This window comes from Tasmannia lanceolata, unplaced genomic scaffold, assembly GCF_043159265.1.
Source record: "Tasmannia lanceolata isolate RefF3 unplaced genomic scaffold, GAP_Taslan_0.1 ptg000024l, whole genome shotgun sequence".
Classification (NCBI taxonomy): Eukaryota; Viridiplantae; Streptophyta; class Magnoliopsida; order Canellales; family Winteraceae; genus Tasmannia; species Tasmannia lanceolata.
In genome coordinates, this window is record NW_027518701.1 from 5,528,138 (window position 1) to 5,672,316 (window position 144,179).

The 144,179-nt window shown below is 38.8% G+C and overlaps 3 protein-coding genes and 1 pseudogene across 9 annotated transcripts in view; 2 read left to right on the forward strand and 2 right to left on the reverse strand.

The window, feature by feature from the left end:
* Positions 1-3,766, forward strand: part of LOC143857272 (putative LRR receptor-like serine/threonine-protein kinase At1g63430) — a 15,675-nt gene extending 11,909 nt beyond the window's left edge. For both annotated transcript variants that reach the window (XM_077367691.1, XM_077367692.1), the window contains exons 10-13: positions 884-1,016; positions 1,106-1,263; positions 2,226-2,441; positions 3,314-3,766. In XM_077367691.1, coding sequence (XP_077223806.1) covers positions 884-1,016; positions 1,106-1,263; positions 2,226-2,441; positions 3,314-3,559 — 753 coding nt within the window. In that variant the 3' untranslated portion in view covers positions 3,560-3,766. The remainder of the gene's footprint in view (positions 1-883; positions 1,017-1,105; positions 1,264-2,225; positions 2,442-3,313) is intronic.
* A 3,902-nt stretch (positions 3,767-7,668) lies between these two features.
* On the forward strand, positions 7,669-10,282 carry LOC143856949 (cytochrome P450 71A1 pseudogene; annotated as a pseudogene).
* Positions 10,283-12,484: 2,202 nt separating this feature from the next.
* TPR9 (Tetratricopeptide repeat (TPR)-like superfamily protein) lies at positions 12,485-53,026 on the reverse strand. 6 transcript variants are annotated; one of them, XM_077367470.1, is made up of 16 exons: positions 52,813-53,026; positions 52,586-52,720; positions 51,843-51,929; positions 49,819-49,890; positions 46,076-46,286; positions 41,374-41,510; positions 34,586-34,972; positions 34,350-34,484; positions 31,749-31,886; positions 27,467-27,622; positions 26,884-27,123; positions 26,262-26,428; positions 14,637-14,751; positions 14,291-14,371; positions 13,412-13,671; positions 12,485-12,894 (listed from the first exon to the last, which is right to left on the reverse strand). In XM_077367470.1, exons 1-15 carry the CDS (start codon positions 52,939-52,941, stop codon positions 13,456-13,458), a joined length of 2,406 nt encoding a protein of 801 aa, XP_077223585.1. In that variant the 5' UTR covers positions 52,942-53,026; the 3' UTR covers positions 12,485-12,894; positions 13,412-13,455. The 6 variants fall into 6 exon arrangements, with proteins under 6 accessions (XP_077223585.1, XP_077223584.1, XP_077223586.1 ...); XM_077367469.1 differs by lacking the exon at positions 12,485-12,894 and having other exon boundaries at positions 13,385-13,671; XM_077367471.1 differs by lacking the exons at positions 12,485-12,894; positions 51,843-51,929 and having other exon boundaries at positions 13,385-13,671.
* A 7,927-nt stretch (positions 53,027-60,953) lies between these two features.
* On the reverse strand, positions 60,954-109,952 carry LOC143857227 (VASCULAR-RELATED NAC-DOMAIN 6). The gene is made up of 5 exons (XM_077367643.1): positions 109,581-109,952; positions 104,445-104,583; positions 100,368-100,459; positions 98,285-98,393; positions 60,954-61,375 (listed from the first exon to the last, which is right to left on the reverse strand). Exons 1-5 carry the CDS (start codon positions 109,869-109,871, stop codon positions 61,158-61,160), a joined length of 849 nt encoding a protein of 282 aa, XP_077223758.1. The 5' UTR covers positions 109,872-109,952; the 3' UTR covers positions 60,954-61,157.
* Positions 109,953-144,179: the final 34,227 nt, after the last annotated feature.

A 144,179-nucleotide genomic window follows, 5' to 3' on the forward strand; every position in this document is an offset into this window, starting at 1 on the left:
GTTTTTTTTTTTTCTATGTGTGTAAATAACTGCTTTTAGGGTGTGGTGGTGCACCTGGACTTGCATTCCTTTTGCTACAAAGGGTCAAGCTTCTAATACTTTGACCTGATTTGCAATTGGTGGTTTAATTCCCTACCCTGTCTCAACCGAGAAAATGGAAACCTCATCAGTTTTTAAAGTCATTGATTTTGATATAAAGTCTTTGTTTGGAGTTGGAGGCTATGTCACAAATATCTCCAATATTTTAAAAATATAGCGATTTTATCGAGATATTTTGATAAAATGATAAAATCCCAAAATAATCCTGAGAATTTTAAAAATATATATAGCGATATTTTCATTTATCGTGATAATATTATGATATTTTTACAATATTTTTTGGGAAGTGATTTATCTGCCCCTTTTCTTCACTTGGGACACCCAAATCTAGTGTATCTATGACTGGCAGAGGACCAGACTGACATCATGGGGTAGTGTTCAACGGGCCAGATTGCCACACACACTGATTTGGGTGTCCCAAGTAATGAAAAGGGGCGGATATATCACTTCTCTATTTTTTATTTTTTCTTAATTTCTATATTTTAAATAATTTTATTTTATCATTTTTCCCGATATAAACCCGAAAAAAAATCAATATATCCCGAGATATTCCCCTGCCAAGAAATTCTCAAGAACGGCATTTGTGCATAGGTTGGAGGTGGGACCTGGACAGCTCTGCCTAGTTCTGAGTCATCAACAAGTTTCTGAAAATTGTAAATTATTAAATTTTCTTCAACTATATGAACTCTATAGTTTAATTGATGTCGAAAGAGAAAGGGGAAATAAAACATTTGACTTGGGAAAGAGAGCAATTTAAGATTCTTTGCATAATTCCTTGCATCAGGTGGCAGATTTGGCAAGATTAAATCATGAGAATACAGGAAAGTTAATTGGTTATTGCAAAGAGAGCATCCCATTTTCAAGGATGCTGGTCTTTGAATATGCATCAAATGGGACACTTTATGAGCACCTTCATTGTAAGTGGATTTTTATTGTGTAATCCTAGTTATAGGTATTCATTATTTCTATTTCTAATCCTATTTTATTGTGTTATTTCATAAAAAAGATGGTGAAGGAGGTCAGTTATCCTGGATCAGGCGCATGAAAATAATTATTGGAATCGCTCGTGGCTTAAAGTATCTGCACACTGAGCTTCATCCCCCATTCACACTGTCTGAGTTGAATTCAAGTACTATATATCTTACGGAAGATTTTTCTCCCAAGGTATGCTGAACCAATCTCATCTATAGTTCGTTTTTTCTTTTCTTTTTTCGTTCTTTTGTGTGTGTTGGGATTAATCATAACTATCAACCTTTGGGTCCCGCATGCGTACATGTATGTATAATTGAGACGCTTGATCTTATAGAGTATCATGATCTTGGTTGTGGTCCCAGTCCAAGCTTACATCCCATCCTTCAGCTTAAGACCTACAAAAATCGACAGTTTAGCTTTTATTGGCTGAACCATAGACGGGTCCTGATGAATTAAAGGGATCAGATCATCCGATCAAGGTGCGGTCAATGAAAATTGGCCAGAATTGTGTGGGTCAATGGCAATGAGCTGTACTTGTGCTCGCCGGTAAGATCAATGGACCTGATCACATCCACATCACACATGTGAGGCACAGGAAGTAGCTGTTAGGAAAGAGCCTAACAGCCACCATCTTTTAAGTATGTAAAGAGTGTTTTTAGTCCTTACAATATAATCCATTCGTGGATTTAAGATATAGATTGCAGCTAAAGGATTTGAAAGTCCAGATTTCAGAAATACTTTCTGTTACTGTTTCCAGTTTCCACACATGATGTTACCTTAAGATTATTTCATCGGCTTAACTGCAATTCAACTGGTTCTAATTCTAGTCAATGTTTATGTCGGTTTCGGTGTTGGTTTCGGCCACCGGTGGAAATTTTGGCCGAAATCATGTAAAAATAATAAAATTTCATTTTTTTATAAAATTTCCACCTATAAAATTTCCACCGAAATTTTTAACATTTCAGTGGAAATCATAAAATTTCGGTGGCAATTTGAGGTAAATTTTGTGTCAGCCTTTACCAAAATCAGAAAATTTCGGTCGAAATGTTTTGATTTCGGCCGAAATTCAATACTATGATTCTAGTATGCAATCTCATATGGCATTATAGAGATATATCCCTTTCGAAATATTATTTCCATCTCCATTTGTGCAGCTGGTCGATTTTGAAAGATGGAAAACAGTACTTGCAAAATCAGAAAAGAACCCCAGTTTTATGAACAATGCAGTTGCTATTCGTGGTTTTCTGGATTCTCTAGAGAGACGCAATGTGGATGTCCAAGGGAACAAATTTGCTTTTGGAGTACTCTTACTGGAAATAATCAGTGGGAGGCCCCCATATTGCAAAGATAGAGGATGCTTGGTGAATTGGGTAAGAACTAAGTAACCAATTTCTGTGTGCTATTATTTTCTCTTTTTCCCCATTTTCTTTTGCATGGGCATATGTAGATATGTGTCTTCGGTTGAAAGATTTGATCCCAAGTTGATTTTTCACTACTAAATAGTTTGTCCTATTAGCATTAAGGACTGGGAGAGGGGTAACAAATTGTATGAATTCGTAAGAACAATTTCACAAATCAGGAATGTTATCTTTTAGTAATATGCATTACTAGGGCACTGGGTGTTCTCAACTGTTTGGATACACATTTGTATCCAAACCCAACCTCATATAAAAGGCCTTTGAATCATTATGAAAGAAACAAAATGATTTCTCATTCTTTCTTGGAAACTCTCCATAAAGGTAAGCATTATTTTCTAATCAGAACCTTATTCCTTATTTAAGGAATTTAGTCTAAAGTTACATCAGAAAACATAATAGCTGTGCAGCGGAATTTATTCTAAAATTCCATGAGAAAACAAAGTAGCTATGCAGTTTTCATTCTATTTCCTATTTATGTTACAGCAGATAGGAGTGTGAAAACAACCAATTGCTCCAAAAGCTTAAGCTGTTGGAGATGGCATTATTTAATCTTTTATACTTTAACAAGGTGAATCGGAGAGCTAATTGCATCTACAATTTGGTCTCTAATGAATGTCTCGAAAGGTTGCAACATCTGGATCTATGAAGAACTAACTAAGCCTAGTAACCCTGAATCAACTAGAATAACCATCAATCTTGTTGTTAATCTACTATCAATTTGTTTTTCCTTCTTTCATCTGAGTACCTCTAATAAACAACATATGACTTTGGATACACATTTGATGTGTAAGTTCCAATTAAACTAAGTTTCTTTTGTCTTGCAGGCAAAGGAGTATCTGGAGTTGCCAGAAATGCTGTCCTATCTGGTTGACCCTGAATTGAAATATTTCAAGTATGATGACCTTAGAGTAATATGCGAGGTGGTGAACAACTGTTTCCAACTCGACCTATCCAAGCGGCCTTCCATGGAGTCACTAGGCTCCATGCTGGAGAAAGGAATTGACACATCAACAGCTGTTGATCTGAAGGAGTCTCCCTTGGCATGGGCAGAACTAGTCATATCATCCTAGCTCCGCGGCCCACTCTGTAAATCCAAGATATACGTCTGAATCATGTTTTTTTTCCGCCAAATTCGGCTCTTTCTGTATATTTTTTTGGCTGGCAGGAAAGCTTGAGATCTGTTGAAAAGTGTACAGAATGCGAGAGCACGATTTATCATTCAAAAAAAATATGAATCTTGAGATCATTAAAACAAAGAGGATTTGTGGGTCTTTTCACCTTTTCTTGTTTTGAGTTCCATACTCTTTGTTCTCATGCTGTGCAAAAAAGGGGAAACAGAGCAAAGAGAACTGTACAAGGTTAGGGAAATTATATCAGCACAGCCATGTTTTAATAATTGCACAAACCCATCTTGTCCTTTCTTTTTTTCAATTGGCTTATGAGAGCTTTTGGGGAACTGTAATGACCTTCAAGAGCTCTTTAAATACTAAAAGACAAGATGAGTTAGTGAAAGTATCAAAACATGGGTGTGCTGATATAATTTCCCAGTGTCCTTTCTTCAGTTTTAACAACATTTCAATGCACAACTCATAAACTTGATGTTTCCCTTCACTTCAAATACATAAAATAAAGCTATCTCCATCTTTATTCTGCCTTCCAAGATTATGAGAATGCTGCTTTTTTCTACATATCTAGCAGAAAAATAGTGCATGCATTTTGTTTTTCTACACAAATCAAGGGACACTTTATAGCTTATCTATTATTATGTCAATTTAAAAGCACAAGATCATTTATAAGAATGATCTGGAAAATGGAAGGAAGGAGATCATAGCTAAGAATTTCTCAGAATATTAATGTCAGCTGAGTTGTAAGTTTGCAAGAAATTGAATGAACATGGTTTTTCTGCTCTTTAAACCATTTTGCAAGAAATTGAGCAAGACAGCTTTTAAAAGATTTGACACTGCATCTCAAAAACATGGTTTTAAATTTCGACCGAAATCCAAAATTTCAGACCGAAATTTCGGATTTCGATGGAGACCAAAAAATCAATAATACCCGAAACGGTATTTTATTTCGTCCAAAATTTTGGAATTCGGGTCAAAATTTCGTTTTCCCCCGAAATTTCACCCAAAAATCTGTTTCTTTTTTTTTAAATAAATTAATATTTTACCGAAATTTTGGTAATTTCCGCCGAATTTTTATATCCAGTAAAATATTGTTTTTCTGGTTTCGCAGAATTTCGCCGAAATTTCCGGAATTTCTCCAAAATTCAAATAAACCACAAGTCGCTTTCTTTATTCCTTTACAAGAGACCATTTCTCATCACAGCACTCAAATCAAAATGTGAAACACATAATGTGATTTCTCTCCTTTACACCCCACCCCATACGGGAAAACATGGCATGAGACATGCCCATGACATGACACATGCACGAGAGTATCATTGCTCTTCACACCACCCAAATCAAAAGAAAAAAGTACGAAATTTGGAAAGCATGGAAAGCAGGCAGCATTATCTTATCGACGAAACACACACGATTCTTCAAAAACAAGTGGAAAAAAGACCAGAATGCCCTTCCTAACATAATCAGAGCACAGATAGCCTCCTCATATTTGGTTGAAGGCGGTACTTGCCATGATATATCCTTCTCCGTTAAGGCATGGGTCACTAATGGAATGGCACAAGTAATCCTCGTTGCCTCTTCGCGCTTATCTCTATACATTTCGAATAAATGGGTAAGCGTTGCTGTTTTCAAATAGACGTTGTTATCACGTATAAACTTTGTTTCCATCAAGTAAAACGCACGCGAATTTTAAAGATTGTCTAGAACATTGCCGGTTTTCGGTTAGTCTATTAACTCCTTTGGGTCAAACCATTGGGTACGCCGCCCGAATCTCGAGTACACCGTCGGAATATCCGACATTCCGAGTACTCGAGATTCCGGCGGCGTACTCGATATATTTGAACATTTGTTTGAACTCAGAAATTCGGCAGAGTACTTGATATTCCGACGGCGTACTCGAGATTCCGCCAGTGTACTTAATATGTTTGAACATGTGTTTCAACCCAGAAATTCTGCCGGCATATTTGATATTCCAGCGGCGTACTCGAGATTATCGCGGCGTACCCGATTGTTTGACCCGAAGGAGTTAATTCACAAATAGAATGCCGGCAACATTCCAGACAATCTTTAAAATTCGCGCACGCTTTACGTAAGGCAAACAACGTTTATACGTATAACGACAGTGTCTATTTGAAAACGCCAACGCTGCCCCCTTTATTTGATGTGTATAGAGACATGAGTGGAGTGGAAGCAAGGGTTATTTGTGCAATTTCATCAGCGTCCCAGGCATTAACGGGGAGCGAGAAATGATTTAAATGCAGCCCCATTTTCTTATTAAGAAATACTAAAATAATGAAAAGGGGACTGCAAATAGAATGATTGAGGTGTACTGCATTCCACCAAATACGATGTGGCTATCTGGGCTCTGATTATGTCAGGAATGGCATTGGGGTCTTTTTTTCACCCATTTTTGAAGAATCGTGCGTGTTTCGTCGATAAGATGAAAGGTCCCTGCTTTCTGTACTATGTTGCAATAAATACCCACATTCCGTACTTTTCTCAAATAAAAAATGTGAGAAAACATGATGTGACTTTTACACGCCACTTACTCTATGTTTATAAAAGCGATGATACATTACTTCAACAACTGCAAAAATATCTATAAACTTGCCTGAAAAAGAAATATAGGTAGACGTGAGGAAATTATAAAAGGTTTCGTTATATTAGGAACTGGTGGTTAAGAATAGGGGTGCAACTTGGGTCGGGTTCAACCCCAAAAAAAGGTCAGGTCGGGTCGGGGTCGGGTCAAATTTTCCTTACTTGAGTTGAGTTTGGGTCGGGTTCGGTTTGAGGGTTTGGCAATCCGAGCCGAGTGAAACCCAATATTTTTTATGAAATTTGTCATGTGTAAGCATAAAAACTTGGGTCGGGTCGGGTCGGGTTGGAAAAAAGGGTCCCTTGGGTCGGGTCGGGTCGGGTCGGGTCGGGTGGAACCTCGTCAAGTTGGGCTCGGGTTGGGAAAAAGGGTTCCTCAGGTTAGGTCGGGTTCGCCTCAACCTGACCCGATTTGCACCCCTAGTTAAGAAATTAAAACATTGGAAAAATACTTAAACCTTCCGGATAAATAATTTACCCACATGAATCTCCCAATATTTTCTTAATTACCAATATAAAGTATGGTTTTGTAGCGACAAATAACTTTTACTTTTGTCTTGTATAATATATGGTAACCGAGTTGGGGACTGAGACTGGAACGGAACAAATATCCTCTCAACACATGAGAAATCTTTCCCTTGATTTTTGAGTTTTTTTGTCTATGAAAATAGCAAAACTACTCTCCCATGCCATGTGGCAAGTGAGGATTTGTTAGATTAAACTATCGGTTCTATCCATTTTATCCATTTTACCGTTCATTATGTTACGCATGGTGATAGATAGTGTAGAAATCTGTAAAATCTCTCCTTTCATCAGTAAGAGTAAATCGAAGATTAAATCATTTCAAAATCTGCTCCCTCTCTCTATTAAACAAAGGAAACATTTCCCTCCCTGTGTCTCGTTTAAAATTTTATATGGTGTAAGACTGTATAACAATATTATCTACTTAGGATTAAGATCCCTACTCCAAATTTTATGGCTTTTGTCTGAAATACCCTTTATACCAAACAAAATTACAAATAGGCCGGAGGCATCTCACCTCCACCTATTCACTGAAGGCTTGAAGAAATGAAAAACTGCTCCATAGGATTGATAGGGTTATTTTCGGTAGAGTCGAACTCCATGCAGCATAGAATTCGATACAAGAAAGTTGGTTTTACAGGGTGGCCAAAACGCAAAAATACCTGCTGGAAAAGGTTTGATTGGGAGTTTACTAAGTAGCCTCTAAAAGCTGGTCGCCGTAGTATCGTTTTTCACATCCCAACTATCGTTTTCCATATAATGCAACACGGAAAGGGAAGACAGAAGACACTGCCATTTATGGCCATAAAAAAAAAAAAAAAACAACGGCCACCTAAAATGGAAAAGCAAACCGAACACGAAAGTATTGCTATAAAAAGTGGAGGGGAGATAAGGAGATTTCAAGTTAGTCACTCTTGTATAACTTAATAAGCAAAGGAATGGCTTTCATTCTAGTAGCTATTCTCCTCTTAATCGTCTTCTTCTTCTTCTTCTTCTTCTCTCTCATTCACAAAAACAAAGAGAAATCAAAATCCCGTTTGCCTTCTCCGACCAAGCTTCCTATAATAGGGAACCTCCACCAGATAACTATGCCACCCCACCGCTCTCTACGCGCTCTCTCGCAGAAACATGGCCCCCTGATGCTTGTACACTTGGGTCCCCACCCAACTATCGTGGCATCCTCAGCTGATGCGGCAAAGGAGATCTTGAAAACACATGATCTCACCTTCTCGAGTAGGGCATCGTCTATCCTGGCCAAGAGACTTATGTATGATGGTAAGGACGTGGCTTTCGCACCCTACGGCAAGTATTGGAGGCAAGCTAAAAAAATTTGTGTTCTTCACCTATTGAGCACTCAGAGGGTGGAGTCTTTTCGGTTTGTGAGGGAAGAAGAAGTGACCCATATGATTGAGAAGATAAGAACTTCTTCGGGTGTGGTAAATTTGAGCGAGTTGATGTTGAGTCTCACTAGTAATATAGTCTCTAGGGCTGCTTTTGGGGGGAAGTTATCAACAGCGGAGGGGGTTACTCGTGGATTTCGCAAACTTCTGGGGGACTTTTTGGAACTGATGGGGACTTTTCATGTGGGAGATTTTTTCCCATATCTTGCATGGATTCATAGTTTAAATGGGTTGGATGCGAGAATAAGGAAGAATTTTGAAGAGTTTGATGGATTTCTGGAAAAGGTAGTTGAGGAACATGTTAAAAGAGGTGGTAATGGTGAGGGTGAAGTAGACTTTGTGCATATTTTGCTTGGACTTCAGAAGGACGATCCCTTGGGTAGTTCCCTTACCAAAGATCACATCAAAGCACTTGTTCAAGTACCTCTCTCTCTCTCTCTCTCTCTCTCTCTCTCAACCACATAAAGAGGTGATTTGTCTGCTTTAGGTGAATCACATGGTCTACTTCACATGCGAAACTGACCACATAAAGAAGTATCTTAGCCATTCTCCATTACTAGAAGTCACTTTCTATATCCCTTTGCGGAAGGCGATTAGGGCACAACGACACGTTATGGATGATGGTACAAGGCAATTTCTAGGTTCCATATGAAAAAGTCTGTGAAATCAAGACCGTTAATCACCATAACGAGAACCACTCCATTGTATGTAGTTACCTCAAAGAATAGCGGTGACTTAAGTAGACAATAGGGAGACGAAAAGTCAAGTAATCTCCTCATAGTTACCTTGTAGTGGAAAGTATTGTTTGATTGTCAACTGAAGTAGTTTCCTGGTGCGAAGTGTCGTTGCCAAAAGAAGGGAGCAAAGGTGGTGTCATTATATATATACATATATACCTACATACATACATACACTATAAATGCATACATAGAGAGAGATAGGGAGAACAGAAATGGGGAAAGAGAGAAAAATATAAATCCCACAACTCTAGTAGCAAAAAACTACATTGTTAGTCGTTTTTGCTAGTACTTTAGTGTGATATGCCATTTGGGCAGACAATGAAGAAACGACGAGACCAACCAATTAGTCTCCGAGCAGTTTGAAAGTCTATATGCAACCAAAATCTACATTTTGATGAGTGGCACCCCAAAAAACCGTCAAACACTTCACAAACCAGAGATATTGTGCAACCAAAACGGGCCCTTTACCAAACAAATCCATCTTTGTATTGCAATGCCTTAAGATATCCACTAGAGATTTTGTGTCAGTTGGATATAGTTTCATTGATCCTAACTATCCATATGATTTGCAAACTGAATGTTCAAAATAGATATGGCCAATGCTCCACACTAAATGGGGAAAAGGCTGTTGATCAAATGGCTAGGGTCACCTCATAGCAGAGATCTTTGGTTTATCAATGGTAGGACATTTAAATGAACGCTCTACAACAGCCCTTATCCATTAAATTAGATGCAGTCCCATTTCTTCAGAAGAACACTTATTTGTAACATATTTTGATATTTTTCCTTAACAGGACATGTTTGCTGCTGGAACTGATACAACATATAGAACCATAGAATGGGCAATGGCTGAGCTCATCAGTCATCCAAAAGTTATGAAGAAAGCACAGCAAGAGATAAGAAGGATCATCGGGGGAAAATCGAGCATTACCGAAGATGATACTAATGAAATTAACTATGTAAAATCAGTGATCAAGGAGACTCTAAGGTTGCATCCTCCAGTTCCACTACTAATTCCTCGAGAATCGATCGAGGACATTAAAATTCTTGGCTATGATGTTCCCGCAAAAACACGGGCTATAATTAATGCTTGGGCAATTGGAAGGGACCCGACATCATGGGAAGAACCAGAGGAATTCCGACCGGACAGGTTCATGAACACTTGTAGTATGATAGATTTCAAAGGAAAAGATTTTCAGTTGATTCCGTTTGGAGCGGGACGGCGAGGTTGTCCTGGAATTCAGTTTTCAACCCCCACCCTCCAACATGCACTTGCTAATCTTCTGTATCACTTCGAATGGGAGTTGCCAAATGGTGCAATTGGGGAGGATTTGGACATGGATGAAGCTTTTGGGATCTCACTCCACAAGAAATCTCCTCTTGTTCTTGTTGCCAAGCCCCAATTCTGTTAGAAATATTCTTTAATGTACTTCCTTTATTACAAGCTTTGGCATTTGAAATAGGTACATGTATGATATTTATATAATTCAGCTCTTTTATTGAAAGCTTTAATGAAAGAAGTTTTATTATTATTTAAACGAGTTGGTGAAGGAGGGATGTGACCCAAAGCAACACAGCGGATTGATGCTTTGATACCAAATGATGCAAAGGCGTATAGCGGAAGCTTGTATTTGAAATATTCAACAGCAGGTGGTTGAATTGAGGCAGCAAGCAGCAGATGGCTTGTTGTAGAGATAGCAGCAGGTGGCTCTCTCATAGAGGGTCAAAAGGGGTCCGAAACTGGTACCGAAACCGAAATTTAAAACCATGCTCAAAAGAGACGAGGAGCTGTGGGACAAAATTGCAATGGTTTCTACTCATGAGCTAAACCACAAGTTAGGTACTTGAAAGTAAAACATTCCACAATAGCAGGGAGTGAATGGAAAGGGTCAGTATAAAATTGTACAGAGGAAAGATTCCATCTCCATAAATCCTCTCAACTAATTCTGCATGAGGTCACTCTTGCTAATTTATGATCCAACAAATCTCTTATGCCTTTCAACTCACCTCCTTGAAATTGTTAACGTTTAGGCTAGGGCTGCAACTCGGGTGGGGCGGGTCGGGTTTTGGAGAACCCAACCCTACCCGAGAAATATCTCGGGTCGGGTCGGGCTGGGTTTTTTTTCGGAAAACCCACAATTCCCAAACCCGGCCCCTACCCATGATAAATCTCGGGTCAAGTCGGGTCGGGTTTTTTCACGTTGAAGCAATTTTTTAAGGAAAATTCTTGTTTGGCAAGGCAACTCAACTCATAGAAGCAGAAATTACACTCACATTACACTTGAATCAAACAATGATGTAATTGCACTCACATTGCACTTGAATCAAACAATGCTGTAATCAAACAATGTTGTAATTACAATCAAACAATGCTGATCCACTCAACTCATAGAAGTAGAAATTACACTCACATACAATAACAGTGGGTGCATGGGTTTTCACTTTTAACTTTTAACTAACAATAGAAAAAAATGTACATACTATAACTTATGTAACTCGGGTCGGGTCGGCCCCTTCAAACCCGGCTCGACCCGAGATTCATGCGGGCTTTTGAATGCTCAACCCGGCTCGACCCGAAACCCATGAAACCTGAACCCAACCCAAGCTATTTTCGGGTCGGGTAAAACCCGGCTCGAGTTGCAGCCCTAGTTTAGGCCAAAGTTTTTTCATGGAATATTAGTTAATCTTGACCATGTCTTGCAACATGAATATTTTTTTATGATAAATTAGTTTCTCAAGTGATGAGAGAGGAGTAGGGGCGGGTGGGAGGAGAGACTTGAGAGTGCAAGAATGAGTGTGAGAAGTGGCTAAAAAAATAAGAAAAAAATATTCATGGTAGCCAAATATGGCCCTAGTGGTGGGAGAGGGAGAAAATTGAGGAGAAGGCATAGGGAGAGAGGGTTAGAAGAAGTGGGCTGAAAAACAGGGAATATTTTTTAAATTAGTCACTATCTGACACCTACCTTCCACTTGCAGGTGACTGATTAATGATCAAGGATGGCCTGATTGCTGTGATCCTTTTACCTATGACTCAAGCCATGTTGGCAAACCTCAAAACTAACCCAAAAAAAGGGCTCACAAGGTAAGCAAATCCTCCAAAGAAGCCATAAAAATAGAAAAAAAAAAAAAAAAATGGGTAGTAAAATCCCCATCTTCCCTATAGCAATACACAATCAAGCTGAAGTCGCCTTCAAATGAAGCTCGTCAGATATGATACAGCAGAAATTTAGCCCTTAATCAATGTGTGCACTGATTAAATGGACGTAGATCACACTAACCCACGACCAATTAAACGATGCCACGGATTTATTTTTTCATGAGAAAGGTTCAGAACCATTAACTTTTAAGAACAGAAAATGCCCGATAAGAAATGGGATTAAAGCAATGCTAATATCAATTGAGCGATATCATTTTCTTCAGCTCACCCTATATGAGGGATGTGATTATCTGGACCACTGATCTTGTGGGCTGCCATGAGATTGGAATACTGATCTTCATCCAAGTTTTTGAGTGGTTGGAGTATGACAGTTGAGTTACGAAGATATGGTCCCAGTTTCAAATCAGGCCAACTTCCCTGGTTTTAATTCTAATACCTGTCAAAAAGAAGTGGTAAGGTCTCAGAAGTTATAGTTTTTTTTTTCGAATGGTAAGAAGATTTCATTAAGGAAAACAGAGACAGAGAAGGTCCCTAAAATTACAACCTCAATGAATACAAAGTAAACATGATCAAAAATACATAGAACAAGAGGTTATGGGAGAAGGAAGTCATAAAGCTCCAGACTCTCTTTGGAGACCCCTTCTCTGGCTAGCCTATCTGCATCACCATTAGCTGACCTCCTAACATGTATAAAGAAGATCGAAGCCGACCCAACTCTATCCTGAATCTCGTCAAATAAAGCTGCGCTTGTGAGCCTCTAAGCCATCTAATAACATTGAGGGTCCCCTTCCACCACTACCTTGTTCAGACCTTCAGATCCTCAGTTTGAAGCAATTTTATACCCTGGTGAACGGCACGTGCTTCCACCTGATTTCTCAACAGGCCTCAGAAGTTAGTTTATTATCTCAAGAACTCAGAGAATTAGCAGTATATATTATCACAAACCCATTTTACTTGATTAAAAAGGTAGTTTCAGATCAAATTCTAAACCAAATCCCAGAATTTAAGGAAATACGATTGTAAAAGTCACGTCGTGATGCATTCAATTGGGCCTGGAGACTCCATTTTATCTCAAATTATTCTTTTCTTTAAAAAAAAAAATTGCGTGGAGACTCCATTTTTAACTGAATGGATACATCCAATTAAGGCCCAATATTCAGGAAAATATTGTGTCAATAACTGGGTTGTAGGCATTTGAAGCTTCAAACGTGAAACATATTGAACAAGCCCTCAAAAGTTAAAACTTAAAACACATCCATGACAGGTTTGCCAAAGAAAATTTTGAAAACAAAACACAATTGAGGAAAGCAAGGGACATGAAAGGGAATAACATTTATACTAAAACCAAGCATGGGGCGAGAAAGGAAAGTTTGGTGATATTTACCTGATCTAATTAATCAATACAGCAGAAGTGGAGTAGGCCTAGCTTTATAGAGCAAGTTTGTTAGCTTCTCTTCTGAGATTTTCTAAATATGGAAATAATCTGGCCGCATGAGATCCATAATACAGTGAAAATATTGCATCTAATCGATTTATGCTGCTCAGAGCCGCAGGAAGATCATGCAAGGAGAGCTGAATGGATGCGAGTTTCATCAACTCATTTCCAATGACAATGTGGTCTTTATGGTAAAGCTTTTCGAGGATCTGTCAACAAACAATGAAAATACTTTTAAACTAGAATCAAAAGATACTATGATACCAGATAACCAAACTCAACAAAATTACCAAGAAACAACCATATCCTTTTACATCAAAAGCAACTGTTACTATGCAGCCTAAAGAATATGACCTTTTCTCCTATTTGCATCTTTGAGACAGGAGTTCTTCCAGAGAAATAAATAGGAAATAAAATTCCATAGTTCATTTGGTAAATGATTTTGCATGTATCTCAATTAATTTGAATTTTAGAAAATGGGTGATTGACGTAGGCTGTTTTGGATTTGAAGATAAACATCAAAAAATGAAAAAAAAAAAAAAAAACAGACATTTGTAGCTCAATTTTAATCTGAGATGAGGGTAAAATCTGATCAGATTATGAACACAAAGTATTATTTACATGTTCCAAAGAAAGAAAGGAAAAAAATGTATGCAAGAGCTTCAGAAGAACATGTGTATGTTTGAGACATATGGAAATACCTCCTGTTTGACATAGGGATTTCAAGAGGCATTTCAGTAAGTAAAATTCAGTAATAGATTAAGGTGGACATAATGATTTAAAAAGAAAAGATTCTGACTGGAACTAAAAATAATTAGTCCAGTGTACCTCAATTGACGCTGTACAGTGGTTCATGGCAAGTTGAAACTCCCCAACCAAGCAAAATGCCTCTGCAAGATTGTCCTCCGCCTGCAGTATTACAATAAAATTACAAAATATCATAACAGCATCATAGGTAGTGTAATATTATCACCATTTTTGTCCTTTTTATTATCATAAATTCATAATGCTTTATGGCTGTCGCTAGTATCATTATAATTATTTTAACCACTATCATTCATGCCAATCCTCATAAAGTTCATCAAAAGTTTCTCATTTTCAATGAGCACTGATATCCATAGGATATTAGTCTTTAATCAGAAAACTGGAGAATCATGAAGTGAGAGGAACTGACCTGAGCAACATCCTTGCTGTATGCATGCATCGTTGATCTCAAGAGATCACGGGATTTCAGAGCATCGGAGAGTAAAATAGTTGAGACTTTCTTTGAAATTATTGTAGCTTGCAGCCTGTCGAGTAAAATTTTTAAATTAAGTTCATAGCAATCAGTTAATAATTTAATAGACTTTTTTGCATTGTCACAAACAAGAAGTTCATAAGCATATGTTGAGAAACATTCCATAAAATTTACAAAAATTGAGAGAAAGAAAAAGAAAAGGAGGAGATTTTTTTTAAAGGAGAACATAAATTTATTAGAGTAAAACAAGAACAAATACAAATTACAGGAGGCACAGAGCTTGCCTCCCAACATGAACATCCCTTCTAGGGAGGAGAGGTATTTGGATGTTCATTACAGAGAGAGAAACTTTATCAGCATGATACAGCATACAATGCCTTAAGCCCACTGAATCAGTGTATTCAGTTAAAGATGAAATTGTTTATTAATTCTATATATAATAAACATTTATACATTTATATATGAGGAAAATGATTGTGCGCTCGAGAGCTAATAAGCTTATATGCGCTAAAGGGCCCAAACACATGGGTCCCACATTTTTTGTGGTGATCCAAACCATTCATTTGCAAGGCCCCATCATAGATAGGGTGTGTACCAAAAATCAGGTCCATTTGATCATCCTAACCCCTCCAAAAGTGGAGAGCAAAATGGGCAGATTTGTGGACAAACAGTGCCTGTCAATTTTGCCCTCCACTTTTGGATGGGTTAGGAACTTTACGATGATCCTATGGAGCTGATTTTTTGTACACACCCTATCTTGTAAGGGCCTTTCAAATGAATGCTTTGGATCATCATAACAATGTGAGCCCACATGAGTTTTGTGCCCTCGAGCGCATATAAGCTATATGCACTCGAGCGCACAATCATTTTCTTCTTTATATATATATATATATATATATATATAGCAGAAGAGAAAATGAGAGAATTATTTGAATTTCTCCCAAAATTCTAATAGAATTACAAATCACTTTTTTTGACTTTTTTTAACAAAGGCACCCATTCAACCCACATATTTTCAATCCTCCTCCTCCTTCATGCTTTTTAACAAAGGCACCCATTAAAGCCACATAATTTCAATCCTACCCCCCTCCTTTATGCCTCTTTTAATTATGGAAACCTCTGTAGATTGGAGGGCTAGGATCAGCCTATGGAAATGATTTTACGGGCACAACCTATTGATGTTGTGTTCCATCACATGGACGGCTTGGATCAACCTATGATGTGGTCCGTAGAGTTCTTTGTCGGCCCGTGCATCGCACGGGGTTTTTTACTAGTGTATATATATATATATATATATAGAGAGAGAGAGAGAGAGAGAGAGAGAGAGAGGAAAGTGTTGGTGAGCTTAAGCTCACCAAACTTATGGTGAGCTTAAGCGCCCAATCACATTGGGGCCTACTTTGTTAGGATGATCCAAAGCATTCATTTGAAAGGCCCTTACATAGATGGGGTGTGTACCAAAAATCAGCTCCATAGGATCATCCTAACCCCTCCATTTGTGGAGGTAAAAATGGACAGACATTATTTGTCCACAAATCTGCCCATTTTTGTCCTCCACAAATGGAGGGGTTAGGATGATCCTATGGAGCTGATTTTTGATACACACCCTATCTATGATAGAGCCTTGCAAATGAATGGTTTGGATCACCACAGAAAATGTGGGACCCATGTGATTGGGGCGCTTAAGCTCACCAACACTTTCCTCATATGAGGAAAGTGTTGGTGAGCTTAAGCTCACCAAACTTATGGTGAGCTTAAGCGCCCAATCACATTGGGGCCTACTTTGTTAGGATGATCCAAAGCATTCATTTGAAAGGCCCTTACATAGATGGGGTGTGTACCATCCTAACCCCTCCATTTGTGGAAGTAAAAATGGACAGACATTATTTGTCCACAAATCTGCCCATTTTTGTCCTCCACAAATGGAGGGGTTAGGATGATCCTATGGAGCTGATTTTTGATACACACCCTATCTATGATAGAGCCTTGCAAATGAATGATTTGGATCACCACAGAAAATGTGGGACCCATGTGATTGGGGCGCTTAAGCTCACCATAAGTTTGGTGAGCTTAAGCTCACCAACACTTTCCTCATATATATATATATGAGGAAAGTGTTCCTAAGCTATAGCTTATCAAAGCTTATCTAAGCTATAGCTAAAAACACATGTGGCCCCACATTTTTTGGGGGGTCCAAAGCATTCAATTAGAAGGCCCTTCCATGGATAGGGTGTGTACCAAAAATCAGCCCTATAGGATCATCCTAACCCAATCAAAGGTGGAGTGGAAAATGGACAAACAATGTGTGTCCATGTTTCTGCCCATTTTTTCCCTCAACAGATGGCAGGGTTAGGATGATCCTATAGGGCTGATTTTTGGTACACACCGTATCCATGGAAGGGCCTTCCAAATGAATGCTTTGGATCCCCCAAAAAATGTGGGGCCACATGTGTTTTTGAGCTATAGCTTAGCTTAGGAACACTTTCCTCTCTCTCTCTCTCTCTCTCTCTCTCTCTCTCTATATATATATATATATATATATATATATATATATATATATATATATAGATATATATATATATATATATATATATATATATATATATATATAGAGAGAGAGAGAGAGAGGGAGAGTAAAGTGTTCCTGCACTCTTTTGCAGATAAGCTTATCTGCACTTGAGTGCAGAAACAAGGTGGAGGCCCACATTTTTTGGGGGATCACAAGCAATCATTTGGAAGGCCCTTCCATGGATAGGGTGTGTCCCAAAAATCAGCCCCATTGAATCATCCTAACCCAATCAAAGGTGGAGGGGAAAATGGACAGACATTGTGTCCATGTTTTTGCCCCTTTTTTCCCTCCACAAATGGCAGGGTTAGGATGATCCAATGGGGCTGATTTTTGGTACACATCCTATCCATGAAAGGGCCTTCCAAGTGAATGCTTTGGATCCCCTAAAAAATGTGGGACCACCCAGTTTTTAAACTCGAGTGCAGATAAGCTTATCTGCACAAGAATGCAGGAACACTTTACTCATATATATATAGGGAGACCTCAGATAGCTTATCTGAGCTAGCGAGTGTAAATGGGGTAGGTGCCTATGTTGTCTGGGTTATGTTAGATATTGGTTCTATAGGACGTAACATAGATAGGTTGTTCCTAAGAAATCATCTCCATAAGATCATGCTAACCCTTTAAACCTCCAAATCAAGGGTTAGCATGATCCTATGGAGATGATTTCTTACGAACATGACGTAGGGCAAATTGGTGCAGCGCTGGCTGAAGAGAGTAAGCTTTTAAGTGGTCATCAAATGACACTCTGATGACTAGTTGTGTCTCAAAGCTGAGCAATGCTTATCCAATACAAGGCCTAATACCAATTCGCCACCACACCTAGCATGCCAATTTGTATTGGTGGTGACATTTAAACAAACATGTACCAAGCATTAGCTTCACCTCTGTAGATGTGTTCCAATATGAATTAAGGCATTAGACTTCAGGATATGTACATAAGGAAGCACAACTAACAAAAAAGGAGTAGCTAGTCCAATGGATCTGACAAATTAATCATTCGGCCTCGACAAAACGATCTGTTCAAATCAGTTGTTTCAAGTGGTTTTGTCTTGGATCTGATGGAAATTATCAACGAACCTTGTAAACAACTCTCTTTAATGCCTTCTCTGAACCGGATGGTGATGCTGGCTTAATTTGATCAAATCAACAATACATGCAATGACCTACTACGCAGAGGAGCCTTCTAAAAAAAAACTATAGCAGATTCACCGATCATCTTTGATGCCAATTGCTTAAAAAATGCAAAAGAATACCATTGATAGAATTTTCCCAGAAATGTCTCTTTGAATTTGACAAGAACATACAAGGATAGATGGAAATCCAATAATTCTATCTCCAGTCGATGGGGCAAATGGAGTCTTACCAGATTTCTGAAAATGATCTCAGCTCCTTGTTTACAACAAGGATCAAGCAACTCCAGGCAAGGAGAAGAATTGATTCAAACACCTCCTACACGCTGCAATTGCTTGGTTAGAGCTTCCTTCTTCCTTAGCTTGGTCGAAGGAACTCCCAAACGAGGGATCCAGATCCAGTTTCTCCAAATTCCAAAAGTTTTCAATATCAAGGTCTGAAAAGAAAATGAAAGAAGGTTGGCTCTTATAGCCAATTACAAATCAGTATTATGCCTAAACTACCCCTAGTTTAAGAAAAGACCAAAAATGGTAAGAAAATGCACAAATGACTAAGCTAGCCTATTTGATTAGTTCGAATGAACAAAGATAAACCTATGCTAATGCTATGCTAATGAGCAAATTTGGCCAATGTAGAATTTCCAAGGGGATGCTCCTGCATCAAACTCCCCTTCTTGAAAGAACTCGTCCTCAAGTTCCCCACCGACCTCATCATCATTGGACTCCACCCGGATCAAAAACAAATATGATCCATGCCCGATTAAGAGCCATAACTCCGTAATAATCTCCCATTTTTATTTGTCTCTTTCCTTGGTCAATGTTCATTCCACAATGGTTGCTGTAGAGAGACTCAAGACGAAGGAAATGTGCATAAAACTGCCCATGAAACAACTTTGCCGGGTACACCTCATAGAGCTTGCTGTGAAGTGTCTCTTCTTCCTTGTGAAACGCCACAAGGCTTGGAATGACAGCTGCTCTAATCAAATGTGAAAATGTGTGGCTGATTTCTTCTTCCTCATCATTCTCTTGGCCAGTGTCGATCATGGAAGCCTCATATGCATCAACCATATCATGCCTTGGAAACTCATAATTATCGCTCTTGCCTCTTTCAAAATCTTGAAGTGATAGAACATCAGCCGCGCTCCCATAATCACTAATCTCATCGGCACAATCCTCAAAGTTGTCAACTCCCTTGTTAGGTTCATTTCCATCTTCATGTCCCAAAAGTTCTTGCTGCTCAAGACAATCTTGTCCCACTATTTCGCCTTTGCCATGACTATGATCTATCTCTAAATCATTAGCATCACCAAGTCCAGCATTGTTTTCACCTGCCTCCAACGTATCAATATTTTTGGCCCTTTCTTGGCATTCCTCAAGCACTAAGATGTCGATCCCTTCATCTCCATGACTTTCATCCTCCCATAGAATAAGAGGCTCTTCAAACTCTTCATTGCATTCACCTTGCTCATGACTGACCACTACACTTTCCTCATCGAAGTTTTCTCGCATGTGCATTATTTGCTTAGGCTTAGAACCCCTGCTGTCCTGTTGCTCAGTTGTCTCTTGTTCATGAGTGGAAGCCACTTCATTGTCACTAGGGTCATGAAGTTTGATGCCATGCTCAACCGGCTCCAAGACAACGACAATTTCAGCCTCTTCTTGACATTGAACTAGTGCAGAACTGTCATGGGTGCCTTCCTCAACAATTTCATCAACTTCGGACTTCTTTTCATGCATATTGTTAACTTACCAACTTCTCCAATAGCTTAAGCTGTTGGAGAAGGGCGTTATTTATCTTTTATACTTTAACACTCCCCCGCACGTGTGGCCCACTTGGCAAACACGTGGCACATGTGGTCCCACTTTGGGCTGACCATTGCATGTGGATTTTCGCTATCCGGGAGGTTTGAACTTGAGACCTTTGGCTTTGATACCATGTTAACTTACCAACTTCTCCAATAGCTTAAGCTGTTGGAGAAAGGCGTTATTTATCTTTTATACTTTTACACATATGTATTGGATATTGGTGGTCTTGGCTGTCCTCATAGTGTGCCAAGCAAGGGAAAGTAAAGACAACCTTAGGAGAAGGCTTGGAATTCACCTTGGTTGACCGCGATGATGGAGAAGAAGGCCGATTCACTCTTGGCCTTGATTTCAATTTAGGATGATCTCTTGGCTTCTCTTTCAACCGCTTGCCAACTCTCTCCCCTTCTTGAAAAGTTTTCTTATTCATTGATGGAGATTGGTATCGTTGAGCTTCAATTTTGTCCTGTGTTTTCGGTTATGGCCACAAGCTTCCTCAAACAATGCACCTTGCCTCTTTACACACTCCAACAATCGATCTTGTCCCTTCCTATACTCTTAACAATAGGTCTAGCAGTTGATTATAATTTATCTTAGCCACGCCAAACAAAATGAACACCTGAATCCTGCAATTTCATATAGGGTGTCTGCACTTGAGCACATGCACTAATTCTGTACTTTCAAAAGGTGATTTTATAAGTATTCTCGTGACTAACAAATGATCAAGTCTTCTTGGAGGCACATGTATCTTGTACGTTACACTGTATATGTGCAGAATTGGAGGTACAAAAACATTTAATAGGACAGCTCACTCTAACTATTTCAGGTCATCCATGGGCCACCTTCAATAAATGGCTCTAGAGCTTTGCTTTGGGTGCGGGATTTCAGCTTGGCTACCTTCCAAACAGCACAGGCTCGAGATTGTTTGCAGCAACAATGTAAGCTTCTTTTGACAGGCTAAAGGTCTGAAAATATCACGAGAGAAAGGCTTTAGTGGACAAAATTCTTATGGCCACCGTGCGTCATTGAACAACAAGATTTAATGACATAATTCTCAAGTCAGAGGCAGCTTGCTGATGAGCAGAAATTCTGCATAATTTGAACCAAAATCTCAAGCTTTAGGAACCATGAACAATCCTTCAATGCCAGCTCAAAAACTGAGTATTTTAACTCAGCAGGGGAAAGAAGCTTCAAGTGCCCTTCTGTTAGAGATGAACTGTGACACCTAGGTGCTGCAAATAACAACCTTGAATGCCTAGACTAGCAATTGATAATGGAAGCGCTGTACCTTTGACACTAGGATGTAGACAGTCACAAAAGTAATGACCAAGTTAATTGAACCTCCTTATATCAAATATACTCCCCAATGCTAGATTTAACAGCCCAGTCACAATGACTGTCAATCTATCGATCTCAAGTTGAATCCAAAACTTCTCATGGGCTTCTTGGCTGTAGGAAAACGGTTCTTGAAGTTGGCTTCATTTAGTAGGTACCAGAAATTCCAAAACAGACAAGGCAAGCTGGAGCAATTGTGTTCAATTGCAGCAGATCAGTGTTCTCTCCAGGACTGTGGACAGATGGAATTTCCACGTGACAAAGCTCTGATACCAAATTGACGTAGGGCAAATTGACGCAGCGCTGGCTGAAGAGAGTAAGCTTTTAAGTGGCCATCAAATGACACTCTGATAACTAGTTGTGTCTCAAAGCTGAGCAATGCTTATCCAATACAAGGCCTAATACTAATTCGCCACCACACCTAGCATGCCAATTTGTATTGGTTGTGATATTTAAACAAACATGTACCAAGCATTAGCTTCAACTCTGAAGATGTGTTCCAATATGAATTAAGGCATTAGACTTCAGGATATGTACATAAGGAAGCACAACTAACAAAAGAGAAGTAGCTAGTCCAATGGATCTGGCAAATTAATCATTCGGCCTCGACAAAACGATCTGTTCAAATCAGTTGTTTCAAGTGGTTTTGTCTTGGATCTGATGGAAATTATCAACGAACCTTGTAAGCAACTCTCTTTAATGCCTTCTCTGCACCGGATGGTGAAGCTGGCTTAATTTGCTAAAATCAACAATACATGCAATGACCTACTATGCAGAGGAGCCTTCTAAAAAAGACTAGCATATTCACTGATCATCTTTGATGCCAATTGCTTAAAAAATGCAAAAGAACAAGAAAGCATGCACAAAATACCATTGATAGAATTTTCCAAGAAATGTCTCCTTGAATTTGACAAGAACATACAACGATAGATGGAAATCCAATAATTCTATCTCCAATAGATGGGGCAAATGGAGTCTTACCAGATTTCTGAAAATGATCTCAGCTCCTTGTTTGCAACAAGGATCAAACAACTCCAGGCAAGGAGATGAACCGATTTGAACACCTCCTACACGCTGCAATTGCTTGGTTAGAGCTTCCTTCTTCCTTAGCTTGGTTGAAGTAACTCCCAAACGAGGGATCCAGATCCAGTTTCTCCAAATTCCAAAAGTATTCAATATCATGGTCTGAAAAGAAAATGAAAGAAGGTTGGCTCTTATAGCCAATTACAAATCAGTATTATGCCTAAACTACCCCTAGTTTAAGAAAAGACCAAAAAGGGTAAGAAAATGCACAAATGACTAAGCTATCCTATTTGCTTAGTTCTAATGAACAAAGATAAACCTACGCTAATGCTATGCTAATGAGCAAATTTGGCCAATTTAGAATTTCCAAGGGGATGCTCCTGCATCAGAACACCCTATCTATGTTAGGTTTTATGGAATGAATGGGTTGGATGACTCAAACAAGATGGCTTGATGTGCTATTTATAGTGGCTAGATCAGATAGCTTATTTGAGGTCCCTCAGATATATATAAATACTGTATTGTTGATGTAGTGTTCGACGTAAATGCAAATAAACAGAGAAATTCAACATGAGCCAAAATCGAGAACACTAGGGGCCCATTTGGATGCCGAGAAGATTTTGATTTGGATTCCCCACATTTGCAGCCCATTCTGCATTGTGATTTGCATCCGGATCAAATCATTGGATTTCCAAATCAGTGACTGACAGTGAAAAAAATAAGATTTCCAAATATGTTGTGGAAATAAGTAATTGGAAATCCACAGATCTGGTATTTTCCTTCACCCTGTTTGCTCCTCAACCTCTCCCCTCCAATAGGAAGTACCCCCCCTTCCCTCTCTATCTCCCTCAACATGAGCTGGCAGATCTATTCATTTTGTATTCAAAACTCAATTCCAAATTCAAATGCAAAATATGAGGTATCTAAACGGGCCCTAAAGAACGATGCAATTCGTCACATTCTGATATCTTATATAGAATCCCAACTCTAATCCTAATAAAGTTTCACCGAAACACAGAAACTAGGCAATTTTCACGTGACAAAAATGCCTTTATTTTGTGCTTCGGGGTGCTATCCCTCGAACCCCCAGTTAGGGGACCCAGCTGACGTTGGAGGGAGGGATTTTTGGCACAACATTGTAATCACATGGGGCCATAGGAATATACATGTGATAGAAGCGAAGACATAAATATTGTTGAAAATAGCATAATTTTTACTTTTTAATATAGTGCATACAATAGTACAGTATGATGTATCTTTTGACAAACGGCAGTACTGAAATTTGTGTAATTGTACATACCCCATTTTGTCTTTCCTGACTTGACACTAGTCATAGGTCATGTGTGCCAATGATGGTCAGTTGTGTTTGTTGGAAAATGCAAAAGCATCTCTTAAATATAGATCGAAAGGATAACCATTTCAAAGCAATTTGAAACATCCAAGCCTAAAGACATTTAATTAATCTCATATTTGAAACTTGAGTTTACACCATTTCAAAACTCTTTGAAGCCTTTTTAATGTGCAAAACACATTTAGGAAAAAATTCCCAACAGCAATTCAGAGCTTTCAAATGTGATACTTCAAAGTGCTGTCAAAAATCCTAGTCTTGTTATCAAAGTCCAAAAGTTTCCAAAGACCTAGGGTTTGGATCCAAGTATATCATAGCATCCCCATAAAACCTATCTTTAAATGAACATATCTGACTGATTCAATATCGGATCAAGGTCTTCCTGTGTCGTTGGAAAGATCTCGACGAGCACTATGATGTTAAATTTAGAAACTCACAGTCGAAGGTCAGATTTCACGATCGATGGGCTAGTCTCTCGATCGAGAATTTAGCATGTCGATTGATGTCAAAGTCTGAGAGTTGCAGAACTTCTGATATAGAAACCATCCAAAACGACTACAAAGATATCATTTCAAATTGTGGTTCTTTCTAAGCCCTTTACTGCCAAAACTAACCCCTAGAAAGGTTAAATTCGCCACCTTCCAATTCAAAACACACATCGGTTTTCATAAAACCCAATTTTCACCATTCATATCACTTACAAACCTTTTCAAACTAGCCTATGCACGAATTTCAGTCCTACGTTGCTTCTTAATGTCAAATCCACAAGCACTAGAGTCTAAACTCTAGACAATAAAAGGGGTGTTAAGGCCCTATTCAAATACACAACAATTCTCTAAGGAAGAGTACAAAAACTGTGCAAGAAAGCTTCTACAAGCTCAAAGACAAGCTCTACGACTCCCCAACAAGATAAGCTAAGGCTGCACGCGACCTTACCACCTCCTTCATTCAACTTAGTATTTTTAGGTTTTTAGTTTCATATCTCTGTTTCATATTTCTCTCTTTTCTGAAGCCTATCAATTCATACTTCTTTGCATGCTTAGGATGTAGTTAGATCTTTGCAATGGATTAATAATTTTCCATCCTCTAGGCTAGTTTACTTCAGTAGAAATAGTCCAACATGACGTAGACCAAGAATGCTAGCATAGGATTATTTGCTTTCAAAATCTAGTTGTTCACAAAATTAGTTTCATCTAGATCTTCAAAACTTTGATTCACTCCCCTTTTCAATTTTAATTTTCAGTAACCATAAAGTAGAACACACTATTTTGAACCTATCTAAATTCCTTCCATTTTCATAATCCGGATAAAAAATTGAGGCACTGATTGTGTCCCAGGAGCCAATCAATGGGCCATCCAACGACCAAGGGGTCGAAGTATTGATCGACAGTACAGCCTCTTGCTCGATGAGAATGTCTATCTATTGAATCTGAGAACTGAGAGTTCCAGGCAATGTTGTATTCTATTCTCCATTATCATATTCTATCAGTAGTTTTTGGTATCTTATTTCATTCTAATGTCAATATATGTGTTAATAATGCTAGTTTGTAGGTTCGTCTTAATCTACTATGTCGACCATTTATTCATTCTAGTTTCTATTCTTTTCTTTAGGCCCCTTATATGTGTTAATGATGTTATTAGTTCATAAGTTCATGTTGATCAAGTATGTTAATCATTTATTCATCCTAGTTTTTGCTCGTTTTTTCTTTATGCCTCTTTCTAGGAGTTGTGAACATGTTTAGATGTAATTGTGTTGCATGGTTCATATTTCATCCATTGCATATCAATTAATTAAAGCATCATTCTCAATTAATCAAACATGTTAAGATCATTTACAAATCCTATGGACATTAGTAGAGACCAATGTTCATCGGGAAGGGTTGGCAATTAACACCTCCCAACCCTTTAACGTCATGTTAAGATCATTTACAAATCCTATGGACATTAGTAGAGACCAATGTTCATCGGGCAGGGTTGGCGCTTAACACCTCCCAAACATGTAACCTCATGTCATACCCCTTTTCAGTGTTCATCGGGTAGGGTTGGCACTTAACACATCCCAACCCTGCAACCTCGTGTCAAACCCCCTTTCAGTGTCCAAGAAAATTTCATAGGGGATGGGTTGGCTATTCCAAACTCTCGAACCCCATGACCAAGGGAGAGCATCGCTACTGTATTTCATTAGCATTGAGAATACAACTTCCAGACCCATGAATTGTGTGGGTTCTCCTCTTCTTTCCTCTTCCCTATGAAAAATCTTCTACTCTCTCCTCTTTCGTAAACTTTTGAGATCTTTTAAAAATATAATTGAGCAGCAATGATTAAATATCATTAAAATCATGTATGCATACCTTTTGATATTCGTCACAGCTTTCTTGGTTGCAGCAAATGAAGATTCTAAGTCACGATAAGAACCACAGGTCAAACAATATCCAGGACCAACTCGAAGTAAGCCATCACTTTGTTTCAACAAGAGGTGAGCAACTTTGTCAATGGTATCTTGCTCATGCTTGACAACCTGTGGATCATGCAGATATTTCAACTCGAGTAAGCATTATCAGCAGGGTCGGCATTAATTTCAAATTATAAGAAACATCATTTTCTATCAGAGAAAAAAAATGACCAGCTCTAATTGTCAAACTTTGCTGAAAAAGAAAAAACTATTTAACTCATGTTATAACTATAAAAGATTAAAAAACTCCTCCTCCAAAAGCTTAAGCTTTTGGAGTAATTGGAGTAATGGTATCAGAGCCAAGGTCATGGGTTCAAAACTCCATGTTGTTAAAAATCCACATGTAATGGCCAACCCAAAAGAGGGGCCACATGTGCCACGTGTAGGCCAACCCTAAAGAGAGGGGCCACACGTGAGGGGGAGTGTTAAGGTATAAAAGATTAAATAACTCCTTCTCCAACAGCTTAGGCTTCTGGAGTAATTGGTTGTTTCACAACTCATTATAAGTTAATATAGCAGACCGGCAGAGCACGCTCCAAGCCATCGATTGCAGCAAAATCATGTACGCAACTAGCATCTAGTTTGCCATGCTTGACCACACTGGAATTTAAGACTACGCCAAAACAATCAGGTCTGACACACTGAAAAGCATGTATAACAATGTCAGACAGATTTAATTGTGAGCAACCACTGCATTGGCATTTGAATGAGTATTGATCTTCCAATAACTGTTGTCTCTCTCTAAGATCCCACTGTCCAACCTGCAAAATAGAGAGATGTATTAAAAACAAATGAAGAAGCATTTACGCTCCATGGTTTTAAATTTCGGCTGAAATACCAAAATTTTGGATTCCGGCCGGGACCGAAACCGAAATTTTAAAAATTATGGTCGAAATTTTAAGATTTACACCGAAATTTTGGTTTCGGCTGAGGCCGAAGCCGAAATTTCAAACCTTGCTACACACACGCATGTACATGCGGAGGTGCACACAGCTCTGGGATGTGAAGACTCAAACACATGTTTGGACACTATTAGAATCAGTCTTCTAGATACAATCACAAGAAAAGTAGAGATGGTTTTGTTGGCCAGTGATGGTACCATACCTGTGGGCCATAGGACAGCTCAAGTGGAACTCCTGCTGGGATAAATTCTGTTGAACGTATGAAGAGTGTACGTGAAAGGAAGTAAGTATGAATATTTGGCTGGCATGAATGATTAAACAAACTGCCCTTTGAATAAATAGCTTGACCCACTCTGACCTATTATGCAAATGAAAATAACCACAACAGCATGGTAAGAACAAAAGTTATTTCTATGCATTGAACAAAGAATTATTTTAACTGAACGACGAAAGGAATTTATTTAAAAAGAGCAAAACCTACAAGGAACGCATGAGGAGCTTGTCATGAGGAACAAAGAAAAATTGACTTCTCAAACCAACACTCTCACAGGTCATCATCTATTAGATGGGAGTCTCTAACAGTGGTACTATGAAAACACTGTTAGAGACTCCTATCTTATAGATGATGGCCGGTCGAGGCTAAGCGTTACAAAAAAACGCCACGAGGCATAAAAAAAACATGGTACTCAAGAGCCATGAGCCTTAGGTGGGTGAGGCATGTTAGGCGTAAAAGGCGTACGCTTTTCAGTCAAGGCGTACACCTCCAGCAAAAGGAGTACCCCTGATAGGAAACATGCTGAAAAGCGTGATTTTTTATGGTCTGAACCCTCCAAAATTCATTTTACCCTTTTTTCTTCCTCTAATCACCTACTAATACTTAATTTAGGTTAAATATGGACTATTAAGACCATTTTTATGAAGAAAGAATGGTCTTTTAAGATATTATGAGCTGTTGTTTTAGGAACTTTTTCCCTATTCTTTGTTTTTTGTGATTTCTCTCCAACCATTCAACGGAATCAAAATTTGTCACTTGCAATGGATTCTTTCAATAAAACATAGCTTGTGGAGGTGGAAAACTTAGTGATTGTGCATTCCTTTACTTAGAAAAATTCCCTATTTTTTGTGGTTTTATCTTCATAAATTCATCCAAAGCTATTCTTCTCAAGTATTTGAGGCTAGTGGAGTGCATTTGATCTTTTTGGTATAAACATGGGTGATAAGAAAGATTTTGCATCTAGATATGCAAAGAAAATCAAGTGGGAGGAAAAAAAAGAGGATAAATTAAATGCCCATTTTGTGATCAAAGGTGCACGGAGGGGCATTAGCCTCCTAAAGGAATAAGTGTTCTCCACGTACATTTTAATTTGAACTTTTCACATTTTATATATTTAGTATTAGTATTTACTATTAGTTGTTAATTGAGTGAGAGGATCGAACTCTTGACATGGTGTGTGTGTGTGTGTGTGTGTGTGTGTTGTTGTTGTTGTTGTTGTTGGGGGCGTAGCTGCTGTTCACATGAGCGGGATGCTTCATCCACATTGTTGTAATACGGTTACCAACATTTTAATAAAATTTTGTTATCTTTCAATACAAAAAACTATTAGCTGCTAGATAAATTGATATCTTGTCCTCTTTTTTATTTATTATATCTTACTACTATCTAATTCTAATAAAATGTCAACTGCTTATTGTAGTTGATTGGTGGATCTGCTTTGGATCCAAGACACCAAAGTTGACAGCCTTAAAAAGGGGTCCTAAGCCTCGCATGCAGTACTTTATGAGCAGAATTGGAGTACCATTGTCAAATGTCAACATGTTATCCTTTATTTATGGAAAAGATTTTTTAGGGAGGTGATACATGCGCCCCTTATGATTACTTGGGACACCCAGCAGCAGTGTATCACTGACTACAGAGGGGCTGATGTACTTCACGTTAGAAGGATTCAATGGGGCTGATTGCCACGTACACTGCTGCTGGGTGTCCCAAGTAATCAAAAGGGGCAGATATATCACTTCCCATTTTTTATTTTATAATGGTTTTGACATTTGCTTAGAGGTCCGTACAAAAAAAATAGAGAAGTAGACTAGAATAAGAGAAGTTAGATACTCTAGTCTATGTTATGTATAACACAAAAACTGGTGAGAGAAGCCTAAGGAGGAAGCAGAACATTTGGTGGATCATAAGGATCTCGACGATGACTGGATCTTTCAGAAGGAGGATCATGCTCTTCCTATCGACCCAAGTTGATTGGAAGATAGTATCATATGCTTTATATCACAGCTATCCAAACCATTTTCACTGGTTCAAATGATCTTCCACCCATCCCAGCACAATCTACTGGGATTGGGAGTAGTTCGGGATCAGTTTCTCAGCAAGCACCTAAGAGGAAATAGGTTGCCCCTCAAAGTAAACATTTTACTTCTAAGTTTTTGAGTCTATAAACTACTTATACTTTCAATTTCTAACAAGTAATAAATTACACATTCATTCGGGTTAATCTAAAGGTAAAGTTGTAGAACATCCTCATCATGTAATAGTTTATGAGGAGTATGATGATGGTGGTGAGAATAAGTGGGGCATCCCCTACAATAATGAGGATGATTTCATATCGGTTAGGACATAGATTATTGTATTCGATGGGTTATGTTGTGTATTTTTTTATTATTATTTTTTATGTAAGAAGTTTGGGGAATGCAATCATGTAGTAAGCAAAATTATAAACTTTTTCAACACTCTACTTTGCACTATTTGGTTGGTAACTTGGTAATGATGGATAGTCACTTTATTTTGTTCGTGTAATGATGGTTGGGATGATGATACTTGATTGAAAATGAAGCATACATTTTTCTAGATTTTTTAATTGTTTTTTGGGCATGTTTCATAATCTTTTCCATTTTTTCTTAATTTTCTTTATCAAAAACTTCAGAAAATTCGTGAGCCTTATTCCTCGGCCTTGTCCTTTATGCCTCGCGCTTCAAGAGGAATAACGCCTCACCTTAGCCTTCGCAACTAAAAACACTGGTTTCTAACGACTAAGGTATATCTAGGGACACCCCTGTGAGCAAGCGAATCAGCATACATATTAGCCAATCAGTGTGTATGTTGAAAGGACAAACGATGACCCACAATGCACTCAAACATCTCCCGATGGCGTCTACGAATCTCCATCAGAAGAGCTTGGATTTCATCAACCTAATCACATTGAGGGAGTCGCCCTCTACAATCTACAGCTCCAGGAAATAAGTAACCAGCCACTTATTGCAACAATCAGCAACTCCAGATAAAGTAGGGTAATTATACTGGTTATCTTGAAGGGATGAAGGAGAAGCATCCTTGTTCTTGTGACATCTTATTCGGTTCGCAGTTAAGACTGTCGACGAGAACTCACCTAAGGTAAAACTGAATCGACTCATACGAGTCAACGGTTGATGCAGCAAGTTTCTATTGACTCGAGTGAGTCAAAGGAGTTTTTAATTGACTCAGAAAGCACAAAACCGAGGACTCAGATGAGTCGATGATTGAGTGGGGATCTTTAAACAGTGAGTTATACCAATAAGATAACAGGATGAGAAAACTCTTCTATGTTATGTTTGACTATTCCATCTCATCCCAAGCTCTGTATGATGCTAGAGCACCATCCTCATCCAATAGGGCATATCATTGAAAGTTCCAATAGATAAAGTGATATACACAAAATATTTCTTTGTACGGAAGTTAACCTTCATCGCAGAGAGAACTCTATAAGCGTCATTTCCTTCCAGTAAGTATAATTATAGACCAATAGAAACAAAATTAACAATGAAGAGCTACGATTCCACAATTGTTTATGGAACTAAAAAACCATAGCTTTGATATAAGTGCCAGTAGGGTGAACATGAGTGCATATAGAGCCAAACACATGATTGTGTGAGCAGATACAAGCAGAGATATGCATCCCTCAGCAAACAACTCAGTTTTCCATCAGATAAAATTTACTAAAAATAGAGTCATCATAATGGCAGCTATTTTATTTCACTTTTGACTAGTAATAATGGTTATTTTATGTAGGAACTGTTAAAGTATAAAATATTAAATAACGCCTTCCCCAATAGCTTAAGCTTTTGGAGTAACTGGTTGTTTCACATGGTATTAGAGCCAAAGGTCCTGAGTTCAAACCTCCTTGATAGTAAAAATTCACATGCAATGGCCAAACCTAAAAGGGGGGCTACATGTGTACCACGTGTAGGCCAACCCTAAAAAGAGAGAGGCCACACGTGAGGGGGAGTGTTAAAGTATAAAAGATTAAATAACACCTTCTCCAACAGCTTAAGCTTTTGGAGTAACTGGTTGTTTCAGAGGAACTATTAACTCAATATAGGATCATCGTAGTGAAAGCTATTTATTTTACTTTTAACCAGGAATGATGGTTATTTTATTTAGGAACTACTTATCGACGATCGTCAGCAGTTAAGAAAAATCTAGTTAGAAAAACACAGATACAAACCTGCTCTACATTACTAATTAAAGCATCTTCAATAGCCGAAAGCTTTCCTGACTGCCCCAGTGCCCCATATGCATCCAATGACTTCATGTGAACAATTGCCATAGAATTGACCTTGATTTGAGATATAAGTATAACCAACTACATAAAAGAAAGACAAAAGACTTAAGGATCAATAACAGTAACAATTTGGTGATTTACTTTTAAAAATGGGGCTTTAAATAAATGAAATTGAATTTTAAAGTTCCCCTAATTCGCTTTTTGTTATTCTAGTCTCCTCCTTTCCAGTAAATATAGAAAAGAAAAAAAATCTATGATGAAAATACTAGAAATTTGGAATCTTGTAGCTAGCAACCATAGCATCACAGAAAAAAGATACGGGATAGGATATCCAGGGACGCCTTGAATGCAAACATGTGCATATACGTAGTGGAGGATGTACATATGCAGATAGATATTTTTGTCAAACTTGCTACCTATTTTATGTGAATGGTTAAAATTCCATGGAGAAAAGATTGAGATGTTGCAGTGTGGTTTCTTATGGGAATGCGATGAGGAGGGTGAGAAAATTAAACATCTTGTCAAATGGGGAAGCAGTTTGCAGATCCAAAAGAAACGGCGCTGTAAGGATTGGGAATGCCAATATGAAGAGTAAGGCCCTTTTTGTTGAGTGGTTGTGGAAATTCGGTGATGAGGCGGATGCTCTATGGAGGTCGTTAATTTCAGGTAAATATGAGGAGTGGGTGGGTGTGTAAGAATTTAGATAGAAGAAAAGGCTCATGAGCATGGAAGTCCGTCAATGTCGATCAAGTTGGATTTCAAGTTACTGGTTATGTTTAGACCGAGTTTTTTCGGTGTGGAGTGAAATTTTTGGAGGGCCTTTGGTGGAGTATCATTCCTTTATGCCACACCATCCCAATTCTTTATAGAATAGTTAGAGAGCATGGGTTAAGAATGATTGATCGTTTTGAGATGTTAGATTGTTTTGAGATGTTAGAGGATACGGTCGTTTGGGGCTGGGTTATATGTAGTGATTTAAAGGGAAATGAACCTGAGTGTCTCCTTCTGTTGCTTAGAAGTCTAGAAGTTTTTGTCTCTAGTGAGAGGGGGATACGGGCTAGTGATCCTCATGTTTAATACCAATGTAAAACCACAGAGAAGAAGATGATGCAAATGCCAACAAAAAAAAAACAGTAGTATGGAGTAGTTGCAACTTGCAAAAACGCGAATAATGGGGAGACAGGGACAATGATCTTCCAATAATGGATCTAAATCCTTCTGTAATGGAGCTGGATTTTCTCCTCCAAAAGGGGATTTCCTTCTCTCTTGCTTGCTGATTTGATCACGGGAGCCGGTCTAATTTATAGACTCTTCTCTCAACATTCATACTTCGAACAACCAACCGGTTCCAAAATCCAAGAGGATTTCATGGCAATATATTAAGAGGGCTTGAGCTTAGTGAGAAGGGTAATAGGAGTGTTCGATCTACTGACTCTCGAGCTCTTTTTCTGTTGGATCTTTCGAGAGGTTCAATATGTTATAGGAGGGCTTGGGCTAGTGAGAAGGGATGATAGCGTTTGTGATAGTCGGGCTCGGGGGGGTGATAGTCGGGCTCTTTGGGGCTCCATTTGGGGTTCGCTAGCACCGCCAAAGGTGCAAGGTTTTCTCTGATCCGCTGCCCTCCAGAGGAATAATTCTCAAGATTTGCTTAAAAAAGGATTTCCATTTGGCAAAAATGCATTCTACGCAAAGTGCGTGAGGGATCCTGTAACGACTCGTTAATTCATTTCTTTGTGACCAAGAATATTTGCATTACAATTCTTGGCTGATTTGGTGTGTGGTGGGTATGTCCAGCATCTTTTAGCCCTATGGTAGAGTGGAAACACGCATCTTAGGGAGAGAGGACAGATCCTTTGGAATATGTCTCCCTTTGCTACAGCTTGGTTCTTTGGAACACATGGAACCCAACAACTTTCAAAGATAAAAGCTCGACTATGAGATTATTTCTGATGTCAAGGTTTTGATTTTATTTCGAGACTTAGTGCGAAAAGACTTTTGGGAGGTCACGGCTCAAAATCTTTACTGGAAATGGGAGGAACATAACGTTGTGGAGACCACTCCCTCCATCTACAGTCAATCTCAACTTTGGTGGCAGCTATAAGGGTAATCCAGTTCCAACAGCTACAGGAAGTAATTTTAGAAATGGCAGAGAGTGAAAGCATTCTATGACCCCGACTGCTAATGCGGACTCTAATGAAGCCAGGGTTTAGGCTTTGCTCATTGATATGATGTAATTAGTTGATGAGATGGAATGGAGTCTTTGGGTCGAAGGCTACTCAACCAACATCATTACCAGGGTAGGTGACATAGTCCAAGACATTGGTGGATAGCTCATTGGATTGATAGAAATCAAGATTTATCCAGGGAAAGGAATGTTTACTCATTAACCTGAGAGAAGCTAACAATATTGCTGATTAATTGGCTACGCAGGGTACTTCTCGTGGCTCCTTTATCAAAATTGAGTGTAACGAAGAAAGTAAACAGAAGTTTTCTTCTTTCTGTAGAGTTGGACTGTTCAAAGGTTAATCAAAACCTCAGGCATACCTGTGAGGCAGAAGCCCCTGTAAACGGAAATGCAGAGCCATAAGAATGCTGAAGACAGTAAGCAAGTACAATTGAATGAATATGCAACTCCAACTTGCTTTCCAAAGGAATTTGAGTATAATTGTGAGAAAGCTCCTACAAAAACAATGGTAAATAAGGAAATGACCCATTACTTTGAATCTTCACATAAGAACCGAACTAGAAGTAAATATACAGATTTAGGCTGTGAGAATTACCAAATCATCCATGGGTTCAAATGTCTCCTTAGAACACCTTCGTTTCTCTATGGACTTCACCAGAACTCGACCAGCCAGAACAATTTCAGGTGGTAAAATAGCAGCCCAATGTATGCCTCCACATTCGTGTCTATGTTCAGGGATTTGGTCATGCTTGACATTGCTAGCCAATGTCGTGTCCATAATATCTCTCTCAAGGTCCAGTGATAGAATTTCATGTATGTTATTTTCGCTTTGATTGTACTCAGATAGTTTTCCAGATGCTTGTTCTTGGCAACGCTGGGAGCAGTATAATGGTATTGTACATGATGAACAGGGTATGGTATCTGCTGGAAGTTCATTGAAGCAGCAATGGCAGTGAGTTTCCCGACATTGCTTCAATATGACCTGTAGATCACTCAAACAAGAAGCATATCCGAATGCAGAGTAAGCACAAGAAATGCAATAAACGAAACTGTTGAGAGAGAAGAGAAGAGAATGAAAGAATGAGTGAGTTCGAGAGTCATGCTCCCCCCTCACTAATGTATTTATATAAAAGGAGAAGTACAATGACCAAAATGCCCTTAGGCACAACACACCTTCTAGCACTCCCCCTCAAGCTGGAATCTATATATCATATATTCCTAGCTTGCTACAAATATTGCTCAACTTTGCTTTACTCAATGACTTAGTAAAAACATCGGCTAGTTGGTCCACTGATCGGGTGAAGTGCTGTTAATCTCACCCTTCTGAATTTTTTGATGAATAAAGTGACAGTCCACTTCAATATGCTTGGTTCGCTCATGAAAAACTGGGTCGGTAGCAGTGCGGATAGTGGCCTTATTATCACAATGTAAGAGAGCTGGGGATGAGGAAGAGAAACCAATCTCAGATAAGAGAGAGCACAACCATATGAGCTCTCCACTCGTATGTGACGGCTCGATATTAAGCTTCTGCACTCGATTTGGATAGTATGTCTGCTTCTTGCTTCGGCAACTCAACTCAACTCAACTCAACTAAGCCTTTGACCCAAACTAGTTGGGGTCGGCTAATGAATCCTTTAGAAAATTTTCATGAAGAAGATGAGAGGATCCACCCGGCTCAAATTGACTAAGTTAACCCCAACAAAGGTACAATGTCCAGTGGTGGATCTCCTATCGGCTAGATATCCTGCCCAGTCCGCATCACAAAATCCTTCCAATTTCTCATCTCCATGTCTCTTGAACAATAGTCCTTTACCTGGGGTGCTTTTCAAGTAGCGAAGAATCTGAATCACGGCTGCCCAGTGGGAGGTACGTGAAGCACTCGTGAACTGGTTAACTACCCCCACTGCAAATGACATATCTGGGCGAGTAACTGTGAGGTATATAAGCTTTCCCACCAACTGCATGTACCTGCCAGGATCATCTAACTCCTCTCCCTCATCTGGAAGTAACTTTGAATTCGGGCCTATGGGAACAATAGTTGGTTTCATACCCAGAGAACTTGTCTCATCCAATAGGTATAGAACATATTTCCTTTGCAAAAGGGAGAGACCACTTTGAGAGTAAGCTACCTCAATCCCCAGATATATCTTAGATGCCCTGGATCATTGGTGGGAAATTCTTTTTGCAGGAAGGCCCTCAATTTATGTATGCCTACTGTGTCACTCCTTATAATGATGATGTCATCCACATAGACTACGAGGAGAACATACCCAGCCTCAGACCGATGACTAAACACTGAATGGTCAACTGCACATTGCTTTGTGCCAAATCGTAGAGCAGCATCATTGAATCTCCCAAACCATGCCTTAGGAGATTGTTTGAGACCATATAGAGACTTGCGAAGTAGGCAAGCTACGGAGGGCATCTCCCCTTAAGCAACATACCCAAGAGGTTGCTCCATGTACACCTCCTCAGTGAGGTCCCCATGCAAAAAGGTATCGTTGACATCAAGCTAATATAAGGGCCATCCCCGATTAACGGGCAGGAAAATCAATACTCTAACCAAAGGAATTTTGGCGACCGGCGAGAATGTCTCAGTGTAGTCAACCTTGAATGTCTATGTATAACCTTTGGCAACCAAGAGTGCCTTAAGGCGCTTAACTGTCCTGGCAAGTATTTGATGGCAAAGACCCAACGGCAGCCCACGGGCTGAGTCCATGAGGTAGAGAGACCAAATCCCAAGTATGATTGGATTGAAGAGCGGCCACCTCAAGATCCATAGAAGCATGCTAACCTAGATGGGCAAGGGCTTCTGGCACAGATTGCGGCAAAGACACAGAAGATAAGGAAGAGACAAAACTATGAAACAGAGGGGTGAGGTGATCATATGACATAAAATGAGATATGGGATGAGTAGTGGTATGGGAACGAGTGCGATAAGCAATAGGAGAATCAATAGGAGCATCAGGAGAGGGAAGAAGAGGTACCTAAGAAGAAGCCGGCCTCCCTGGCTAAGAAGAGGATGCCTCGAGCATAGGGTGATGGCCATTCGCTCTAGGGCGTCGCTAATAGACCTTCAGAGGAGTCGTAGGAGCCGAAGTCAGTTGCAATTGGGATGAAGTGGACTCAACAGGGTCAGGGAGGATAGGAAGAGGAAGAGGGACCTGAGAGTCTAGCACAACTTTACTACTCTTAGTGGGAGTAGTAAAGGAGGCGGACTCAAAGAAGGTGACGCCATCGGACACAAATAGCCTGCGCAACCGAGAACTGTAACATCTATAACCCTTCTGGGTACGGGAGTAGCCTAGAAAGACACATCTCTCCGCCCGATGATACTATTTATCCAGGCTAGGAGAGAGGTTGTGAACAAAACAAACACAACCAAAGACTCGTGGAAGGATGGGAAACGAGTCCCCTTGAGGATGTAAGACCGAGAAAGGTGATGTACCACCTAAGACAAAAGATGGGAGCCGATTAGCTAGGAAACAGGATGTATGAAAGTCATTGCTCCAATAGGCTTTAGGAACCCGCATTGAAAGAAAAGAGTGCGGGCCATATAAAGTATCGAAGCTTCCTCTCAGCTACACCATTTTTGCTAAGAGGTGAGGCACAAAAGTCAGCAAAGAAGTATTCCCTAGCATTATCAGTACGCAAACATTTAAGAGTGCAATTATATTGGTTAGTAATCTTAGCATGAAATGTGAGAAAAGCATGAAAGACCTCATAGCGGTCTTTAAGTAAAAATAATCATGTCATACGAGAGAAATCATCGACAAAAATGATAAAATATCTATATCCAAAAAGAGACATAGTCTGCGAGGAACCCAATGCACCAAATCAAAAGGACGCGAGACTTGACTAACGACCCTAGAAGGAAAAGACACGGCGGTGCTTTCCTAGTCACAGGACTCGCTGTGAAACGACTAAATAGGACAAGAAGTAGCAGATGATTGTCGAAGCTTCTGGATGGAGGGGGTGGCCTAGATGGCAATGCCAAAAATAATGATCGACGGAGCTACGCAAAACGGTTCGAGGAGGATTACGGTCAAGACGATAGAGTCCATCCACCTCACGACCCCAACCAATCGTCCTCCTAGTCGAGAGATCTTGAAAAACAAAATAAGAAGGAAAAAAGAGATAAAGCAGCTAAGACTTTTAGTGATTTGGCTAACAGAAATTAAATCAATTGGAGACTTAGGAACACAAAGAACCGATGACAGAGTAATGCCAAAACAAGGAGAAATAACACCAATACCAGAGATGGAAGCAATGGTCCCATCAGCAACAGTGATATTATAAGATCCAGAGTGAAAGGGCTTAAACGAACTAAAGGAAGTAGAAGTACCCATCATATGGTTGGAGGCCCAGATTCAATAATCCAAGAGCTGGAGGTAGTAAGGAGATAAGCAGGAGAACTACCTCGCTATGAAAAACCCGCAGTAAGTAGTCGGCTGCTCGCACGCAGGCACTGAAGCTCCTCATAGTCGGCCCTGAGGACGAAGAAAGAATCATGAGGTGTTGCTAGGCTGACGGAGGTAGATGTAGAGGCATCAAGAAGACTGGCGACGGTGATGTGAGAAGAACGGTAGGGACGAAGCTTGGGATGTAAGGCATAACAAGTATCCTCATGATGCCTGGCCACCTGACAGTGAGTTCAATAACGGTGGCCACGCCCACCCCTCCATTATTTCGTCCACCATCACGGCCTCGACGACCCCTACCATGGCCAAAGGTACTCCTATCGCGGCCAAAACGGTCACCACTATCATAGGTTGCAAGCGTAGAACCATCGACAGAGGCATCATGAGAGGAACCACTCTGGATACACTGCTGGGCACGAGAGTAAACCTCTATGAGGAATGGAAGGCCAAGGCATCAAGGAAGTGAACAACTCGGAGTTGCTCCCGTTGGCTACCTAGAACGGTCAGATCAGTTGTGGGGAGCATAAATACATCTAGCTGTGGACAAAGTGAAATAAATTGACTGTAGAATGCAGCTACAAGTGCATCGCCATGCTGGAGGCGCATCCACTAAGAGTAAGTAGCGCAAATGCGAGTGAGGTTATCAACCCCAGAATAGAGGATAGCTATATGCTCCCAGATTTTCATGGATGTCTTGCGGCATATCATCGTGCCAGTGACATGAGGTGCCATGCTTTGTCAGAGAAGAGTGCGGATCAGGGCATCATCCTGCCGCTACCGAGCATTCCGTGGAAGAGGGAGGATCACGCTCAATGAAATCAATCTTGCCTCGAGCGAGGATGTAGGTTTCAACAACCATATGCCAGTTCAGGTAATTAGACCCGTCAAGTTTAACCGTAGTCATCTACGGGAAAGAAGCATCCACAAAAGGTGAATGACTAGATGAGGGAGCCGAGGGTGGAGGAGTGATGCTGACAGCAGGATTCGTGTGGACAGGAGGATCCAAGATAACTGGAGGATCCATGAAGACAGAGAGAGAAGACTCTAAACCACAATAACGGCAAAAGAATATGAGAAAAGGGAGAATTCACAAGACGAGCCCACACACCATTCCACGACTCCGAAGAAGACCGATAGCAAAATTAGACATAGGACCGCTATCCAAAAAGATGAGGAACTATCAAAGTAGATCGGAGCCGCGGGAAGGAATAAAAAAGGGGCAAAGATGATTTAGGTCATGAGGGAGAAGGGTTTAAACACCAAGAATGAAGATTAGGGTTTGAAGGGAGTTTGATTAGAGGGTTATGGAGAGATTGGGGTATGGTTGTAGGTTAGAAGAGGGTGGAGGCGAGGATAGAGGAGAGTAAGGGTGGAAGAGGGGTCGGATGGGCTGTGGACGGTTGGGTTTTGATTGTGGGTGAAGGTGGTAAGGGTGGAAGAGGGGTCGGATGGGCTGTGGACGGTTGGATTTTGATTGTGGGTGGAGGTGGATGGGTTACAGCGAGAGTAGGGTCGGGTGGAGGGGTTAGGTGGGCTAGGAAAGAGGGTGGCGGTGGAGGTGAGGGAGGTGGTTAAGGCGAGGGTGGAGGGGATTGTGGCATGATGTTAGGTTTAGGGTTTGGGACGTGGTGAGGGTGGAAAGGAAGAAGAAGGGACAAGGGTGGAGGCGTGGAGGAGAATGGAAGAGAGGAAAAGAGGAAGAGAGGAAGAGAAGAGGTTTCTTCCAATGGTGGTCCCTAAGGCATCACAACCCTAGGGCTCTGATACCATGTTAAGAGAGAAGAGAATGAGAGATTGAGTGAGTTAGAGAGTATTGCTCTGCCTCACTAATATATTTATATAAAAGGAGAAGTACAATGACCAAAATGCCCTTAGGCACATATACACCTTCTAACAGAAACCCTGGTTTTGGCTGGTTTGATACATCAACCAACCAAATTTGGACACGGAAATTCTTTTGGGCATATGGAAAATATGCCCTTACCACTTTGCCCTTATCCTAAATCCAAGCTTTTTCAAAATGTAATTATTAAACAACTCTTCTATAACATTAGGTAGGGTTTTTAAGTAGAAAAATCATTTTTTCTCATTTTTTATTTTGTTGTAACCTCCCAGTCTCCCTTCACCACTTTACCTACACGTCCCTTCTGTCAACGAGCTTACTTGCAGACCTTTATCTTGATGCCCTGCAAGTCACCACCATCAACACAGGGTGACAAGAGTGGCCTCTCGAATGCCCCATGTCAACTAAGATTGTCTTTCTCAAGAAAATGTACCTCTCTTCTCTCTTGATGATAGTTGGTTCCTGCAAGAGATGTAAGATGCATCTGATGATCACTCTTGTAGCATTGCTGACAAAGCTTTTCTGAGATTGCAAATGAATTACCCAATGAAAAGCATGTCATTAGGGAGCTCTCGAAAAAGGATTGATTGATTAGGTGGATTTCATCGCTGCTCGATGCAAACATTGTGAAACCAGGAGAATTTTTAGAAACTAAGGATGGGAATGAGGGCAGAGAAGAAGCCCTCGGGAGGATTTTCACCTACTGGAAGTGGGAATGAGGGTAGAGACTCTCTCGCAAGGCAAGCCAAATGCCTAATAAATTATGAATTTTTTTCTAATGGAAAACCTTTCAAACCTCACATGTGCAATCAAGAAGCATATTTGGTGATTGATAGCCTCAATAGAAAAAGTGTTCGGTTTTTGTAGATGATCATTGTTATCCTATCCTCATATTGGGAGGTCTTGTAGTTAGACCCAGCCTTCTCATTAGTTTAGAACAGGAGTTTCATCCAAGAGAGATCTAGATATGCATCAATATGCCACTTTCGAGGAAAGAAAATACAATGTACAGAAGGTCATTATCTTTCTACACATCAGCATATAAACGAACAAGCCTAAAAAAGCAGATGAATACAAAACTGAGGCATGTCACAATCATGGAAAAGACATGTTTCATACCGCTGCAAAAGGTTCTTCAGAATGAACCAACGAAGCTGGATCAATATTGTTTGGAGATGACATACCCCTTCCTTTAGCTGACGTTGAGATACACTGTAGTTTTATTTGGTGTGGCTCCACTGTCATATATGACCTATCTTATTCCAAAAACCAAGAAAAATAAAATTAGATATCTTTTATTAAAACAGACAAAGCACCTTTTGCTAAAACAAAAGAAATGCATTCCAAGAAGCTCCTGAATTCAACATTATGCTAAGTTAACTCTAACTTGAAAAAATAATCATGCAAAGAAACAACAGTCTTGTCTGAACAAACTTTATCTGCAACTGTTTCAATGCGACTTAATGGCATGGTTTTAAATTTCCACCAAAACCCAAAAGTGACAAGAAACGGCCGAAAAGTTTCTTTTTCCATCTCCACCAAAATGAACTCTCAATTGATTCGTTCCACTTTATTATTTCAATCGAAATTTTGACCGAAATGGTCGAAATGACAAAAAAATGGAAAGATGTCACGATTTACAGCTTATAGAGCTATTTCCCTCCAAAAAAAAAAGTCCTGCCCTAATCTGCAGTAAATTGAAAGAAAAAAAAAACGTGCAAATCAAAAAACACATTTTTCTTGCTTTTCCATGGAATTTTTTTCCTGAAAAAACCTAAGAAGTTTGAAATTTTTATTGAAAACCATGTTTTGGAAAACCCTAAAATGTTTTGAATTCTTTCCATAAAACATGTTTTTTTGATTTGTTTTTACTAAGGGCCTGTTTTTCAGTTTTGAACCTTTTCAGTTTTTACTAAGGCCCTATTTTTCAACATTCGATTTGTTGCAATTATAGATAAATTATCATCTAGATGTAAATGGTGCAAATATTGGTGCCAATACCAATTGCAAATGTAGAAAAACATCTAAGATTTTTTATCTTTATCAACATGCATTGCGGACACATCCTAGTTGAATCGAAAGTATCGCCACTATTTATTTCAATGTGGAGTCACAGAAATTTCAAATTTCAAAGCCAATGCATCATACAAATGAAGCCTATAACTAAGCACAAAAGGGGAAATGTCTTTTTTTAAGCCATTCTACTTTGCATCTCATTCTACTTTGGCAGGCAACATCACTAGACTCCACAAGAGAGTAATCATATCTTATGCATGGGACGCCATATCGGCATGGGACCAAATGACCAATACTACCTCATAACTCTATGTGGTATTGAGAAATTTAAAACCATGCCGACCAAAACCAAAATTGAAATTTAAAACGTTGTTTAAATCTACTAGAAATTTATCAAAAGTAGTAAACTTGCTAGAGAATTGAACAATCACTCAAAATGACAAAATAGATCTTGAAAAATGATGCTAGAGATAAATTGTAAAGAGATTTGAATCAAAATATGATAAAACCCAAAAGGGAAAAGTCATAACTATTCATTAACCTACAGGGAAACGTTGTGACTATTCATTAACCTCGCAAAAAGTACAATACAACTTAATACATTTGCTCAAGACACCTTAAAACCCTAGTTTAATCATAACCATTGGCACAAGATCAATTGCATCCCTTAGATTAAACTTTGTCGAATATTAAATAAAAATTATTGAAAATCAAGATAATCGCAATGACCCAGCTTGCCAATTTTTGTGAAGAATGGAGCCTTGTAGGGCCCACCATTGATTTTAGCATGACATTTGGAAAACTTTGGGCCCATTGTTTTGAAAATCTTATGATTTACGGTTCGATTTACGATTCTTAGGCAAAACAATTTGAATCCCATGATTGAATCTTAATTTGTATGAATCTTACGGCTTTTTATTGAATCTTACGATTCGATAGTAAATCGTACGATTTATGCGATTTATCCAAATTAAGTTTTGTATAAAAGAAAATATGTTTTTCTTTCAAAATACCTCATTTCCTTTCTACATTACAAGAAGCCTTTGAAATCCCTCTCATTAGAAGGAAGAAGACAAAGGAGTAGGACTTCAAACGAATCGAACCAGTCGAGCACAAAGCATTTGTTGAGGGCATTACTCACATCGAGGTGGGAGACTACCATAATAAGGACAACATCGATTCCCGTCTTTTATGATTGATATTTGTCATTTGATGTTTGAGACTTTGAGAATTGATATGATCTTGTGTCTTTTTTTAAAGATTATTAACCAAGATGCATGGGTTTGGATGAGAATTAGATGACTAGTATGTGTCAAGTAAACAAGTTTGTCAGCAAACAATTCGTATTACGATATTGAATGCTAATCATGGTAGTTTCTGTTTGAATTAATGAATTTGGATGAAAAATGAATAATTGCCTATTTTTATTCTTTAATTTATTTATAATTTTTTATTATACATATTTTTTTATATTTTTGAATGAATCTTATGATTTACGATACGATTTACAATCCGATACGATTCAACCCCGATTACGATTTACGATTCGATTCCGATTTTCAAAACATTGTTTGGGCCTACATTCGAATATAGGTGGACTCACTATTTCCCCCAAATCGCCTTTGTCGAATTATAGGCTTGTACAAGAACGATGGTTGCATCAAATGCTTTCCACAATGGATCCCTTGATGTATTTATTTTTAATGACTTTTGGCATATTTTGTTCAACAATTATCTATGTTTTGATTATTTTAATGCAGTTTCAAAAATCATACTACATCCAGCAGTATCAAAAGATGAATATTTATGTTTTGATCATTTTTTTTTCTTTCTATCAATAAAAATGCAGTACTACACCTAGCAGTATCAGAAGATGAATATTCAAAGTTCCAAATTAGAATACACTAGTACTAGTTTATGGTTCAATTATAAATGGCCGTTCAAAAAAAAAGTTTACGGTTCAATTGTTTACCTCACACATAGATCTATGTCAAAGAATGTCATATATCAAATATAAGAGAAAAATAAACATTAAAAAATGGGCATATAATATATATATATATATAGGGAGTTGCTAGCCACTGTAGCGGAAAGCCATTTCGCGCCTGGATTTTGCATGTGATGACAGCCGCACATGTTGACTTTTTGGCAGCTTTCGGCTTACTCATTCAATTCATCTGACATGGCTCTCATCACATGCAAAAGCCGGGCCCGAAATGGCTTTCCGCAAAAGTGGCCAGCAAATCCCAAGCTCAAAGTTATGTAGATCTAACTTAATGAAAGTAAAACATCAACATCTATTAAATGAGAATGCAAAATGAACATGAAAACATAAAAAAATGAAATAAATTGAGAAAAAAGGATGATATAAAAAAAAAGAATCAAATTTATGTGAAATTCATTGACCTAGCCTCAAAAACAAGCAAAAGTGTTAAACAATGACGAAAAACCACATTAAACTATGGGGAAAAGAGAAAAATAAAAAATAATCATAAATAAATACCAAATCTCGCTAATAACAAGCATCTTCATTCTTCAATGAGCATCTTTTTTATATTTACAATTAATACATAATATAAAAAGGAAGAGAAGTAGATCATTTACATCATATGGAGAGAACCCCAAAAATCTGTCAATCCATTAATTTGTGTTTTGGATGCTCGATCCAACTAAAGATAAGTAAGAATTGGTATCATGGTTTTAAATTTCGACCGAAATGCGAAATTTCGGAATTTCGGATTTCGGTCAGCACCGAAACCGATATCGGGAATACCCGAAAAGGTACTTTATTTCTGTCGAAATTTTGTTTTTTCCCGAAATTACAAAATTTCGCGAAATTTCAAATTTTCAACCAAAAAATCTCGATTTTTTAATTACATAATGGTTTCCCGAAATTTTGACCGAAATTTAGTATTAAATATAATATTATTTTTAATTGGTGTCTCAAAATTTCAGCTGAAATTTGAAACCATGATTGGTACATTACCTTAATCCCAAAGATGTCCTAAAAGAGTTGTAAATAGTTTTAAAAAAAAGGCTCAAGTTGGAGGTCAAATGTTAGTGACATTGATACGGTGTTGAATGATACTCAGATACTTGTGTAAGACCCTACATATTGCATCTGACACGATAAGGTATCGGTACTCATGATAGAAATTGCATGCAGAGTTATGTTGATGAAATAAACTATTATGCTTCAAACAGATGCCACTCTCATTGAATTAACCATTATGCTTTTTTCATTTTAGTGGACAACATTTGCAACTACTGGGTACATTAGTCTTATAGATGCTAAAATTAATGCACTACTAATTTCGTCTTCAAAGTTAATTCCAGTTATGTTTTATAATGTTTTATTTATATATATCTTGTGACTTATCCTATGTTACGGAATTACCCACATCCGTAACCCTGTCTAAGATTATGGAAAATACCGAGTAGTATGTCTGTTCCAATGTCAGTGTATGTATTTGTATCCATATCTAGGTGTCACAATCGGAGTCATATCTGTAGTGTATAAGTAGACACAGGTTAATAGGACCAATAACTGATATGGCCAATAAGGCACCAAATCAGTCCGACTTGGAGATATCAAAAGTCATAGAGCGTGAATGGCAATCAAACCAAATTACAGCCCAAATAAACAAGAGTAGTGCACCATAAGAGTAGTGCACCATCTGCCAAATGTTACCCAAAAAGAAAAGAAAAAACAAGTGCAACACCAGTCAGTGGTTAGGAAAAATGTAAAAAAAAAAAAGCAAAAAAAGAAAATTTAGATTTTCAGGATCACAGGAAGAGACTTTACCACGGGAGCATAAATCTTTCTCATTCTCTTTATTACATGAGCTACTTGTCCCACCTTTCCTCTTGCAATAGTTTAACATTATCTCAAGCTCATCCTTTATTCGACTCTTTCCATCCAAAGAGCCTTCCATGCTCAATGCAACATTGAAGTCACAGATTGCATCTTCATACTTTTTCAAAGAAGCATAAGCCTTACCTCTCCTATACCATGCCTGTAACAATATTAATGGAAATCACATCAGAATTGTAACTACGGGGAGACTTACCCATCTGCTAAGAAAAAATAAATGCCAAATCAGATGAAATTAGAAAAAATAAATGCCAAATCAGATGAAATTAATTGAGTGCAAAATATAAATGCTAAGAAAAAATAAATGCTTAATCAGATGAAATTAATCAACTGCAACATATAATAGCATGGCAGTCTGATATGCTCATTAGAACATCACAACTTTAGGAATTTTTACAACAATTAGTAGTCATTCCAATTCAGTGTAATGAAATAAGGATGGCAGAAATGATGAGAAAAAAGATGATGACAACATTAACGAAAAAGGAAGGTGATGAATGGAGGTATTAACTAGTAAGAAAATGATTACAAAATTGATTCCTTGAGGTCTAGATGGTATAACTTTCTAGCTCTCATAATAACTCTAATAACTCACATACACTGCGTATCCAAACAGATAGACAAAGAAGAAAATTCAAACAAATGGAAAGCCAGGACTGTATTCCAAGGTAAAATAATATCATTGTAGGTGAGAGGTACACAAAATGTGATATAGAGAATATTATTAAATGTTTTTTTTAAAGGCTGACAAGAGTGGGATATGTTAGAGTATATGCCCTGAAAAACCAGTAGAATGACATTTATTAATCAATAAAGATTTATTTCATGACATGAATGGGTAATTATATTACTGAATGTGTGTGATGTGCTTATTTAATGACACATGGTTGTCCTTAGGTAGCGTACTAGAAATGTCATGCTCAAAGGATTCACAGATCCAAGGGAGCAAGGAGATATGGCATCTCGGTTTTATGCAAGCCTTAATAGTTCCTAGTTGGGAAAGAGACTGGACATCTCTTTCTGTATACAACTAGCACCAGTCTTGCCCACATGCACGTGTCGTGAGGTGGCTTATCTCGGTCATCTGGGTAGTGGACCCTAAGCAAGAAGAGTGGGTGCGACGATTGGATCGTGCAACCGAACCGGATCAAACAAAGAACAACTTGTGGACGAGAGAGTATAAAGCTATTCTTCCAGACAGGACCCTTCACATGTCCTTAGACCTGAGGGATCTTATTGGTCTGTCGACCCGTTCTAGGGTCTTAGTCTATCTCATAGTGATTTTAGTTTAGAATCACATTCAGATAGAACTATGTCCTAGAGCAAGCTCTCGAAACCAATAATGATACTCAACATGGGATTCTTTGCCCTAAAATTTAGGGATTGACATCTACAATTTTGTCAGAACGGTAGGCATATTAAATAGCCTGGTCAGGCGGACTTGATAAAAGGTTTATCGGAATGTTTTATGAAATATTGAAATGTTTTTCAAAGGATTTTACAAATGCATTTGGAGGCCGAACACCGCTTGACCAAAACGGTATACCAAGAGTGGGCCAAGGGAGTAAGAGATGTCCACCCCCCGTATGACTCAACTCAATAGATGCAGTCAAGAAGAAAGGACTTGCACATACAAGATGTGATTAGGGGTAAGATGATCTGACGGTCATCTTCAGGGTTACATCTCGATGGAGGCCACTGACCTAATGTGAGTGTAGTTTAACTACAAGAGATCGCAGTGGGGCCCACCATAGGGTTCTGCAGGATTGACCGTCGGATCCCTGCGACGATCCCACTTATAACTCGAATAACCGGAGAACATCCAAACAGATAAGGGTTCCACATTTTATGTAATTGAACGGACGGATACGATTCGTTAGATCAATATGGATATTAATTAAGTAAATATATATATATATATGTTGATATATGTAAATATATATGTCTTTGTCAATAGTTAATAAGAGACAATAAGAGAATTTTTCGAAGACAAATTGGAGCCGAAATAACTCCCATTGGATGCGAGTTAGCAATTAATTAAATGGATAATTAATTATTCATTTATTATACATTATTATATATTATTCATATGATTAATAATAAGTATAATAATGTGAAATCCAAATGAGGATAGTTATTCCCAAACCGGTTTTGCAAAAGTTGCGGAATTGGAACGGAATTGGGAATTGGGATAGGACTACACATTTTAATAAGGTTGGTGGGGCCCACCACAAGCCAAAAATAGTTGAAGAGCTGGAGAAAACGTTTCCATCTTCTCAAGGACTTTGAGTTGCACTCAAGCTCCTCTTTGGATAAGAATTGCTAAAATATAGGATCTACAAAGCAAGCAATTTATATCCAACACCAACTCTTATGAGATAAGGCCACAAGGGCTGGAGAGAGGCTTCAATACACGTTCCCCAAGGTTTCTTGGGCGTCCCCACAAAGCCTTGGACATTTGGGAAGAGTCCCAATTCGTCAAAAAGTCTTAATGCAACTATTCTTCGTATTGGATAAGAATTGGGAGAGATAAACAAGGGGAAGATCAAACCAAACTCTTATTATTATTTAAGAGAGATAATAAGAGAGAGAGCTGAACGAATTTTGGGTGTATTCCATCTCCAAAATTCGTCAGCCACTTCTCCTCTCCTTGGAAAATCATTTTCACTCCCTCCCTCTCTCCCTCTCTCTCTCTCTCTCCTCATCTTCTCCAATTGTTGGAATTTCACTCCATAGATTCAAAGAGAAAGGCATCCAATATAATTCTCTGATCTTTATACAAAGGTGGTACTGATTAGATCATACCTTAAAGAAGTGAATAAGTGTTATTCACATCCACGATCAATGGTGCAAAGAAATGAATCCATCGGTTCAACTTAAGGGGTTCGCGGCGTTGAGAACAATCGCAACCGTTCGAGGAGTAGATCAAGAAGCGCGGTTCCTTGATTTCTTATTCAAAGAGGTATTTCTTTATGTTTAATTAACATAATTAACTAATCTAGACTCTAGGATCTTGGGCAAAAGCAAGATCGAAAAGAAAATTTTAAAGTACTATGCGATTTTTATTCTGCCGCGCATAGCAATCTTGCCGGAAGGGGATAACCTTCCTTTAGGATAGCCATAACTCAGTAACTCTGTTAATTCAGAACAAATTGCTGGGAAATGCTTCCGATTATAGTAACCTTTAATAATGGCCGAGAAAAGTACAATGACAAAGAAGTTGGTTGAGCACAAAAGAAAAATAGGATGTGGTGAAGTCTGTGTTCATTGATTACAAAAATATAAGCATGTCAGCTAATATTGTTGGGATAGAAAAGGCAAGCAAATTCAAGGCAGGGTTTTCCATTTCACTGATGAACACATTATTGCCCCCAACGAGTGTAATTTTACTTTCCCCTCCCTCTGTCGGCATCTCTTTTCCCAATGGTCATGATATGGCAATTGGTAAATGCATTAGCATTATGCTGAATTTATGAATGCTTTCTCATGTTAATAGCATCTATGAATTTGACATGTATATAAGTGGCATTGCTTCTTAACTAGGTTTACAGGTAAGGTTAGTTAATAAGAAACAGAAAATGTGGAGATTAAAAGAATGGCAACACCAGCTAAAGCCCACTTCCATTGACATATAACTATAGTGAGAAAGCAAGAAAAAGGACAGAAAAACATACCTTTGCATAGTGAGGGAAAAGTCCAACAGCCCGATTACAGTCTCTTATGCACTCTTCCAAAAGGCCCAGTTTCTAATAAACAAATGAAGTGGATGAAGCCAGGATATGCAAATATAAATCTGATCCCAATTAGATCATTTAGCAATAAAATTAATGCACAAATTCTCGGCTTGTGTATTCACTTTAACTCATTCTAGGAAAACCATTTATAACGTAATATCTCCCTCTTCTACCAACTGTTCACAAAGGATGTGTCGATTGTTGAATGGATGCATAATCATCTATAAAAAGAGGATTGATCTAGTGGAAAAACAATGAAGAAGCTCTTTCCTTCGTGGGATTGGGCGAGATAACAAGTCTCATGATGAATCATCTATCTTTTGTTGTTTTCTTTCAAATAGAACACTTCAATGAGCTAAAAAACCTTTGGGTCTGTTTGGTTGCGCGGCATAGACTCGGAGAGTGAATAAGTAGTCGCAAGGGAGGAGACAAGCATTGTAGTTCCATGGAATTACCTCGGAGAATAGCGGTGAGTAGTGTATTGGTGTGCGGCATAGACTCAGAGAGTAGGGGAAAAAGTAGGGGGTGTCATTACTCATATATATATATATATATATATATATATATATATATATATATATATATATATATATATAGATATATATATATATATATATAGAGAGAGAGAGAGAGAAGAGATGGGGGAATAGAGAGAAAGAGAGAAAAAGCAGCATTTCTTAAGCAAAATTCCACCTTTTTTGTGGATTTTGGCTTGGAAGTTTTTAGGAGGGGACAATAATGCCACATAAGCATACATGGAATAATTACCCGGGAGACATCCCAGGGATTTCAATGCTATTGGCAACCAAACGGGGATTTTGCTGACATGGCACCCATATGGAAAGCAAAATTCCTAAGCCTCCCTTGCCTTTGTGCAACCAAACACACCCTAAAAGAGGGAATGAATTCCCCTGGTGGGCGTGTTTCCTTCTAGTCTACTGATTTGTTTTATGGTTTTCTTTAGTTGTTATGCATCAATTACATTGCACTTTGTTTGTTTAGATTAATTTCCTTATTTATGTACAACTCAAAAGTTACAAGTTTCAATGAATGCTCTAGCTGTGGATGGCTGTTATGTCTTATTTAATTTGATTGGAAACATATGTTTGTTGCCTCAATTGAACAAGGATTGCATTATTATACATCCCTTGGATGAAAAAAGGTGTGTATACGAAAACCATTTCAAACGGTAATATCTCCTCTTCTGCTGACTGTTCACAAAGGGATGTGTCTATTGTTGAATGGATGCATAATCATCTATAAAAAGAGGATTGATCTAGTGCAAAAACAAGGAAGAAGCTTTTTCCTTCAAGGGATTGATCGAGATAACCAGTCTCATGACGAATCATCTATCTTTTGCTGTTTTCTCAATGAGCTAAAAATCCTAAAGGAGGGGGAACAAATTCCCCTGGTGGACATGTTTCCATCTAGTCTACTCATTGTGATGTAATGTGGAGTACCACTATCTCACCGTATTGAGAAATGAAATAACTTGAATTTGTCAAGTTAGATTCATGGTTTTAAATGTCGGTTTCAGTATAAATTTCGAGCCTAGCTGAAACCGAAATTTCAGCCGGAAATCCCGAAATTTCCGCTGAAATTCAGAAGAAAGCCCTGAAATGTCTGTATTTTGGGCTGAAATTTCGGCCGAAATTACCGAAATTTGGTACATTACTGCAATTTCGGTTTCGGTACGTTTCGATTTCGGTCGAAATTTAAAACCATGGTTAGAGTAGACAACAAAAATATTGGTACTCAAGTAGAATCTCCACCCATTGCGCAAAAAAAAAGGTAGAATCTCCACCCAAATGCCTTGCAAGGCTCACTTTCAGTTTTTAAATAAAGTAGCTGGTTTGTGATTGATGGAGATTTAATAACACAGCTCTTCAATATATATCATAAACGCAATTTAATTAAATGACCTGAAAATTTTAGCTATATGGGATTTTAAGAATCAAACTTACATGCATGGAAGTAGCCCTGTTTACATAGATTGTAGCCACCAATTTATTATCGATGTCATCGACATTCATCGGAGCAAAACGTAATGCCTGGTTGGCAAAGTGACAATGCAAAATAATAAAAATAAAAAAGTAAATTGAGATAACATCATAGATAATAAAAAAAAGGGAAATAATATCAGCACAACCATATATTGATAATTGCACTAACTCAGCTTGTCCTTTCTTTTTCAATTGCGTTGTGAGAGCTTCTTGGGAACTGTAATAACCTTTGGCATCTCTTTAAATAATAAAAGACAATATTTAGTGCTTTTAACAAAACATGGTTGTGCTGAAGTGCTGAACTGATATCATTTCCCTAAAAGCTCACATAAGCCAATGAAAAACGTAAGGACAAGCTGAGTTAGTGCATTCATCAAAACATGGTTGTGCTGATATCATATCCCTAAAAATAACAATTGTATTTTAATAGAAAATATGAAAAATAAAATAAAATCGATTCAACTTGGGATATGATATCAGCACAATCATGTTTTAATAATTGCACAAACCCAGCTTGTTATTTTTAAATTGGCTTCTGAGAGCTTTTGGGAACTGTAATAACCTTTGAAAGCTCATTAAATAATAAAAGACAAGACGAGTTAGTGCAAATATCAAAACATGGTTGTGCTAATATCATTTCTCTCCAATTTACAGAAGATGGTATTGAAACAAAAAATTAAAAAACAACAACATAGTATTTGAACCTGGGTATAAAAGCTCAATGCTTTTGAAAAATCTCCACTTGAAAAGCATTCATTTCCCTTTTGCTTTGAATCCAAAGCAGAGGCCACATTCTTGCGACATAAAGCCATTTCTGGATCACTCAATTCTCTTACAACCTAAAAAAAGTAGAGAAAAAAAATTGGATTGAGTTGAATGAATAAATTCTCTCAAAAACGAAGAAGAAAAACAAAGAGAGGGTAGGAATTACTCGCTGAAATTCAGGCAAAGTGAGAAAGAATTCAATAAGCGAAGAACATGTAGAGGGAAGATTCTCAGAAGTGCTTTCGAAAATTCTTTGCTTTAGATTGATCGGAATCAGAGATTTCAGCTTCTCCATTTCGCTTCTTCTTCGATAGTATTAGGAAATCCTCACTTTTGCAAAACCCTTTCTAGAGTTTAGGGAAAGGATATATTTGCGCCTCCTTTTTTACTTGGGACAGGCCACTCTAGCGTACTATAAAAAGAGTGCTCGTTGATACAATACAGGAGGGCTGTCCCAAGTATAAAAGAGGGCTGAATATATCACTTACTAATTTTAGTGGCTATTGGTGGACTTCATAGCCGTCGATGAAGAAAGTTATGGTAGTGATGGAGTGGGCCCAGCGAACAACAATCTCTTGGCTAGATGATATTGATCATGATGGGGCCCACTAAGTCCTCTACTTCATCATAATGCAAGATGAATGCTAAAGTGAGGTGCGCCCTTGCAAAAACCTAGAGGGCAGTGTATTGGATCCTGGTCACCGGGTTGCGACTACGGGTGCAACTCGGGTCGGGTTGAGTTCGGGTTGGGTCGGGTTCGGGTTGACTTTTCCCAACCCAGGTCACTTTCGGGTTGAGGGTTTGGCAATCCAACCTGAGTGAAACCAGACATTTTTATAATTTTTTTTTATTTTTTTTTTAAGCTTAAAACCTCGGGTTGGGTCGAGTCGAGTTGGGTTGAAGTCAGGGTCGGGTTGGAAAAATGGGTTCCTCGGATCGGGTCGGGTTGAACCTCGTCGGGTTGGAAATCGGGTCGGGTCGGGTCGGGTTCAGGTTGGAAAAATGGGTTCTTCGGGTTGGGTCGCCCAACCCGATCCGAGTTGCACCCATAGGTGCTACTCAAGTCAGGTTGAGGCCAACCCTAACCCAACCTGAGATAGCATTCCCCCAACCCTAACCCAACCTAGCCCGAGCCTCGGGTTGAGGTTGGTCAACCCTAACCCAATCTACCTCTAAATCTCTCAACCCTGACCCAACCCACCTAACACGAAAATTGGGTTGGGTTGAGTAGGGTTGGTTCGGTGGTTCACCTTGGGCCAAATAGAAAAATACAATAACCCAAATAAAATCAAGATAAAATTAGAGGACGGAGATCAGGGTCGGTGGGGCTGCCAAGGCCTCAACCCTAACCATGTTGGGATGTGTGTGGCCACATGGCCTTATCCCTTCCGGGAGTTATGTCGTGGTATCGGCGACAAATAAAGAAGGGGCGGAGCAGCATGCTGCGATTTAATATGGTGGTTGGCTTTGTGATCTATATATAGATCACAAATCCAACCCAAGAAATATCTCCAAGCAATAGCTCCCACATCAGCTGAGCGTAGCCCCCTTCCAAAACCATCCTCCTCTATTCTTTGATCTCGGCATAGAGATCCTTCATTGGTATCAGAGCCCAATAGATCTGGCCTTATCATTTTCGGCGAACAACGAGATCTAACCTTACCCTTATCGTCGTTGATCCGATCAACTTTGCCGAACACATAGCCCAGTGACCAATATTTTTTTCGCTGCCAACTCTCTAGATCAAAAGAGATTTGACCGCTCGTTCTTGGGCACCTTTTCGGCTGCCCGATCTGATTGGACCAAGACCTAGACTTATCTGGTGCAATTTTTCGTAAGCAGCCCTTCATCGCCTCACCCCACCAAATTATGGTTTCTTTCTCCTCATTGGTTCCATCGTCATCAACAAGCAGACGCAAACCAGTTTTACTCCAAATGGCTAGTAGGCTCATCTCGACCGAGTTAGTCAGGATCGAACATCTTAATGGCATAAACTACGACATGTGGCGTCGGAAAATGAACTATGCTCTTATTAACGACGGCAAAGCCTATGTAACCAAAGGCGAGAAGCCTCCGTTACGAGAGAATCCGACGGCTACAGAAAAAAGGGAATATGCCAAGTGGTTGGAAGATGATGAGATCGCAAGAAGCATTCTGCTCATGTACATGGATAATCACTTAATCCGAGTCTTTGAGCATCACAAGACTGCGAGGGAAATGCTAGAAGCTATAAAGAGTAAATATGACACCACATCTGAACTGAGTGTTCAAGTGCTTCTCCAAAAGTATAATGATTCTAAGATGGAAGAAGGAGAGAATGTAATTGAACATTATAAACAAGATGATAGTCATGGGAAAAGATCTCGCAGCAGTTGGAAGTGAGCTTCCAGAGAAGTTACAAGTATCAAAAATCCTAAACAGTTTGCCTCCTTCATGGAACACCGTCACCACTTCAATCAGATGCAGTGGAATCCATAAAAGTTTGACAGATTTGCCTTTGACACTCGCATTGGAACAAGAATGCATGCAGCTTAACAAGAGTCATGGGCTACTTTTGACTCAAAGTGTTCCAAGACATCAAGGCGAGTCAAGTCATAGCAAGGACAAACCGAAGGAACATGTTAAGCGTCCTTTTAATGGAAGGAAGAAAGGAAAACAATTTCCAAAGGGAGCATGCTTCAATTGTGGGAAGTTCGGTTACTTCAAGATCAACTGTCCAAAAAAACAGGGATCAGGTGACCACCGTGATCCTCTGACTAGTAGTGGGAGCCGTAGAAGGCAGTTTGCAGGGACCGTTGAGTGCAACCTTAGTGGTGAGCAATTTGAAGGCTGGTGCGTGGATTCCGGAGCCACCTAACACATAGCCTGGACCAGAAAGGGGCTCATCAAAATGGAGGAGCTACCAGCAACAAAACAGAGAATCTTCATGGGAAATAATACCTACAGCGACGTGCGAGGTATTGGAACATACCGCTTGAACGTTGGACAAAGCGATATGGTGCTTCATGATGCGTTGTATGCACCAGACATGAGGCGTAACCTTCTTTCTGTTCCAGTACTACTCAACAAGCAGTTGGAAGTCCGTTTCTACAACGGACGGAAAGGGTCTGTTTTTGCTGCGGGACGTTTTGTCCAAGAACATTGTCTGTTTTTAGTTAATGTAATCGAAGACAATGCCTTAATGACTGAAAATAAGGAAGCTTCTAGTTCTGTTTATTTTGATCATGTTTAGTTTTTGGATGATTATTTGTGGCATGCTAGGTTAGGGCATTCTGGTAAAAAGAAAATGAATGAAATAATTCAAAGGGAACTAATTCTCGGATTAACTAAAGTTAAGTATAAAACGTGTGATCATTGTTTGGACGGTAAAATGGCCAGAAAGCCTTTTCCAGTGGGAGAGAGGGCAAGAGAACTACTTGAAGTAGTTCATTCTGATATTTGTGGGCCCTTAAGTATTAAGACCCATAGGCAAAAGGAGTACTTTATAACATTTACCGATGAATTTTCCAAATATGGAAATGTATACCTGTTAAGTAAGAAATCTGAGTCCTTAGGGATCTTTAAAATCTACAAGACCGGGGTAGAAAATCAGTTAGGTAGAAAAATTAAGGTTCTCAGGACTGATAGGGGTGATGAGTATAATTCCAGAGAATTTGATGAATATTGTCAAGACTTTGGAATTAAGAGACAAACCACCATACCTTTTACGCCGCAACAAAACGGTGTAGCCGAAAGTAGAAATAGAATGTTACTTAACATGGTGAGGTGCATGTTATCCTACTCCAATCTTCCTAAGATATTTTGGGGAGAGGCACAGAGTACAGCAATGTACATATTAAATAGAATTCTGACTAAAACAGTCGAAACAACCCCCTATGAACTATGGACTGGAAGAAAACCAGATCTAAGAAACTTGAAAAAATGGGGTTGTACAGCCCATGTAATGATTCTGGCAGAACAAAGGAACAAATTAGATCTACGGACTTGGAAATGTAAGTTCATTGGATACCTTGAACAATCTAAGGGTTATCGATTCTTTCATAAAGAACGAGGGTTGATTGAAAGTCGATTCTTTCATAAAGAAAGAGGGTTGATTGAAAGTCGGGATGCAGAATTTTAGAGGATCTAGAAAAGGAACAACCTCAATCATAGAGTAAACAACCTCTGGTAATAGTGGGAGATGATAACGACGGGTCTAAAGGGCCTCCAGAAGATCCCAATACACTTGATATGCATCCAGACTTAGAAATTCCTGATCAAGATCGCATGATGTATGCCAACAAAAGGCCTCGAGCACCACCATCCTATTTAGACGATTATCATCTTAATCTGTGTATGGGATTTGCCTATTCTATTCGGCTAACATAGACACGGATGAAATCATAGATCCCTTGAATTTTGATGATGCAATAAAATCGTGAGAGTCAGAAAAATGGCTAAATGCCATGAAAGAGGAAATTGATTCTATTGAAAAGAATCTAGTATTGGAACTATGTGTTTTACCTGAGGGCAGAAATGCCATAGGATGTAAATGGGTGTTGAGGAAGAAATATAAATCGGATGGGACCATTGACAAGTTCAAGGCCTAGTTAGTTGCTAAGGGGTTTGCACAAAGAAAGGGCATAGATTATCAAGAAACTTACTCACCAAAGTTTGCTTTGATAAGGATAATATTAGCATTGGTGGCTCATCTGGATTTAGAGCTCTTCCAGATGGATGTAAAAACTGCTTTTCTCAACGGAGAGTTGAAGGAAACCATTTATATGAACCGACCTGAGGGTTTTCAGGTGACGGATCAGGAAGATAAAGTATATAGATTGAAGAAATCTTTATACGGTTTAAAACAATCTTCACGTCAATGGTATTTGAAGTTTCACCAATTCATTCTCGAATTAGGCTATGTAGTTAACAAGCTTGATTATTGTGTATATGTCCAGAAGAGTGGGAGCAAGTTTACTATCTTGTCCATGTATGTGGATGATATACTCATAGCTGGAAATGACTTAGAAATGATTGAAAGAACTAAGTCAGAACTTAGCTTAAGATTTGAGATGAAGGACATGGGAGAAGCATCCTATGTGCTCGGGATTAAAATCACTAGGGACAGGAATAACAAAACGTTGTCTTTAAGCCGGGAAATGTACTTAAATTCAATACTTAAACGTTTTAGAATGCAGAATAGTAATCTTGCGCAAACGCCCCTAGTGGTAGGCAAGAAATTATCTTTGGTCAATGTCCAGGTGAAGGACATGAAAGACTCAATGTTCCGTATGCTCAAGCGGTTGGCAGCTTGATGTATGCAATGTTGTGTACTAGGCCGGATTTGGCCTATCCAATGGGCCTAGTAAGTAGATATCAAAGTAATCCTGGCCCTGCTCATTGGGAAGCAGTGAAAAGAATATTGAAATATATCAAAGGTACAAAGCACCTTAAATTGTGTTTTTAGGCGGAAGAGCTTGAGGTTCTTGGTTACTCTGATGCGGATTTCGCAGGTGACACAGATGACGGAAAGTCCACTTCTGGACATGTCTTTTTATTTGGAGGTGCAGCTGTTTCATGGTCAAGTAAGAAACAAGGTTGTGTGGCAAGATACACACAGGAAGCTGAGTACATAGCCTGTAGCATGGCAACTATTCATGACGTATGGATTAGATGATTTTTGGTCGATTTGGACCTTGGTCTGGTTGAAGGACCAATAGAAATGTATTGTGACAATTATGCTGCAATAAGCTGATATACAGTGGAGCGAATAGCTCTAAGGGAAAACATATACGTGTGGAATATCACTATATTAGAGATATAGTGGAAAACAGGAATTGAAGGTAAGTTATATACCTACATGTGATATGATTGCCGATCCTTTGACGAAAGGAATTCGTGCGGAAACCTTTATCAAGCATGTTGGCTTGATGGGACTTAGAAGTGTCTAAGTCAAATAATGGATTGTTTGGGAGAATATCTCAACGATTGGAAACTCTTATCAAGTATTAAGCTTGATGGGACTCAGAGACATTTGAGTCAAAGGAAATTTGTTTGGGAGAATATCCCAGACGGAATATTGCCGATCCTTGGTTAAAAGAAGTTCGTGCGGAAATTCATTAAGCGTATAGCTTGATGGGACTCTCGAATATTTGAATCAAGGGTAACTTGTTTGGGAGAATATCCTAGACAAAAATCTTTTGTCTTACATTGCCGGTCCTTAGATCGTGCGGGAATTCATTAAGCGCATAGCTTAATGGGACTCAAGGATATGAGTCAGGGTAAATTGTTTGGGAGCATATCCCAAAAAGGAAAATGAAACACAAAAGGAATACACTCGGCCAATGTTGCCAAGTGGGAGATGTTGGGATGTGTCTGGCCACATGGCCTTATCCCTTCCGGGAGTTATGTCGTGGTATGGGCGATAAATAAAGAAGGGGCGGAGCAACATGCTGCGATTTAATATGGTGGTTGGCTTTGTGATCTATGTATAGATCACAAATCCAACCCAAGAAATATCTCCAAACAATAGCTCCCAAATCAGCTGAGCGTAGCTCCCTTCCAAAATCATCCTCCTCTATTCTTTGATCTCGGCATAGAGATCCTTCAAACCCAACATGCAATTAAACCCAACATGCAATTAAGCCGGGTTTGCTTTTCCAACACGAAGCCAACCTAACCCGAGGAAATGCCAATCCAGTCCAAGCCAAAATCAGGTTGAACCGGTCAGGTTTGGGTTGAGCCCGACCCAAGTTGCAGTCCTAACATCACCCCAACTGCACAGAGAAATGCAAAACTAAATGAGACACAAATTCAGTGGGGTGACGTGGACAACAAGAGAGCACGTTTTGGAGGGGTGCCTTTCAACTTAGCACTCCTCGTAGTACAATGAGTCATCCAACAGAGCTTCAAAAAAAAAATTAATTTTAATTAAAAGATCTAGGCCCTGTATGCTCTCTTGTTTTGATTCTCCCTTAAAAAGAATGAGAAAAATTAAAATTAAACTTGTTACAAAATTAAAATTTTAATTCAAAAAATCCAGGCTCCACATAAAATGGGGGCATAAAACAAAATTTATTGCGATTTTTTAATGTAAAAATGGGCATAAAACAAACTTGTTTTACGTGACGAAAGACACAGAGCCCTAATAAAAACAACATTCCAACTGGGATGGAATCAGAATACCACCTCTGGGAAACTGATTCCATTATTTCCCCCCTTAATTCTGCCCTGTACCAATTCAGACTTCATGTTTTTCATCAATCCAACAGCCATTTGTCCCTTTTATGGCAAGGGCGCCTGTGAGTCTAGCATTCCTCATATTTCAATAGTCCAAAACTCAATTTGACTTCTTGTCAATCGAAAGTGGAACCCATAATACCCATTAACAAAACATGGTCGTGCGGATATTAGTAGCCTCCCTTGGCCTGCTTTTTTTCTTCACCGGCCACCGCCTTTTAGTGTAAAAAATACTAAAAGAGTTCATAATACGAGATTTTATACTGTGTAAGCCCTTGTAGTCCCTTATTTTTCAAAAAGTATTGTACGAACCACACTATAGGATGATCCAAACCGTCCATATGATGGGCCAGAACATAAATAGGTTGTGCCCAAAAAATCATTTCCATAGGATGATCTTAGCCCTCCGATCTATAGAGGTTTCATGATCCTATGGAAATGATTTTTTGGGCACAACATATTTACGTTATGGCCCATCATATGGATGGTTTAGATCATCCTATAGTGTGGTCCGTACAGTAATTTTTTGAAAAACAAGGGACTATAAGGGCTTACACAGTATAAAATCTCATAATACACTACTAGTGAAAAAGAGTTCGAATATATACTGCCCAATATAATACACTCCTGGTAAAAAATAAGGTGACTAATAAGGGCTTACACAGTATAAAATCTCATAATACACTTCCCAATATCTACTGCCCAATCTCTTGAAACGAGATCTTATATAGTGCCGGCGTGAAGTCCAGTATTTTTCAAGAACTATAGTGAGGCCACTTGAAAGGATGATCCAAACCGTTCATTTGTTAGGCCACACTGTAATTAAGATGTACACCATAGATCACCTCCAGAGGATGATCCTAACCCTCCGATCTGTAAAGGGACTTCACGTTATAGAAACCTCTAGAGATTGAAGGGTTAGGACTTAGGATCAGGATCAACCTATGAGGATGATCTAGAGGCTACAGCCTATTTACATTGTGGTCCAACAAATAACGGTTTGGATCACCCTATGAAGTGGGTCCCACTGTACTTTTCAAAAAAAAAATTGCTTCAGGCACACACAGCAAAATAAAAACTCTAGAGACGTGTCTAAGAAGCCAAAAGCTTGTATTGCAAAGTTTGTAGTGCAAGCATAACAACAGTATATGAGAAGTAAAAAAGAGAATGGAAGAAAAACAAAACGGATTGATTTGGATTGCTTAAATCCACAGGAAATTCAGAAAAATCCAGCCTCAACAACTAAAAGCAAAACCCCAATGACAGGAAACTCCATTGATCATATTCTACTTACTAGCCCATAAAATTCACAACTTTGGGGCCCTGTTTCTTCTTGGGTTTTATGTTCTTTTCAGCTTCAACTCCTATAGAAACAGAATCTGTTTCTTGATGAGACATGGTATCATCTTTTTTACCATTTTTGGCATCGTCTGTAATGAAATCATCATCAAGATCATCGCCGCTAATGAATTTAGTGATCTGCCCTTGCCATCTTTCTCCATACCCGCGTGCTGAAAACACATTATAAGTGTAATTTACCAATTAATTTCAATGTCAAAAATCAATGAAAATGCCATTCATTTGTTTGGAAGGCAGATATGTGTCTGGAATTTTGGGTTATTTCCAATAACTGAAACAAGATTAATTTAATTTAAATGTGTTTAATAGGGAAATTCTAACCAACATTTGTGTGTGGCCTAATACCAAACAAACCAAAACAAATTTTCTTACAATCCATAATATTGGACAATGATTAATCTGTGCTAAGTTACTCGTGTGCTCAAAGAATGAAGAAAATGACTGAGATACCTATATGAACATTTCAAAAGTGATGGCGTATTACTGTTTCTGTCAATTGCATAAACCAAGCCCTTAATGGAAAGAAATCATGTTGTTTTTTATGAGAGATGACCGATAATAATATATAGATGATCTCCAGGGAGCTCTATACAGGTCAAATAAGGAGCCACCAAAGCAGAAGAGTTCCTTTTTCTTGGACATGCAGCCAAGATTTTCCCCTGCTTTGCGGTTTGGGTTTTATAAAGGAAGACTGCCCAAGGATAATGACAAGAAACTGATACTAGAGAAGCTAATCATGTATACTCTTATAGAATTTTTGTTTCTCATACCAGAAAGAACTAAATGGAAAAGCGACAGTGGGTCATGAAAGGTTGGAAAAAATGGGACTTGGGCTCAAATCAGTAGGGCTGCACATGGTTCGGTCCGGTTCGGTTTTGGGGGATTTCTTGAACCGAACCAATGCCATCGGTTTGGAAAATTTCCAAACCGTAACCGAACCGTTTGGGGGTCCAACCTAACCGAACCAAACCGATCTTGACCGGATAGGTTCGGTTCACGGTTTATCCGATTTCCTTGAGTTGGATTGCTGCTACTTTTATGCCTTGTTTGGATTACAAGAAAAAACATTTTTGACGAAATTTTACTTCAGTTTACACGATTTAGGGGGTAATGATATATTCAAGCATATCGAATGCAGAAAAAGGGATGCATATTCAAGCATACCTCAAAGAAAAAGGGATGCATATTCAAGCATACCTCAAAGAGTAGAGATTTGAGAGAAAAATCCGAATAAAATGCTAGGGTTTTGCCGTTTCGCAGATCGAATGTGCAGCTACCGAATCAAATGCACAAAATCCTTCTTTCGTGAATCAAAAGCATAAAATCCTTCTTAGGCTAGGGTTTTTCCGTTTTGGTCGAGAGAGAGTGGAGATAAAGTAGAGATTTGAGAGAAAAATCCGTCAGCTAGGGTTATGAGGTTATCCCTTTTCAGTTTTCAGCGTGTAATAAGTTATTCTTTTGGTCTTTGGTGTTATATTTCCGCCCATTTATTTACTTGGAACCACCCATTTTGGTCGGTCTCTTCTCTTTCCAGTTAAATACATTAGATTTGGGTGTGCCAAGTAAAGAAAATTGATATATATATATATATATATATATATATATATATATATATATATATATATATATATATATCTATATATATATATATATATATATATATATATGATTTATAACAAAAAATTAAAAAAATGGCAAAAATACCATCGGTTCGGTTCGGTTTTTCCGGTTGAAATTTTTCCTAGACCGTGACCGAACCGATCCAAACGGTTTATGGAAAACCGAAACCGTGACCGAACCAATGCCACTAAAAACCGAACCGAACCAAACCGAAAGGCCCGGTTCGGTTCGGTTTATCGGTTTAGGCGGTTAAATGTGCAGCCCTACAAATCAGTCGAGGTCTAAGATGTACAAAATCTCAAGAGGTCTCAAAACAATAGCAATATGCCTATGAGAAAAAATATGGACCTCAAAGAGGGCTTTTGGGTAGGTTTAGAGGTGTGCAAACAGAAGTCAGAAAGATGCACATTCATGCCATGATGGTTTAGACTGTTGTGGTGTCGAATATGAGTTGAAAAAAGATTTGAAGTTTTTCCTCTTGTGTGGATGTGATGACTCCTTGCCAATTTGTAATTCCTTGATCTTTCCTGATGTGATGCCTAGGAACCCCTTGGTGCGATGCCTTGGGTTTTGGTTGGTGGGATTCCAACCTTGCTATCAATCTCTTTTTTATTCGTATAGTGTGATGGCTCCAACCTATGTGAGATTCATTTTTTTTTATGGTAGCATATTTTCATTAATGAAGGAAAGACCAAGGTTGTAAAACCAAGAAACACACAAGAGTCATACATATCAATATAACATAAAGGAAAGAGAAAAAGGTTCAAGGGGGAAGATAGTCGAACATCTCGAGAACCGACTTAAGAAGTCCCGCCCTCGCTAACCTATCCGCCATGGAATTGGTAGACCTAAGGATATGGATGAAAGCCGTCAAAGAATCTCCCACAATATCCCGTATCTCATCAAAGAACTGTGTGAATCCCAAAAGGGGGACTAGAGAACCTCGAAGCCAACGGATGACATTTAAGGAGTCTCCCTTCACAATCACCCGATCCATGGAAGCTCTATCCAGACTTTTAATGCCCTGGTGAGCTGCTTGAACCTCCGCCTCAGAAGATTCTGAGACCCCAGCCCAGCAAAAGCCCAGATGACCTCACCACCTGCGTCCCTAAGAACTCCTCCAATACCTGCATCCCTAAGAACTCCTACAATAACTGCTGGACCTGGATTGCCCACACTAGATCCATCAAAATTGAGCTTTAGAAAACCCATGAGGGAGATCCTAATGTTGCACCACCTCAAGTCGTTGCTCAACACTGAAGTCCAACTATTCCAAAGATCAAACATCGATACATGCTTAAAGCAAGGGGAGATTTCACCCATGAAATGGTTAAAGTAATGACTTTCACAAATAAGAAAGAGGAGGATTTTGAAATGCCATAAAAAAACTCTTGCATTTCTTTCTTTCCAAAGCACACACACATTGGCAAGGAGAAAAACATTCCAGAGAATCTTGCCTTTCTTCTTCGACGGAACCAAAGTTGAACCTTTGAAAAGGTCAGAAAGAGAAGGGAAAACCCAACACATCACAAACTTGCTTAGGATCCTACTCGAAACCTCCCTAGCTAAAGAACAATAAGAGAATATGATTGACCGATTCTCCTGTCGCTATGCAAAGTGCACAATGATCTACTATCTGCATCTCCCGCTCACAAAGAAAATCGATTGTCTGGATACACCCAAGAAGAGCGGCCCAACCAAAGATACATACTCTAGGAGGCGCTTGGATCGTCCACACTCTAGCTACTCTGGAGGGCACATGACAAGGCACAAGATGATTATAGAAAGATTTGACGATGAAGACCTCAATAGAATCCCAGATCCAAACCCTCTTATCCACGCCTGACAACTTTACATAGCACCCTTCCAATATCTCAAGGACACTAGCAACTGAATGGAGTTCTTTACTAAAGAAATTTCTTCTAAAAGTCAGCCTCCATAGAACCCTACTAGCACTCCTCTCATAGCAATCCTTCACTAAGGCTTCCTTGTTTGTTGAAACTAGGAAGAAATGAGGAAAAAGGTCTTTAAGAGGAACGAAGGAACACCAATCATCTTTCCAAAAGCTTATACGATCCCCTGAATAAAAACCCTGAATCTAGTTCCTTCAGAGAACTTGTGATTGATGCGCATGATGTCTCGCCACACAGTCACTCCCTATTTTCTAAATCTGTCTGAAGCAACCCAATGACTAGGGTCAAAATCATATTTGCTGAGAATCAATTTGGCCCAAAGCTGAGACTCCTCTCCAAATCTCCACAGCCATTTTCCCAAAAGGGCATGGTTTACTTCTTTGATCTTTCTAATCCTCAGCCCACCACCTTTAAGAGGTTCTCAGCTCACCAGGGGAATGTCACTCCTTTCCCCTAGAACCCCCAAAGGAATCTTTGTTGGACTGTTAAATACGCTTTACAATACTCATGTTTGAATAAGGATAATTGATAGATAGAGATGCGCGTGAGCACCGCCTTGATGAGGGTGACTCTACCACCTCTAGACACTAGGTTTCGTTTCCAAGTGTCCAACCTCTTTTCTATTCTCTCCACTATTGGGTCCTAACTTGATTTCTTCAGTCTCCCGGCCCCTAAGGGCAACCCTAAATAGGAGGATGGAAGCTTATCTAACGAGCACCCCCATCAGCCCTGCTGAGCCTAGAGCCATTTGAGGGTCAACGTTCAAGCGAATATTCTGGATATGTGGAAGTTAGATCTTTGGCCCGAGATCAATTCGCAACATCTAAGGATGGCTTTCAAATTGACAAAATTAGAAACCGAGGGGAAGTAAAAAGGAGTGTATCATCTGCAAACTGAAGATGAGAGTCATGAGACACCACAACACCATCATTGCCCACTTTAAACCCATCAATAAGACCAAGGGTTTTGCCTTTTTTAAATTAGCCTACTCAACGTCTCAGGCACAAGAACAAACAAGAAAGGGGAGGGAGGATCTCCTTGCCGCAAGCCTCGAGAAGATTTAAAGAATCCTTTATCCATTGATTAGCACTGAAAACCAAGTTGATAACAAGCAGTTTCTAATCCAATATCTCCACTTGCTATGAAAACCCATTCTTCCTCACAAGTAATCCAAGCAAGACCATTCCAACCGATCATATGCTTTTTTCGTATCCAGTTTACACATCATATCTCCTTCATCAATTCTAGAGTAGAGATCCACAAACTTCAGTGGCAATCACAGAGCAGTCCAAAATTCGTCTCTGACTAACAAAGGCGGATTGGCTTCCAGAAATAATCCTAGGCAGGACCCTTTTTAATCGTTGCGCTAGCACCTTGTAAAGAATTTTGTACAAACACCCTACAAGTCTAATGGAGAGAAACTCAGAAATCTTGGAGGCACCTTTTACTTTGGGGATGAGGGCAGTAAAGGTGGCACCTATTCCAACCTAAAGAGATTCCTAGGAAACCTAAAGAGATTCTAGGCATTTGTTTTGTTTCTCCAATAACTTAATTTTTTTTTTTCTTTTTCAGATTTTGATCTGTACATATTATTCTTTGATCCTTGCGCACCTCTTAGTCTTGCCAAAAATCCTTGACTACACCTTCTCGGCATATGTCAGGACCTTCCCAACATTTGTCTAAACATTAGCGGCTAGTGTTTGCATGCCACCAAACCTATCCTAAACCTAACAAAAATATTTCCCAAAATCTGATCACTTATTTTAGGACACAAACCCTCAATTTTCATACATCTTTTCAAACAAACTTTCCCATATTCCTAAATATCCACATTTCCCAATTTCTTTGAAACTCAAACGTTTTCAAGAACCTGCCCTAAACTTCTTAATCTCTGATTAAAATTAGCATACAGAATCCCTTCCATAGATTCGTCTTACATCAGATTTGGTACAAGAGAGAATTGGCAGTCCTTCCTTCGATTGTCCTGCATACGATTTTGTATCAGAGCCTAAGGTTTAAGGTCTCATATCCATTCATTCCTTCATCTTGAGATTGATATTCTTTCTACAGTCGATTTCCCCATTGAATGCCTACATGTAAAGTTCTTGGTTATCACCTAAGCGCAATGGAACCCAACTAAATAGTTGAGTAGTTGGAAGCCTTAAACACCAAATTCGAAGGGTTGCAGTCCCACTTGGATTGTGTGGATCGCGCTATCCAAGATTTTAAGCTCTTCATCTAGCCTTAGAAACTCCGCAGGTTGTACAGAGTCAAGAAGTTTATGCGGCTGAATCCACACCAGCAAGTGCCCCCAACATATCCCCACGTCCAACTGCATCCACCAAGGCTGCAAGAGTATATTATTTCATGTTTTCAATGGAAAAGACTTTGTTTCCCAGTTTCCATAAGATTTTTGTTGTTATTTCATCTTTACTCCAACTTGTGCGCCTGTAAAGGATATGAGAGCGATGAAGCACCCCGTTAGAGTTGTTGCTCTAGGCATAGTTGTCAACCCATGACTCGACTCGTGACTCGATTTCTTAATTTTATAACTCGTGACTGGACTCGACTCGTAAGATTTTTTGACAAGAACAAAATTTTAGTTGAAAAAATATAATTATATATCAAAAGATAATGCATGTAAAAAATATAACCTAATAGCACATAGATAAAGCACTAAGCCAAAAATATAAATAACTATATGCTTGTAACTAGCATGCACAAAAATAATAAAGTTCTCGTTGGAACTTATCATGGGTGAAAACCCTTCCTTGCTTTAGATTTGTATCCGCCCATGATTTATGATATGTTTGGAAGGAAATTTGTGGTGGTTCGGGCCAAGAACCCAATATTGTAAGACTAGGAGCCATTCGCACTTGATTTTTTGAAGCTAAACTTTAACGCGTCTAGAATGGGGAATCATGGTCCTGCCGGGATTGGGGGAGTCTTGAGGAATGAATTTGGAGCTATGAAATGGGCTTTTGTGAGTCCCATTGGAGTTGCTGGCGCTAATGAAGCTGAAGTGCGTGCTATCTACCAAGGAATAAGGTATCTTGAGAATGAAGATTTGAATAAGGGAGTAGTAGAAAGACTCGCTCAATGTGATAAGTTGGCTTAGCGGTTCTCATTCCTTCCCTTGGAGATTTGCCTCTTTCTTCGATGAGATACAAAACAGGGTGGGGGATGCATCGATTTCTTTCCATCATGTTAGGCGGTCAACTAATGGTGTGGCGGACAATTTAATTAGAGATGGTGTCTTTAGGGAGAGAGTTGAGCAATATGACTTCCTTCCTCCTTGACGCTTGCAGTGGGGGTTGTTCTTGTCTTTCTTTTTCTTTTTCCGTCTATTTATTTGTATAGACCTCTTCGGTCTTTTTTCGCATTTAATGCAATTGCCTGCCTTTAAAAAAATAATAATAAAGTTCTAAGTTCCAACTTCCAAGTTTATAACCATCAAAATATGAAAGAGCAGGCCCAGCGACTCGACTTGACTCGTAAGAGTTATTTTTTTTACTCGAGTCGCAACGTCTCGTAAGAGTCACCAGACGACTCGTAAGAGTCTTCAACAGAGGCGACTCGCCCATGCGAATCGGCTTGAAAGCCCATCAACTCGACTCAAGTGTTGACTTGTATGACTCGTAAGAGTTTGACAACTATGGTTTTAGGCCACTTGAAGGCTGTGCTTGGACTGCCGGAATCAAGAATCGAAATTGGCATCCTATTATTATTCCTATTCCAATTCCCCTATGAACAGAAAAAATTAAAATAAAAAACCGATAAATTTTTCATTCAGATCGAGGCAGGTTCAAAATACTACTTGGGGCGAAAAATAGATTCTGACATTTTCTCCCCTATAATTCTGCCCTGATTTCAATTACATGCTCTTATTCCATTCATTCTTTTTTTACCAAATTCCATAATCAAACAGAATAGGAATAAGATACAGATTCCAGGGTCTGATACCGGCAATCCAAATGCACTCGGACTTCATGAGAGATACTTCAAAGCTGTCTTCTTCACATTTGTGTTTCGATATCGAAGCTCTTTCAGCATCAGTTTCATCGCCTTTAGTGTCGGTGTGGCATTATCGTCTGGCCAACACCAACTCTGATATTTTATGTTTTCTAGTTTCTAGTTCATTTATCTTTTCATGTAATAGGACTCTTGAGCTGCAAAAGTGAGTCCCAGTTGTCAACTTGGTAAACATTGTGAACTTTCTTGAATTTTCAAAAAAAAATAAAAAAAATAAAAAATAAAAAAATTATATATATATATATATATGAGAAAACGGTTCCTACACATATGTGTAGAGAGTTCTCTACACACTAGCTTAAAATACAGTGGGGCCCCACATTGTTTGGGTGATCCAAGCCATCCATTTTAAAGGCCCTCACATAGATAGGGTGTCTACAAAAAATCAGATCCATAGGATCATCCCAACCTTACGATTTGTGGAGGTAAAATGGATGTCTTTAAACCTTCACAAATTAGTCCATTTTTTGCCTCCACAGTTCGAATGGTTAGGATGATCCTATGGATCTAATTTTTTGTGGACACCCTATCTATGAGAGGGCCTTAAAAATGAATGGTTTGGATCACCCAAATAATGTGGCCCCCACTGTATTTTAAGCTAATGTGTAGATAACTTATCTACACGTGTGTAGGAACCATTTTCTCTCTCTCTCTCTCTCTATATATATATATAAACACAATTTCCTTTTGAGATCATTCATTCTGATGTTTGGGGTCATGTCCCTATCCTTTCTAGAACCAGTTCTCGTTGAAATGCTATTTTTGTTGATTATTATCCACGTTATATTTGGATATTTTCTTCACAACGAATATGATGTGTTCTCCACTTTCTCGTCTTTTCATATACTTCTTACAGAGCATTATGGCAAGCGTATTCTTCATCTACAAAGTGATGGTGGGGATGAGTACTCATCCTAGGAGTTTTGAGCAGCGTATTCTACATCTACATACAGCATTCACCAACAGTTTTCTTGTCCGCATATATAGTCGTAGAATGGAGTAGCCGAACGAAAGCAAAGGCACACTACATAAGTCGGCTTGTCTAGGCTACTCCACTTTGGAGGTCCGAAGCATCTGTAACTGAGGCCATGGTTTTAAATTTCGGCTGAAATCCGAAATTTCAGATTTCGATTGGGACCGAAATCTGTGAATTTCGGATTTCGGTTTAGATTTCGGCCGAAATTTAGAAAAACAAAAGGGACAATGACCAAAAATGGAATTTTTTCCTAAAATATCGGGTTAGAGGGGGTGTTTTCTAAATGACCAAAAGAGGGTAAAACGTATGATTTTTTCCAGCTGAGGACATAAATGTCCTTATGGGTTATTAAAGTCATCTTCAACGGATATTTCACTTTTGCTTTACATTTTACACAGGAAGTGATATACGCTCACCCTTTTTTACTTGGGACAGCCCCCTCTAGTGTATTTATGATCTCTTTTACACTATAGGGGGCTGTCCCGAGTAAAAAATAGGAGACGAATATATCATTTCACTTTTCCCTTGAGTTAACATTGGGAAGTGATATATTCGCCCCTTTTATGCTTGGACAACCCCTTGTATTTATGAATTCTCTTTTACATAACGGGAGGTTGTCCCAAGTAAAAAATAAGGAGCGAATATATCATGTCACTTTTCCTTTATATTTTACACTGGGAAGTGATATATTCGCTCCCTCTTTTACTTGGGACGGCCCCATCTAGTGTATTTATGAATTCTCTTTTACAATATAGGTGGTTGTCCCTTTGAACCATTATTTGGAGCTTCTAAACCACTATTCAGTCAGTTTGAACCACTATATGGACCCTTTGAACCACTATTAGACATATTAAAACAGTTTGAACCACTATTTAGTTAGTCCGAACCACTGTTTATAGCCTCTGAACCACTGTTAGGCCTATTCAAACATTTTGAACCACTATTTAGACATCTGAACTACTATTTGGAACCTTTGAACCACTATTAAACCTATTCAGATAGTTTGAACCACTATGTAGACAATTTGAACCAATATTTAGACAATTGAACCACTATTTGGAGGCTCTGAACTACTATTAGACCATTCACACAGTTGAACAACTATTTAGTTAGTTTGAACAACTATTTGGAGCATCTGAACCACTATTTATTTTGTTCGAACCACTATCTAAATAGGTCTAATAGCGGTTCGAAGGCTCCAAATAGTAGTTCAAACTAATTAAATAGTGGTTCAAATTGTCTAAATAGGTCTAATAGTGGTTCAAAGGGTTAAAATATTTGTTCAATTGTCTAAATAGTGCTTCAAACTGTTTGACTAGGTCTAATAGTGGTTCAGAGGCTCCAAACAGTGGTTCAACTATCTAAATATTGGTTCAAACTGTCTAAATAGTGGTTCAAACTGTGTAAATAGGTCTAATAGTGGTTCAGAGGCTCCAAATAGTGGTTCAATGCTCTAAACAGCAGTTCAAATTGTTTGATGCAAGAGAATAGTGGTTCAGAAGGTTCAATAGTGGTTCAAATTGGCACAAAACGATAAATTAGTGGTTCAAAGGGACCAATAGTGGTTCAAATGGGTCTAATTGTGGTTTTACAACTCGAATATTGGTACTAGTTGATGCAAGAGAATAGCGGTTCATAGGGTCCAATAGTGGTTCAAAATAGCACAAAACGATAAATTAATGGTTCAGAGGGTCCAATAGTGGTTCAAAGTGGCACAATACGATAAATATATTAGAGGGAGTTGTTCCAAGTAAGAAAGGGGCAAATATATCACTTCCCACGTAAAAAGGGAAGTCATATATTCGCCCCTCGTTTTCATGGTTTGAAATTTAGACCGAAATCCGAAATTTCGGACCCAAATTTCGGAACGACTGAAATCCGAAATATCCGAAACGTACAAAATTTCGGTCGAAATTTGTTAAAAATATTAATTTTTTTATTCTTTTACCAAGTTTCGATCAAAATTTCGGTAATTTCAATAATTTTGGTCGAAATTTCGACCCAAAAAACGGTGTTTCGAGCGAGTGTACAAATTTCTGGATTTCGGCTGAAATTTCGGTTTTGGAGAAGTCTGAAATTTTAGCCGAAATCAAAATTTAAAACCATGCTTGTTTTTACTTGAAACAACACCTTAGTGTAAAGGAGAATTCATAAATACACTAGAGGGGGTTGTCCCAAGTAAAAAAGGGGGCGAATATATCACTTCCCAGTGCAAAACGGAAAGTTAAAGTGAAACGATATATTCGCCCACCTATTTTTACTCGGGACAGCCCCTATAGTTTAAAAGAGATTCATAAATATAGTAGAGGGGGTTGTCCCAAGCAAAAAAAAAAGGGGCAAATATATCACTTCCTAGTGTAAAATGTAAAGAAATGATATATTCACCCCCGATTTTTACTTAGGATAGCCACATATAATGTATAAGAGAATTCATAAATACACGAGAGGGGGCTGTCCCAAGTAAAAAAGGGGGGCAAACATATCACTTCCTTGTGTAAAACGTAAAGAAAACATGAAATGATGGTTGAAGATGATTTTAACATGCCACAACGGCATTTCGGTCCTCAGGTGGCAAATGTCGGTACGATTTACGCTTCAGTCATTTCGAAAACACCCCCCTCTGACACGATATTTCAGGAAAAAAGTCAATTTTTTGGCCATTTTCCCAAAAAAAAAAAATCGGTTTTGGTCCCTACCGAAACCGAAATTTTAATCCTTGACTGAGGCATCTCACACTAGAATGTATGTTATCAACATGATGTCGTCCACCACTATCAGACATCACCTACTCAAGTACTCTCTGGCAAATTATTCATTCATTAGATCATGGGAATGAATTTTTTATGTCCATGTTCCATCTTCTACTGGAAAGAAATTCTCGGCAAAGGCTGTTATTTCTATATTATTGGGATATAATGATAATTAAAAAGGTTGCCAGTGTAATTTACTACAATCTTGCAAAATTATAATCTCAGGTGTGTTACATTCAATGAGTCTCACTTTTATGAACCAGCAACGATTCCATGAGATTACAGGGGGGAGACGTCTTGTGATGTGTCTTTTGGACGAGTCTACCTCTACGAACACTATTATTCTAACACCATCTATCATTCCAACACCATCTTTGGACGAGATGGATAGAAGTACATGCAAGTTGAGCAGCTTTAACCTTTCAGGTGGTAGTACCAACAGAATTGTTCTGAGTGTTGAAGCAATACACAGCAAGATGGATAGAAGCAATGGGAGAAGAAATGGGGGTATTATATCGCAACTGCGCATGGTCCATTTTTCATAGACCAGTAGGGAAGAATGTGATAGGGTGCAAGTAGGTCTTCAAGGTGAAACGAAAGGCTGATGGGTTTTGTTTGGCTTGTTTTTTACCATCACGTTCTCCTTCGGATCTTAATAAAATCATTGCCATTCAAAAAAAAAAAAAAAAAAAATATATATATATATATATATATATAGACAGACACAGACACACACACAAGAGGCTAATGGGACCATAGACATGTACAAAGTTACAAGTACATGTACAGAGGTCGATTTCTAAGGGATACAACTAGAGTCAAGGACTTTTATTTGACTAAGACATGGGAAAATTTATTGAGAACAATAGATTACAAGTACATGTAAATAAGAAAGAGCTGCCTAGAATACATTTGTGGCCTACATACTCCATACTTTGCTAGCCTATTCTCTACTACGTTCGCCCACCTTGGAATATGCAAGAAAACAATCTCAGAACCCCCAATCATCTCATAAATGCCAATGAATCTCGCAAGTTGCCATGGCGCTTTGTTGTCCCCATTCACCCAGGAAGTCACATTGGAAGAGTCACCCTCAACCTCCAATCTTCTCCCCATCTGGTTAGTGAAGATATGTCAACAAGGCTCGACATAACCAATTGGCCCGGATAAAGATTGAAGGATGCAGCCATCAATATCGCGAAAAACACCACCAACACTATTGAGCCAGGGTTGCCAAGCGAGCCATTGTCGACATTCAGCATCGTAGAGCTTGGTGAAGGAAATCACCACCTAGCAGCAGATTTTTCCTTTGGAGCACTTTCTATCACCCCCCGACCCCACTATGTAGATATTGTCCAGTTTTGGGTCATCTACGCTCCCCGGTTTTGTTTTCCAGCAGCACTAAATGTGCCCGACCCACTCCACGGGGCCCGCCCCTTGGAGATGCTGAAAACGCGTCTAGATAGGGAGAGGAGAAATCCACATATATATAGCCCAGTAACTTTTCCTCCCTTTCCGATGTGGGATCTTTCAATCCACCCCCCTTAGGGCCCAGCGTCCTCGCTGGCACACCGTACTGGATGGGAGGTCCCGCTCTGATACCATTATGTCACGCCCCGACCCCACTGTGTAGATATTGTCCGGTTCTGGGTCATCTACCCTCCCCGGTTTTGTTTTCCAACAGCACTAACCGTGCCCGACCCACTCCACGGGGCCCGACCCTTGGAGATGCTGAAAACGCGTCTACATAGGGAGAGGAGAAATCCACATATATAGCCCAGTAACTTTTCCTCCCATTCCGATGTGGGATCTTTCACTTTCCATCGATATGGTTTTCCAATTCTTGATAATCGGATTTAGTGAGTAGTCCCAAACCCCTTCATAGTCGTCAACCAAAGGACTACACTAAAATTAATCTTCCAAAGTTCCAAGCACCCAAGCCACAATGTTGCATTTGTCTTTAAATGTGCAGGAAAATGGGAGAAGCTTCCAAAAAATCAGTCCCAAAGAATCAAAATGGCCCACATACCAAAATGGCCACATACTAACATTCCAAAAGTCTAATTGATTTTGAAGGAACCCAATTGATTCAAAACCAATTGTTAACCTGATGCCAAATATCCAAAAGCCACTTTGCAATGAGTAAGGAAGTGGACAATGGATTCTTGTTGTTCCATATTCTTTACTTCCAAACACTCTGTTAGACATCAGAAAAGGTTATTTGTCAAATGGCCCTCCCTTTGTAACAGAAAAGGTCTATTTAACTTTTTCCATAAATAGTTTGATGGATAAATCCCTTAGATATTAAGTGACCATTATGTTTTTCTCCTGGATTGGAATGTTTAGGGGCTCTGGATGTTCCAATGTTCTATTTCAAAATAGGACTTAAAAAAAAGGAAAAATGATAATTTTTTGAAAAATAAAAGAAAGTAAGAAACCACCTATCCAGGGATAAGGGGCAATGCCCCGGAAGCACATAACAGGGACATTTTGACATGAAAATTTCATAATTTTTAAAAACTTTGAAATTCTCATGTGTGCAAAAGGGTTTGACGTGCTTTAACCCTCCCATTCTTTAAGGAAGGGTAAATGGCATCATATGTCCCTCGACTGAACTAATAATTATCACATTTTAGAGGAAAAATTGGAAAATCCAAAAAATGATGTAAATTGTGGGTTTTCCAAAATATTCATGTGATTCCGAACGGGATGGGATGTTTCAACTGGAATTTCTGCTACACTGGAATTGGCTGGAACTGACCGGAACTTCTAAAATTACTGCCAAAAAGTTTCGCTAAGACTTGTTCTGGTTAACATTTCGCAACAAAACATTTCGAAAACTCTGGCAGAAACGGAACGAAATTGTTAACTACGATGAATCCAGAGTACGCACACAATGCCAAAAGATTTAAACACAATCTAAATTCTGCGGAATTTACAATGGACGCATCCGCCTCTTCCATATATTAATGCATATACTTGGAAGATGAACATTATTTCTGACTATCATGTGGCAGGGGGGTGTTTTCTAAATTACTAATCAAGAGTGCATATGACGAAAATGCCCTTGATTCTCTCTCTCTCTCTCTCTCTCTCTCTCTCAAATCACCTTTCTCGCGATCATTACCTTTACATTACAAATCCCAAAACCCACCTTTTTCCCTCTTCTTCCTCTCACCTACATTTCAAAAACCCTAAAACCTCCATTGTTGAAACCGAAATCCACCATTTTTAGATGCCAAGAGCTCCATTCCATTGCACAGAACCTCTTTTTTAGATGCCAAAGCTTTCATTGCATTGCACAACGCCTCCATTTGCATCAACTATTGCAAAAAAACGTTATTGGAATCCGAAATCGCAAAAACCTTCACTACAAACCACCATTCCATTGCACAAAGCCTCCATTCCATGGAAAAGTGTGTATTTCTCGCCCTCTCCCTTCTCTTTCCATTATAAGGCATGTTTACAAACTTGAATGAAGGTTCTCCATGTCAAACCACTGTCTTCCATTGCACAAAGCCTTCAATCACAATTTAATCACATTTAAATTGCTTTACACACTTTCTAAGTTCTTTTATTGTAAACCACTATTTTCGTAAGATAAACCACTATTGAACGGCCACTAAATGAGTGTTTATAAGTGGTTTATATAGCTTCTGTGGTTTACGCAACCTAAACTACTACTGACGATTATAAACCACTAAATGAGTAGTGGTTTATAGTCTTGAGTAGTGGTTAAGAATCCTCAGTGGTGGTTTATAATCGTCGGTAGTGGTTTATTTAGGCTTAGCAGTGGTTTAGAGTGTTTATAAGTGGTTTATATAGGCTTAACAGTGGTTTAGAGTGTTTATAAGTGGTTTATACAGGGTAAGCACTGGTTTAGAGTGTTTATAAGTGGTTTATATAGGGTAATCCACTGGTTTACAGTGTTTATAAGTGGTTTATACATGCTTACCAATGGTTTAGAGTGTTTATAAGTGGTTTATGTAAGCCTAGCAGCGGTTTAGAGTGTTTATAAGTGGTTTATGGAAGCCTAGCAGCGGTTTAGAGTGTTTATAAGTGGTTTATGCAAGCCTAGCAGTGGCTTAGAGTGTTTATAAGTGTTTAATATAGGGTAGGCAGTGGTTTAGAGTGTTTATAAGTTGTTTAATATAGGGTAGGCAATGGTTTATAGTGTTTATAAGTGGTTTATATAGGCTAACCAATGGTTTAGAATGTTTATAAGTGGTTTATTTAGGCTTACCAATGGTTTAGAGTGTTTATAAGTGGTTTATATTGGCTTAACAGTGGTTTAGAGTGTTTATAAGTGGTTTATAAAGCGTAAGCAGTGGTTTATAATTGTCAATAGTGGTTCATAATGCCTTGTCAAGACTTAGTAGTGGTCTAGAGTGTTTAAAAGTGGCCCGTATAGTCTTAGTAGTGGTTTATATTATTTAATCGAGACTTAATAGTGGTTGAAATTGTGCATAATTCTAAAATGGTTGCTTTACTTGTTAATTCTGATGGTTTTTTTTTCCAATGGGTTATTTTGACAATGGTTTAAATTTGTCTAAACAGAACGGTAGAACGAATGGCTTCTTTTATCTTACACGTCGACAGCTTTCTAAAGGATGTGGTATCATTTGAATACGTCGGCGAAAAGAAGTTGTCACTAATTGTGGGTCGGAAAACAAAATTTAGAGAATTTGACACTCTAATTCACAGCAAAATTTGGACTAATCGAAGTGAGGTTTCTTTATCTATAAAGTGTCGATAAATTTTAGACCCATCTCAGATCATCTTATACGATATTCGAGATGATAACGACCTTGATCTGATAATGCTTTTCGATAGTACGATCATTAATTCTTTGAGCTTGTATGAGCTTGCATGTAACTAAAGAGTACAAATTTGCAGGAAACAGTCCTCCTGACCCTACGACTGTCGGTCAGCCGTAGAGAGCAATTGTTGGGTGCTATTCATATTCCTTCATTTCATTTCTGAATCAATTATTGTATCTCTAATTGCTACCCGATGTGCAGCTACAAAGTGGACTAGAATCAGGATTTCGATCATCTCAATTTTAATGAGACCGACGCCACTGAGACCGAGTTTGCGACAACCAAAGCAGGCAAATACGATGCGAAGTTGTCTAGGGATTTTGGAGGTGATGTTCATTCTAATGATTCGATTGGACCGAACGATGGCAGTAATAACGATGATGAAAAGGACTTCGGTGATGATGAAGAGGACTTCGGTGACGATGATGACATGGGTGACGAGCATGATGAACCTACTAATTATCTGGTAGATGCTTTGGGAAATACCTATACAAGGCAGCCGATGGAAGCGGATGAAATGGTTGTAGGGGCTGATGAATTAAATGAGATTGTGGGACCTGAGGAGTTTACGATCTGGGCAATGTTCCCAAATCTTACTCTTTGAGAAGAAAGTCAGAGAGTACGCAATCCGGCATCGGTTTGTGTTTGTCCCACAGGAGACAAATCCCACAAAGTATGGCATTAGATGCAAGGAACGTAGTTGTCCATGGCGTATCACAGGGACCACTTATACAGATTATGTTAAGGTAAAAACATTTATCCCCCAGCACACATGCTGAGGCACAATGAAAGGGAACGATCATCCCATGGCCACTGCAAAATGGGCTGCTGAAAATTGTCTAGCCTTATTCCCCCACCCAGAAGACGTCAAGGCTACTTTGATAAGAGAGTACATCAAGGTCCAATGGGGTATAACAATGTCCTATCGAAAAGCCCACATGGCGAAGGAGCTTATACACGAACTTAAGTGCGGAAATGCCAAGGCGTCTTACCGCATCCTGCCTACGTATACTAAGGAGTTGGTAAGAAGGAATCCTGGCACAATAGTGCAGTTGTGTCGATCCCGAGAGCTACGGCCAAGAGGGGATGATACTTTCGGCCGTCTATTTTGGTCATTTGGACCTAGCATACGTACGTTCAACCGAACAGTTAGACCTCTGGCCCTAATTGACGGGATCCATCTGCGGGGGAAGTACAGGGGGACTCTACTAGCCGCAAGTGGGATAGACGGCAACAGTGGGTTATTCTCGTTGGCATTTGCAGTAGTGGAGGGTGAGACGTATGAAAGCTGGGTATAGTTTCTGCATTTGTTCCATCAGAATTTCATTTCGGCATGCTGAGATGCCATCACGATTGGGTCCGACCGGATGAAGGGGTTGCCTAGAGCCGTAGCTGAAGCTTTGCCCGGGTCACACCATAGTTATTGCATCCATCACTTCAATGCCAACTTCCATTCAACCTTTAAGAATGAAAAGCTTCGGAAACTCTTTGTGATAGCTGCATATTCCCTAGGGAGGGTGCTTTTAAGGATGCGATGGAGAGTATCAAAAGTAAGAGTAAAAGAGCACACAAATGGATATCAGACATTCCTAAACAAAATTGGGCCAGAGCGTATTTTGACGGATGTAGATACAACGTGTTAACTAACGCAGCTGAGTACTTCAATGTCGTTTTAAACAGCGCAAGGGAGTTGCCGAGTGCAGCACTTATCGAACACACAAGATGAAAAGTTTCTGACTTCTTTCAGTTCCGTCCGAAGACAGGTATCCAATGGACGACTCGTTTGACATCAAAAGCGGAATCCTGGTTGGTCGAAGCACGTAAAGAAGCAGGTGGTTATACACCGTGGCAGTGTAGTTTGACCGAATTTGAAGTAAGGTCCAAGTATCACGTTGACCAGGTGGACTTAGCTAAGCGAACATGTACGTGTCGTATGTTCCAAACGATGGGAATGCCGTGCGGGCATGCGATAGCAGCCATGGGACTGAACCACCAGGATCCATACAGTTACTGCCAGGATTGGTATCTGGCCGAAACGTATCGGAAGACTTATGATGGAGTAGTTTATCCCACGTAAGATCGATCGCAATGGCCGGATCCTTCCCATCCTTTGCCGTTGGTATTGCCGCCAAAAGTAAGACGATAGCCAGGCCGACCCAAAAAAGTCAGAGTGGAGAGAGGACTGCAAATAGGAGTGCATCATAAGTGCAGTACCTGCGGGCAACTTGGACATAATAGGAGATCATGCAAGAATCTACCCATCGCAAATCGTCAGCTAAACGCGGCTCCAATCGGGCCTTCTGCACCAATGGAGAACAGGTATGATCGATATTGTGTTTTTGGTCCTCGAGACAACCCATGGGGGCTTTAATCTATTCTTGCAAATTCTATTGCAGACCCGGTCTATCCTACCTGCCTCCATTTTTTCTGTAAGTATGAATTGCAGGCCCGAGGTTTTTTGGAATACATGTATGTTTTTTGGAATAATTGTTTTGGAACACATGTATGTTTTCTGTAATTGGGTGCTATAATTAATGAGAAACTATGTTTTTCGGAATACAGGTATGCTTTTTGGAATACTTCGGTCTCTTTTCTGAAAGCCATAAACTATGTCCGCTAGATATTTTGACGTAGATGTCAACCCAAAGTGATTTGACAAATTAGTCTAACAATGATCAACACTAAGAATGATATCTACCTCCATGAATTCAACATATGGTTCATAGCTTTCCATCTTTACAGTATCATGGTGTGTTTTTCTCTAGTGTCCTTGGCTGCTGCTATTGCTAAAAAGAACACTCAATGGCAATATAATCAACAGTTCACATTTGGGTAGCTTCCTGGACAAAATTTTTAAGTTGTGACTTTCAGTCCAATTTCAACAATGAGAATTTACTTGCTCGAATTTGGCAACTTCAGTTCTTTTGGATATAACTTCACTTGTCAACAGAAAACTTACAACCAGATGGCAATGGATAGCATTCAGTTTTGTCCAACAACATGCTGAAAATCTGTGGAGCACTACCAACAGTCAGTTAGTTAGCAAGTACTAAGACTTTCAATTCTAATGGCAAAGCAGCAGTAAAACTTTTTTCCAAGCTAGGGACAAACAAATTATGCTCCGGACTGGTCAAGAAATGGCTATTACAATGGACCATTTAAATGGCAATCATTTCTGAATTCTACCTGACTCAAAGTGGTGTTAATCCTACTAAACTTCTCAAATTAGAGATCCCTTCACCACTCACATGTGTAAGGACCATAGCATGAAATTTCCCATTTGGAAAGGAAGCAGCCACAAGGTTCTATGACAGAATTTGAATGCCTAACTATTTGAAAGCCACAGGTTCAAAAATTGGGAGCTTGCATTGTTGTTCCACATTTTAATCTACCTGTGCACTCAATTTCAGCCACTTTTGCTCATGTTCTGTGTTAAATTCAGTTTAGTCTTAAAAAAGTACTTACGGCAATTCTTGGGTTACCCATCCACAAGTCCGAAAATTTCACCAACCTGTGGAATTTTTGTGCTACAAACTGCCATTCCTTCCCAACCTATAAATATGAACAAGGATACTAATTCTGAGTCTCGTTGGTCATATTTCTTCACCTTGAAGTAGAATTCAGTAGGCCTGGAGTGGTTCCTTGCGCCTTTGATCCATAGAAGTATCAAAAGGCTCTAATGCTACAGAAGTATTCATTAGGAGAGCACTCCTACATATTCCCAAAAAAGCACTCCAACTACCTGTGGATCTTGCTGAAACTTTTTTTGGGACATCCAAGCATTTGAGATAGCAAACCACCAAAGTTGAGAACGATGTTGCAAGTGGCACAATTGATAACTGGTAAGCAGGAAAGCCACCAAGAACATGATAAGGGTCTGATTGCTCCCAACAACTAATTGCAACCAATGATAAGGGCCTGATTGCTCCATGTCAAACAACATCTACAATTTTATTTAGGAAGCTAATTCAACAAATTTAGAGGAAAATGGAAGAAGTAACAGAAAGCCTCCCAACTTGAATCACCAAGTCCTTTGAACCCTTTATCCCTACCAGTACAAAGCCTCCCCATGTGCTAACCACCATAGCTTGCCAAGTGTCAATGACTTCCTTTACACAGCATACCACACTACAGGCACACCACTCCATGCACACCACTCCATTTCCTATATTGGATGCCTTGTTCATTAACCACTTTGAATGTCTTCAGATCGTCGGGTGCTCAATTCCTAGCATCACCATCTCTTCTTCATGTTCAGTCTTGTCAAGAGTGGGGTCCACATCACTTTATAAGGTGAAGTAGGACTGACTCTAGCCCTCTGCATTGCTCAATTCATTAACCTTTGCCTTGATCAACACGATATACAACACTCTATACCATAAAAGCATTTGATCAACATGATAAACAAGCACAGATACAAAATAATGCAAGCCAAATTCCAAATGATTATTGGTGATTGATTATATGTTCCCTCCCTAGACAAGTAAGAGAGGAGTGGACATCAATAAAAAGACAAGAGATCTGCTTCGCCTGCAACAGCACCACCACAACCCCTACAAGTTGACAACCGTGCCACACCGGTCATCTAAGAAATCCTCGAGTAGTTGTCTTCTCATGACTGTGATATCTGCCTGAGTGAACTTTGGCGAAACATCACGTGCCAGGCAATCCATCTCCTTCAGCATAAACAACCCACAATCATCGCTGCAAAACAAGAACACATCATCAAGCAAGCTCGTGGAGCGCAAATAAGAAGCACAATGAATGTACGTTCCCTAACTGATATTGAATGAAATTTAGTACCTGTTTTTCTGTATGGGCCTCTTGTCAAGTTCTTCCCCTCGAAACTTACTTACATCCACCTTCCACTTTTGTAAGTATAGCCCCTCAAGGTATCGAACCTAAGAAACTATCATTACAGGGTAACGGTTTTATATACTTACAAATTTAACCAAGGAAGGTGAGACTCGAACTCACCAATGGTAGAACCTCTGTCCAGTACTTAACATCTTTCAAGGAGTTGTAGATGTAGAACTTTTTGTCGACCATATCGAGGACTAGAAGAATCCAATGCTAACACACATGCACCGGGAAGAGGACTCTTTTTAGGCTATCCGGCGGGCAGTCGTTCAAGCGCCTGACGTACTTCTTAACGGACTCGGGGCCGGTGTAGCCCTTGTCAGTTAAACAATCCTACAGAAGCAATACAAGCGAAGTGATTCGTGAGCAAAACACATTCGGAGCTTCTTAAAAAAACTATAAAGAGAAAGTTTGTAATTGAAAAACGATCTATTCTTACGTGGAGGTAGGTGCTGATGGAAACACAGGCTCTTTCTCCAGGTTTTCTATTCTGTTCATCCCGGACGTTCAGATACTTGGCGTATACGTTCAGAAGCTACGTAAAATAACATATAGATATTAGAGACGAATATCGCTAGTGAAAGAAGTCGGTTCTAGAAAAAATAACCAAAACACTTACCGGAGAAGTTAACCACCCTACGGGGTCGTTAAGAATAACCAAGTCTTAGGCACACATATAGTCGTCGTTGATCTCTATGACTCGTGGCTGCAAAACTCCGGATTGTTTAGCTTTTAAAAAGGCTAGATAACTATTTTACAAAAGGACTTGAATCCAATTTACCTTTTGGGAAGCGCAAGAAGCAGTCCGAGCAACTGATGGTTTTGCGGCTCTGTCACCATCGCTTTATTGTTCGTCTTCTTAGCCCCAAAACCCGTATACGGCGAACTAGTGTACTAAGAGGCTTTCTTTTTCCTCAAACCCAGCTTGACTCCTCTCTCAATACTCCAAAGTTTCGGAGCCACAGGTTTCGGTGGAGTGTCGTTGATGGAAATTACTCCTGGCTCTATTCCCTCCTGTCGGTCTTGGCTTCCAAAAACGACCAACTACCGGTCGTTCCCTCCATCCGGACCTTCACCTTCAACCTCCTCCGATGCATCCTGGCTGTGAATGATGACCAACTGTCGGTCATCCCCTCCTTCCATCATCTCCCCCTCTCCTTCATCTCCATCCCAGCTTGACTCCTCTCTCAATACTCCAAAGTTTCGGAGCCACAGGTTTCGGTGGAGTGTCGTTGATGGAAATTACTCCTGGCTCTATTCCCTCCTCCTGTCGATCTTGGCTTCCAAAAACGACCAACTACCGGTCGTTCCCTCCATCCAGACCTTCACCTTCAACCTCCTCCGATGCATCCTGGCTGTGAATGATGACCAACTGCCGGTCATCCCCTCATTCCATCATCTCCCCCTCTCCTTCATCTCCATCCTCCCCCTTCGGCCTCCTCCTCCCCTTCATCCTCTTCAACTCGGCTATTTCATCTTCAAGTTGTCTTACCCTCTCCACTAAGAAATTGAATTCGGCCCTACTTATAGACTTCTCTTCTCCATACTCTTTCTTCTCTTCCCTATCAGCTTCTCTTTTTGTCCCTCTTCTTCTCTTAACAGCAACTCTTCTCTGAAAAACGAAAATGGGAAGTTAATAACATATGATATAGTAATTGAAAATGGATTTAAAAGACCGTATCAGTAGACTCAGAGACGCTATCGTTGCTTCCTCTAAAATCTGAATGTCTTGGAGGATATCCTCGTCTCCGACACCTTCTGTCTTATAAACCTACGAACAATAAAGGAAATTTAGATAACTTGAATATAACGAGCCTGTGTAAGCAAGAGAGTGATGTTCCTTACCACTGAGATCGGAGGAAAATCCTCTGCGATCAAAAAATTGTCGACATCATCTTCTACGGCGGACTGCTGGTCCCTCTTCTCGAGGAAGAGGATCGTCGACATCATCTGCTACGACGGATAAGAGGCCCTCTTCTCGAGGAAGAGGAAGATCGTCGACATCATCCGCTATGATGGATAGGAGGCCCTCTTCTCAAAGAAGAGGTAGTAGGCATCTCACAACCTGAAATCGAATAGTTCATTTGGGTTAGAAGAAATGAGGACTAGGGGAGTACAGAAGCTTTAGGTCTAACCTGGGTCTTCTTTAGCTTCCCATCACGGGTCAGGCTAATAAGGATTGTTTGTTCCTTCATCCGTATATCGATCCTCGCGGTCCATTTCAATAGGCTTAAACGCACATCTGGAACTGAAGGTTCCCACAAGGTAGTATGCTCGAACAGCCACACCTGGAATGAAGACGTAAGGTCATTATATATATATATATTAGTAAATGGTTCCCACACCTGGAACTGAAGGTTCCCACAAGGTCATGAGAGAGATGGGCTACCAACCCATCTTATGTTACGTCGAGATACTGCCCCTCCAAGTTTCACGACTTCTTCGAGTCCCTGCAGTTGAGGGACGTACATACCAATATCCTAAGTAGAAGCCCATTGGGGGCTTGCTTAACCTAGAAGGTGTAAAATTGCACAAGGCAATTTTGACCACCCTCGTGCGATCCTAGATACCCGAGTTCAGGGCATTTAGAGTAGGTGGCATCTTAGTCCCCTTCGAGGTTAGGGATTTAGCATTAGCATTAAGTCTAAGCCTTATAGGTAATAGAATACGGATAGACTGGCATTCGACAGAGGAGGTCGAAGGTTGGAGGTTTGCCGGTCCAACGGCAAGATTCAATGAGATTGCGAAGGTTATCAGGGCAGAGTCCACCTCGGACGAGATTTTATCGGTCTAGGCGACAGTGAGACATGTGTTGCTACTCCTATGCTGCTCTGTGCTTTTTGCACAGGCCGACCCCACGGATCACAAGACAAAATCTTGCATTTTTCCCTACTTAGGAGCAGAGACCGTCGAAAGAATTGCTTGGGCATACCCCGTCTACGACTTCCTGATAGAGTCATTGAATATGGATTCATATTCAAAGAAGGGATAAGATATATCACCGGATGCGTCATTGTGCTACAGGTAAAGAGTACATATAGTATATACCGTATAAGCCATATGTAAGTTTAGTTATTTGTTCTCTAATAACCGTACGTCTTCATTCCAGGTGTGGCTATTCGAGCATTCCACCTTGTGGGAATCTTCAGTTCCAGATGTGCGTCCACGCCTATTGAAGTGGACCACGATGATCGATACACGGATGAAGGAGCAAACAACCCTTATTAGCCTGATCCGTTATGAGAAGCTAAAGAAGACCCAGGTTAGACCTAAAGCTTCTGTACTCCTCTAGTCCTCACTTCTTCTAACCCAAATGAACTATTCGATTTCAGGTTGTGAGGTGCCTACTACCTCTTCCTCGAGAAGAGGGCCTCCTATCCATCGTAGCAGATGATGTCGACAATGTCGACGATCCTCCTCTTCCTCGAGAAGAGGGCCTCATATCCGTCGTAGTAGACGATGTCGACGATCCTCCTCTTCCTCGAGAAGAGGGACCGGCAGTCCGTCGTAGAAGATGATGTCGACAATATTGTCGACAATGTTTTGATCGCAGAGGGTTCTACTCTGTTCTCAGTGGTAAGGAACATCACTCTCTTGCTTACATAGGCTCGTTATATTCAAGTTATCTAAATTTCTTTTATTGTTCGTCGGTTCATAAGACAGAAGGTGTCGGAGACAAGGATAGCCTCCAAGACATTCAGATTTCAAAGAAAGCAACAATAGCGTCTCTGAGTCTACTGGTACAGTCTTAAAGTCCATTTTCAATTACTATATCATATGTTATTAACTTCCCATTTCCATTTTTCAGAGGAGCCTAGCTGTTAAGAAAAGAAGATGAACAGAAAGAGAAGCTGATAGGGAAGAGAAGTCTATAAGCAGGGCCGAATTCAATTTCTTAGTGGAGAGGGTAAGACAACTTGAAGATGAAATAGCTGAGTTGAAGAGGATGAAGGGGAGGACGCCGAAGAGGAGGATGGGGATGAAGGAGAGGGGGAGATGATGGAAGGAGGGGATGACCGACAGTTGGTCATCATTCACAGGCAGGACGCACCGGAGGAAGTTGAAGGTGAAGGTCCAGATGGAGGGAACGACCTGCAGTTGATCGTTTTTGGAAGCCAAGACCGACATGAGGAAATAGAGCCGGTGGTAATTTTCATCCATGTCACTCCACCGAAACCTGTGGCTTCGAAACTTTGGAGTATTGAGGAGTCAAGCTGGGCATGAGGAAAAAGAAAGCCTCTCAATACACTAGTTCGCCGTATACGAGTTTTGGGGCTAAGAAGACGAACAATAAAGCGATGGTGACAGAGCCGCAAAACTATCGGTTGCTCGGCCCGCTTCTTGCGCTTCCCAACAGGTAAATTGGATTCAAGCCCTTTTGTAAAATAGTTATCTAGCCTTTGTAAATGCTAAACAATCCGGAGTTTTGCAGCCACCGAGTCATAGAGATCAACGACGACTACATGTGTGCCGAAGACTTGGTTATTCTTAACGACCCCGTAGGGTGGTTAACTTCTCCAATAAGTGTTTTGGTTATTTTTTCTAGAACTGACTTCTTTCACTAGCGATATTCGTCTCTAATATCTATATGTTATTTTACGTAGCTTATGAACGTATACGCCGAGTATCTGAACGTCCGGGATGAACGAATAGAAAACCTGGACAAAGAGCCAGTGTTTCCATCAATACCTACCTCCACGTAAGAATAGATCGTTTTTCATTTCCAAACTTTCTCTTTATAGTTTTTTAGGAAGCACCGAATGTGTTTTGCTCACGAATCACTTCGCTGGTATTGCTTCTGTAGGATTGCTTAACTGACAAGGACTACACCAGCCCCGACTCCGCTGAGAAGTATGTCAGGCGCTTGAACGACTGCCCGCCGGATAGCCTAAAAAGAGTCATCTTCCCGGTGCATGTCCCTCAACATTGGATTCTTCTGGTCCTCGATATGGTCGACGAAAAGTTCTACATCTACAACTCCTTGAAAGATGTTAAGTACTAAACAAAAGTTCTACCATTGGTGAGTTCGAGTCTCACTTTCCTTAGTTAAATTTGTAAGTATATAAAATCGTTACCCTGTAATGATAGTTTCTTAGGTTCGATACCTCGAGGGGCTATACTTATAAAAGTGGAAGGTGGATGTAAGTAAGTTTCGAGTGGAAGAACTTGACAAGAGGCCCATACAGAAAAACAGGTACTAAATTTCATTCAAAATCTGTTGGGGAACGTAAATTCATTGTGACTCTTATTTGCGCTCCACGATCTTGCTCGATGATGTCTTCTTATTTTGCTGCGATGATTGTGGGTTGTTTGTGCTGAAGGAGATGGATTAACTGACACGTGATGTTCCGCCAAAGTACACTCAGGCAGATACCACGGTCATGAGAAGATAACTACTGGAGGATTTCTTAGGTGGCCAGTGTGGCACAGTTGTCAACTTGTAGGGGTTGTGGTGGTGCTGTTGCAGGCGAAGCAGATCTCTTGTCTTTTTATTGATGTCCACTCCTCTCTTACTTGTCTAGGGAGGAAACCATTGAATTAAAATCCATATATTATAGTACTACACCATTATTCAGCATATAATCAATCACCAATAATCATTTGGAATTTGGCTTGCATTATTTGTATTTGTGCTTGTTTATCATATTGATCAAATGCTTTTATGGTATAGGGTGTTGTTTATCATGTTGATCAAGATGGAGGTTCATGAATTGAGCAATGCAAAGGGCTAGAGTCAGTCCTACTTCACCTTATAAAGTGATGTGGACCCCACTCTTGACAAGACTGAACATGCAGAAGAGATGGTGATGCAAGGAATTGAGCACCCGAATATCCGAAGACATTCAGAGCCGTTAAAGAACAAGGCATCCAATATAGGAAACGGAGTGGTGTGCCTGTAGTGTGGTATGCTGTGTAAAGGAAGTCATGGACACTTGGCAAGCTATGGTGGTTAGCACATGGGGGGCTTTGTACTGGTAGGGATAAAGGGTTCAAAGGACTTGGTGATTCAAGTTGGGAGGCTTTCTGTTACTTCTTCCATTTTCCTCTAAATTTGTTGAATTAAGTTCCTAAAGAAAATTGTAGACGTTGTCTTACTTGGAGCAATCAGGCCCTTATCATGTTCTTGGTGGCTTTCCTACTTACAAGTCATCAATTGTGCCACTTGCAACATCATTCTCAACTTTGGTGGTTTGCTATCTCAAAGGCTTGGATATCCCAAAAAAAGTTTCAGCAAGATACACAGGTAGTTGGAGTGCTTTTCTGGCAATATGTAGTACTCTCTTAATGAATACTTCTGTAGCATTGGAGCCATTTGATACTTCAATGGATCAAAGGCGCAAGGAAACACTCCAGGCCTACTGAATTCTATTTCAAGGTGAAGAAATATGACCAACGAGACTCAGAATTAGTATCCTTGTTCAGAATTACAGGTTGAGAAGGAATGGCAGTTTGCAGCACAAAAATTCCACAGGTTGAGGAAAATTTCGGACTTGTGGAGGGGTAACCCAAGAATTGCCATAAGTATTTTTTTACGACTAAACTGAATTTAACACAGAACATGACCAGAAGTGGCTGAAATTGAGTGCACAGGTAGATTAAAATATGGAACAATGCAACCTCCCAATTTATGAACCTGTGGCTTTCAAATAGTTAGGCATTCAAATTCTTTCATAGAACCTTGTGGCTGCTTCCTGTCCAAATGGGAAATTTCATGCTATGGTCCTTACACATTTGAGTGGTGAAGGGATCTCTAAGTTGAGAAGTTTAGTGGGATTAACACCACTTTGGGTTAGGTAGAATTCAGCAATGATTGCCATTTAAATCGTCCATTATAATAGCCATTTCTTGACCAGTAAGGAGCATAATTTGTTTGTCCCTAGCTTGGAAAGAAGTTTTACTGCTGCTTTGCCATTAGAATTGAAAGTCCCAGTACTTGCTAACTAACTGACTGTTGGTAGTGCTCCACAAATTTTCAGCATGTTGTCGAACAAAACTGAATGCTATCCATTGCCATCTGGTTGTAAGTTTTCTGTTGACAAGTGAAGTCAATCCAAGAGAACTGAAATTGCCAAATTCGAGAAAGTAAATTCTCATTGTTGAAATTGAACTAAAAGTTCCAGCTGCAACTTAAAAATTTTGTCCAAGAAGCAACCCAAATGTGAACTGTTGCTTATATTGCCATTGAGTGTTCTTCTTAGCAATAGCAGCAGCCAAGGACACTAGAGAAAACACACCATGATACTGTAGAGATGGAAAGCTATGAACCAGATGTTGAATGCATAGGGATAGATATCATTCTTAGTGTTGATCATTATAAGACTAATTTGTCAAATCACTTGGGGATGACATCTACGCCAAAATATCTAGCGGACATAGTATATGGCTTTCAAAAAAGGGACCGAAGTATTCCAAAAAGCGTACATGTATTCCAAAAAACATAGTTTTTCATTAATTATAGCACCCCATTACAGAAAACATACATGTATTCCAAAACAATTATTCCAAAAAACATACATGTATTCCAAAAAACGTCGTGCTTGCAATTCATACTTACAGAAAAAACGGAGGCAGGCATGATAGACCGGGCCTGCAATAAAATTTGCAAGAATTGATTAAAGCCCGCACGGGTTGTATCGAGGACCAAAATTAGTAGAGAAACACAATATCGATCATACCTATTCTCCATTGGTGCGGAAGGCCCGATTGGAACCGCGTTTAGCTAACGATTTACGATGGGCGGATTCTTGCACGATCTTTTATTATGTCCAAGTTGCCCGCAGGTACCGCACTTATGATGCACTCCTATTTGCAGCCCTCTCTCCACTCTGATTTTTTTGGGTCGGCCTAGCTATCGTCTTACTTTTGGCGGCAATACCAACGGCAAATGATGGGAAGGATCCGGCCATTGCGATCGATCTAATGTGGGATAAACTACTCCATCATAAGTCTTCCAATACGTATCGGCCAGATACCAATCCTGGCAGTAACTGTATGGAACTTGGTGGTTCAGTCCCATGGCTACTATCGCATGCCCGCACGGCATTCCCATCGTTTGGAACATACGACACATACATGTTCGCTTAGCTAAGTCCACCTAGTCAACGTGATACTTGGACCTTACTTCAAATTCGGTCCAACCACACTGCCACGGCGTATAGCCACCTGCTTCTTTACGTGCTTCGGCCAACCAGGATTCCGCTTTTGATGTCAAACGAGTCGTCCATTGGCTACCTGTCTTCTGACGGAACTGAAAGAAGTCGGAAACTTTCCATCTTATGTGTTCGACAAGTGCTGCAATCGGCAACTCCCTTGCGCCCTTTAAAACGGCATTGAAGCACTCAGTTGCGTTAGTTAACACGTTATATCTACATCCTTCAAAATACATGTTGGCCCAACTTTGTTTAGGAATGTCCGATATCCGTTAGTGTGCTCTTTTACTCTGACCTTTAATACTCTCCATTGCATCCTTAAAAGCACCCTCCCTTATGGAATATGCAGCTATCACAAAGAGTTTCCGGAGCTTTTCATTCTTAAAGGTTTAATGGAAGTTCGCACTGAGGTGATGGATGCAATAGCTATGGTGTGACCCGGGCAGAGCTTCAGCTATGGCTCTAGGCAACCCCTCCATCCGATCGGACCCAATCGCCATGACATCTCAGCCTGCCGAAATGAAATTCTGACAGAACAAATGCAGAAACCATACCCAGCATTCATACATCTCACCCTCGACTACTGCAAATGCCAGCAGGAATAACCCACCGTTGTCGTATATCCCACTTGCGCTAGTAGCGTCCCCATGTACTTTCCCCACAGATGGGTCCCGTCAATTAGGGCCAGAGGCCTAACTGTTCGGTTGAACGCACATATGTTAGGGCCAAATGACCAAAATAAATGGCCAAAAGTATCATCCCCTCTTGGCCGTAGCTCTCGGGATTAGCACAACCGCACTATTGTACCAAGATTCCTTCTTACCAACTCTTTAGTATACGCAGGCAGGCTGCAGTAAGACGCCTCGGCATTTCCGCACTTAATTTCGTGTATAAGCTCCTTCGCCATGTGGGCTTTTCGATAGGACATTGTTATACGCCACTGGACCTTGATGTACTCTCTTATCAAAGTAGCTTTGACGTCTTCTGGGCGAGGGAATAAGGCTAGAAAATTTTCAGCAGTTTATTTTGCAGTGGCCATGGGATGATCGTTTCCTTTCATTGTGCCTGAGCATGTGTGCTGGGGGATAAATGTTTTTACCTTAATATAATCTGTATTAAGTGGTCCCTGGGATACACCATGGGCAACTACGCTCCTTGCATCTAACGCCATACTTTGTGGGATTTGTCTCCTATGGGACAAACACAAACCGATGCCGGATTACGTACTCTCTGACTTTCTTCTCAAAGAGTTTAAGATTTGTGAACATTGCCCCGACCGTGAACTCCTCAGGTCCCACAATCTCATTTAATTCATTAGCCCCTACAACCATTTCATTCGCTTTCATCGGCTGCCTTGTATAGGTATTTCCCAAAGCATTGCCCAGATAATTAGTATGTTCATCCTGCTCGTCACCCATATCATCATCGTCACCGAAGTCCTCTTCATCATCACCAAAGTCCTCATCATCATCATTATTACTGCCATCGTTCGGTCCAATCGAATCATTAGCAAGAACATCACCTCCAAAATCCCTAGACAACTCTGCATCGTACTTGCTTGCCTGGGTTGTCTCAAACTCGGTCTAATTAAAATTGGGATTATCGAAATCCTTATTCAAGTCCACTTCGTAGCTGCACATTGGGTAGCAATTAGAGATACAATAATTGATTCAGAAATAAAATGAAGGAATATGAATAGCACCCAACAATTGCTCTCTACTATAATTTACCGATGTATGGTATGACCACCGCCATGCCTTTTTTTCCGTTTCGAGCAGCGGCTGATGGACTCAGTGATGCAGGGAGCGCAGGGACAGAATTAATTTTTGGCCCCGAAGCCTCTGGAAATGAGGTAGGAATCGTTGCGACACCAACATTCCGGTAACAGATAGGATCTTCATAAACTTCACTTAAGGCTTCACATATGTGCAAAGGTGAGTAAGAGTAAAGGGAAGGCAATTTCACGAATGGATTATAAACAGTCAACTATTTTACCTATGACTGGTATGTCCATCACAACGTCTTCCTTCATCAAGAGGATCTCCACATCAATTTCCCAGCGTTGGTAATTCAGTTGGACAGTTGACTTTGGGACCCACTGCCTCTCTATTCGCACTTAAATACGGCTGACCGACATTCATAGGGTCAAGAGAATTGTTCCTCCAAATTTGTACTCTATAGTTCCATACAAGCTCAGAGAATTTATGATCGTACTATCAAAAAGCATCATCACCGAATCAAGGTCGTTATCATCTCGAATATCGTATAAGATGATCTAAGATGGGTCTAAAATATATCGACACTTTATAGATAAAAAAACCCCACTTCGATTAGTCCTAATTTTGCTGTGAATTAGTGTTAAATTCTCTAAATTTTATTTTCCGACCCACAATTACTGGCAACTTCTTTTCGCCGACGTATTCAAATGATACCGCATCCTTTAGAAAGCCGTCAACGTGTAAGATAAAAGAAGCCCTTCGTTCTACCATTAGACAAAATTAAACCATTGTCAAAATAACCCATTGAAAAAAAAAAACCATTAGAATTAACAAGCAAAGCAGCCATTTTAGAATTATGCACAACTTCAACAACTATTAAGTCTCGATTAAACAATATAAACCACTACTAAGACTATACGAGCCACATTTAAACACTCTAGACCACTACTAAGTCTTGACAAGGCAATATGAACCACTATTGACAATTATAAACCACTTATAAACACTACAAACCACTTACAAACACTGTAAACAACTATTAAGCTAATATAAACCACTTATAAACACTCTCAACCCTTGGTAAGCCTAAATAAACCACTTATAAACAATCTTAAACCACTGCTAACCTATATAAACCACTTATAAACACTCTTAAACCACTGCTAACCTATACAAACCACTTATAAACACTCTAAACCACTGCTAGGCTTACATAAACCACTTATAAACACTCTAAATCACTGCCTACCCTATATTAAACACTTATAAACACTCTCAACCACTGCTTACCCTATATAAATCACTTATAAACACTCTAAACCACTGCTAGGCTTACATAAACCACTTATAAACACTCAAAACCATTGGTAAGCCTAAATAAACCACTTATAAACACTCTAAACCACTGCTTACCATGTATAAACCACTTATAAACACTCTAAACCACTACTTACCCTGTATAAACCACTTATAAACACTTCAAACCACTGCTAAGCCTAAATAAGCCACTACTGAGGATTATAAACCATTACGGACGATTATAAACCACTACCGACGATTATAAACCACTATTGAGAATTCTTAACCACTACTCAGGACTATAAACCACTACTCATTTAGTGGTTTATAATCGTCAGTAGTGGTTTAAGTTGCGTATACCACAGAAGCTATATAAACCACTTATAAACACTCATTTAGTGGCTGTTCAATAGTGGTTTATCGTAGTGAAATAGTGGTTTATCGTACGAAAATAGTGATTTACAGTAAAATAACAATGATTAGAAACTGTTTAAAGCAATTTAAATGTGATTGAAGGCTTTGTGAAATGGAAGACAGTTGTTTAACGTGGAGAACCTTCATTTAAGTTTGTAAACATGCCTTATAAAAGAAAGAGAGGGGAGACGGCGAGAAATAAACATCTTTGCATGGAATGGAGGCTTTGTGCAATGGAATGGTGGTTTGTAGTGAAGCTTTTTGCGATTTCGGATTCCAATAACGTTTTTGTGCAATAGTTGTTGCAAATGGAGGCGTTGTGCAATGTAAGGAAGGCTTTGGAATCTAAAAAGGAGGTTATGTGCAATGGAATGGAGCTTTTGGCATCTAAAAATGGTGGATTTCGGTTTCAACAATGGAGGTTTTAGGATTTTTGAAACGTAGGTGGGAGGAAGAAGAGGGGAAAAGGTGGGTTTTGGGATTTGTAGTGTAAAGGTAATGATCGCAAAAAAGGTGATTTGATAGGGGGGGAGAGAGAGAGAGAGAGAGAGAGAGAGAGAGAGAGAATCAAGGGCATTTTCGTCATATGCACTCTTGATTGGTAATTTAGAAAACACCCCCCTACCACGTCATAGTCAGTACAAAGCCCTTTTTTAGTCATTTTCCCTAAAATTAAGGTATCCCGAGATTTTCCCTTGCAGAGAAATTCCCGAGAACAAAATTTGTAACACAGCGGACACTGCACAGAATGTGGCTCTAAAAGAGTAAAAATATGCCAAAACAACACTTCACTATTTCAATCAATGCATTTGAAACTTCAGCACTTTCAGATAAATTACCCCACTATAAATAATTGTTTTTGACACTCCCAAAAGTATTTAACAACAATAAGGAATTGTAACTCCGCCTGTGTTTTTCACAGCCTGTCCCAAGCCAAGATAAAGGAGGAGGGTTGGCGTCAGGTTGGTAGCCGGCCGGAAAAATTTGCCACTCTTCTATGAAATGAGTCTTATAGAAAATTCGTTGGGGCGTAACCCTCTTAGCGACGCGCTGCATCGGGCCTGGATGTAGTGTTAAATGAGCAAGGGTCTTTGCACCTTCATGGGCGGGTGCGAGAGGTGAGGAGGCTAGTCCTGGGCCGTCACTCCCTTAGTGACGCGCCACATCGGCGCCCGGGTGTGGTGGAAAATGGGCAAGGGTCCTCGCACTCTATTGGACGGGTGCGGGGGGCGAGGAAGCTAGTCTAAGAGAGTAGGATTCGCTTAGCCAGTTGGAACATAGGTTCACTAACAGGTAAGCTGAGGGAATTAGTTGATACGCTGGGTAGAAGGAGAGTTAATATAGCTTGTCTTCAGGAGAGTGAATGGGTAGAAGAGAAAGCTAGCGAAATAGAAAATAAGAGTTTCAACTTATAGTATACAGGGAAGGAGAGGAATAGAAATGGTGTAGGGATCATAATAGATAAGAGCCAAAGAAATGAGGTTGTAGATGTTAAAAGGAAGAGTGATAGAATTATTCTAATTAAATTAGTATTAAGTGAAGAGACAATTAACGTTATTAGTGCGTATGCCCCTCAAATAGGATTAAACAATTCTGTCAAGAGGCAATTTTGAGACGATATAGATGAAGTAGTCCAAGGAATACCACATGGAGAAAAGTTATTTATAGGAGGAGATTTAAATGGACATGTGGGAAGAACAAGTGGAGGTTTTGAGAGGATTCATGGAGGATTGGGTTTTGGAAATAGGAATGAGGCAGGAGAAGATATTTTAGGGTTTGGAATGGCATATGATTTGATGTTAACAAATAATTTTAAAAAAAAAGAGATTCGCACTTGATAACCTTTATCAGTGGCACCAACTGTAGCCAGATAGATTTTATCCTCACTAGGAGAGAGGATAGAGTTACGTGTAAAGATTGTAAAGTCATACCCGGGGAGTGTTTAGTCACATAACATAGGATGTTGGTGTTGGATATATGCATCAAACGTTGAAAGAGAAAAGATAGAGATGTTAGACATCCGAGGGCTAGGTGGTGGGATCTTAAAGGGGAAAAACTAAAGATGTTTAAGGATAGACTACTTAAGGACCTTGGAGTCTTGACGAGGGGACTAATATTTTATGGAATGGAATGGAATGTTATATCAGGAAAGTGGCTAGAGAGGCACTTGGAGAATCTAGAGGAAGTGGGCTACCGTTTAAAGACACGTGGTGGTGGAACGAGTAGGTCCAAAAAGCGATTAGGTCTAAATGAGAATGTTATAAATGTTTGCATTAGTGTAGAAATGAGGAGAACATTAAGAAGTGTAAATTGGCTAGAAAAGAAGTTAAGCAGGCAGTAAGGGAAGCTAGGGGCAAAGCATATGAGGATTTGTACCACATGTTAGGGACGAAAGAGGGCGAAAAAGATGTCTACAAGCTTGCTAAGATGAGAGAAAGCAAGAACAGGGACTTGAATTATATAAAATGCATCAAAGACGAGAATCAAAGATTGCTAGAAAAAGAAAACGAGTTTAAAGAGAGGTGGAAAAGTACTTCGATAAGTTGTTTAATGGAGAACCTGTAGCGAATTTGGGAGAACTTGATAACGCTGTTGATGATACAAATCGGAGGATTGTTCGTAGAATCCGAATATCAGAAATAAAAGTAGCTATGAAAAATATGAAATTTGGTAAGGCTAGGGGGCCAGACGATATTCCTATTGAGACTTGGAGATGCTTGGGTGATGTGGGTTTGGTTTGGTTAACTAGATTATTTAACAATATTTTGAAGACTAAGAAGATGCCTGATGAGTGGAGGAAGAGTACATTAGTACCTATTTATAAGAATAAAGGGGATATTCAGAGTTGCACAAATTATCGGGGAATTAAGCTAATGAGTCATACCATGAAGGTTTGGGAGAGGGTAATTGAGCATAGACTAAGAAAAGAGACTAAGGTGTCAGATAATCAGTTTGGCTTCATGCCCGGATGACCGACTATGGAAACTATCTTCTTGATTATGCGGTTAATGGAGAGATTCAGAGAAAATAAAAAGGACCTTCATATGGTTTTCATTGATTTGGAGAAAGCTATGATAGGTTCCCAGGAGTGTTATGTGGTGGGTCCTTAGAAGGAAAAAAATGCCTACTAAATATGTTGAAGTGATTAAGGATATGTATGATGGAGCAGTAACTAGTGTCAGAACCACGTATGGCACGTCTAGTGAGTTTCCAATTACAATAGGACTGCACCACGGATCAGCTCTAAGCCCTTATCTTTTTACGCTAATTATGGATGAGCTTACGGAGGGTATTCGGGATGAGGTGCCGTGGTGTATGTTATTTGCATATGACATAGTATTAATCGACGAAACCAAAGCAAGAGTAAATTCTAAGTTAGAGTTATGGAGAACTACTTTGGAATCCAAAGGTTTTAGACTGAGTAGGACTAAGACAGAGTATATGGAGTGCAACTTTAGTAATGTAAGGAGGCGGGACAAGATTGTAGTAAATATGACTATACAGGATGTACCTAAGAGGGATATCTTTCGCTATCTTAGTTCAATTCTACATAAGGAAGGAGAGATTGAAGAGGATGTTAACCATAGAATAAGAGCAGGTTGGTTGAACTGGAAGCTTGCCTCAAGAGTTTTGTGCAACAGTAAAATCCCTACCAAGTTGAAGGGAAAGCTTTATAAGACAGCCATGAGGCCAGCCACGCTGTACGGCTCAGAATGTTGGGCCACCAAGAAGCAGCATGTGCATAAGATGAGTGTAGCGGAAATGCGAATGCTTAAATGGATGTGTGGCCACACAAGGTTAGATAGAATTAAAAATAAAGACATTCGTAAAAAAATGGGGGTGCCACCAATTGAGGAGAAGATGAGAGAGCACCGTTTAAGATGGTTTGGACATATCCAACGTAGGCCTTTGGATGCTCCGTTGAGAAGAGGAGACTCGTGCCTAATTGATCTAGTAAAAAAAGGTAGGGGCAAACCGAAAACAACTTGAGTAGAAACAGTGAGGAAAGACTTGATAGTTAGGAACATAACAGAGAACATGACCTTGGATAGGATAGAATGGAAGAAAATGATCCACGTAGAAGAACCCAACCAGAGCCGGGATTAGAGCCGGGCAGATTCCTCTCACCTTCATCATGAAATTTTTCTAAAGGATTCATTTTAGCCGACCCCAACTACCCAACTAGTTTGGGACAAAGGCTTTGTTGAGTTGAGTTGAGTAGAATAAGCAATTGTAAGATGTCCCCCAAATTCCCAAAAGTTCCATTACATAACTTACGGACAGGTGTTAGTGATGATCCAAAAAAACCAGGCACAGAAGACGGTGACAAATAGCATTCTTGAGGACTTCCACATGAACTAATGTAAACATATTAGGGAATCCTGATCTATGGAAAAGAAGTACTTAGAAGCAATAGAAAATGTGAACAACATTTTCAAAAAGGTCACCAATTTACTAACTTGAACTGTAGAAGAAATATACCAATAGATTCTAACTCAGAAAGCTTACATGTACGGTTGTTCCCTGGTTCACCGGCAGCAAAGGTATCTCTGTTGCCTTTGTTTGGACAATCTTTAGCCAAATGTGTGACACCACCACAGATTTTACATGAACCCCCCTGTAGGAAACAGATTTTAGCCAGTTTATAAAACATATGTATGGCAGTAAAAGCAAAGCTTGACGAAAAGGTAAAATCCAATGATCCAGATTGCATTGGCTTATTTTTTAAGAATGGTCAGCTTATGGACAAGGTTTTAAATTTTGATTTCTATTTTGGTCATCACAGAAATGGAAACGTTTCGGTTTCAGTTGGAAATTTCAGTGGAAATCCTGTAAAATCACGGAAACGTATGGAAACATACACAAATGATAGAATTTTAATATGAAATTTCAAGAAATGATAGAATAATAAGCACAAATACACACTTATAAACCATCACATAAGAGAGACAACCATCTATAATGATTGAACACCATCAAACACCGATTCATAAGCGTTGTCGTGCATGTCTGATACTTAAGTACATAATTCATATAAATACGTATACATATTACACATAATACATTTCGTATGCAATTCATATAAATATAAATATGCAACGCATCCTAATATAGTACACCACAAAAACACTTATGATTTTGGTTTCAGTATGCGATTAAGTTTCGGTATCGGTTTCGGTGGGGAGATAAACAGTAGCGTTTCGGCCATTTCATGTGGGTTTCAGTGGGAATTTAAAACCATGCTTATGGACCCAAGAAACAAGAATTACTCAAAGGTTACATTGGTGATATTCAATTTAAGTGAAATTAATTAGCTATGATATATTCATTCACAGTCTAATTAAAATCATAGTAGGCTTGCCCGTGTAAGGGCAACAACATCCCCCTCCACATCACCCCCTCATAATTCTAAACATTGTATATCGAGATAGATTAGGGGAAATGTTCACTCGCTTATAATTTTTTCATATATTCTTTAATGCACTGGTAGGGGTCCTACCAAACCCCAGCTTACCTACCAAAAAAAAATCATAGTAACCCAGGGATGATACTTCTTGAAACAGCTGAACCAGATAAACATTTATAGTGCAGAAAATGTTCAAAAAATGCTTAGAAGTGCTATCTGCACTGTTAGCAAAACTCAATGGAATACCAAAAGAAAGTAATTCAAGTCCATTCTTACAAAATGAAAGGACACAAGAAATGAGTTTTGCCAATTATATCTGACCCGATTGGAAACACTTAATCATGATATTTTCTTATCACGGCCACGCAAAATACAATATAGCGCAAGAGGAAAGAAAGAGCGCAAGTCTATTAATTGTGATATTTTCTTATCACAAACATGTAAATATACTTTAGTGCAAGACGGAAGAAAGAAAGCACAAGAGCGTATGCATGTGCAAGAGCGCGCGCGCGAGAGAGAGAGAGAGAGAGAGAGAGAGAGAGACTTCTTTCTGAGATATCTTCTTGTTACAAATATGCACTGTAAATAAATATCATTCAAATATATATATATATATATATATATATATATATATATAGAGAGAGAGAGAGAGAGAGACGTGTTTTTCACAGCCTGTCTGTACAGTTCTTTGTCGGCCCGTGCATCGCACGGGGTTGGCAGCCGGCTGTAAACTTCGCCACTTTTCTATGAAATGAATCCTATATATATATATATATATATATATATATATCTGTGATGGTGCGCGCACTAACTTCTTCCATTCCATATCTTTCATGCAATACATTACTTTTTATGTGTGTACAACAAAACATATATATTTAGTGTGCATCCAATTGTGCCCATAGTATTTGAAATGAGTTCCCAGTTAAGGCGTATATGTATGAAGAAGAATCACAATAGCTTGAAATTATTTGATTGGAAATGTTCTCTTTCATCAGACACTGTAAGATACAATTTAATGGAAAACAAGAAAGAAACGCCACATGGTCAAGAATTTGCAAACAGTATCATCCTAAGCAGACATGGAAACTTTCTGGACCACATTATTGAGTGGTTTTCTGGATTCAACCATGTAGAACATATAAGATCAAGAAGAGGCTCATAGCTGAGAAACAGAGAGAATACCTTGGGATAAATTCCATGTGTGTTTTTTGGGCAGTTCTTGCTCAAGTGCCCACTTTCATTGCAGATAAAGCAATTGGCAAATTTAGTACCCCCTGCATTTACAAAATGTGTAAGATAACATAAATACATATAAGCACTGTTTTGCTGACAAGCAAACGATGATAAATCAATAGTATTACATCAGTATATAACAGCATAACAGCACAAAATCTAAGATTAATGGTGTAAAGAATGCTCCCTATGACGATATCAGAAATAGGTAATGAAAAAATAGAAAGTTGAAGCATTAGAAAAAGAAAAAGAAAAAAGGAAGGCTCAACAAGCCAATTCACACAAGTGGAAGATTATCTCCTTAAACAAGCATGGAAAGGGTACTAGTTCCCTCAAGGTCAGAGATTGCAAAGTTATAAGCAAGATTTCCTGCAGTGCTCCCGCAGGACTAGGAGTGGACATGGTTCAAGTCCAACCTGAAGACCGAACGGAACCGGCCTATTTGGTTCGGCTCGGTTCGGTTCTGAAAAATATGTGGTTCGGTTCTGGGTCCAAAATTTTGGAACCGTCAGTTTTGGTTCGGTTCGCGGTTCTGGGTTTGGCCGAATCGAAAAGAAGATATATATATATATATATATATATATATATATATATATATATATGAGAAAAGAGTAGGTACTTAGATAACTTATCTACTCCCTATCCTAAAATAACAGTTGGGGCCACATTGTTTGGGTGATCGAAAGCATTCATTTGATGGCCCCTCACATAGGGTGTGCCCAAAAAATCATAGGATCATCCTAACCCCATGAACTGTGAAGGCAAAAAATGGACAGATCTGTGCAGGTTTATACACGTCCATTTTTGCCTCCACAATTCATAGGGTTAGGGATGATCCTATCGAGCTGATTTTTTGGCTACACCCTATCTATGTGAGGGGCCATGAAATGAATGCTTTGGATCACCCAAACAATGTGGCCCCAAATGTTATTTTAGGCTAGGGAGTAGATAAGTTATCTACTCCAGGGAGTACCTGCTCTCTCTCTCTCTCTCTCTCTCTCTCTCTCTCTCTCTCTCTCTCTCTCTCTCTCTCTCTCTCTCTCTATATATATATATATATATATATATATATATATATAGGGGAAAGTGATTGTGAGCGGCCCCTCATATAAGCTTATATGAGGTGACCGCTAAAAACATGGTGGGCCCACATTTTTGGGGTGATCCGAATCGGTCATTTGATAGGCCTTGACATAGATAGGGGTTGCCCAAAAAATAAGCTCCATAGGATCATCCCAACCCTTCGAACTGTAGAGGTGAAAGAGGGGGAAATGGGCGGGTATAAATTTGCCCACTTACCCGTCCATTTTCCTCTCTTTCACCTCCACAGTTTGAAGGGTTGGGATGATCCTATGGAGCTGATTTTTTTGGCACCCCCTATCTATGTCAAGGCCTATCAAATGACCGGTTCGGATCACCCCAAAAATGTGGGCCCACCATGATTTTAGTAGTCACCTCATAAAAGCTTATATGAGGGGCCACTCACAATCACTTTCCCCATATATATATATATATTAGTAAATGGTTTCTGAGATCAAGCTCAGATAGAATTTCTGAGGTAGAGTTTTTAAATAGGGTGGCTGCCTATGTTGTTTGGGTTATGTTAGATATCGATTCTATAGGACCTAACATAGATAGGGTGTACCTCAGAAATCATCTTGATAGGATAATGGTAAGCGTTGAATTGTGGAGGTTCAAAATGGACGTCTACAAAATGGTCCATTTTGTACCTCTACAGATCAAACGGTTAGGAGGATCCTATAGAGATGGTTTCTTAGGAGCAACCTATCTATGTCAGCTTCTATGGAATGAATGGCTTGGATGAGTCAAACAACATGGGAGATGCCCTATATGAAAATTCTACCTCAGATAGAATTTCTGAGCTTGAGCTCAAATACCGCGCCCCCATATATATGTTAGTATATATATATATATATATATATATATATATATATATATGAGAGAACATTTCCTACACACTTGTGTAGGTAAGTTACCTACACACTACCTTAAAATACAGTGGGGGCCCACATTGTTTGGGTGATCCAAACCATTCATTTGAATGGTCCTCACATAGATAGGGTGTCCACAAAAAATCAGATCCATAGGATCATCCTAACCATTCAAACTATGGAGGCAAAAAATGGACTAATTTGTGAAGGTTTATACACGTCCATTTTACCTCCACAAATCGTAGGGTTGGGATGATCCTATGGATCTGATTTTTTGTGGACACCCTATCTATGTGAGGACCATTCAAATGAATTGTTTGGATCACCCAAACAATGTGGGCCCACACTGTATTTTAAGGTAGTGTGTAGGTAACTTACCTACACAAGTGTGTAGGAAATGTTCTCTCTCTCTCTCTCTCTCTCTCTCTCTCTCTCTCTCTCTCTCTCTCTCTCTCTCTCTCTATATATATATATATATATATATATATATATATATATATATGAGAAAAATGTTGGTGCGCGTGCACTTAAGTGGTTATAACGCCTCCCATTGGTTCCTGTATGTGGTACCCAAACATTTAAACGAATGGGAGGCGTTATAACCACTTAAGCGCCCCAAAAAAATGGTGCGCTCAACACTTCTATCTCTCTCTCTCTCTCTCTCTCTCTCTCTCTCTCTCTCTATATATATATATATATATATATATATATATATATATCAAATTTTAGATTTTCAAACTTAAACAAATATGGGCCATTGGATCGTGCATGGCTGGAAGGGAGTGTTAAAACTAATGGTATTTTTTTATTTTCATTAAAAATAAGAGATTTTGATTGTTTTAACTGTTATATCCTTCAACAAAAAAATAAAAATAATAAATAATAAATTTGGGTAAACCCAAAACCGAACCAACCCGATCAAGATTGGTTCTGGTTCGGTTCGGTTCTAGTTCCCAATATTGGGAACCGATAGGGATTGGTTTGGTTATGGGGATACCCCAGAACCGAACCATGTCCACCCCTACGTAGGACTATCATGCTCAAGCAAACCCAAGTCCAAGGCATACTTGCCAGTGTTTAATGCGGCGCGGAACGCGGCCGAAGAAAATCCTAGTCGACTCGGCACAATGCGCGAGTAGTCGATTGACACCGCTGAGTACTCGGTTGAGGCGGTCATAATTTGGGAGAGTCAGAGGAGTTTTTATTGACTCTGTAGGGAAAAGTACCTAACGCAGCGGCAAGACGTGGAACAGGGCCAATGTAAAAGGGAGTCGACTCGGGGGAGTCCACGATGACATGGGGGAATTTTTAAATTATGGTACTTGCATGTGGTTCATACTGATATATTCATCATAACATTATATTTTGACAGTCTCGCATGTCAGGTGAGTAGAACCCACGTTGAGCATAAATTTGTATCGTTGTGGTTCCATCATAAAATCATAACAACAATCTCCTTTGCAAGATCATTAAATATAGATACCCAGATAAGTGATAATCTTATGACGCACACCTATTTACAACATAAAAAGCTATTTAAATAACTAGACAGTTAAACAGGATGTATTAGGAGGATATCTTCCAGAAGAGGCAGAAGTAAAAACAGAGTTACTCACTCGTTGTTTTAAACGATATTTTGATTATTTTCCTATACTCATCTCTTTTTCTTGTCAATAAACAGTGGTTTCAAATCGTTCCCCTATAAGTGTCATTATGCAACATCTCAAGGTACAAATGAATAAAATAAGTATAAAAAAGGGAGAGAAATAATTTATCAGTGATAAACAGAAATATTAGGGCACTACAGTGATCTGGTAAACAGTCCATCAAAGTTACATTTGGAAGCTTATAATATATTTAGCATACAACAGAGTATGCACTTTTTTTTTTTGAAAAAATTACACTCATACAAAGTTACAAACCCGCTGCATTTATTTTTTATGAAGAATGCCACTCAAAGTTACAGACCAACTGCATCAATTTTTTATTCCAGTTCAAAGTAGAAATCTCAGGATCTGGTGGCAAGGAACAAGTAAAACAGATAATTACATTACAAGAAGGGATTGAGACATACCATCTTGAAGAGGATGAGAACAGTTGGAAAGAGAATGCCCAACTTCTCCACAATTATAACAATACTTTTTTTCAACACTATCGTTTTTATTTGGACAATTCTTGAGACTGTGTCCACGTCGCCGACAAAGCAAGCAAATCTGAAAATAGCATAGCCAAATGCCATCAGTGATAAATGCTATCTGTTACTAGGAAAGCAAAACTATAGAGCCATTCTTACAAATACACAAAAATAAAAGCAAACCAATCAAGTAATTCACTTCAACAACAGAGTATGTGAATGAAGTCAGCTATTAATAGATAAAATGAAATGTGAACTACAAATACCTAGAGTAGCGTCCAAGGTCCATCACCAAACATTTAAAACACCCCAAGTCATGAACATATATGCTATAAGTTTAAACAAAAATAGACTGTTTGGAGGAACTCGCATCCAATATATTGTAAGCAAACGGCTTAGCTGATACAAAGTTACAAACATATAAAATCACACAAGATTTTTCTAACTGTGCCTTCATGCTGTTTTTATGTTTCTTAACATTTGGATTTCGTCATTTTTAAGTTTGGCCGAAAACCATCAGGAAATAGCACCAATGAAAACCGACACCTTTTATTAGTAAAACAGACATCGGCTGTTTAACAAACTACTAATAGTTCAGTCGCTTGCCAACTTGTCCGCCGAACTGAAGCCCTCTATATGAACATGAAAAATTGTCCAACTAAGGTAATACTGGAACATTGACCTGTGTGTCAAGGAGTAAAGGCATTCTGGAGTCACAGTCGACCCACTAGACTGTGGTTGACAACTCAAAGTGAAGGATAACTCCTAGCCATCAGCCAAGGACAAATGCTTCCATATCATGCCCATAATATCAGCCAGTCCCACACCAGCCAGTCCCACACCAGCCAGTCCCACACAGGCAAGGACAAATGCTTCAATATTGTGAAACAACCAATTACTCAAAAGCTTAAGCTGTTGGAGAAGGTGTTATTTAATCATTTATACTTTGACACTCCCCCTCCTGTGTGGCACCTCTTTTTAGGGTTGGCCTACATGTGGCACATGTGGCCCCTCTTTTTTTTGGGTTGACCATTACATGTGGATTTTTAATATCAAGGAGTTTTGAACTCATGATCTTTGCTATGATACCATGTGAAACAAGCAATTACTCCAAAAGGTTGAGCTGTTGAAGAAGACGTTATTTAATCTTTTATACTTTAACAAATATCATGCCCATAATCGCAGCCAGACCCACATATGCAAGGATCACCTTGTCATCTCTATTGGAAAAAAATGATTCTGAATCTTAATGCTTCAGGGTAATTGGTCCATTGAAGTTGATTTTAAGCATTATTTCCTCTTAATACTCGTAACCACATTGACATATTACAGTAGTACGATCAGTCAGGCATCTCCAAGAATCATCGAAATGACTTCTTTAATTCAGAAACTTCACCTCAACTAACTAAAAAGAACAAAATCAGTCTAGTGCCCATTTTCCTCACACCTAAACCTCCAATTATTATGTACAACTCCTACAAGGATACCAAGATACGAACTAATTTGTTCCCGTTTCATATATAAAACAGTAATTCAACCGAACTAGAAACCAATTATTACTTGTTGATGACTTCCAATTTCGTCAACTATAAGCACATATTAAGGTGTATATTCATTGGGAAGCTATTAACATGCTGGAATTTTTTATGGCGATTTTAGAGCATCAGTTCCTATCTCATTACGCCTTCTCTAAGGTTTCATTTATTCTAATTCTTATTTGGTACGAAAGAAATGAAGAGCACATCCAAGCAGCATCGACCGATATAATGAATTTCACCAATCAAAAACCAAGTGATGACAAACAATGAGAAATGAATAGCAATGACACCGTGTGTTATGGTCCTAAGTTGGGGCATACCTAGGTATAGGACTAGGTGGGACCCAACTTGGTATGGGACATGGTTAAAGGGCCTAGCCCAGCGCATTCCATCAGCTCTGGAGCTTTTGGCATATTGGTTAAGTACCTAACATTTGGTATCAATACAGCCACAACATTACCTTACCTGTTTGAGTCACAGAAGGGGTGACATGTGGAGAGGACAATCTAGAAAGGGCTACATGGTTAAAAAAAAAAGCCAGTGAAATCTATGGGGGTGAAGTTACTACAGAGTGGATTGCCGTGGAAGGCAGTTGGTGCAAACCCGGAGGCTTGCGAATAACTACCAGGACTTTAGGAGCTCAATAGGACCAAATCTTCATATCCATACAGCCATACATAACCCATAAACAAGTGAAGAAACATTTAATGGCAAATTTTCAGCACAGATAAAGTATGGACTGAACTGTAGACAACGAACTATCAATGGAAAATACTTCTACTTCAAGTAGTTATCAAACATATCAAATAAATAACTCGAGATGGGATTTAAAAACTCAAATAAAAAACTTTATTCAATAATTCATTGCTGTCCACACCAAGAAATAAAGATCTAGAGACCAAAAATTTATTAGAAAATGACAAAAGGCTGAAAATATGCTAGGGTAACTTATGGGTAAGGTTCTTATGGGTTTCCGAAATCGAAAGGGTTCCTAAAAGGGCTGAAATCGAGGAAAAATCTCATCATAAAAGCCCAGCAGTCCTTTCACTTTGAATCTTGCTAGCAAAGAGACCAAGAGAATGGGGAAGAAGCCCGTGGTCGCGTTCTGAAATTCCGGACAACATTGTGCCTCCAAGTAAGAGATGAAATGAGTAAGAGAGAAGAGAATAAGAGAAGGAAATCAAGAGGAGAGGAAGGTAACGAGATAAAAATCAAGAAAGTGTGTGAAATAGAGAGGGAAATAGAGAGACCAAGAGGGAAGAGAAAGAGAGAGTGCGAGATAGAGAGAGAAGAGAGATTGCGAGTGAGAAAGACAGAGAAAAGAGAGGGTTCGAGTGAGAAAGAGAGAGAAAAGAGGTAGGGAGATATCGAGAAAGAGGGAGAAACGAGAGAGGGACAGGGAGATACGAATAGAGAGAACACCAACGGCGAAAGCACTCTGCTGGGCCGACACTGACACTGACATGCCGTGAATCCTCTTGAAAGAGAGGGGTGCCTTCGGGAACGCGGACACAGGTGGTGCATGGCTGTCGTCAGCTCGTGCCGTAAGGTGTTGGGTTAAGTCCCGCAACGAGCGCAACCCTCGTCGTTCGCCCACCGATTACTTATCCTATTCGATTTTCAATATTTCTATAGCGCAATGGACGATTCCATCGTTTATAGTCAAAAATTTGAGTCGATAAAGGTTTTTCAAACCAAAAATTGAGAAAAAGGTAAGAGAGGGAGAGATATGAGAACAGGTAGGAAAGAAGAGGCTACCTCGAGAGGGGAGAGGAGACGCCCATGGCGTGGAGGAAGGGGAGACGTGCGGGTCCTTTTTTTGTTATTTTGCAAATTCTATCAAAACTAGATTTTCTCCCCTCTTGCTATCTCTTTTATATTGCTTTGTTGGTGGGCCCCTTTGTTAGCTCACTTAAATGAAAGTTAAAAGACTGTCGTACCCCTACTCACAAAGAAGAAGAATTAGTAGCATAAGAGCATAAAGCCACAAGTGGTGTGTGTAAGGGTGACCCCGATTTGATATGGACATCCCCCACTTCTAGGTCCAAAATAATTTCCAAGATAACTAATGTAATCAAATAACATGAGAAATAAGCAAGGTATGAACGATAATAAAAAGATCCAATGGTCGGATCACATCAGCAGTGTTACGAACCCAAATCAGTTCGCACCATGGATGATCTTCTTAGAGGAAAGATCAACCTCTTGACCCACTTTAACTTTCAAAAAAAAAAAAAAAAACCTCTTGGCCCACTTCGAGGGAAGAGTCAGTCCCCCTCTGTGTGTAAAGGCACAATTATCGGGCTAAATTTCTTCATTAATTTGGAAAAAGGCTATTTCCATGTCATTATACCAAATGAAAAACCCACTTGGTAGCCACTTGACCACTTCCTCTAAAATTCCTACCCAAGCCAATCTAGACATCGTAGCCTCTCATTTCTAAGACTCCTACTCATACCAAACACTAGAGAGCAAATTCCACAAGATACAAAAATCTAAACTAATTACTTTTCAAAAAAAAAATCTAAACTAATTTATTTCACCCCAAATGGGACCCATCTAGGAACGTAACATCTTCCCCCCTCCCCCATTGAAATCAACCTTGTCCTCAAGATTGGAGATTAAGAGTTTGCCAATTGTTAAGGAGTTCCATGAGTCTTTCCGGTAAGACCTTTCCCAACATCAAAATGGACACCACAATTCATATGCCCATGCAGCGATGCCAAAATCCTCTTGATTTCATCTTGGGGAGATATTCTTGTGCAAGATTTTTCAAAATTCTTCTCTCTTCCCTTTTTTCTTTTTCGTTCTCCATCCCTTGCTTCTTCTATTAGTCTTGCAATTAGTCACCATTTCGCATGTTGTCGTCAAAGGTTGAGGAAGCTCCATTTTCAAAGTGATCTCATCATGCCGTTCATTTGCTTCCACCTGAGGCCCGATCGTGCTACTTTGATAACAATAGATAAGAACCCAAATCAGTTCGCAACGTGCTTGATCTTCTTAGAGGAAAGATCATCCTCTTAACCTACTTCGAGAAATGGCTCAGTCCTCCTTTGTGTGCGAAGACACAATGATGAAGATAAATTTCTTCATTGATTTGAAAAAGGCTACTTACATGTTATTTATACCAAATGAATGAAAAACCCACTTGACCACTTCCTCCAAAACTCCTACCCAAGCCAATCTAGACACTGTAACCCTCATCTCTAAGACTCCTACTCGTATAAAACACTAGAGATCAAATTCCACAACATACAAAAATCTAAACTAATTTATTCCATCAGCTCCTGAGTTTTTGGTGAATTGGTTGGAGATTTATTGGGCTGCGCAATATAGAGATGGCAATAACAGTTGGAGAAGTAGCAAACAAGGGTTTCTCACTGAAATGTAAAGTCAAAAAACACAATACAAAGCTAAGAATAAATAAATAGCAATATCATTAGCAAAATAATTCCATAACTCGAAATACCCAACATAAAGTTTTTTTTTTAATCTTAAAGAAGAAGCTTTTCTATGAAGGATTATAAGTCTTACGAACCTTATTTTTCTCCCATTCAGATTTTTTGGGACAGAGCTTGGCAATGTGGTCTTGGGCTTTGCAGATGAAACAGCTCTCACCAGGTTTCATGCCAGGAACTCTAAGTGGGTGTTTTCTAAAAGTGTTGGATTTCCTTTCATCTCCTCCTTTTTGGGGTTTGAATTTCTTGTTTCTGATTTTGTTCTTGGATTTCTTGTTTGGGTCTTTAGGAAGAGGGTCGGATTTCTGAAATAGCTCAGGATTTGCTTCCTTGAATCGCTTTCGGGCCAATCTCTGTCTTTCGCTCACCATCCCTTCTTCAAATTCCTCTTCTTTTTACAAGGGGAGAGAGGCTGAAAATATAACCCCAAAGTAGAACGACTCGAGAACTCAATCGGAGCCACCCATGACTGCTCTTTTTAACTAGAGGGGTGCAACTTGGGTCGGGCTCAACCCGAACCCGACTTTTTCAACCCTATTGTGGCTCGGGTCGGGTCGGGTCGGGTTGGGTTGGCATTTTATCGGGTTGGGTTGGATACTTGGATTAGGGGCCAGGTTTTAAATTTTGGGCGAGACAAAAAAAAATTGGATTTCGGTGAGGACCGAAACCCTATAAATTTTGGCCAAATGTTTGAAAAAATATTAATTTTTTGTTACTTTATGGCCGAAATTACCGATATTTCGGCTTAGTATTTGTTAATTTCGGCCCAAAAAAAGACATTCCGAGCGCCACGAGTTTCAGCCAAAATTTTGGGATTTCGGCTAATATTTCAGTTTCGGTGAGGACCGAAATTACACCCCCCCCCCCCCCCCAACCGAAATTTAAAACCTTGGATTATGGTTGGGAAATGTGAACCTGTTTGATTTCGGGTTGGGTTAGGGTTGGGGCCTTTGGCGACTTGACCCCACCCGAAACTGACCTGTGTCTTCTAATTTTAGGGGGCAATATTTCCTCATAAATAAAGTGTTTGTATGGGCTAATGATATTGGCACTACAATGATTTCATAATAGCACAAACTCCGCTTGTCTTTTTTGTTACGTGGCTTCTGAGCGCTTTTGGAACCATGTGATTTGATCAAGAGCTGAAGGTGATAGGGTGGAAGTACCACCCTTGATATTTGATCCAACAGCAACTTAGGCGGTATTTGGCATTACGTATTTGTATAATTTCTGGCAATAACCTTGGCTGCTGTTTAAATAATAAAAGAGAAAATGTTTTTGTGCAATTATCGAAGCATGTCTCTGCCAATATCAGTGGTCCTTTTATATGATGAAAGCGAGCAAAGAGCCGAGAGGGACCCACGTTAATGGATGAACTAAACCATTCATGTGGTGGTCCCGGCTGTAGATAGGCCATGCCCCAAAAATGGGACCCATAGGATGATCTGGCCCTTCGATCTATAGAGGTTTAAAATGGAAAGGTATGAAATAAAAACTTTACAAATTGAAAGGTTAGGATCATCCTATGGGGCCCATATTTAACTCTAGTGCAGCTGCACTCTGAGAAAAAATAGAAAAAAAAAAAGGAAAATTACATTTACACTCCCTCTAGTTTCTCACACATACACTTCTACTCATGTGGTTCTAAACGTGACAACTACACCTCCTATGGTTCCATTGGGTTTTTTAAACTGGACGGACCAGACGGCGAGGCGGAAATGACCAAAATGCCCTCGTCTTCCCCAACTGAAAATTAGCGTTTTCAGACTTGAAAACTAAAAATTTGTTTATTTATCAACATAAACCCTCGATTTAGAGTTTAAGTTATTCTCATTCACACCATTATCATGATTTACACATGAACCCTAATATTTTACGGCTTTTTTTTTGTTTTTATCAATGTTTTTTTCTGTGGGTTTGATGTAGCCATGGGGTGGGATTTCATTGTGTGTGGTGGAGGTGACAGCACGGTGGCCGGAGGTGCGGCGGTGGCCGGAGGTGGCCGGAGGTGCGACGGCGGCGGTGGGAAATGGCGTAACCCTAATCCTTCTGCAAATGAGGGTATTTTTGTCCTCAAAATATTAACCATGGTTAGTTTTAGTCTTGCCGTCAGGTTAAACTGACTGACAGTTGACGGAGGGGGTGTACTTGTCACGTTTTAAAAATCCGGGTTAGAGTTGAATGTGTCAGAAACTAGAGGGGGTGTAAATGTAATTTTCCCAAAAAAAAACAACAACGGCCCATGAATGGATGATCTAAACCATTCATGTGTTGATCCTAGCCATAGATAGGTCATGCACAAATATGGGACCCATAGGATGATCCTAATCCTGACCTCCACAAAGCAAAGGGTTAAGATCATCGTATGGGGCCCATTTGGGGTATGGGTTGGACCCATTCATCATGCGGCAGCTGATGAGTGAGAATTACATGGTGTATGGCTCTATCTTTAGGCCTGTGGGTTTCTGGGCACATAAAACAAATATTTACAAGGGTGCAGCTTGGTCCTAGCTCAACTTAAAACCAGACCTGGCAAACGGGTGGGCCGGGCCAGGTTTCACCCAACTCGTACAGGTTCAAGTAAAAAATGACACGGAATTTTACGGGTCACAATTTGGTGAACCCGTACCCCACCTGTACAGGCTGGGTTGACCCGCGAGTCACTGGTTTGTGTTTTTTTTTTTTTTTGCTGCTTTTATTCCCACACTATAATAGGATGATCCAAACCGTCCATCTGATTAGCTATAACGTAAATAGGTTGTACCCAAAAAATCATTTCCATAGGATGATCCTAGCCCTCTGATCTATGGAGGAATTGCATATTATTATTCATGGAAGCCTTTATAGATCGGTGGGCTAGGATCATCCTATGGAAATGTTTTTTTGGTGGGTGACCTATTTATGGTGCGTTCCATCACATGGACGGTCTAGATCATCCTATGATGCGCTCAGTACAGTACTTTCTGAAAATTACAGGACTATAAAGGCTTACACCATATAAAATCTCGATCATTTGTGTTTTTACGAACTGCAGGTCCACCCGGCCCGCCCCAATTTTGACGTGACATGTACGGGCCGGGTCAAATTTATATAGGTCACTAATTTAGTGACCTGGACCCGGCCCGTTCTGGCAGGCCAGGTGGACCCGCAGGTCGGGTCACTTTTTGCCATGTCTACTTAAAACCTAGTGGTTTAACCTAATTTCGGCTTGTGTTGGCCGGTGCTCCTTGGGTTGGGTTGGCAAGCCAACCCAATTCAACGTTTGGTTAGAGTCAAGGCACTGGGAGCCCAACCCAACCCCCCTTAATTTTTAGGGAAAATGACCAGAAAAAGCTCTATTTTGCATGAATACTAAGAAAGCAATGGTGATTTGAAAAGGACCAAAGAAGAGTGCTTTTCACTGTTCATGGATTTTGGAAGACGAAAATGCCATTCACCTTTTTTCAATCACATATATTATTTTATTATTACTTTTTGAAACTTACCTCTCTCTTCCTTTTCAATCACATCTATCAATCACATCCATTATTTTATTATTACTTTTTGCAAAACAAATTTCAACCGCTATGAAGGGGGTTTTTTGGGGGGTTTTGCAAAACCAATTTCAACTACTATGTAGGGCTTTTGTTATGGTTTTGCAAATGTGAACCATTATTTAGGATTTTGTTAGGATTTTGCAAAACCAATTTCAACCACTATTTATGACTCTGTTAGGGTTTTTCTGTGTTTGAGAACCCTAGTGGTTTAGAGTGTTCAAATAGAGGTTGAAAGTTCCTAAAAAGTGGTTTAATTTATAAAATAGTGGTTTATAGTTGAAATGTATGTGTGACAATCCAAGATGGGGGGTAAATTGGCCAATTAAAAACTTTAGGCTAAATTAGTTGGATTATTAGAAATTAATTTGTTAATTAAGCACCAGTTAATCTAACCCTTGTTGAAATAATCAATATAGTAAAATCTAGGGTTTAGATGTTAATTTAAGCCTATACACTCTAACCCTTGTTCAATAAAACATAAATATAAGTTAGGTTAGAGTTTACCAATGTTAGCCCAAGGGTTCCCATGTGTGGTCCTACTTATTGTTTTGATGACAACAAAACCCAAATTGATTGAAGTAGGGTGGTACTAATAATTTTACCATGATAAGCTTATACAGGAAATTTAGAGTACCAAGATCGACAACAAGGTAAAACATGGCGATCAAAGGCAAAGTGAAGATTCGTCAACCAAGAAGGACAAAGACAAATCAAGTTGAACCTTAGAAAAGGGCAATCAACATCAAGATGGAGTCATTAAGAGTTAAGTCAAATCGAAGACCAAAGAACAAACATGTACAAGGAAGGATAAGCATACTCATTCAACCACCGGACTCAAGAGGATTATTCAAGAGTAGGTTGAATGGAGATCATCTTCAAAACAAGTTTGCAAGTGTTTTTCAAAGAGTTTTCAAAATGTTTTTAAAGCAAAATTCAAGTATACTTTGAAAACCATAACTAAGACCATGTACTTTTCTATCAGAAATGGACCCAAACATTTTTCGATTGAGCCAAAAAAATTTCCACACCTTTCTCTCATATCTACTTTAATAAGTACAAAAAATTGGGAGAAAATTCATTCATTTGCTAGCCAAACTTGCAAGCCAAACCTTGCGGCAGAAGTTTGGTTCGATCATCTGGTTGATCAAAAAGGGATTCAAACGTTTTCCAAATGAGCTAAATTTTGGTCCATAACCTTCTCTAATATCAATACCTATGTGTACAAAAAATCAGAGAAAAACTCATTCATTTGATACATGAACTTGCAAACCAGACCTTGCGGTAGAGGTCTGCCCAATCATCTGGTTGATCCTTGGAGGCAACCAGACGTCTGGGCAGACATCGGGAAAATATGACCGTTGGGAGTTGCAGCTGGTTCTTTTTTTTATTTTTCAAAACCCAAAAATGCCCAATATGTCCTCCAACGGTTATATCTTCTAAAGGCATATATATATGAGTTTATTTTCATCATTTTAACACTTTTGCAAACTTGAAAAAAGAACACTACTTGTGATTCAAGTTTTTCAAGCATTTTTACAAAAGCTCTTCTTCTTTGCTCTAAATCTTGCAATTTACTTTGAAGAAGATCTTCTTAAGCCTACTTGCAATCTATTTGAAGAATAATCACTCAAACTCAACTTGCCATCATCATCAACAAGGTCAAGCTTGAAGCTCAACTTGCAAATCGTCAATAACAAGCCAAGCTTCATCAAGCCTCATAGAGCAATCATCTTCAAGAAGCATTCACGAGCTTTATTTGCATATCTCTTTGTAAAGAAGAATCTTTGCACTAAAACTTAAGTGTATTAGCCTTTGAAGAAGGCACACACACTTGTATTCTTCAAGAAACTCTTGGCGGAGAGTTGGTGGAGAGGGCACCGTATTTAAACCCCTCGTATACATTGTAAAAGTGGAAAGGGCACCAATATTAAATCCTTTGGAATTGGCGAGTGCTCGGAGACGCTGAGCCATCTTCGTGGGCGAGTGTTGAAGACGCGGAGCCTTCTTCGTTGTATCAAGAATCAAACTTCATATAGTGGAATCCCTCAAGGAGCAAAACTTGAGAAGAGTGGAGTATGTCTTGTTTTAGATCGAACCACTATAAACCTTGTGTGCATCTATCTCTTGGTGCATCTCTCTCTCTCTCTCTTCACTTTATCTTCTTGTGGTGTTTGTTCTTTATCCTTTTACTTGCATAAATCATCCACAAAGTGTGTGTTAAAAGAATTAAAGAGAGTAAATCAATTAGGGTTCCACCAAGTGTTTGATAAAAGGCCTAAAAGAAACCATTCATCTTTTTCCTTTATCTTATTATGGGATTTGCATTTTATTTATAATCTTAAATCATCCACCAAGTATTTTGATAAAAAGATTAAAAGAAAATAACCAACGAGTTTTCAAAAGTCATTTAACAAGTGTTTGTCAAAAGGTCTAAGAGAAGATATTCATTTAAGCTTTTGAAAACTAATCTTGCACAAGTTTTTTAAAAGGATAAATTTTTTAATATCCAACCAATTCACCCCCCTCTTAGTTGCCAAACTAGGATTTCAACCAATCACCAAGATGTGCAAACAGAAGGAGAAGAGAAAGCATCTACAAGGTGCAAGATTTATAGTGGTTCGGTCTATCATAAGACCTACTCCACTCTTCTAAGTTTTCCTCCTTAGGCGCTCTACTAAATATGAGATTCTTTAAAGGACGAATCTCCAAGCCGTACACCCGACTTTTCCAATCTCCAAAGGGAACAAACCCTTTCTGCACTAAGCCTTGGCGAGGAATCACACCCTCTTACATTATCTTCACCTTTGTTAACGGGCCGAAGAGTATACTCTCTCTGTCTTCACCTTTTTTAACAGGCCGAAGAGAAGACCCTCGAGTATAATGAAGAAAATGAAAAATAGAATTCTCTTCGCCTCTAGATAGGCGGATTACAAACTTTTAGCTCACAATCACTCCAAGGAAGATAAAATGTAAAGCCTATAGAGTTCCTCTTGACAGAATGTGCAGATGAAAGTTCAAAGAGGTTTAGCTTTTGATAAGAAGGTTTTGGCTCAAAAAAATGGGATTTTATCTTTCTCAAATGTTCAAAAGCTTATTTAGATAGGTTTTAACGGTGTATATATATAGTGTATTTGAAAATATGACCGTTTGAGGCCAAGACTGTAAAAACTGGGTTGAAAAAGTCAACATGCGAAAGCCCCAACGGCTAGTTTGCCCGACAGTCGCAGTCGACCTAGCCACCGCGGTCTCCCGCTTCTATCAGGCGCCCTTTTTAATTTTTAAATTTCTTACCGTCGCGGTCGACCGGCCCCATGGCGGTCGCCTGGCGAGGGCTACCTGTTCACTTAACGTTTAAGCTTAAAAACCTATCCGCGGTCGACTGGCCCTTAGCGGTCGCCTGCCTAAACCCATGTCGAAATGGTTCTGATTCCACAAAACCATTTTCGAGGTCGCCCGGCTCACCCCTGGTCGACCGGCCCGCTCTTGCTATGCAAGTGCTGGATTTCCTGCCTTTTATCCGCGATCGTCCGAGACACCACCAGTCGACCGGCCCTGTGTGAAATTCCATTTTAATTTTAAAAGTTAAGGGGCTTTTGGGCCATGGTCTTCGGGCTTAAGGCCTAGGTTTTCAAACACATTTTTGGGTGTGTGTATGATTTTCAAAGATATAAAACTTAAGTGTTAAAACCATTTGACAACCTTTTGAAAGTGCATTTAAACATAAAATCAAGAGGACTCTAAATACTATCTAAAAATGTATACTATGAGTCTTCTTGGATTGTATCAGCTCCTTTGCACTTTCTTGGACTTCTTCGGCTTGTGAGTGAACATCTTGAACTTTGTCTTGGCTTTTGTGACTCCCTCCAATCTTCAATGCATGTTGTGAGGTACATGAGGTGTCACCAAGGCAAATGAGGATGTCTTCACTGTAGGTGCAAGCTCTTGGTTCCTTTGCTTCTTGATCCACAGTCATGTGTTGAAATGAGTTGTGTAATGGCAATTATGACATGAAAATCCTGTATATAACATAACACCTCAAAGCAACACATTAGTCCATAAATACTAATCAATTTGGTTTGCAAGCATCAAAACAAGAAGGTAAGGTGAATGATTAACCCATGGGAACCCTTGGGCTTACATTCTCCCCCTTTTTTATGATGGCAAACAAATTGATTAGAGAGGAAGGAGATGTCAAACAAATAGATAAATAAGCATGATATGATATAAAAAATAGAGCATAGCTCCCCCTCACTATATGCACATGTATAATGAATGAAAGTAAAGCATATGGTGCACATTTAATGTGGACTACCTAATCAATTCCCAAAACTCTCCCCATTTTGGCAGCAAAAAAAGGTAGAGATATGCAAGTGAAAAGTGCAAGTGTGGTGTCAAGATGAATGATAGCTTATATAAGCTATATATAGGATATATGATATGACATTTAAGCTCTCATGATGCTTATCAAAGTAGAAACCAAAAGTGAAATGCATTGATAAGCCTAATCAAACATACACATGTGAAAAGGACAGTGTAAAACACTTCTATGTTTGGGAATGGGTATAGATGAAGAATATATACTACATATTACTTCTATAGCCCATGAATCTACTAATGATATGATATTTTAGCTCATATAATGCTTATCATAAAGATTTACAAGGAAAAAATTGAGAACAATGCATGATACGCAGTTTTTTTTTTAAATTTTGATCTAAGATTTTGCAAGTTTAGCACAAGTATGGGGCAATAAACCATGTGAGCACATCACAATGGTCTAAATAAACATGAATACGAAACTATTTTGCTCTCCTCCTATGAATTTGTCAGAAGCCCTAGGTGAAACCTATGTGATAGGGCATGACAGGACAATATGATGAAAAAGGTGAATGATTTGAACACTTGGGCTCCATTAGCAACTTTTTTAAGCACGTAAGTATCTACCTAAGCACGGATATGCTCAGATCTATGATAGAACCATTTAGGTTCACAAGTTGCTTCATGAGGGAATCTCTGAACAGTAAGCAGACAAGTCTCTTCCAAAGCATTGATATACTCTGAACTATAATATAACTTTTAGAGATTTTAAGTTGCTTACCCTTAGAGATTCACACATGTGAAAGTGAAGGCTCCCCCTGACTATGTGCATCTAATCTAGATGTAAGAGTTCCAAGCATATAGGCTCTTGATTCGAATTTAATCACCTTAACCATTCCAAATTTTGCTCCATTCAAAAGAGAATTACAATTTGAATAGGAATGGATGCTTATTAGACTTAAGATATGATAGTGAATAGAGTATAGTCTAATAAGCACATAGATACAAGAATCAAACCAATGAGGTACATATCCATGGCAAATAATGGGACATATATATATATATATGATAGAACATTATAAAGCTTCATATATATGAACCAAAGATGGAAGGGTTTTAACAGTTAAGGATCAAAGAATCAACTATCTCTTCCAAGAAATTGTCATTGGCCTTTGATAAAATCTATAAGGCAAGGCATGACAATACACAGTGGCTATAGATATGAATGTTAATGTATAGCCACAAGCTTTTATCATGATGAAGGATATCTTTATCTTCAAAAACACATGATAAGAAACAACTTCATAGGCAATTATATGATCAATTTAAGCAAGATACTTATCCTATGAAGGAGAGTTCTAGAAAGTTTTGAGACTCTAAAACAAGATAATTATCATTGGAAATGATGAAATCACATGAGTTCATCCAAGATAAGTATAATGCCTACAAGGATATAGCATTAAGGCTCAGGCCAAGGAAACTTGACATGCATGAGAGATAATCTCAACATGAAGGCATAAGTCAAGACCCAAACTACAACACATATGGAGCAATGAGGCTCCATATGAGTGTACTTATCATATGTGATGCAGTATACACATCAAACATCATATGATAAGATGGAAGGACAGACAATACACATGTATAGCTCCCCCTTTGTGAGTGACTCATACAAATTATGAATCCAAAGGGCTGTCCAACCACATAGTCACCAAGGTATTTATAGATAAATGATTTACAATCAACCCTTGGGCTACAAATGCATGATTGCTAGGGGAATCACGTGGTACCAAAAGAGATGATACCAAATAAAATTAAATGACAACCTAGCATATCATGCTCCCTTAACTAAGCATATATGACTAATCATGGTTAAGATGTTGGCTAGAAGCCAAAGAGATTAGATGTTTTAATTAAAGAGATGAGTGTACACTCTCCAACTTACTAGGTAAGAGGACTACGAGTACCAATTTAGTAGCTTTTAACTTTAGGTTTACCATCTTTACCATGTAGCTAATATCTTACAAAGGGAATAAAACTATAGATTATATAAATATGCCAATTTAGCTCAAATCTATAGAACTCAGATAGGAGAAAAACAGACTATGAAGGACTATGTCTGAGAGAGACATCAATGGCTCATGTAAGTGAGAGCGTACCACTATGGGTAATTATGAGCAAGATATGACCTTAATAAGTGTTCCCATCACAATGTATTGCATGACAACCACCATCATGGGTAAATGCCCAGAAATGAAACTAGATTCTTATAAGATTTTCAATTTTGCTCAAATGAGATTTATATATTGAATCTAGACTCATTTCCAACTTCCCTATATAATACATTCTTATATGAACTTTTAGGGAAAGATCCAAGGACTTTTTAGAGTATGTCAAGAGATAAACAACTTTGACAAATGCATTCCAAAATGAACTACTATGATTAGATAATTTTATCTTAGTCATGAGAGGATATTCATTTTGAGCTTTTGGAATACATCTATTTTAACCTATCAAGATTTCTTATGCATTTAATGATAACCATTTAGCACACAAGAATAGGTTTGAAGGACAATTAGGTGCATAGTAATAGACATGTTTACTCACCTAGGGCATAAGAGATGTCTAAGAAGGATTTGAGTGGATTTCCTTAGACATAGCTTTTAACTTTTTAATTTTGCTAGAGATGAAACCCCAAACAAGTTGAATGTTCTAACATCTAGCAAGAGCCAAATTTGTCCTAGATAGAGTTCAAATATAGAGGAAATAGACTTGTTAGATCAAGTTGAACTCATGGACAAGGAGTGGTTGATTTTCATGGAAGCACACATGGTTTTCACGTTAAAATTTTCTATTGTGGATTTTCTTTGTGGATGAATACTAAGTGCAAGAAGATTTAAAACACAGTGTGAGCACTTAGACTAAATATTCTAGAGTGATATTCAATAAAGTACAAAGATATAGTCTACAACAAGTATAACATTGTTTTACTTATAGACTATAGCATGGATATGATGTGATCATTAAAGCACAATGTAAACTAGGTGCAAATAATGTAACATTGAAGTAAAGCATCTAGAGACAAATCATATGATATAGCAACTAAGCACAACCCCATATATCAATAAATTCAAATAATGATTTGAGTGGGGGACTTTGGAACCCAAATTACTTTGGTTCCGACCAAGTTTGTTTTTGGGAGTGTATATTTTCTTATCTAAACAAACTTGTTTGACTTCACAAATCTAAGTTTGCACCTAGACTTGTGATGTCCTAATCTACCACAATAAGTACATGAATAATGATTGGTAGATGAGGAACATGAGGAACCATTAGAATGATGAAGACAAACATGTTTGTCTTTATCCTCTTGTAATCTTTGGTTCTTTATAGAGAGTTATTCATTTACTAATTTTATCTCATTCACTAGATTTTCAAAACACTTTATTTGTTGAGATAAATTAGCTTTAAGTTTTTCTTCATTTTCACAAACATGTTTGTATTTTTCATTTAAATCCATGTTTGTGTTAGCAAGGCTTTTTTTTTTTTTTCAAAGGCATTTATCTTTTAATTAAGTCATCATTTTTATCTATCAAAATTTTGCGCAAATGACTTAATTTTTCATTTCTTTTCAAACTTTCATTTACTTCCGATTTCAAATTGTCAATTTGACTTTTCAAATCAGAGATTGAATGTTTAAAAGAATTTTAATTTGCAAAAGATTTTTGTGATATCTTTTTGTTCAAAAAATTTTATCATTTGAAAAGTGACAAATATTTTTCTCAAAAATATCTTCTAGAGTTGTCCAAATATCTTTTGAATTGATGCATTTAGAAATTTTCTCAAAAATGTTTGGAGTTAAACCACAACATAATAAGATCATTGCCTTTGAATTCAAGAAAAATAGTTTTAAATCATTTTTAGAACATTTTCTTGAAATAAAAAATCCACTTTCAATGACATCTAACATGTCAAAGTCTATGGATTTGAGATAGGCTAGCATTTGAATTTTTCAAGCTCTAAAATTCGTTCCATCAAAAGATGGAGGAATAAGAGTGGATTTGCCTAGCTCAAAATCCATTTGGATTGTCACAGATCTTTTCTCTTGTAGGTTTTAAATTTAAAAATCTCTATAAGAGCCTAAGATCTAATACCAAATGAAATGTAAGTGTGACAATCCAAGAGGGGGGTGAATTGATCAATTCAAAATTTTAGGCTTAATTAGTTGGATTATTAGAAATTAATTTGTTAATTAAGCACTAGTTAATCAAACATTTATTAAAATAATCAATATAGTAAAATCTAGGGTTTAGATGTTACTTTAAGCCTATATACTCTAACCCTTGTTCAATAAAACATAAATATAAGTTAGGTTAGAGTTTACCAATCACCAAGATGTGCAAAGAGAAGGAGAAGAGAAAGCATTCACAAGGCGCAAGATTTATAGTGGTTCGGTATATCATAAGACCTACTCCACTCTTCCAAGTTTTTCTCCTTGGGCGCTCCACTAAATATGAGATTCTTCAAAGGGCGAATCTCCAAGTCGTACACCCGACTTCTCCAATATCCAAAGGGAACAAATCCTTTCTGCACTAAGCCTTGGCGAGGAATCACACCCTCTTACAATATCTTCACCTTTGATAACAGGCCGAAGAGTAGACCCTCTCTATGTCTTCACATTTCTTAACGGGTCGAAGAGAAGACCCTCGAGTACAATGAAGAAAATAAAAAATAGAATTCTCTTTGCCTCTAGATAGGCGGATTACAAACTTTTAGCTCACAATCACTCCGAGGAAGATAAATTTTAAAGCTTATGGAGTTCCTCTTGATAGAATGTGCAAATGCAAGTTCAAAGAGGTTTAGCTTTTGATAAGAAGGTTTTGGCCCATACAAATGAGATTTGATCTTCTTAGATGTTCAAAAGCTTATTAAGAGGAAAATATGATCGTTTGGGGGCAAGACTGTAAAAAACTTGGTTGAAAAAGTCAACCTGCGAAAGCCCCAATGGCGAGTTTGCCCGACCATCCCGGTCGCCCGCCTCTATCGGGCCCCCTTTTTAATTTTTAAATTTCTTACCGTCACGGTCGACCAGCCCCATGGCGGTCGCCCGGCGAGGGCTACCTGTCCGCTCAACGTTTAAGCTTAAAAACCTATCCGCGGTTGTGGACCCCGATCCTAGAGAGGCGGGGGACGAGCCTCCGAAAGTGTCTAGATCATCCACGTGAATGAGAGCTCTACCAAGAACTCTAAAAAAATGCCCCTCACAGCATGAGTGGAGATGTAAAGTGAGATACCTCTCGATTCGAGGACTAGCTTAGATTCGAGACTTACCATAAACAAAGAAGAGTCACCATCCAGGGAAGTCGGCCCTGGAACCCATACTATGCTCTGTTACAATGGATAACCAGAGATACAAAAGGTTTGGGTCTGATTACAAATTTGGAAGGTCCGAAGAGCACCTCATCACCCCAAGTGCAAGCACCTGGTCTCTTATGCCATTTATTTATCGACCTTGAAGAATTTTGGGCGAAAATCATATGAAATGGGAACAGATATCCTCGAGAAGACGTCTACCTAATCATGCATGACTCCGGGATGCAAATAATAAGCACACGCAAAATAAAAATGAAAGAAGTGTCACCTAAACATAGTTAGGTTATGAATGTCATACCTAATTGGTGTCTAAGTTCTGATGGACAAACACATGCATGCTGCAGCTAAAGGTATAAGGTCTGTACATGAAAGTAAGAAAACACAACAAAACACACAGCACCGCTCAACTCCACACACGACTCGACACAACAAATCCTAGACTCTAATGTGATACTTGACTCGGACCAAGATGGCCATCCATCTCGGCTGCTCTACGTATCCCGGCCTCGGGAAGAATCAGAGTCGACGTAGTTCGGTGACCTATTCTAAACTACGATGCCTAACCATCTAAGACCGCTATCCAAGACTCGATCAACTAGATCTGACTAGTTTTTAAAGCTTTTCGCACAATTGCTTAAGTTCAAGTGATTTATAATTTTTAGGACTCTCTATATGCCCTAACTAATGCAAGTTGGTTAGCCTTAAGCTAATGCAGGTGATTCCTATATCCTATGTGTAACTAGGTTGTATGTCCTAAGGAAAACCATGGGTAAACTAAGTGTTTCCTAGTCTAGCCATCGGCCCGACTAAGTGTCTAACCAACTACGACTCGAGGCCTTCTAACTCTAGGGACACTCACACGACAAGACACACAAACCATCAACATAACCAGGATAGACTCCTAACTCTAAGACACCCCAAAAATATAGGATACACTCCTAACTCTAGAGGAAGATCTTTTCAAAAATAGTTGTAAAAGATTCGTTTGAAGAATTTTTTGTATTTTTAGAAGGTTTAAAATGTTTATTTTGAAAGGTTTGACTGGACCTGGGATAAGGATCCCAAGCTGTTGTGGGACCCGATCCGGCGAGAGGGACTCACACAAAAATCAGATTAAACCAAAGAATTACTTAAAAAGCAAACCTAATGGTATCCTAAAATCAAATAAAAAATTCCAGTAAATATATAATAGATTATTAAATTTTCTATCAAAATTTCAAAACATAAAAATTAAATCTCCTCCATAAAATCGATTTTAAATAGAAAAGGGGAATTTATTTTCTAAGAATTGAAACCCATTTATTAAAATAAATTACAAAACCATATTAAAACTTTGCAAAATCAATTGAAAATTTTTCTCTAACATTTCAGTAACCTAAGTTACTAGTTTGTAAAAAAAAAATTCAAAAATTAACTAATTTAATACGAAAAAGAATTACGGCACGTAAACCGAATAATCGATTAGAAAACAGTAAAGAAAATATTTCTTTCAAAATTTTATTCCATGAAAACTTCAATTTATAATTAAACATGAGTTCTAGAAAGTTTAATCAATTTTTAAAATCGTTTGATATTTGTTAAAAATAACCCAAAATTAAAATAAATTAAAACCGGATTAAAAAATCAAAAAACTTCCAAACATTTTATAATGAACTGAAAATCTAAAAATCGGTTTGGAAACAAAATTTCATGAATTTTGGACTTGATTGGACCCGTTTTTCATTTTATTCTTCAAGAAATAACCTTTTGTTGGGTTAACTTTTGAAAAATAGAACGGAAACCGAGGCGGTCAAACCATGGTCAAAGATTATGATTTCCAGTAGTTTTAGAATTTTTAGAACCCTAAAAAAATCATTTTTTGAAAAAGATCATTTTTTCAAACATTTGCTTTGAAAATTCCATTTAAATACATATTGAAAAGAAAAGAAAGAAATTCAAGATTTATGTGGGGGAAAATTAATTTTTGGGCGAAATTTTAGATTTTAAAAGCCTATAATCTATGTTTGCTACCCTCATAGCATAGCTGCAATATATGTAAGATACCTCTTGATCCAGAGACCAAAGCCTCGAAACCAAGACGTACCTAAAATAACTCAGAGTCGTCATTCAGGGGAGTCGGCCTTGGAACCCATAAAGTAAATCCTCTGTGCAATGGATAACCAGAAATAAAAGGGTCCGTGCCTGATTACGAACGGGGAATGTCCAGATAGCACCCCCATTCACCCGAGCGAACATACTGGAATTTTAAAAGAAAAGTCATAGATTTAATGCTTCAAAAAATAAAACCGTAGCATGCTTTTCTAATTCGCAAAGAAGGAAAATTCTTACCGTCGATCGCGATCAGTGTCTCTTGGGTTGGTAATCCGAGATATTCGCTTTGTCCAACCCTTTGGTATGATGAAGAAGACCCCAAAGATCCTTGATGTGTGATTTGTTGAAGAAGAAAAGGGAATTCAAGAATCCCTTTTGTGAAGAACCCTTGAGAGAGAGATGAACACACTTAAAGAGAGAAGATGTTTTTTTCTCTTTTTTTTTCTTGGGAGGAGAGAGAAAAATGACGAATTTTGATTTTTTTTAATCCTTCCTAGGATTGTTTGCTTTGATTTTTATACAAAAAAGATAGGGTTAAGAGAGAAATAGTAGTTTCCAATGTGAGAGCTCCTATTTTTGGCTTGTTTCCAATTTCTTTCTTTCTTGTTTCCAAATTGGATTTGATTCCAATCTTAATTTCTTCTCAATCAAGACATGCTATTCTCATTCCACATTCCTTCTTTGGAAAAAAACTTTTTTAAGCAATCATTCATCTTTTCCTTCTTTCAATCTTTTTTTTATTCTTTTTATTTTTCATGTAACAAATATGATGTCACCATTGTGACATCATCAAGGTTGGATGCTCAACTCATGTGAGTCAGCCATGTGGGACGCCCACCATGGTGGTTGACCCATATGGGTGAACCCACATGAGCTCCATCTTTGCAGGCTAAAGCCCAATGGACCATTTCACACGGGTTTCGGGTTTTTCCGTAAAAATTCAATAAAATCTTTCTAAATTCAATATTCTATATATGGACCCAACCCATTAGACATTTATGGTGCATCCCTCCCATATGATCGGACCATCTTTTTGGAAAACAACTTTTCGGACCAAAATGCCCCTATTTGACTGTTAGACATCCAAATGCGACCAAAATAGCCTCAGATTGGTTCACCCCTAAAGGGGAAAATTAAAAATGAAAAGTCTTTATGGTCAAACTTCAAAAATAGAACTTTTAAAATTGGGTTCTTTCGGTGAGCAATATTAAGCATGATCATTTGGTATCATCTGAAAATACCCAAAATGCCCTAAACACTCAGAATTTTCAAATTAAGCGAAACCCCTGGGAAATTCTAAATTTAGCAGGTTTTCCAAAATTCAGAAAATCATTTATAATCTCTCAGACATATTTCGGGGATCAAAAGAATTATACAGGAAAAGACCAAATTACCCCGAGGTGCTAGAATTTGGCGAGACTAGGAAAAACCCTGAGAAATTCTAAAAATAGCAGATTTACGAAAATTTATGAACGGACTCAAGATTTCTTAGACATAACTTAGGGACCAAATATGATATGTTGAAAATGTCTAAAATACCCCCGAAATGCAAGACTAAGAGAAAATCTTGAGAGATATAAAATTAGCAGGTTTCCCAAATCTAAGGAAATACTTTTGAATCCATCAGCCGCACCCTCAAGATGGTTTTGGATATATGAGAAATGATTGAAATATCCATAAGATGATGAAAATGTGGAAGCCCCATGAATTTCTAAAAATAGAAGTTTTTGCAAAATTTATAAAATCACTCAAGATTTCTCAAATATAGCTCGGGGGTCAGACGAGACACATCGGGATGACCAAAATACCCATGTAGTATAAAAATGGGCAAAAATGAGGGAAACACCAAAAATTCTAAAAATAACAGGTTTTTTCAGTTGGTTGGAAACTTGAATTTTCATCTTTTAGATACCATTGGAACACCCTAGAAACCTTTAAGATCGCGAATCAACTTCAGAATTCCTTCAACGAGGCGAAATCTACCCTAAAATGCAGAGATGCTTAATCTTAGGTGGAATACGGACTCAAAACTTGACAAACTACCAAATCTTTTGCTTTTTTAAAGTGTAGCAAAATGGGGGTGTCTACAGATGCCCCTTTTTAGTAGAGATGACGTAGTTATCGAATACCAAAGCAAAAGTGACAGAACCATTTTGCATAGCTTTAACCAACAAAATACTCACAACTCGCAATGCAACCTAAATGCTTCCTAGTGCAAGACCCTAGATAAAGTCCTAGAATTAAAAGGTTTAAAGAATCATTTACTTTGAACACCTTGAGTTTGGTGGTTCAGAATAATGAGAAAAGTGGATTCAATCCGACTACCAAAATTTTTGCCAGTCTGGAAGGGACGCAACGCTGTTTTCAAATGGCATTGAGAGAACGAGAGATCACTTTTGAATGGACCGAGAAAGGATGAGATACCGTATTTGTACAGTTCCCAAAGAAAATGAGATACCGTATTTCTACAATTCCCAAAAGGAATAAGAGACCATTTTTTAATGGACTCAGAAAGGATGAGATACCGTATTTGTACGGTTCTGATGAAATGAGACATCATATTGATATGATGCTCAGAGATCATTTTCAAAAGGGCTTGGAAAGAACGAGATATTGTATTCATGCAGGTTCAAAAGGGATGAGAGACCATAGTCGTATGGACTCAAGAGAATAAGAGACCATTTTCGAATGGACTGAGAGAGAATGAAATACCGTATTTATACAGACTCTAAGAAAATGAGACATCATATTTGTATGATGCTTAAAGAGAATAAGAGATCATTTTCGAATGGACTCAGAGAAGATGAAACATCATATTTATACGGATTCCAAGGCAATGAGACATCATATTTGTATGGTGCTCAAAGTGAATAAGAGACCATTTTCGAATGGACTCAGAGAAAATGAAACATTTTATTTATACGGATTCCAAGGAAATGAGACATCGTATTTGTATGATGTTTAAAGAGAATTAAGAGACCATTTTTGAATGGATTTAGAAATAATGAAATACTGTATTTGTACAGTTCCCATAAGAAATGAGACACTACATTTGTATGATGCTAAAAAAGAATAAGAGATCATTTTCGAATGGACTCAGAGAGAATGAAATACCGTATTTTTACGGATTCCAAGGAAATGAGACATCATATTTGTATGATGTTCAAAGAGAATTAAGAGACCATTTTTAATGGACTCAGATAAAATAAAATACGGTATTTTTACGGATTCCAAGAAAATGAGACATCACATTAGTATGATGTTCAAAGAGAATTAAAAGACCATTTTTGAATGGACTCAGAGAGAATGAAATACCGTATTTTTACGGATTCCAAGGAAATAAGACATCGTATTTGTATGATGCTCAAAGAGAATTAAGAGACCATTTTTTAATGGACTCAGAGAAAATGAAATACTGTATTTTTACGGATTCCCAGGAAATGAGACATCATATTTGTATGATATTTAAAGAGAATTAAGAGACCATTTTTAAATGGGTTCAGAGAGAATGAAATACTGTATTTTTACGGATTCTAAGAAAATGAGACATCATATTTGTATGATGTTTAAAGAGAATTAAGAGACCATTTTTGAATGGATTTAGAAATAATGAAATACTGATTTGTACAGTTCCCAAAGGAAATGAGACACCACATTTGTATGATGCTCAAAGAGAATAAGAGATCATTTTCGAATGGACTCAGAGAGAATGAAATATCGTATTTTTACGGATTCCAAGGAAATGAGACATCATATTTGTATGATATTCAAAGAGAATTAAGATACCATTTTTAATGGACTCAGATAAAATGAAATACCATATTTTTACGGATTCCAAGGAAATGAGACACCACATTTGTATGATGTTCAAAGATAATTAAGAGACCATTTTTTAATGGACTCAGATAAAATAAAATACCGTATTTTTTCGGATTCTAAGGAAATGAGACATCATATTTGTATGATGCTCAAAGAGAATAAGGGACCATAGTTGTATGGACTCGGAGAGAATAAAATTTCATATTTATACGGAGTTCATGAAAATGAGACATTACATTTGTATGATGCTCAAAGAGAATAAGAAACCATTTTTGAATGGACTTAGAGAGAATGAAATACTGTATTTATACGGAGTTCAAAGAAATGAAACATCATATTTGTATGATGCTCAAAGAGGATAAGGGACCATAGCTGTATGGACTCGGAGAGAATGAAATCCCGTATTTATATGGACTCAGAGAGATTTAACTTGTTTGCAAGCGAGATGGGAGATCAAATTGCTTGGTTGATCAATTGTTGCTTAATTGATGACTTTGACGATGGAGAATTTGGAGATTTTTCATGAACTTGAATTCGATGTGAAGTTGAATTGGATGAACTTTAGTTTCTTGAAATCAATGAATGATGAAATCGGGGACAATAGAGATCGTGCCCGATGAAGATATTGGAAACTAAGACTTTGACGAATGACGAGACGACAAACCTTAGGAATGAAGAAGCATGACTAACGAGAATGGTTTAGGAACGCTTTCAGGAAGCTTCAACAAGATTTTTTGCAAAGAGACTGTTGGTCTTTTCTTCTGGGGATTTTGATAACTGAAACCTTGATCTAACTACCTAGGATTGGTAATATAGAATAACGGCTCTCTTGGATACTGAAAATTAGAAAGTGAGAATTTTTCTTTGACAGGTGTTTAGATAAACATTCTTGACCAGGATAGTATTCAACTACCAGAAAGGAAATTAAATTTTTTAAGGGTTCATCTTTCTGAGAAACTGGCCCAACCAGCATTACATATGAAATCCTCCAAGCGTCAGGTGCCTTTTGGGGGCATGGTCATCTTAAGGAAACTGCACTTCCTGATGTTTCTACTTCGGAATGCTTCTAAGCTGATCTTCTTTAAAACGAAGCTCTTTGACTAGATTCTCGAGATCTTTCCTTCAGGATTAACTTGGCGCAGGTACAATCGCAGGGAACTGACGACACCGGGCCTCTTTCACCGAGACAGTTGCATTATTTGGATAAGGACGACGATTGACTCTTCCTAAAGAGGAAGTTTGGATAGAAGACACTACTCAAAGGATTGAGGAGCTATGGAAGAGTGAACTTAGAATAATAAAGATTGACTGACTACACTGACAAACACAGTGATGCTTCTGACTTAGTTAATATTTTGTTTGGTAAGTCTTAGCTTTTCAAAGAGTAGTTTCTCAATTGGTTAACACTGGACTTCTTCCTTAAAACAGTAATGCCTCAAGGATTTAATTCCTTCGTTTCAATGCCCCAAGTTTCTAGGATGACCCTGGAGCTTGCTTGAACTTCCTTTCGATCTTCAGTCTTGATTCTGGCTGTAGCCTTCTTATAATGATTCTCTTAGCATGACCAAGTTACCTCTTCAGGATTTTTAACTTGGCGGATCGTGTTAGCCTTAACTTTTGCCTGAATCGTCCTTTCAGATTTTCAACTCAGCAGGCTATCCCCTTAGCTCTTACCTAAGCCGCCCTTTCGGATTTTCAACTTAGCAGGGGAATGATCTTAAATTTTGCCTAGACCGCTCTTTCAGGTTTTCAGTCTAGTAGATCTTCAAACTCCGTTCTTTTCTTTCTTCTTTTTTTTTTTTCAATTTTGGGACTTAGATCCTTGATTCTGAACATCTAAAGGACTTTGTAGGTATGATAAGGCTTTTCAAAAAATGGCTTAAGCTTGAACAAAGATTTCGACCGAACCTGTGAACAGCTTGTCTACGTATCCCAGGATAAGAATCAGGTTGTGCGTAGTTCAGGACGGATGCCCTTAGTTTCAAGGTAAATGGGATTTTTCCCTTTTTCTTTTGGAACCTTGTCCCTCCCTTTTTTTAGTTTCGGAACCATTGAATCTTTTCTTTTGAAATGACCGAACTCGGTTTTACCGAGCTGCCTACGTACCTCAATGTAGGGACCAGGCTGAGCGTAGTTCCAGGCGGATGCCCATAGTTTGATGAGTTTTCAAGAAAATTTCATTCAGGCTCAAAGGGTTTGCAAACCGGTATTATTTTGACGCTGGGTTATGATTTTCGGATTTATTTGGCCAAAGGAGGCCTCTCGATGTTCAGATTGCGAATCAATCTAGGTTACTAGAGTCCCTCTGGTACTTATTTCTTTTTTTTCTTTTTTTTTCACGGAGTTTGACAGCATTTTCCAGTAAAAGATAATGATTCTTCTTCCTTCTGGATATTGATATACTTTGACTTTGAGAGTGCATAATGGTTTTTTTTTGACATATTTTCATCCTTGAATCGGTGACTCTTGATATTTTGATGATCGCTCTGAGATGATTGATCTTGCACTTTTCATATTGAATTCGATGGCTTCCCATTGTCACTGGTGAAACCAGTGACCAGGGCCATTGACTGGAGATATGGAAATTGTTTCCAATCCATGCCCCTTGTATAGCATGTGACATTCTCTTCCTTCATTCTTTCTTGGACCTTTTATCTAGGTCTTTCTCCTGGCATTATTGGTAGCGCTTACTGGACCATCTCTTTATCCTCGAAATGGGTTTACCAATTCAGTGCCAATGTTTATCATTTTGATTTCCTCTTTTAGAGGCTGGGCTCGGCGCTCCTCCTCTTGTTTGAGCATAGGCTGCAACTCAAGAGGAGTTTCGTCGGCATCTTCTTCCTCATTCGAGGGAGTCTTATTATTATTATTAAGATCAGAAGTATACTTGAGAAATAAACATAAAGAGCTATTGGGGCTGAAATTTCATTGAAAGAAAGGCTATTACATCCCATGACCTATCCTGAACATGCTCAGGATTCACAACTCTAAAAAATAAGAAGAAAAGCAGAAGATAATTGGCCTGGACTAGGCATTGACCTTGAACTGTAGAACTGTAAGACTTGACTCAATAACTAGACTGACCATAATGACTCAACTCAATAAAAAAGTGAAGGACTAAAACTGCAACTGCTGCAACTGTCTGGCTTTGGAGGCTGGATGAAAGCCGGTTCATGTCTAGTATTCTCAATTTTTGATTCTTCTTCATTGCACCTGGACCGGTGCTTCTCAAGTATAGGGTCTTCTAAGCATTGAGATTGGTAGGCTACACGGCAAGGTTCTGCATGGGATTATCAACAATATTCAGCGCTTGTTGGCATGCCAGCCTAAGTTCATCAACCAATTTCTGGATTACATGCCTCAAAGTTATGCATTGATCAGTGCTATGCCCCCATCCTCGGTGAAAATCACAGTGATCCTGTGCCCTCCATATCTTGGGGAGTGGATTAGGAGGAGGTTTAATGGGAGGTAAATAAATATTGCCTGAAGCCAATTCTCGTTGTAATATGATAGACGGTGGAAACGGGAGAGGGGTAAATTTCTTATTGAGCTTTTGCTTAGGTGTAGTCCCTGACTGATCGTATTTGAATATCATAGGATTTTGTAGGTCCTTGATATTTTTTGAAGTAAATTTGCCCCCTTTATAAGCCCCATGTGTTGTGGCCTCTTTGATTTCCTAACCTGTTGAGACCGGGCTCAATATATTCTGACCTATCAATGTACATTGCTGGTCGTGATTATCGTAAGGCTTTCTCTTCATTTGCTCAAACCATGGTTTGCGGTCATCAGGAAAGGATGAAGTTCCGCCGCTTGACAAAAGATTTTGAGGGTCGAGGAGCTCCATGTCTATAAGGTCTTAAATATCATATTTCAAACTGAGGCATTTATCAGTAGCATGACCAGGACGTAAATGGTAATCACAAAATTCTTTCATTTAGAAGGTCTTGGGAAGAGGATTAGGAACAGGCTCTGGTCCCAATAGTGTTATCATTCTTTCCTTAAGCAACCATTTCAAAGCATCAGGTCACGAGATTGGCAAGTCAGTGAATTCTCTTTTAGGAGTCTCAGATGGTGGCTCTTGGTCATATTCAAGAATTAAGGGCCCAACAGAATCCTGATGGTGCCGAGAGACAGAGTTCCTGGTAAAACATCCTTCACTTTGATATTTTTGTCAGCGAAATGTTCAGAACTTTGGGACTGACAATGCCAGGTTTGCATTTGTTGCTTCATCTGATGAACTTCTTCTGTTAGCGCAGCCATTTGTCTAGAGAGATTCACAATCAGTTCTTCTGAACCCATAACTATGGAGAAGCTAGGACCTTTACCCTTAGAAATAATAGTGGTTGGACCAAATTTCTCAGTCAGTTGAGCTTTGATGAATTGATTTTCTTCCTTCAATTCCTTCATCTGTTGGACGAGCTGGGTCAAGGCTTCCATGATGCAAGAGAGCTGGAAATTTTTCATAGAGTCTGCCATGAGTATGGAATGAGAGGATTAGAGATGCTTCCAAAGAAAATGTGGAATTAGCTTCCTCACTGACCGCGAATAGATTCAAACCCATAAGCTTTCCTGATTTTTTCAGTTGTGAACAGTCCTGACATAGAAACAATAAGAATGGTATATGAGCTTGACATTCAAGAAGTGTTCCTTCTCAATGACTGAAAAAAGATTACATGCTAAGCAAGTAATTGGGACAATAGAATGAATCCTAAAGGACCAAGACATGACAATGATGACAGAATCGTATAGGGGAATGCCCCTAGTTTAAGGATCATGAGAGTGAATTCTGAAGGGTTTAGCAAAATAATCTCAAAAAAGGTTGCCCCTAGAGTAAGAAGAGACCAATGATATATAAACGATATAAACAAGGTTGGATCATCTGGACCAGGTATGATCAGATCTTGAGATTGTATAATCGAGAGGTCTTGAGACTCTGTTCCTGCCAGTTAGGGGATGGTGAGATTTGTATGAAGTTATGATCGAATCGTATGATAGAAGAATGAAAGACACACAATCACAAGATTATGTGAGATTGCATAGGATTGCTTTCAACGGATAGATCAAGAATAGACCAATCCTATGAGATCTTGGAAAAGATGAGATGAGATTGCATCGGATTACTTTCAACCGATAGATCAAGAATGGACTAATCCTATGAAATCTTGAGAAAGATGTGATTTATATCTTAATCCCAAAGGGAAAGCTTTTAATCTTCTTACATTTTAACAAGTGTTACCTGAAGGCACCAATCCCTAATCCTAATCTAGCGGAGTGGAGAGAGGATCTCGACTCATGACTCTGTTTGTGTACCTAAGGACCGATCGTAGCCATTGGAAGATGGACTACGGCCTAATCTAGACACAAATGGGTAGGATATCCTAAGCTAGGCTCACACACGTGGTGCACGTGTGTTTTTATCCTATATGCATGTGTGGGTTAATTTAGGGGTAAGGCGAAGAGTTTTCTTAGCGCGAATCCGTGTTCGATATACTGTACCAGTATCCGGCGTATCAGTACGTGAACCAACGAATCTGTTTATGCACCATAAAGGTACTAGTCTAAGGGTGTAATGCTTCTCTCACAGAGGCACCAGGTGATGAAATCCCAGTCAACCATGCTAGATAGCACTCTGGGTTCCTAAAAGAACGTGTGTGCATGTGAGATGCATGGGTTTAAATGCAAGTGATGTATGTGTGTGCAATATGTTTGCACAATCTATGATGCCTTCAGGTTTTGTTAGATTAAGTTTGAGTATAATGTGATGAGGAAGTAAAGCAAACAAACTAATCTACCAAGTATACAAGAGATAGAGTTATTATGAGCCAGTTAAACTAAACTCAAATGAGTTATCTTTTCAAATTTTAATGAAGTTAGGTGGTCCTCAGCAGAGTCGCCAAACTGTGGGACCCTATCCGGCGAGAGGGTCACGAGCGCAAGAGGCGCTACAGTCTCTCTTAGTCTCTCGTACCCACACGATTGGCGTGTGCTTTTTATTATTAATTTTGATTACCCAACCAAGCAGGCAGCAACCAAGCCATAGGGTGCAAACAAAAGTGCAACCCAGTACTAATAAGGGCAGGGGTAAGCCGCCGAGCCTAGTAAGGTGTGATTTAATTCATCTTTTTCGTGAACTTGGGATCACTAAGGTAATCCGAATTCCACGCAAAAGAGACTGACAGAGTCGCCACCTAGATGAGGGATCTATGACCCATAATTGACCAGAAATCTAGACTCGTTACCTGGTTACGAGAATGGAAGGTATGGGGAGTTACCACCACATGCACCATTCCTGCCTGATAATCGGTCTTCAATTCCAAAAGTTAACTCTTTGAATTTCTTTTAAATGACTCACTTAACTCTATATTAATATGCGAATTATATGACATGCATCATAAAATCTAATTTTAATGTAATTCCTAAATGTGTATCTTGATTTTCTTAATTTGTTTGAATTCAATCTAAGTGAAAGTTCTCCTAAAATTCTAATTTCATGGAAAGTCCTAAGTGATTTAATTATTTTTAATTTAAGGATTAATATACAAAACCCCACCACTTATGTGTGGAGCCGACTCGGGCTTGGTATGCCACTCAAGTATCCAAGTTGCCTACATATCCCAGCCTCACTAGAATCAGAGTTGATCGTAGTTCGGTGCTCCTAAAATAAGCTACTTATGCCTAACTCATCTAGGATACCGATCCAGACTGGATTGACTGTTTCAACAGTTTTAAGAGAAATTATTTAGTTAAAGTTGAAGATTTTATTATCTTAGGACTTCATCTAAGATGCTATATGGTCTTAGTCAAGTGCAAGACGTCCCTTAGACTAATGCAGGTTAACCTACATCCTAGGTAACTAGGTTTGTTCGGCCGTGATGAAGCTGAACTCTTAACTCTAGGACTCCCTAAAACCTAAGACACAACGTGACGTAAGTGTTCCTAAGGGGCCCTAAAAGGTTCCTACGATAGGAGACCGCAATCCAACGGCTCCTAAGACTTTGACTAAGTTAATTCAATTTGTTGATATTGATGATTTTTAGATTGATTGATTTTTTATTTTCAAGGATTTTCAATTCCTAAATATCTAAGGGATACCAAAGGTTCTATGGTTTGCCAATTTCGGCCTGGAATCGCAACCAATGATGGGAATCGTGCTCTCAACCCTTGTATAATTTAGCACGTAAGTTATATTATCTTATTACCTGGCATATTTCTCAGGATTTTTGTAGATAGAATATCATACTATAATTTATGCACTCTAATTACGTAGGATTAATCGCAATTAGTATATGTTTGTGGTTGCAATCTCGGCAGTGAGACTATTGCGGTATAGCAAAGTTACATGGGAGATCTATGAACCCTAAGGTTTCTGTTTCAAACAAGTTGGGGATTAAATTCATGATGTAAAGGTAAGATTTGTTGGAGGTTTTTATTGACTTTTGTGTTAATTTGCTATTAAATTATGATTTATTAATATTAAGACCAGATTACTAGGATTACACAGAAATCCTAAGCGATTGAACTCTAAATTAGTTGAAACTTTTTCAGTAACAAGAAATGGATGATTGTAGCTTTTTGAAAAATTTTCATGAATTATCATTAAGATTTGATATCAATTTTTGATTTTTTTAAATTCAAATCAGATTATTAATTAACACAGCAACCTATAGCATATCAATTTCAAATTAATCCAAACTTTCACAGAATAGAGATATAGATGATTATAGCATATTAGAAAAATGTCATGAATTGTCATTAAGATTTGATATCAAGTTCCAATTTCTCAAACTTCAAATCAGTTCATATATTAATACAGTAACCTATAGCATATCAATTTCAAATCGATTCAACCTCTTACAATATAAAGATAATCATGAAATTAGACTACTGTATGACTTTCATGGATTTTTATTATGATTTGATGCCAATTAAAATACGCACAAAAATCGGATGAAACCAAAGAATTACTTAAAAAAACAAACCTAAAGGTATCCTAAAATCAAATAAAAAATTCCAGTAGATATATAATAGATTATAAAATTTTCTATCAAAAGTTTAAAACTTAAAAATTAAATCTCCTCCATAAAATCAATTTTTAAATAGAAAAGGGGAATTTGTTTCCTAGGAATTGAAACCATTTATTAAAATAAATTACAAAACCATATTAAAACATTGCAAAACCAATTGAAAATTTTCTCAAATATTCCAGTAACCTAAGGTACTGGTTTGTAAAGAAAAATTTCAAAAATTAACTAATTTAATACGAAAAAGAATTACGACACGTAAACCGAAGAATCGATTAGAAAACAGTAAAGAAAATATTTCTTTCAAAATTTTATTCCATGAAAACTTCAATTTATAATTAAACATGAGTTCTGGAAAGTTTCATCAATTTTTAAAATTGTTTGATATTTGTTAAAAATAACCCAAAATTAAAATAAATTAAAACCGGATTAAAAAAATCAAAAAATCCCAAACATTTTATAGTGAACTTGAAATCTAAAAATCGGTTTGGAAACAAAATATCATGAATTTTGGACTTGATTGGACCCGTTTTCCATTTTATTCTTCAAGAAATAACCCTCTGTTGGGTTAACTTTTGAAAAATAGAACGAAAACCGAGGGGGTCAACCCGTGGTCAAAGATCATGATTTCCAGTAATTTTAGAATTTTTAGAACCCAAAAAAAATTCATTTTTTGAAAAAGATTATTTTTTTCAAACACTTGCTTTGAAAATTCCATTTAAATACATATTGAAAAGAAAAGAAAGAAATTCAAGATTTATGTGGAGGAAAATTAATTTTGGGCGAGATTTTAGATTTTAAAAGCCTATAATCTATGTATAACATACTGGAATTTTAAAAGAAAACTCATAGATTTGATGCTTCAAAAAATAAAACCGTAGCATGCTTTTCTAATTCGCAAAGAAGGAAAATTCTTACCGTCGATCGCAATCCGTGTCTCTTGGGTTGGTAATCCGAGATATTTGCTTTGTCCAACCCTTTGGTATGATGAAGAAGACCCAATGAAGACCCCAAAGATCCTTGATATGTGATTTGTTGAAGTAGAAAAGGAAATTCAAGAATCCCTTTTGTAAAGAACCCTTGAGAGAGAGATGAACACACTTAAAGAGAGAAGATGTTTTTTTTTCTTTTTTTTGGAAGGAGAGAGAGAAATGACGAATTTTGATTTTTTTGAATCATTCCTAGGATTGTTTGCTTTGATTTTTATTCAAAAAAAGATAGGGTTAAGAGAGAAATAGTAGTTTCCAATGTGAGAGCTCCCATTTCTGGCTTGTTTCCAATTTCTTTTTTTCTTGTTTTCAAATTGGATTTGATTCCAATCTTAATTTCTTGTCAATCAAGACATGCTATTCTCATTCCATATTCCTTCTTTGAAAAAAAAACCTTTTTAAGCAATCATTCATCTTTTCCTTCTTTCATTCTTTCTTTTTTTTTATTCTTTTTATTTTTCATGTAACAAATATGATGTCACTATTGTGACATCATCAAGGTTGGGTGCTCAACTCATGTGGGTCAGCCATGTGGGGCGCCCACCATGGTGGTCGACCCATATGGGTGAACCCACATGAGCTCCATCTTTGCAGGCTAAAGCCCAATGGGCCATTTCACACGGGTTTCGGATTTTTCCGTAAAAATTCAATAAAATCTTTCTAAATTCAACATTCTATATATGGACCCAACCCATTTGACATTTATGATGCATCCATCCCATATGATCGGACCATCTTTTTGGAAAACAACTTTTCGGACCAAAATGGCCCTATTTGACTGTTAGACATCCAAATGCGACCAAAATAGCCTCAGATTGGTTCACCCCTAAAGGGAAAAATTAAAAATGGAAAGTCTTTGTGGTCAAACATAAAAAATAGAAACTTTTAAAATTGGGTTCTTTCGGTGAGCAATATTAAACAGGATCATTTGGTATCATCTGAAAATACCCAAAATGCCCTCAACACTCAGAATTTTCAAATTAAGCGAAACCCCTGGGAAATTCTAAATTTAGCAGGTTTTCCAAAATTCAGAAAATCATTTATAATCTCTCAGACATATTTCAGGGATCAAAAGAATTACACAGGAAAAGACCAAATTACCCCGAGGTGCTAGAATTTGGCTAGACTAGGGAAAACCCTGAGAAATTCCAAAAAATAGCAGATTTTCAAAAATTTATGAACGAACTTAAGATTTCTTAGACCCAAGTTATGGACCAAATATGATATGTTGGAAATGTCTAAAATACCCTCGAAGTGCAAGACTAAGAGAAAAAATCTTGAGAGGTCTAAATTTAGCAGGTTTCCCAAATCTTACAAAATTACTCTGAATCCATCAGCCGTACCACCCTCAAGATGGTTTTGGATATATGAGAAATGATTGAAATATCAATAAGATGATAAACCTGTGGAAGCCCCATGAATTTCTAAAATAGCAGCTTTTTTAAAATTTATAAAATCAGTCTAGATTTCTCAAATATAACTAGGGGGTTAGCGAGACACATCGGGAATGACCAAAATACCCCTGCAGTGTAAAAATGGGCAAAAATGAGGAAAACCCCAAAAATTCTAAAAATAATAGGTTTTTTCAGTTGGTTGGAAACTTGAATTTTTATCTTCTGGATACCATTGGAAAACCCTAGAAACATTTAGGATCGCGAATCAACATCAGAGTTCTTTCAACGAGGCGAAATCTACCCTAAAATGCAGAGATGCTTAATCTTAGGTGGAATACGGACTCGAAACTTGACAAACTACCAAATCTTTTGCTTTTTTAAAGTGTAGCAAAATGGGGGTGTCTACAGTTGCCTATGTACCCCATGAAAAGGGAGCAAGCCAACGTAGTTCGGAACAGACTTTCCTAACTATTCCTAATCACTCAAGACTTTTGAGATTTTTGGTTTTCACTTAATTTTGGGAGTTTAGGGTTCGGTCAAAATGGGGTGTCTACAGATGCCCCTCTTTGGCAGAATGCGCTTGTGGCACGAATGCCAAAGCTGAACAGACGACACATTTTGACCGGCCCAAGATGTCGGATGGAAAATGATTCAAAGAAAAGGATTCTGGATGACGCTACTCTAGCGTCCGATTGAAAAGCTTTAGAGAGAGACATTGCTCTGGCATCCCTCCCAAAAGGTATCGACAGGATCGATTTGGCTGCGAATGTGTTGAGAATATAGGAAGCATTATTTTAGCTGCGAGCGAGCTAGGAAATTGAAGAGAAATAGGCTGACTGCGAGCGAGTTAAGGTTGAAAGGTTAATTTGACTGCGAGTGACCCGGGAAGGATACTGGCTTGGTTGTGACTGAACCAGAAGGCGGGGAATTGACTTGACTGCGAAGGAGTCAAAGAATTAGAGATGTTAGCTTGGTTGCAAACGAACCAGTAGATCGGAACACTTACTTGACTGCGAATGATTCGAAGAGTTGGAAATTGGCTCAGTTGCGAATGAACTAGGAGACTGGGTAATTGACTTCACTGCGAAGGAGTCAGAGAATCAGGAGTATTATCTTGGTTGCGAACGAACCAAAAAGCAAAGGGGTGACTTGACTGTGAAATAGCCAGAGTCAGGGATATTGGCCTTGTTGCGAATGAACTATAAGACCATAACAATGACTTGGTTGCGAATGAACTAGAAAGTTAGGAATTTTATTTTAGCTGCAAATGAGCTAAGAATTGGAAGATTAACTTGACTGCGAGTGAGTCAGAGTCGGGGAGATTAGTTTGATTGCGAATAAATCAAGAAATCAGCGAGAAACTTGGCAGCGAATGAGCCGAAGAGTCTAAGATTTTGGCGTATGTGCGAATGAACCAAAAGGTCAGAATTTGATTTTAGCTGCGAATGAGCAAAGAATTGAAAGATTGACTCGACTGCGAATGAGTGGAAGTCAAGGAGATTACCTTGATGGCGAATGAATCAAGAAATTGGCGAGAAACTTGGCAGCGAATGAGCCGAAGAGTCTAAGATTTTGGCCGGGTTGCGAATGAACCAAAAAGGCCGGAATGATGACTTGGTTGCGAACGAACCGAAGTCAAAAAGATTAACTTAACTGTGAGTGAGTCAAGAAATTAGAAAATAGACCTGACTGCGAATGAGCCGAAAAGCCTAAGATTTTGGCCTGGCTGCGAATGAGCCGAAGGCCGAGAGCTTTTGATATGAATTTGACTAGATGTCATTGGGATTTTGTTTGAATAACTGAGTATCTGCAAACTTTCCTTGACTGCGAATGAGCAGGAGAGTGAAAGGTATTAACCTGAATGCGAATGAATCAGGAGAAAAAAGGTTGATTTGGTCATGAATGAACCACGGAGGTGATAACTTGACAAAATCAGAAGCTGAAGGATTGACTCGATTACAGATTAACCGAAAAGTCGAGGAACACTAGCTAGACTGCGAACGAGTCAAAGGTTCTAAGGATCGACCTGGTTGCGAATGAAACAAAAAAAAGCCAGAACGATGACTTGGTTTCGAAAGAACCAGAAAGGTAATAGCCTGACAGAATCAGAAGTTAAAGGATTGACTCGGTTACAGATTAACCGAAAGCTTGACTGCTAAGGAGTGAAAAAGCTCATAGATCGACCCGGTTGCGAATGAATCGAAAAGGTCGGAACGATGACTTGGTTGCGAATGAACCAGAAAGGTAATAGCCTAACTCGGTTACAGATTAACCGATAAGTCGAGAGTAAAAACTTGACTGCGAATGAGTCAAAAGCTCAAAGATCGACTCGGTTGTAGATGAACCAAAGAGTCAAGGATACGAGCTAGACTGCGAATGAGTCAAAGGCTCAAAGGATCGACTTGGTTGCGAATGAACCGAAAAGTCGGGGATACGAGCTAGACTGCAAACGAGTCAAAGGCTCAAAGGATCGACTTGGTTGCAAATGAACCGAAAAGTCGGGGATACGAGCTAGACTGCGAATGAGTCAAAGGCTCAAAGGATTCACCCAGTTGCGAATGAACCGAAAGATCGAGGATATGAACGAGACTGCGAATGAGTTAGAGGCTCAAAAGATTGACCCGGTTGCGAATGAACCAAACGGTCGAAGATATGAGCTAGACTGTGAATGAGTTAAAGGCTCAAAAGATTGACCCGGTTGCGAATGAACCAAAAGGTCGATGATATGAGCTAGACTGCGAATGAGTCAAAGGCTCAAAGGATGGTGAGACAGACTCTCAATGGAACAGTGAGACAGACTCTCAATTGAAGGACGAGACAGACTCTCGATGGAATAGCTATCTCTTGCCGAGAATAATTAGGAGTATGAGTTCCTTACTAAGAACCAGACTTAGATAACTTTCTGGGATTTGGGTATTGACTTTTTTTCTTTCTTTTTTTCCAAGAGAACTGTATTCTGATGGGGATCGAAGGCTGTGGGAGCAAATGCTATACTCCGCTGGGGAAACTAACTTTCTTGGGAAGTTGACTCTTCAGGAGAGTGGACCCGTCTGAGAAGTTTAGAGGTTTAGTTCGAGATATACTCGTGCCTCTCTTATCTCAACTTGCTATAGACATTGGCACTGATTGCCTTTTGTGTGCTTGTGTAGACACCCCATTTTGACCGTGCCCTAAACCCTCCAAGTTTGAGCAAAACCCAACCAAATCAATCAGCTAGGGTCTCAAACTTCACCCTTAGCTAGGTTAGGGTCCCATCTAGCTCCCCGCAAAATTTCGTCGAAATCCGAGCGCGTTTGCCTAGCGAACGAGCTAAGGCGGTGCTATAGTGTAAATGCTCTGAAGGGGGGTGAATTATCCTGGATGAGGCCGAGCCTGGGCCGAATAGGACAAAAGTTACGGGCGCGCCATATCAAATTTTCGCGTGCCGTATCAATCTGGGTGCCGTTATCAATTTTCAAAAATACCTATAAATATCGTTTTCTCTGTTGAAAAAAAAAATAATTTCGAGAGAACGAGATCTGTGCGAAACCCTTTTCTTTTCTTCTCCTTCTCCGATCGAATATGCCGGATTTCGGCATAGCTCCGGTCAAGCTCCGGCTATTTGCTGGCTTTTTCTTCTTCCCTTCACCCAAACCTCCATCCCTATCATCTTTTTCCACCATTTTTCCACCTCAAACCCTAACGGTACTTTTCCTTCTCCGGCGAGCTTATCTTCTCCGGGCGGCTAGTGCGGGAACCAGATCGGAGCCAAGTTTCGGGAGATGATCTGTGCAGAGCATGGCATAGATGCTAGGGAGATCATTTTTCGTTTGGGAGAAACCAAAACAGAGAGAGCGAGAGGAATTTTCCCCAAACTCTAACCCTAACCCTCTGTAGCATCTTCTCCGATCATCTTCGGTTAATTTTCCGGCCAGATCTTCAGCTCCGATCAATCCTTGGTTAAGATCTTTCTCTAATCTTTGATTGCCATTACTCATTTCTTTTACACTTTCAAACCCTAACTCAGATTGATCTTAGATCTAAGCATTTCCTTTGCAATTCGGTTTATCATTGAAATAATGTCAATTGAAGCAAGAACAAGTTGTCCGCACTGGATTTGTTATTATCATCATTGCAGCTATAAAAAAAAAAAAAAAAAAAAAAAAAAACGTTCAAGCAGCAAGAGCATTATCTTTTGAGGTATTTTACTCTCTTATCCTATGATTTTATATATATATATATATATATATATATATATATATATAATTCTATTCCGATTTGATTTTCTTCCATGGATATTTAAAAAAACAATGATGATGTGTAAAGCTTTTAGTAGATTTATGAGTTTCTTAGTTGAAGACTTGAAGGATGGTTTAGATTATAAGATCGGCCCAATTTGTTTCTCAAGAATTGATTTTTAGACTATAATGTGGATTTAATTTAGAATTTTGATTTAGATTTAATTCAGAATATTGACTTAAATTTTAGTTTTAGATTATTTTCACAACAACTTATGATCAGTGTCAAATCTAAAGCACAAAAATCTGAGCCTTGAACTTAATTTCTGTTTTATGATCTCTTTCTATTTCAAATGGCTACTATGTGAAATTTTAGGACTATTGTATTAGTAGGTTATTTACAAGACCTTGATTATATCATTTTCTTTAGAAGTTATTTCTTCATTTATTTAAAAGAAATAGATGGTGTATATACAGAGTCTAACATGCGCATACTTTATTCTGTCGGGTCAAGAAATGATATCTAATTTTTTTTTAACCCAAATACATTTGATGAATGAATTTTCTTAAGAGGATTTTATCCCATGATTTCACTCTAGTTATTAACAGTATATAATCTGGTTCATTTGAACTTTGATACACCAATAAATAAACTGAGTTGTGTACCAAACTCGTGGCTTCCAGTTTCACTTGACATGAAAGGCATTCTTGTATTTTGTATGATCACGATCACTTAATTATTTTCAGAATTGTGGCTATTATGAATATTGCATGATTACGATCATTGTTAGTTTTTGTACCTGGCAGATTTGATCCTTTATGATTAAAAAGAAGGTAAATTTTGGAATGGTTAAATTTGTTTACAGATAATAGTGTTATACGGCTTACAAGTCATTCAATTGTTTTATAAATAATTGTTATG

What these genes read in the sequence shown, in the direction of transcription:
- TPR9 (XM_077367470.1), bottom strand. Translation starts at nt 52,941, where the DNA reads ATGGAGAAGCTGAAATCTCTGATTCCGATCAATCTAAAGCAAAGAATT. An exon ending in CATTGAGCTTTTATACCCAG is followed by an intron (nt 51,930 to 52,585) that starts GTTCAAATACTA and finishes TTTGCCAACCAG; the next exon opens with GCATTACGTTTTGCTCCGAT. An exon ending in CTGAAGAACCTTTTGCAGCG is followed by an intron (nt 34,973 to 41,373) that starts GTATGAAACATG and finishes AGTGATCTACAG; the next exon opens with GTCATATTGAAGCAATGTCG.
- LOC143857227 (XM_077367643.1), bottom strand. Translation starts at nt 109,871, where the DNA reads ATGGTGAGCGAAAGACAGAGATTGGCCCGAAAGCGATTCAAGGAAGCA. An exon ending in CTGAATGGGAGAAAAATAAG is followed by an intron (nt 104,584 to 109,580) that starts GTTCGTAAGACT and finishes TGCTATTTTCAG; the next exon opens with ATTTGCTTGCTTTGTCGGCG. An exon ending in TTCTCATCCTCTTCAAGATG is followed by an intron (nt 100,460 to 104,444) that starts GTATGTCTCAAT and finishes TTGTAAATGCAG; the next exon opens with GGGGTACTAAATTTGCCAAT.